The sequence below is a fragment of the Pipistrellus hanaki genome (assembly GCF_964339955.1).
Source record: "Pipistrellus hanaki genome assembly, chromosome: 8".
In the NCBI taxonomy this organism is placed as follows: Eukaryota; Metazoa; Chordata; class Mammalia; order Chiroptera; family Vespertilionidae; genus Pipistrellus; species Pipistrellus hanaki.
In genome coordinates, this window is record NC_140510.1 from 38,465,222 (window position 1) to 38,609,400 (window position 144,179).

Consider the following 144,179-nt stretch of genomic DNA (forward strand, 5'->3'; position numbering starts at 1 on the left):
CTTACTTTACATATATGTTTAAAATTTTTCAAACTAAAAAGTTAAATTAAAACTATAATAAAATAAGTGTGGGTGGGGCATTAGCACCAATTAATCAGTTACTTTGGAAACTAAAGAGTTTGACCCTTCAGGTACTAAGTATGAGCTAGGTAAAGCAAATGTAGCTTGAAGACAACTGGGAGCATCAAAGCTTGGAGGTAAAATGGTCGCACAGGGCAGGGCCCAGGAATAGAAAAATAATTGCAATGAAGGCAGGGCGAGGGAGTTACCATTCATTCAGAGATAAGAGAATAATGATTTCAGCTTCCATGTTTTAATCTTCTTCCAGGCCTGTCCTGAGGGTGTGCCTCCACTCTGTTACATGAGATTTAGTAAAGCCCAGTGAAACTTTCCTTAGGAGTTTGAGGTCCATTTTTGTTTCTAGGAGGTAATCATCTCAGTGTGCCCTGCTCTTCCTAGATTAGAACACAATTCTCCATAACAAGGGTCTTCTGAAAATAAGTGAGCCTTCAAAAGATTTTTTTAAAGTAATTAAAATTATGTATAGCACATGAGAAAAAAAAAGTTTACATTGAGGTTTTTTTTTTTAGCTTTGAAGAAAAAAGTATAGTCACTTCACAATAGGCTTTGAAAATTCACAAAGCTGAGTACACAGACTGTAAGGATCAGATGCCCTTTTCCACTCTAGAGGGGCCCTGATGGGATCAGGGATCCAGGGGCAATAAAGGAAGAACTTCTGGGATGTTTTGAGTTTGCCTGAGGATGTGAGAAATATTCTGAGAGATATTGAAGAGACAGTTGTGACCCATCCATCTGGGATTCGGGGCTGGGGGAAGATTTGGTAATCAGCTCAGTGGACAGTCTTCCTGCCTTGAAACTCTGAGACCAGAGTTCACACGTCTGAGCCCGGGACTGTAGCATCATGGCTTTGCACACATTGTTTTTATCCTTTGCTAGGTCCCTGGTATAATGAGATGTTTAAAATTGTTCTAAGCTTCGGTTGTTATTTTTATTCATAAAGGGAACAAGAAAAAGAAAGAAAACAATCACATTTGTACAAAATAATCTTATCTCATCATTTGTAACTAGAATATATATTTATATGTATAAATACATATATATCATTGAATACATGTGTTATGCTTCTATTTTTCACATATTGTAGCTATAAAAAAGCAAACCATATGTCATTACATTTATCCAACCTCTTGCTCATCTGGAAAGACTTTTTCTTCTTCAAGCTTGAAGAGTCTTTAGTGTGAACCAGTTAAAAAATTAAAACTTTTAAAATTTTCAGCCATTAGAAAATTTAAAGTTTGAAATTTGTATACAAATCAAATAAATAAAATGCAAAAAGGTGTTATAAGCACTTTACTACAGGCCCGGTGCATGAATTCATGCACCAGTGGGGTCCCTTGGGCTGGCTGGAGGGATCATGCTGAAACTGACTCTCAAGCATCCCCGAGAGGTCCCCTATTGCAAGAGGGTGCAGGCCAGACTGACAGACCCCACTGGTACACAATCCCACTGGGGCCGGGGAGGGATACAGGAGGTTGGCCAGCAGGAGGGCTACAGGGCATGTCTCCAGGGCCCCTCTTGCTCAGTCCCAATATGCCAGACCAAGCAGCAAACTAACCTACTGGTGAGAGCATCTGCCCCTTGGTGGTCAGTGCATGTCACAGCGAGTGATTGAGCAGCCTTAGCATATCATTAGCATATTATGCTTTGATTGGTTGAATGGATGACCAGATGACCAGACACAACATATTAAGCTTTTATTATATAGCTTAATTTTGATACAATTTTATTGTATCAAAATTGCCCCCTGCCTGAAACTTGTTCAGTATTGCCCACTCATATTTTATCAGATGTTTTTTTGTTTGTTTGTTTGTTTTTTTAATATATTTTATTGATATTTTACAGAGAGGAAGGGAGAGAGATAGAGAGCTAGAAACGTCGATGAGAGAGAAACATCGACCAGCTGCCTCTTGCACACCCCCTACCGGGGATGTGTTTCCAACCAATGTACATGCCCTGGACTGGAATTGAACCTGGGACCTTTCAGTCTGCAGACCGACACTCTTCCACTGAGCCAAACAGGTTTCGGCCTTATCAGATGTTTTGCAAATATATGCCCAGTGTTTTGGTGACATTGCAATGATATAAGCATAGAGTGGAGGATAATTTATACCGCCCTATATACAATTGTTCTATTTTTAAGCAGAATTTAAAAAAATTATCATAATTCATTGTTTGGTTATTTTATTTTTCAAATATAAATAATTAATTTTTATAATTTCATTTTGTAACAAATCACCAAAGTAAGTTGTTGTTTTTTTTCACTCAAATACATCTATGTCCAGTAAGTCTTCAATACTGCGGTGTAATCCTGCTTCCTGCTAAAAAAAAAAGTAAGATATTTCTTTGTTGCCACATTATCAGAAGAAGCAAAGATGGATTTTTCACTTTTATTTTAATAATTTTTTTTCTTGATAGAGCACAACTATGAGCCCTTTCTAATGCTGAAGAAAGATAAGTTTTTTTTTCTTTTTCTAATAAATCTGGCCCATGATCACTAACATCCTTCTCCAGGAACATAGATCAACTAAAGGCTAGAACTCAAAGGACATGGCTCTTTCTTTGCACCCCTTCCTCTCAACATTAGGCATGTTGCATAGCAAGAGATGATTCAGTGAAAATCTTAAAATTTGGTTTGATTCATTAAGTACCAATTTGCAATGTTGAAGGACAAGCCCTACATAAATGTGTCATTTAGGACAGTTGACACTGATGAAAACAATTATCATTTCAGGGCTGCATCTGACTAAACACCTGGGTGAAAGTGTAATAGCCATTCATACATGTTTAGCACATAGTGCCAAACACCTGAATAGGTAATTTCTTTCGCTTTTCACCTGAAATTAATACTCAGACTTAATTATCAGCAACAAATATAGAAAACAATAATAACTTGAAGGGATTAAAAGATACTTCTATCTTTTTTAAAAATATATATTTTATTGATTTTTTACAGAGAGGAAGAGAGAGCGATAGAGAGTTAGAAACATCGATGAGAGAGAGACATTGATCAGCTGCCTCTTGGACACCCCCTACTGGGGATGTGCCTGCAACCAAGGTACATGCCCTTGCCTGGAATCGAACCCTGGACCTTTCAGTCCACAGGCCAACGCTCTATCCACTGAGCCAAACCGGTTTCGGCGATACTTCTATATTTTAAGTCAGAATTTTTTACTTGTCAGAGATGAAGAGTTCCCTAAAATCATAGAAATAACTACCATTTATTGAATGCCTACTAAAGGCAAAACTCTTGAGTATGTCATTGTCCATTCCTCACAATATTTCTGTGCTCATTTTACAAATAATGAGGGGAGGCTTTAGAACTAGTAACACACTTCTTGAAAGCCACAGCTGTATCTGAATCCAGCACACACTGCTTTTCTAGAGCAAGGCTCTGCAAGGTAGTGTGGTAGGAGTCCCAGCAAAAGCTTCTCGCCACCTCAGAATCTGCCATGAATGCTGTCTGAATCTATTCATAGCTGCCAGATGGTTAAGGTAGCAAAACATCTAAAGATTAAACAATTGGCAATCCCAGATACTTTGCAGCTTAGCTTTTATTTTTAAAGTACATGATTCAATGGTTTTTAGTATATTCACAATGTTGTGTAACCCTCATTACTGTTTACTTCCAGAACTTTTTTATTACCTCCAAAAGAAACTCTGTACCTATTAATAGTAGGTACCCATGGCCTCTTCCCAAACCCTTTATGACCACTAATCTATTTTCTCTTTAATTATATTTGTGTAATCTATACTTTTCATTTAAATGGACTCACTCAATATGTATGTGGCCTCTTGCATCTGTTTTCTTTTCCTCAGCATAATAATTTAAAGGTTCATCAATGTTGTAGCATGTCTCAGTCTTCGTTTCCTTTTTTTCACTTTCTAAAATTAAATTTATTGGGGTGACATTGGTTAATAAGCTCATATAGGTTTCCAGTATACATTTCTAAGATGCATGCATAATCTGTATATTGTGATGTGTGCCCACCACCCACAGTCAAATCGCCTTCTGTCACCATATGTTTGATCTCCCTTTCCCTTTACTACTGTCCCCCACCCACTCCCCTCTGGTAACCACCATACTATTGTCTGCATTTATAAGTTTCAGTTTTATATCCCACATAGGAGTGAAATTGCATGGTTCTTAGCTTTTTTTGACTGACTTATTTTGCTTAGCTAGTATTCTAAAGGTCAATCCATATTGTCGCAATAGCAGTACTTCATCTTCTTTTATGGCCGTGGAGTATTCCATTGTATACATGTACCACATCTTCTTTATCCAATACTCTATCAAATGATACTTTGGTTGTCTCTCTGTCTTGGCCAATGTGAACAAGGCTGCAATGAACATAGGGGCGCATACATCTTTGAAAATAACTGTTTTCAAGTTTTTTTCCGATAGATCTTCAGAAGAGGGATAGCTGGGCCCCATAGTAACTCTACTCTTAGTTTTTTGAGAAATGTCATACTGCTTTTCGCAGTGGCTGTACGAGTTTATATTCCCACCAGCAGCAAATGAGGGTTCTTTTTCTCTACAACCTCTCCAACACTTGTTATTAGCTGTCTTGTTGATAATAGCCATTCTAACAGGAGTGACGTGGTACCTCATTGTAGTTTTGATTTGTATTTTCCCAATGGCTAGTGAAAGTGAGCATCCTTTAATATATTTGTTAGTAATTTGTATGTCTTCTTGGGAGAGGTGTCTATTCCAAAGCTCAAGTCTACCTACCGATTCTAGAAATAAAGCCATAATTATTTATAAGTAATTCAGATTACTTATACTGAAAATTATTGCAGAGGCAGTTTTTTAAAAACAGATTTAAAATTATTGAAATTATATGTATATAACAAAATCAAACCTTTTTAAATAAACAAGTCATTGGCATTGAGTACATTCACAGTGCTGTGCAACCTACACCCCTAACTAGTACCAAAATATTTCTATCATTCCAAAATAAAACTTCCTGTCCATTAAGCACTTTCTCCTCCTTTTCCCCTCCTGCATCCTCTGGCAAATACCAATCTGCCTTCTATCTCTACGGCTTTACCTATTCTGGATAATTCACATAAATGAAATCATACAATAGTATTTTGTGTCTGGTTTCTTTCAGTTAGCATGTTTTCAAAGTTTATACCTCATATCATTTATCAGTATGTCATACCTCTTTATGACTGAAAAATAGTCCATTGTATGTATATATGGTGATTTGTTTACCCATTCATCCTTTGATAAACCTGTGGGTTCTTTCTACCTTTGCCTATTGTGAACATGCTTGTATATTTGTACCTGATTGAGAACCTGTTTTTAATTCTTCTGAGTATATATCTAGGAGTGGATTTGCTGGATTATATGGTAATTCTATGTTTAACTTTTTGAGGAGCTCCCAAACTGTTTTCCACAGCAGCTGAACCATTTTACATCCCCACCGGCAATGTGTGAGGGTTCCAATTTATCCACATTCTTGCCAACACTTCCTTTCTTTTCTTTTTTAAGTAGCCATCTTCATAGGTGTAAATTGCTACTTCAGTGTGGTTTTGCTTTGCATTGTCCTAATGACTAAGGATACTGAGAATTTTTTCATGTGCTTGTTGGCCACTTGCATATCTTCTTTGGAGAAATATCTATTCATAACTTTTGCCCATTTTAAAATTGTGTGGTTGAATACTTTATGTAGTCTAGATAATGGGACTCTACAAATAAAGTTTAAATATATATACACACACTTAAACATGTATATGTATATTGTACATACAAACATACAAAATATGACTATACCATATTAAATAATTGTTCAAAATGAATAAAATTCTAATGAAAAAGTATACATTTTAATAAATCACACATGCTTACAGTTGAATTTATTGTTTACTCACTTTCTGAGAAATATGACACAAGGTTCCTGTGACTATTGATTAGCTATTTATAAGATTTGCCACAAAATTTTTAACACTTTGCTAATGATGAATTCCCAGTATTTGGTAAGAGGAAATGCCATGCATAAGACTGTAAGTCTACATCAAGAAACTGATACCAGGGTTTCCTATAGCAGGGTTCACTGGGCACAGCTTTTTTACCAGAGAAGATTATATAAACAATATTTTATGGCTCCTGATGCTGTAACTTGAAAAAGTAAATAAAAGTACTCTGGATATTTTGAAAGTGCCTTGGCAACTTAGAGGCACACAAATTTCTTCTTCTTCTTCTTCTTCTTCTTTTTTTTTTTTTTACAGAATACATTGACAGCCTCTAAGTAAAACAGGGAAGAGATACAAAACACTTATTTTGCATGGAGTTAAATTTTTTTACTTTTCGTTTTTCTAAAAAGCTAATCTGGGGGAATGAAAAACCTCAGGTTTATACTTTCATTGTTCTTTATTTCTGGAGACTCTGCTTTGGCAGCCTGCGTGCTGTTGGCAAGACACAACCGATGCCAATTTGGGGACAATTCTTGTGTGATATCTTGAAGCTTCCCCCCCAAAGCTGCCTCCTTCTGAAGCTTCATGGCCATGGTGTAGGAGTTGGCAGAAGAACAGGTGTGGGAAGACACAGAGCAGGGGTAACATTAGAGAGAAGACATCGAGAGAAACTACTGATGAGCAGAGAAAAGGTGATGGGAAGATTGGAACGCTAACGTTATTTTGAGCCTAGTCACGAATTGGATTTACATATTGGATAGCTTGCCTGTACACACACAATATTTTGCTGGGGCCAGAAACAAGTTGCAAACCCTGCAGAAGTTATTGAGGGAGGCACAGAATTCTGTTTACAAAGCCACCCTATACATGTTTATTTAGCAGTCACTTAATGCTACTTCATTAACTGTGCTTAAATTCTAATAATGACTGATAAGAGTCTGTTACTAGGGTTGTTTATTTATACAGAACTCTGTATTGAACACTTACTTGATTAATGATGGCAATATGTGACAAAGCCATCTGGTAGGCATTCCACATACTCCTGCAGTAGCTGACCAATGGTGCTGCCCGTGTCACACGAAGGTATGATGGTGCTAGGAACACATGAACCTATGGAATCTCAAATAAGTTTCCTAACTTGTACCTTATTTCCCTAATCAGAAGTATACACATATTTTTATTTCTAATTTACAGGATTTGGATAATTCAATGTAACAATGTATATGAAGTCCTTGATTTATAACTGACTTCCAAAATAGAAATGGATATCCACAGGTTAAATCTGGCACACAAATGAGTTTTACTTTCTTGTATATTAGCTGCCAAGTGCTCAAAATTGAGGCTTTACATTTTAAAATCTAGTGGTTTTTTTTTTCTTTTTTTTTCCCTCTTGATAAAAACGTGGCCAGCAAACAATAGGCCCATGTTCCCACATGGCAGAGATTTGAACCAGTAGTTACCTCTTCAGTTGTGCTCACCAGCTTGCTGGTGTCCCTCCCTGAGGTTATGAGAGACCGCGCTGACACTTCCTTAGTTTGCTTCATTCATTCCGGGTGCCTCACTGGCCTCAGCAGTTGTGTGAGATTGGGAACTGTATGCTAAGGCATCTGTTACATTTTCCCAATATAAGATTCTAAACCTTTAATTAATTCATATAAAATCAATCTCATTAAGGAAGATGGTAGATAGTGATGGTGATGACAGTTATTTTGAGAATCTATCATCTATCTATCTATCTATCTATCTATCCCCTAATGGCTTACTTTTGATGATTCTAAGTTTATAAACTGCATTTAAAAAGAGCAACTAACCAAACTTTCAGGGTCTGAACTTATGACTGACTTTTTTCCTTAGACAGTGTAAGGCATGGTATAATTGTTTTATAATGTAAATGTAACTGTTAGTACTTGAAATATATTTTTTACAATACTGTTGTGTGCTTTTTAAAATAAATGCTGCTAGAGTAACCAGTATCATTCTGGAGGTTTATCTGACCTTTACCAGTCTGAACATTTTTGCCAAACATTCTCCATTATGACATACTGACAATTCATTCGGAGGCAGTAATTGGAGGTAGGACAGTATAGTGACCTGTGTTATCAAATTGTTTTTGTTGAAAGACCAACTGCCTTTAGATTTCTGTCTAAGATTCATGTCCTTCCTAACCCCATTCTTCTGACTGTGGGTTACCTACTGCTCAGGGATTTATTATTATTATTATTATTATTATTATTATTATTATTATTATCTCTGTTGCTTTAAGGGGGAAACAGAAAGTTTTTATTACATACTAATTTCCAGAAAGGGTGAGATAGATCTGTCTCCACTATGAGATCACACATAAGGATTCCAGCTTTACGGGTCTCCCTGTGCACAGAAGATGGAAATAGAGTCAGCACACATTCATCAAGCTCCTCACATCTTATTCCAGGACTGTCTAAGCCCTGGGTGCAGAGATTTGAAAAGACAGAGAGGGCCACTGCTTGTAGAGAGATAATATTTGAATGGAAGAAATAAGTAACAAATAAGAACACACATAAGTAAAATAACTTCTGATGCTCATATGTAATATCAAGAAAACAGTGAGGTAATGTAATTGGAAATCTCTGAATACAGCGACCAGAGAAATCCCCTCTAAGGTGGTGACACATGAGCTGAGACCTGGAGGACAAGGACACAGCCAAAGGAGAATTTGAGAAAACCAGTCCAGGCCCTGAAACAGAAAAAAGCTTTACACACACACACACACACACACACACGCAGAAAGGAGGCTGGTGTGGCTGGCCTTGGGAGAGTGGTGGCGATCAGGCCAGAGCAGAAGGCCTGTATGGTGCTTTGTAGGTCGTGCATGAAGCTGGGGTGAGTGAACTGTCCTTGTCCATAAAGCACACGTTTCCCTGGCTGGCTGTCCTCCCAAAGGTGTTTCCATCACCACTATCAAATATCTGACTCTTCAAACAGGTCTTGGGATATAAGGATGAACAACTCATTCAAGATAAAGTACCAAGGTCGATGAGCTTCCTTAGACACTCACAACTTCTATATTGGTTATTCTTAAAAGGGCCCATTCTTTCAGAAAAAGATAAAGATTAATTTATAATTTGATTGGTGATTCTGATACTTAAGCTACATTCACTGATTTGGGAAAGAAACTACTGGCTTCTGCATCAGACTATTAATTTCTTGAGAATTCATTTATTGAAAATACTAACTAAAAAGTAGTTTATGTATGTCGCAAACCCTTACAAAATACTTACCGTATGCCAAACACTGTTAGCTCTACAAATAACAACTAGTTTATAAGCTATGAAAAAGAGCAAATTGCAATATTGGAAAATATTACTTTAGTCTTCTAAAAAAATAAACAAACAAGAGAGACACATTGTTTCCTGTTAGTACGCATATAAAGTACTCTGATATATTAAAGCATCATCACTTTTTATCATCTCTTAGAACTGAAAAACTTAGCTTAGTTCTCATGTGATAGAGGCAACTTTTATGACATATCTAAAATATGTCCATTAATACCTTAACAGATGTTTTAATAACAAACTGGAGATGTGTGAATGGGTAGTAATTTTTTTAACAATTAGTTTTTATATGATTTTAAATGTTTCATTAAGAGATTTATCTAAAAAATCCACCTTATGTAGCAGTTAAAAAATGACTGCCCCCAATAATTAATGGCTAGTAAAGATGTTTCCTTTTTTTTTTCTTGTCAATTAAAAGCAATTATGAGAGAAGAAAAATGAGTTGTCAAACCATTGTGGCATGACCCTGGCTTAATTATCGCTCTCTCTTACTCGCAGGAAACAGACTTTACAACCACAGAGCGAAGGATGGAGTGTGTACCAATGAATATTTGTGAAAACAGATACTGTCAAAGCAATTTTTTAAAGTAAATAATGGAGTATTAACTAGAGGCTAATTGACTTATATTATGTTGCTTTAACTTGCCAAAAACATTACCTGTTTGTCAAAAAAAAACCTGTTTATGGCCAGAATTTGGAGCTGCCAGCCAATAATCTGAGCAGGTGGTCATTAGAGACTCTTGCTAGAGGCCAGATCACTTTCTCTATGAGCAGCTTGGTAAGGTTCAGGCACTTATTTTTCCCGAATCAGCAATTATTCCACTTCCAATTGCTAAGGTACCTGTCCTCAATGCCAAGGAAGAGTTTTAGTATTTCTCCTTTCAGAAGCTGGGATTGATTTACTGTGTTCAGAATTTTTTTAAATCTGTTTTATTGGGTAAACTCAAAATATCTACTACTCTACTAGATAAATTTCCATTATCTGGTAAGTGCCTTCTTTCTTCTTTACAAACAGCATATTTGAAAACATTGTTTTGGTAGAATCTTCCCAGAAGACCACATAATCACTATTTAAATTAGCCCTAATTCATTTTACATTTGCTTATTTTACTGTTAACTTTCCCAGAACTGTATTTTTTGTTTTACAATTAGAACATCTGAATTTTAATTACATTGCCATCAAGAAGCTCATTAAAGTCACTTAATTGGCAACATTTCCAAAAAAACCTTAGCTGGGTTTAATATATTTTAAAGAGTTACTGTCAAAGTATAATTTCACCATTACAAACAGCTTGGCAACAACATTTGCATAAAGATCTGTCAGTTTCTGAAAAATGCTCAAATGTTGGGAAAATCAGATTCGTTAAGTCGCCTTTACTGAAACAGTCTGGAAATGGAGGAATTGCCACAGAAGTCACCTTTGTAACCTCTGCAGCGTGCAGAGTACTGCTATGCATGGCAAAGATATTCAAAAGAGTATTTGTGAAGAAATAAACCATACATTTTATGTTTGGGGGTAGATTTTTAAAAAGTTAAAACCTCAAAAAAGTTTCTTCATTTGTGTTCAATTTAACAAAATATCCATTTTCTTGCTACCTCTTTCTCATTCACTCTGAGAAATGTTATTTAAAAAAAAAAAAAAATGCCCCAGCCCAGTGTGTCTCAGTTGGTTGAGTGTCATCTTGTGCACTGAAAGGTTGCCAGTTAGATTCCAGGTCAGGGCACATACCAAAGTTGCAGGTTCAGTCCCAGATGAGGTGGACAGAGGCAACCGATGGATATATTTCTCTCCCTCTCCCTTCCTCTCTCTCAGAAAAATCAATAAAAACATTTTAAAAAGAAATATTAAATGGTCAGTTAAAATTTTGAAACCTTTAAAAATATGTCTAAAGTGAGCATTGTGAGACTAAGAGATGAGATTATTTTGAGATGGCATAATATTTTATAGTGTCCTTCCAACACATACTAAAATCCCATCCCTACAGTACCGATCTCAGTTGAACTTGATTGTAATTCCACTCATTTCTTACTTTTACAAGACCTGATACTCCTGCCTTTATTCAGGTATCCTCTCTAATATACTGATCTGTTTCAGGAGGATGGGGGTCCTGAAATAGAGGCTTGCAATGGCATTTGTCGAACAAATGAATGAAAATCTGAAGTTTGTCATATATGAAGGATAACTGTGAATTCATTAGGGTGTTGGGGCACTCTTCACCCCAAACTCCGTGTGTGAGAATAAAATGTGACCAACGGTAGTTATTACAATCTGCTTCCTACAAATACAAAAGGTAAGATGTTTTCAAACATCCCTTTTTCTTCGGTATTTTCTACTAAAATCTTTCCCTCTGTGGTTTGTGTACTTTTTATCTTCCAAGCCAAAAGAAGAATTTAGAAAAGCTCTACCAAATGTGAACATTCAAAAGAAAAACCCACCCAAAACACTGCCTCTCCAGTTGCTTCCTTGCTCTCTGCTGTGGCCTCAACGTCCTGCAGAGTGTCTGATACATAGACAGACTCAATACGTGTTTGCTGAATAAATGAATAAATACATAAACACGCGCTGACAGTCCTGAGGAGCATCTGGATGACGCTGCCGGAGGGGCTCGGGGAAGGCTGTATCGACAGAAATGTAGGGAACCTGAGTCCCGTGAGCACAGAGGTGTTCACCCATTCCTCAGTTGGTGAGCCCATCCTTGGCTGCGTCCCAGGATACGGTCTGCCAATAGCACTTTTTGTGATGATGGCGACAGTCTACATCGGATACCTACCCTGCCGTGTGGTGGACCCTGGAGGGTTCTACATGGGCAAATGGCACAGTTGGATTTGCCTTCCAGAGATTGCCTCTGTGACAGTGAGGTGAAGACCGCTTGCTGCGTGGCGATACCAAATGCATATCCCCCCGCGGCAGAAAACCAGTGGGGGTAACCAGACTGTCTGTTACTTTTGGTTGTTCTGTTGTCTCTGACTGGTGGTTTCTCTCCTCTCCCTGGCTTCAGAGAGTGAGGGATGAGGAAATTATGAGGCAATCCTATGGGCTTGCTTCAGAGGCTGCTCCAAGCAGAAGGGGAAGTGAAGGGATTAGCTTCTCTCTGACCCTCAGGGCGCCTGCAGCTGCTGTGGAGGAAGGAGGCAGTGGCCAGCCCTGAATCTGTGAGGGTGCGTCCAGGCTCCCTGACCACCACAAAGTACCTGAGGGCTGAGGTGGGACCATCTGGCATGAGTGGGAGGCATGATTTCAAAACACAGAGTGGTGGAAAGAGTGCTGGACTAAGAAATCTGAAAACTCTAGAGGAGTCTGTTCTCTGACCTTCGAGGCCCCTTCCTGCTCAATGTTCTATGTCTGCGTTGGTTCTTCTGGCTACAGAGCATGAGAGAAGGCACGGGGTTCTCCCACCTGCAATCGGGAAGAATCAAGCTGGGGGAGGGGAGACATCAGCCAGGGCCCTCAGTGCTGGGAAGATGGCAATGAAAAGCGCCCTAAGCACCGGCTGCACCGACACTTCCAACATTCCGCTAAGAAGCAGCTTCCGCTGACCTGGCGTGGCTGTCTGTAATCCCGTGGCAATCACTGAGATGGCGAGCTGCCCACACATTTCTCACTGATGGGGACAGTTCCTGGCAGAGCACTGCCTTTGCGATTTCAGTCATGATGGCTTTTCCTTTTTCAAAATGAACTCTATAGCTTAGAAGTCAAACCCCAGAAAATCTCATAGATTTTCATCTATTGATGTCCATTTTATTTAATTTTTGGGGTTCATTTAGGCTGGTGTGGTTTAGCAATCCGAAGGCAGTTACTATTACTAATTCAAAAAAGGGATACAAAATAGGTATGTGTCCAATTGTCATGCGTCTCTTAAAGGGAGCCGAATGCAAAACTCTGACCGTGCTCTTAGCAATGATGAGAAAGTCTCCTGGGAGATACGCAATAAACATTTCCTGGAGGAAACATATAGGTGCAGCATCAGAGTGCCTCTGCCAGTGCCTCCCTGGCTGATCTCTGCACAGCTGAGGTACTCTGACCCAGCATCAGAGTCCTCATGACGAAACATCCCCCTCTGCCTCTGGACCCTCCCCCGTCAACCAGACACCCTGATGTTACCCATGCCCTTGCCTCACAGAATCCCTTGTTTCCTGCCATAGAGACTGGAAACTGAGATCAATGAACGCAGACAAGATAACAGCATTTGAACTTCTGACTTTATTTCCCCCTCAAACAGGTGCTAAAATACTGTGTCTGAAGCAAAAGGCACGGCTCCCTTTTCTCTGCTTCCACAGAGTAACAGGAAAATGTAAACGCTATTCCGATGGAACCCCCGGGTCCACCTAAATTTTTGCCAGCCATTCAAAGAACATTCCCTTGTTTGTTTACACCCACATTTAACAGCATAAAGAGTAACACAAGCAAACAGTCTGAGGCGTTTATCTGACGTGTTCAGATGGTGATACAGGCTTGTATCGGCACCGTGTTCAATCTGACAAAGAGAAACATTGCTTCAGGAAGTGGGTCATGTGGGTGTACAAGTGCTTGGTGGACAGGCCGGAGATGCCGTGGTTCTGGTCAGAGTACCACTGAAACACAAAAGGAAGAAGCCCCTTATTCCTGCAGCCGCACAATGGCTTGGCCTTTTTAGGCTCTAGGACCTGGTTCACTTTTCTAACATGTAATAGTTGGAATTCTAGCTAAAAACACCCAGAAAATTGCTGAAACCGGTTTGGCTCAGTGGTAGAGCATCGGCCTGCGGACTGAAAGGTCCCAGGTTCGATTCCGGTCAAGGGCATGTACATTGGTTGCGGGCACATCCCCGGTACGGGGTGTGCAAGAGGCAGCTGGTCGATGTTTCTCTCTCATCGACGTTTCTAGTTCTCTATCCCTCTCTCCTCCTCTCTGTAAAAAAATCAATAAAATATATTTAAAAACAAAACAAACAAAAAAAACACCCAGAAATATTTCTGAAAAATCAGAAATATGATACTATAGATTTAAACTTTATTGTTGGAGAGATGTTGGTAAGATTATTGTTTTCACTAAATAAAAGCGGCTAGTGGCCATGATGTAATACTATGAATTTATAAATTGATTTACCTTGGGAGGTAAATAAAACAAGAACAACAACAACAAAAAACAACTAGCCTGGCCCATGTGACTCAGTAGTTGTGTTGGACCCCCCGAAGGAGACCCCTGCCCTGACCCCAAGAGATCATGGTTCAATTGCCAGTCAGGGCACATGCCCAGGTTGCGGGCTTAATCCCCGAATGGGACATGCAGCAGGCAGCCGATCAATGATTATCTCTCATTATTGACATTTTTATCTATCAATCTCTCTTTTTCACTGAAATCAATAAAAATATATTTAAAAAAAAGACTGGGAAAATCTCACCTTTTGTCCATTATTAAAAAAACAGACACACAACAACTTTCCTAAAGGTGGGGGTTTCCTTTTCTGGATTCTGTTCAATATAAGCAAGTGAGGAAGAATTTAGGCTTCCTAAGAGGGGGAAGGATGGGCATGAGGGATTGCCTCTCTTGTGTTGGTTTTTACATAACTTTCCTCTGTTTTCATTTCCTATTCGTCATGCAACTTGGATTTTACAATGAGCTCATTCGGTCAGTCATTCCCTCAGTGAAAACGGGAGTCCCCTGGTGGGCCACACACATGCCAGGGGCTGAGGACACATGGAAGGAAAGATGCTCTAACTGAGTGGAGCGGCATGACTTCAGGGAGCCTCGGGGTCTCTGATAGCTTCCTGCGTTTGCTTCTTACAGAATAAACAGAATCTTCTAGCTGCTTGGGGACTCCCGGGTTTTGCAGGGACTCTTAGCATATAGGATCACAAAACTATTGGATGTGTGAGCTAGATAATCTAACCTTGTGGATGCCTTTATTTTATACAGGACTCAACCGGGACCACCAGAGGGGCCAGGACCCCCCTAGGGTCCTTCAGGAAGTTAACGAAAGATCAAGATTCATTTGCTAATGTTATGCCTACTCTACCCTTCCGCCTGTTTGTCAGGTTTTGTAAAAAAAAAACTAAAACAACAACAACAACAACAACAACAAAAAAACCACACACACACAAAAAACAATTAAGAATTAAAAATAAGATTCCTCCTTTTAGCTTAGGGGTCTAAGGCCATGAACACGAGCGAAAGGAAATTATGTACCATTGCCTGGAAATCCACTTGTGCATTAACCAGAGCTTTAGCAATCTGTGCTGAGTTTTGAAAGTGCACATTATCTGCAACAAAGAGAGAGAGTTAAAGTGCTGTTAAATACCAGAAAGCGCAGAGTGACAATGTACCGCCTGGAAATGAACACTGACAATTATCTAGTCATGCCGTTGACATTGTCAGCAGTGCGGAATAACACTCGTTTATGGAAATGCCCCTGACTCTTAGGTACTGACCCTGAGCACAGGCATAGGAGGATGCTTAATGTTTCTTAAACAAAGTGATGCTGGCTCAGTATTTTTATGTGTAAGAGTCTTGCTTAAACCTCACCATCTGCTGTTCCGTGGATGAGAAGATAGTCTACATTTCTGAAATATTCTGCTCTTGCCATCACAGTTGAATTCTGGAAAAGAGGAAAAATTAACATTTTAGTTGCTGCAAGTTCTAATAGAAAACCAGCTAAATCATTGTGCAATGGACTTAGCACCAATACTGAAATTATGTATTGCTTTGGTTGATAAATATTTAAGAGTCAGAGCAACACATTTTCTTCATCATTTGCATTACCTCCATCTGATTCTTGGTTTGAAAAACTGAAAGTTTATGTGTCATATGTTACATATGAGTGAGACCTTAGGCATAAATGATGCCTGCTCAAGCTGTGGAGGGGTTGGGGGCGGGAGGGAGGGTGGAAAAGGAAAGAATAAAATCCGAAAGGAGTAAATTCCTTTCTAGTGAGGTGTTTTGCATCAAACAAAAGATCATCATATTTGTTTGGGATACCCAGCAAAAGTGAAAACGATGAGTGACAGCTTTAGAATTATTGTGCACATCTGAAATAAATGAACAACCTAAATATAACAAAAGGTTCTTACTTTATAGTGCTCCAGATTATCATCCTTTGTTGGGACACCCATGAATCGCTCTGTGTAGATAGAAGCTATAAAATATATAAGAACATGTTGTTTGCATAGGGTATGTGTCATTTCGTTGACTTGTGAGACCCCCTGGTTTAATGACTGCCTCTCAGTTCTCCCGTGCGCAGCTGCTCAGGAAGGTTGTTGCTGTCCCTCACTGCGATGCTCCACCCAAGGCTGTTGCTCTACAATTTCCCTCCATTGGGCTAGCGGGGGAACGGAGGAGGAGATTATGGAAACGGGAGCATCTATCATTAGAAAGGGCTGATTCTTAGCTTTTCCACTTCTACCCAAAGTGTGTCGGTTGAGGGAGTGTTGAGCTAGAAATGACCCCATGGGACGACCTGATTTTATTTAAAAGAAATCACAAATGCAGCCACTTGTATTACTCTCCTTCGTGTCTTAAATAATCATATCTTAAATAGACAACTGTCCTCCAATACACATACACATTATTTTTTTTCTGAATAAGGATTCCCTTCATGTCACAACTGTTTCATTTCTACCCCAACACAGGGATGAGGGTCTGATGAGAACTAATTTTTGTAAAATTATTAGAGTTAATTCCAAACAGCCACCTGCATTGATATAAATTATAAAAAATAGGCAGCAGGGGAGGTGTACTTTTTGAACAGATAGTTATTGCTCTGATCTCTGGAAGCTGCAGATTGTGGTATAAGGATGAATTACTTGGCCTTCATCTGACTTGATATAGGATGTGCTTAGAAGCCAGCTATGCTGCAACTGTGTGTCTGCAGAAACACAACTAGCTCTGATCTTAAAGATCTGGTTCAGCAGGAGGAGCAATATTTATTGAGAGAAGGAGATATGTTGGATTTTGGAAAAGTTCTCCCCACTCTAAAATGTCTTTGATTGTTACAACACGATTATAATGAATCATATAAATAATCTTGTTTATACACTGCATTTCCCCGGTGATGCTGGGGTGAATTCTACTGCATAATTTGTTTTCCTAGCAACCTCAAATATAGAGTAATTATGTGTTAAATGCTTTGGCAGCAACATTTATGAAATGTTTCCATACCATAATATTCCCAGCTGGAGACTGGAGCTACCGCTATCCCACATTTGAAAAGACCAGTTCCGGATGCGAGGGCCAGTGATGAAACATAACCACCGTAGGACTGTGGAGACATTGGTATGAGTAAGTTCCACATTTCCTTTCACAAGCTCTCCTCTATGTTTTTACTGCAACTTTGCTCACAATAAGTGCTGATGGGAGCTGGGGAACATGGACAGGGCAGGTTAAATGTCTACCTTACACCCTTGGCAGCAAGCCCCACCAGAAATGACTAATTTCATCCCTAGTAAGTGACAAAGATTTGGCGTGTTGATCAGCACATGGTAGGAGCAGTTTAAAAGATGGATATAATTGTAATCTTTCTGCAAACATTTCTTTTTCCCCCCTCTCTCTTCTATATTTTTTCCAACCAGGGCCTTGCTACAGCAAAAACAGGATTTGACTGAAAAGAAATGCACCAAAAAAGATTATTCCCAAAATGTAAATGCAAGCTACTTCCCATAGTTTGCAAAAGTCCTGTGAGGCAGAACTGGTATCTGTGTATTTACTTATTTTCATAACAGAACAGCAAGGAGAGGACGTAAGTACCTTAAACCATTGTTTAAGACATGGCCAGGGTCTGTGTGGATTTCACATTACATATTCTGATTTAAGAATTTCTGGTAAGGCAGCTCGAAGAAGGGAAAGCCACTAGTGTTTTAAACATTTTTACACACCCACTCACAAATATAATAGAAAAACAAAGAAGTACACATGGAAATACAAATTTAAGAGTAAAGAGCAGGTTAGCTTTCATCACTTTTCTTCCCTAAGAATCTATAGGTAATTCAGAAAAGGGACTCTAATAACAGAAGGAGCTGTCTGTCCATGTCGCTTGGAAATATGAACCTTTTTCTAAAAAAATGAAGAAAGAAGCAGAGCATCATAGTAAGGTCGCCATTTCTCCCTGATCTGTAAGCACAGCCGGGAGGGGTACTTCTCCTGGAAACATGGATTAAGCAGTGTTCTAGAACATGAAACATTCCCTACCTGCACCCCCACCCCCCACTCCCCACACACACATGTGCATTTAGGAAGTGAATCTTGGTGCTATTCTGGCCCCAACGCTGGGACATCCCCACAAGACGTAAGAGGTCAATGTAAGCCTCCAACTAAGGACGTACCTTGTTCTTAAAATATTATTATCACAAATTTCTGGAAATAATTTTCCTCAGGTCAGGAGAGATCCTACCCCTTTTTGGTACAGAAAAGTCTGTCTTTAGAGAGAGTGAAAGAGTGAGAGTGAGAACTCTACAGAGCAAGACCGATGGCCAGATGGACAGACAGACAAATGTGACGATGGCAGCAGGTCAGTGCCAGGGGTCTAATCTGAATCCACAAAAATACCTGAAATGGGGGAATAAGCTAAGCAATCTTGCTGAATGCAATAGATAAAGAAAGAACTCTCTACCTAGTTTACAGTTTTATGTTTCCAGCTGCTGGGAGTTTTACCGAGACCCTTGACTCTGAAAAGCAGAATAAAAGAGGCAGTTCTGGTTCTACCATAAGCTCTTTTTGTTCTATGTGGAGGAAAACTAGAACATGTTACAATAGGGGAAATATATTTTAAAACCAGAAGAAACACTTGGGCTGCAAAATCATTTTGGTAAGTGAAAATCACTATTAAGTTCAAGCTTTCACCTCTGATACCCGATGTTTTGTTTTGATGAGTAGGTTAGCAACAAGTATTGCTGAAACAGATCTTTCCATCCTTCTTAATTGCCAGTTCAAATGAGAGTAGAGTAAGCTAAAGTCCATTAGAAAAACCATTGTTGCTTATGGTTTTATTGGGAAAATGTGTTCACTGCAAATAATAATACTGGGTCCTGCCTCTCCTCTTCTATGCTTCAGAACAGGAAATAGCATGGAGCGAGATTGGAAATTGAAAGCATTTGCATAGAGCAAAAGGTTTTAAACATTGTTGTTCAAAATCTTAGAAATTCTTAATCTGTATCTTCTCAGGGATTAGATAATACCCGTGTTTCCCTGAAAATAAGACCTAGCGCATGGAAAGATAAGACATCCCCTGAAAATAAGACCTAGTGCAACTTTGGGAGAAAAAATTAATATAAGACACTGTCTTATTTTCGGGGAAACAGGGTAGTGTTATATCTAAATAAAATGTCCATATTTTCAGGATGAATACACGCTGTCTCTAAGAATGTGCAGAAATAAAACTACTTTTGTGGCAGCACAACAGAAGAAGGTATACTTTAAATTCTCAAGCAGTCTCTCTAAGCTTGTTCCTCTGTACAAGGAAGAGGGGAAAAACAGCAGAGTTAACTTTTTTCTGCTCTCCCAGGGGTGGGGCTCCAAGGCAGAGTGGGTGGCTGCCACAAGAAAAGAACCCACGGAGCAGATTGGCCATGAGAATTCTAGAAGTTTGTCCTTTGCACTTAGATGCCTTGCCATTTTGCTTAAATGAAGGATGTCTTTAGAACATTTTTAGAAGGGCACAGAATTTTTAGGGGTTTATGGAATATTCTTATGTGAACTATAATGCATATTGGAACATTTTATCTACGGGCAATAACAATGAGCTAATGTTTGTATGGCCAATGTATTGCAAAGGTCTTTGTGGTCCCACACAATGACTCCCTTCTCCCACCTCCCACCTCCCACCTTCCCCTTGCTCACTGCCCATCTTCATGTTCGTTGAACTCTCCAAAACAGGACTTTTGCAAATGATGCCACTCTCTGCCTAGAATACTCTTACCCCAGAAATCAGCATGGCTTACTTCCTTCTCATTTTGAGTCTTAACTTAAAAAAAAAAAAAAAAAGGAGGGGGATTCACCTGTCCTTCTAATCTAAAAACCAACCAACCCAGCACACCATGCTTCTTTCTTGTTTGTTTGTTTTTATTCCTCCAGAGCACTTAACATCATTTTAATATCCTAAATATTTTACTTATTAATCTTGCTTGTTGTCTTTCTCTCTCAACCATTCCCAACTCCAGAAAGGTAGAGATTTTTATCTGTCTTGTTAATGAACCTATCCCCAGCACTGGGAATATGGCCTAAAACCCAGAAGGGATATATTTGTTTAATATATGACTTTCCTATTAAGTCATCTAACCCTCCCAGTGGGGAAAGAAATTATTGTTGAATTTCCTGATGAGGAAGCTGAGGCTCAGAGTCAATGTAGAGCAGATACATATTCAGTAAGCAGCAGGGCTGGGATCAGCCCCAGGACTCCAGGCTCTACAACCTATGCCGCTTGCTCTGCAGCCCTACACTAGAGCAAACGCTTTGGGGAGCTTTAAGTTTAGAATCTGATATAGTCTCATTAGAGGTGCATTTGTCCTACTTTTACATCGTTGATCACACATAGCAATTCAAATTGCTTATAATTAGTCACTGGAAGAGAAAGGAACTAAGATTAAATCATGAACTAATGCTTATTCAACACCACCTGGCTAGGCTTATATTAACAAAGCAAATCCCATAAATGAGGTTGTTATTCTAATAATTTAGGCAAAACCCCCACTGTTCTTCAGTCATCAGAAAATAATTGCTCCAAGTTTTATTCACATAAACCAGGACTTTGCAACCTCAGTGCTGTTGACATTTGGGGCTGGAGAGTTTTTTTTTGTGTGGAATCTGTCCTGTGCATTGTGGGATAGTTCACAGCATCCCTGGTGTCTCTTCACTAGATGCCAGTAGTACCACCAGTTGTAACAACTAAAAATCTCTCTAGATAGTGACAGATGTCATCTGAGGGACAAAGCTGCCCAGTTAAAAACCTCTGTCACAACAGACACTTCCTAGGCACAGTACCTAGGGCATAGTGGGCAATAAGCAGCTAAAAACAGGACTGAACTTTGGTTTGTATGAGCCAGAAAAAATGAAAGGGTAAGATAAAAATTCATCCTCTCCTCTTCATCTGGATAGTGGAAGGAAACAGGATTTGCAGCTTATTGACCAATTGACTTCAAAAAATGTTTGTGCGTGGTTAGCTATAGTACATTTCTCAGACCGCTAGCATGCCTAAAACTTCATGGCATCAGAAACTTCCTTTCCAAATATGGAGCACAATAATAGCCACATAACCCTCATGGTCATTTTCAGTGTCTTCCTCTTTTCCCTCTCCAATTTCCCATACCATAGACGAGCACTCAGAGCTATGACCTCATCACACCCCCTACTTCGCTGCCTAAATTCAGGCCCTTGGTATTTGTTGCCAGTATCACTAGCTGCCTCACTTTTTTTTTTTTAATATATTTTATTGATTTTTTTTTTTACAGAGAGGAAGGGAGAGAGCTAGAGAGCTAGAAACGTCAATGAGAGAGAAACATCGACCAGCTGCCTCCTGCATACCCCCCACCGGGGATGTACCTGCAACCAATGTACATGCCCTTGACCGGAATCGAACACGGGACCTTCCAGTCCGCAGACCGACGCTCTACCACTGAGCCAAACCGGTTTCGGCTAGCTGCCTCATTCCTTAGCCCACTCTCTCGCAGCACTGCAGACCATCCTTTCCTTTGTAGCCAGAATCTTTCTGATACACCACTCTACTCTCTACTGAGTTCCAGAGCACTTCAAAAAGAAGTATCCCTGGAATCAAATACTTTTTGGTAATACTGTATTACACAAAATTTAACAGGATTCTTTTTAAAAAATATATATTTTTATTCATTTCAGAGAGGATGGGGGGGGAGAGAAATAGAAACATCAATGATGAGAGAGAATCATTGATTGGCTGTCTCCTGCACACTCCCTACTGGGATTGAGCCTGCAAACCAGGCATGTGCCTCTGACTGGAATTGAACTCAGTACCTTTCAGTCCACAGGCCAAGGCTCTATCCACAGAGCCAAGCTGGCTAGGACTAACAGGATTCTTTACTATTCTTTTCCTAGAGCCTTTGGGCTCTATTATTTATGATTTACCGAATTATCAAACCAGAGAATCTTTTCTTGAAAGGTTTCTTGTCACTAATAGAACACATTTGAGGAATTTAGTATAAACAACATCATCAGTGTGTGACATGGCCAAGTATTATGCTAAGCATTTGAAAAACAAAGCTAAAGAAAAGACAAAGTCCATTCCCTTGATGAGCTTACATTCTTATGGGAGAAACCAAGAGACAGACAAAACATTGTAATTCCTATAAAAGCAGTATAAAGATCTAATGGAGCACAAAACATGTCATATGTGAGTTAGGTCTCAAAGAACAAGTCGGAATTATCCATTGTGGGTTGAGGAATAGGTAGAGAATGGAAAAAGAGAATGGACAGATGCAGTGAACAGGACTAACAAAATCACTGGAACGAAGAAAAACAGACATAAATCAAACTATTCAGCAGGTTCAGGGAAAAGTGAAGAGAGATGAGACTGGAAAATTAAACTGCAACCAGTTTGTCAAGGACCTTACATGCAAGGAAATATGTTTGGGCACTAGAGTGAGGTCAATGTAATAGAGTGAGCCCTATGAAATATATAAGCAGAAAAGCAACTTGGTAAGAGTTGTGCTTTGTAACAATAACCTCATTAGAAATATTGAAGCTGGGGAGTCCAAAGCAGTCAGGCTTGTTAAGAATAGGGAAACTGGTACCACACAACTAATTGGAATAAACTGGTACCACACAACCTATGGACCATAGGCAAAAAGAATCAGCCTTACCTGATATCCCATTAGAAATGCAAAGCCCAGGCTTCCACCTGGAGTACTGAGTCATAATCTTAGTAAGGTCCTGGAAACTGGGTTTAACAAGTTCTCCAGGCATACATATGCAGCCCAAATTTGAGAAGCTCTAGCCTAAATTACATGAAGAACCACGGCAATGTCAGTGGGAAAGATAAAAGATTTCAATGTTTGAAGGTAGAATTGACAGAATTTACTAACCAAGAATTTTTGCAGTCAGGGAGCAGGGAAAGTTGAAAACAGCTCTGAACTTAAAGACTAGGTGTGTGGTGAGGTCCTGCATAAAGATGAGGATTGTTTGAAAGTAGACAACACAAGTTTAGCTTGAGCAAGTTAAGCTTGAGGCCCCTGTAAGACATATTCAAGAGATGATCAGCAGATATTTGAAAGGTGGAGCTCAGAAGAGAGAAGCGAATTAGTGGCAGGGATCTGGCACTCATCATTATCCTTGAAACCACACGAGTTTCTCCAAGGAAATGAAGAACAATGAGAACCCAACACAGGCCCAGAGAAAACACCAACAATTAAAGAATGAGTGGATTGGAATGACCATAGAGACACAGGAAAATGAAAAGAGAAACGTGTCACAGAGCTATGGATAAAGCCCATTCTCCTTTATGTGGCGTAAAAGGACTTCGGGTATCTGGCTACTTATCTACTCAGATGCACCTACACCTTATTCATCATATATCTTATATTTCTAAAATTTTGGGCATTTCTAACAAACTCAGACCCCCCCCCTCCCCCCGCCCAGGCCATGCTCTTTGTTACCTTAGGACCTGGGCAATGTTGTCTTCACTCTGCCCCGGAAATGCCCCTTAACTAACTTCCTTTCATCAAGCTCTAATGCTACCTCATTTCTGAATCTCTCCTGAGTTCTCACAGCCAGAATTAACAACTCTTCTCCCTGGTGTTCTCCACAAGTTTTATCTCTCTAAACACTTGGAACATTTCCTGAGCAATTCTTTTCTTACTCTCTGTGTTCTCTACTAGATCCAGGGAGATAACTTACTCACCTTTTCATCCTCTAATGAACCTAATAGAGGATCTAGTTGAGATCCACTAACATTTTTGTACATGGAAGGAAGAATGAATGAGTCGATGATAAGATGGGTGGATTAATAAATATGAATTGGTCTTAAACGTAAAGAACTAATAAATCAATGTTAAGGTCTTTTTCCTTCAGAACTCCTAGGTTTTCCTGCTGATTTTAGGGTCTACTCAAGTGTTATATCCCTTCGCAGTTCATTCATTTCTTCTCCCACCTACTAATCACTGCCATATTGAAAAGTAAGCAATAAAGGGGGCCGAATACACAATTTCTTTCAGAAGCATTGCACAGATATGGTGAAAATCTCTTATTGAAGAACTTCAGACTGATATGGATGTATTTTGGGGTGATAAGTGGGTTCCTAAAATCATCCCACATAGATGGTTCTCTACCAAATTAATGCTTAGACTGTTCCAGAAATGAAATTAAACGTTCTACTTTAGGTTTATTTCAAAGCCTACAATAAAAGCATAGTAAAACTCTAAGAAAAATGTTAATGATTATATGTGAGTATTCAGCTTGGAATTTGAATCTTTCAAAGCTTTACTTTAGAAAACTTCATGAAAATGGATGGTAGGAAGGGTCTTATCTGAAATATTTCACTATAAAGTATTTTATTTATTTACACCCTTTGAATCCCATTCTGTTTAGATACTTAACATTTGATGGTTTTAAGAAGCACCAAATGGCCTGAAGTAACAACTTTCCACAAATTCATAACAGCTCTTCATCTGGTCACTGAGCTGAGATTTGCGCTGAATTCTGCAGATTCCTTTCAATATTGGGTTTTATTCCCTCCATCGTGTGCAGGCCGCTCTCACAGAAAACAGCCAAGAAAAACAACGCAAGCACAAATGGCTGCAAATTGACTTGCAAATGTACAAATTCAGACCAAAAAGTGAAACAGGAAATCTTTCTTGAAGAGTAATTATCATAATTTATAGTGGGCAAATTAAATCCTTTCCAATATTTCTCTAAACTTTTTAGTGGCTTCATTTCCCATAACTGATAACTTTTGCTACTTCCTTTAAAAGACCTGCACAGTTCCTTAGAAATGGGAAATTATTGTCAGGACCTATAACTAGCACAAATGAACATTAAGTGTGGTAAAAAATTTTGATTACCCCGCTGCTCCCAAATAAAATAAGATATGACCTGGATAAAAAAGATACTAGGGCCAAAACTGGTTTGGCTCAATAGATAGAACGTTGGTCCGCAGACTGAAAGGTCCCAGGTTCAGTTCTGGTCAAGGGCATGTACATTGGTTGCAGGCACATCCCCAGTAGGGGGTGTGCAGGAGGCAGTTGGTCGATGGATGTTTCTAGCTTTCTATCCCTCTCCCTTCCTCTCTGTAAAAAATCAATAAAATAAAATAAAAAGATACTAGGGAATTTATATTTTGAATGTTTCTATAATTTCAAACTTTAGCTTAGGTTTTCATAAAAATAAAATCATGAAATATAAAATAAAAGGTATATATTAACCTGAATATGACAAAGGGAATTCAACCTCAGATAAATATGATTCAGTCCATTAAAACATAATCTAATACCAAAAAAAAAAAAAAACCTAAGTAGAAATGTGTTAATCATGAGTTAATTTGCTATACAGGGAAGAAATGAAATGATGGCGGGGTGGAGAGCAACAAACAATTACAATAGCCATCACTTTGAAGCCCAGATTATTAAAATCGACTGTTTTCATTGACAGATTAAATTATGTTGCAACATTAACATTTCATGAGAAATCTTATAAGCGAACAACTTAGAAAATGATGATTGCTGAACTGAATAACAAGCATAAAACATATAAAACAACTCACCCAGCCCCATATGGCTATTCTTTTTTCATCAATGAAACCCATTTCTATGAATTTTCTAAAGTAAAAGAAACAAATTTTTAGAATTTTAAGTGTGTACACATGACATTTACTTCATTACACAAGCATATTTAATTCAAAAACTTAATAGAAGCGCTACATTTTCTTTGTTTAAACATATGCATAATCAGGCTGCATTTACAAATAATTAAAAGAATATTATCATGTTTTCTGCAAAAGATAAAAGGCTCCTCTAGACTCCAAGGTACATATATTGAGTAATGCTTTTCAGGGCTGGAAGGCCTCATATCCTAATTGTGTGGGTGAGTTATGTAATACTTAGAGAGGTCAGGAGACGGGCTCACAGTGACACAAGAGGTAGTAGCACAATGACTAGGATCATATTTCCAAATCCCTAGCTTTTGAAAATAATATTTTTGTTTTTTCTTTTTAAGATTTTATTTATTTTTATCATGCCCTTGTTTGCTTAGATGCTAATGATAATCACCATCTCATTGTGGGTCATATCCATCTATGGGAAAATAGTCATCCCTCTCCCATTTCATACTTCAGTACCCTCAATTTATCATGGTATGAACAATGATGTGTATCTTTTAGCACATGGACATGATTCAGTTGAGCTCAGTCACAGAAGAGTCTCCATTTGAAAACTGTTTTGAAAATAAAATCTCTTCTTAGGAACAAGGGGCATGCTGAAGGGCAACCTTTAAAAGTCATGGGAAGCCCTCAGAAATGGAACTTTGTGCGCGCGCGCACACACACACACACACACACACACACAGACAATATTTTTTAAGCTAATTTATCCCATGCCCCTTGAGGGCTGGTGTTCCAGAGCAATTGTGATTTATTTCGGGAATGGTGTGATAAAAACTCAGGAAACTTTCAGAGAAACAGAAGCAGAGGGAGATCAAGACAAACTGGACGAGCCATTGCAAAGGCTAGGATGCAGCCATAATGGGAAGAAGTTATGTTAGTGCTCTTTCTGGCTCTTGTCCTAGGGCAGGATGGAATGATTTTCATTAGTTGAAACAATGAGCTTCCTTACAGTGACCATGTTGCTCGTTGCATTGATTCGATGTGTACATCTCCAGTGCGCAGAGGAGTTGGGCAAATGCCCGGGACGAACAGATGGGAAGAAGCCCCATCAGTCACAGCTTACCCAACACCGACATTGAGGGACTCAGGAGTGTATAGGGAAGCAATGCAGTGGCAAATGGAAAGTTGCTACCTGTGTGGATGCTGATCACGGTAAAGCAGCGAAAATGTGCAGCAGCCAACTGTGGCATTATGGCAATTCTTCCCTCCAACTTCAAAAACCCAATGAAAGAAGAAAAGGCTCACTTTCTTTGTTAAAAAAGTAAGCGTGACCCTACTGAGCCATAAAACCAATCGTTATTTTTATGATCTCCCAGAAGCTAGCAATCATATAACCTTGCATCTGGGGTAAAAGCAAATGACAGGTGATACATGCGAACAGGAAATTTTTAACAGCTCCCTTCCTAGGTTTATTCTGAAACCATGACGTTTATAGGAAATGATAGTGCAATAGTGAACATGGAAATGAAACATTAACACTTAACGTGGCAGGACTAGGTTAAAGGTTACCAAGATAATATGAGCAGTTTGGGATCAACAAGGCTCTATAAAACCTACCTCCAATTTCTAAAGAGCTTTCAGAAGGGTTATCAGAAATACTGTTGATAATGTGGTTAAATCAACAAAATGTTAGGAACAAATGAAAAAGCATGTTTCTCTAATTTGGGATGCTGGACTGAACTTTACAACTTTTCTCTCATGAAAAATGGCCCTAGACCAAAGGTCAATTTGGAGTTCTAGTGATCAATTATTATTCTGTTTTAAAAATGCTCTTACTGATACCAAGTATAATGTATTTTTTTTATCACATAATTCTTCCTTATTATTAATCTCAAGTTATATGAAAATTTCCAAACTGTGGGAATGTAAAATATATCCTAAGTGAGCAGAGTTGCCTCTATATCTACCAGAATCTTTGGCTCTCACCTATGTAACCTTTGCAGAGAAGCCCGACGAACACAGGTTCCAGTTTTACTTATTCTTTGACCTCACAAGCATCTCCTTTGAAAGATTTCCTTTGTGTAGTCAAATGTTGTGAGGTTGTGCATTTTCTTTTTAAACTTATTTTTCCTGTTTTTTTCTTTGAGTCTCTTTGTTTGACCCTGACTAGAATTTACTATTGTTTCCAAGCATATACATATGATTTTACTTTAGTATGTAAAATATTTAGCCAGATTGAATTTTATAAGAGATTCACAGGGTCAAATTTCATTCTTTTGTGGGGAGGTAATGTGAGGGCTACCACAGAGGGATTGTAATCCCAATTCCTTAGGTCAGACATTCAGTGTCAGATTCCCAAAAACACTTCTTGGGGAAATCTGTGGTTGAGTTATTTCCAGGATTATGATTATAAATCTATCCCTTTCAGCTTTTGTTTTCTTAAAGCATTGGATTTCAAGGCTTCCCTGTCACTTATGCAGAATAATAGTTTCAAGCAAAGTCAAGGCCAGCCCCAACTGGCATCTTCACTGTTGCATAGGTCCTTGGTGTGGACCACATAGCTATCTCTTGTTCACTGAGTGTTTACTGAAAGTTTTATTGAACTGCAATGCTGTCCTGTTAGTGTAGGTGGTTTAACCACTTTACAAAGATTGTAAATACATTGAAAATAGATTGTAAACGGCATAATTTTATACAGAGTGCATTTCAATGGCATGCATTAATATTTGATCTTGTTGAATGGCTGAGTCAATGAGTGAACATATGCCTGATCTATAGCAGGAGACCTTCTTTGGGTTCACTGGAGATAAAGGTGGCCAATTACTGCCACTGGTCCACCTGCAATTCTAAATGCCAAAGACATTTATTTATGTCATTGTGAAAATCAGTAGACTTTCTGGCTCCTTGTGCTATATGTTGAACATCAGAAATAACAATATTTTTTAAGGTTTATACATGGGCTGTGCGTTTAAATTTCCATTTCATTCAAGAGACACCTAGAAGCGATCTGTATTGCTTCTTGAGGTAGTCTTATATTTGAATGCTACATTTTTGGTGGCAAATAAACGCACAAAAATATAACGTCAAATTTTGTTGTAATTGGTAGGTTGTGGTGATAAAATGATGATCATGGGACTGTTTTTTAACCAAGGCCAATACAAACAGCTCTATGAATTTTGGAAAGTAGCTAACTGATTATAAGTGAGGCACAATTTACATCTCTATCTTTTGATGTAGTCCCAGGATTATCTGTCCTTGGTGCTTGTTGTATGGTTTAAATACAAATAAATTTGAGCTGCAGTGTGAAAAGAATTAGGTCTATAATGCTGACAATTGTGTTAATATTCCCAGTAAGGTACACCATAGTCTTTATATGAGAAACTTGTCTCCCTAAGGAGTTTTTCTTTGAACTATCTCTTCTATTTCTCTCCATCAGGCTGAAGACTCTGCCAAGATTAATAGCAGAAAGATTTAAAAAAATCTGGATTCGTAAGAAAGATGGAACTTCCTACAACGTAATCATGAATGATGCCCTACGGATTGTGAAGTGTTATTTGATAATCTACTTACTGATTTGTAAGATTTTACTCAGAGTCTGTTTTTAATCAAATTTTTGTGTGTGTATTACTGTTCACAGAATGGAAGAAAAATTGGAAAACATATGGGTTATGATTACTTTTCTATTTTAAAAAATAATTACTTTTGAGTCTAAACTTTTCTGCTTTGATTACAGACAAAATACAGAAAAGTGTTGTCTGGGCCTGGCTCCTAGATGTAAAATACAATCTGTGTTGTATATGCTGAATGAAATCAATGACTATTAATAACATTAAGATGATCAAAGAAATGTACTAATGAATTTTCTCAATTGCTATTTGGTGTGACACAGTGTGACTAAGAGTGCCATCAGCCTTTGTTCACTTTTACATTTATAATCTACTATTGTCTACCTTGATCTACTCACATCAATAATAACAGAAACCAAATAACTATAGAGAAATATCCAGAAAAATTCTGAACAGTGTTTTCAAATAAGCAACAATATTGATGACTATAATTTGTGTTGCTTTTTTTTTTGTTTTGTTTTTTAAGGAAAAGATGATTGATCCATAAATTGTGGTTGAGAATGTAGTTGAGAAGGACTCAGGTAATAACCTGTCTTTCCTCTAAATGTTTTCATAATATAATTTCTGTAATTTAAATGAACTTTCTGTCAAATGAAAATAAGAAAGCACTTTTAAGCTAACACAACCGTGCTTCACAGCTGGTTTATTACAAATAAATGTTAAACATCTATAGGTATAGGGAGCTGATGAATTCTTGACCAATTCCTAAATTTGTGAGTTAGAATCCACAGTACTTGGCAAATTCAGCTGTTTGGGTTCACAGAGACCATCCCTAGAGTTATATACATTTTTCTGCTATTGTGAGCCATGTTAACAAATGAAAGGACGTTAGAATAACAAACATCGAAAGAGAGTATTTGTCACTATCACTATCAGCTTTCTACACATTTGTCAGCTCTCTTCCATGAATAATATTTTTTTTTATCTTGGACCAAAATATCCCTTTAAGATTAAAGATAGCTTTAGATGAGTTAAAAAAAAATGGACATTATAAAAATAGACAAAAAAGAATTAAGTCATTAAGGATGAGAAACCTAATAGCAATTGCATGACTTTGGTCGCACATTAATTTCTGTCTGAATGACAGGTGCTCACCTGACAGCTGTGATCTGGTCCTCAACTTCATAAACACCCAGCTTTCGATACACTGCATGCAGGTGTTTGTCACCTTGGAAAGCTGTTCCTCTACCATCCACCAAGGCAATGACTATTCCTTCCTTACTTGCAAGATAAGATATCCAACTAATAGAAAACACAGACCTTACACTCTGACTGCAGGGACCACCATACCTAAAGAAAAGAAAAAATAGAATCTCTGATTCCTTTGTAAAACAACTTCCCATCATGGCCAAGAATTGCCTTTAGTGTTTCCCAGTACATTTGTATGATAAAATTTCAATAACAGTGGCATTAGAGCTGGCTCAAAACCAAGAGAGGACCAGGATTTTCCCAGAGGTTTGCTATAAGGAAGTTGTTTTGGGACACAGCCTCTCCTATTCCCCAAAACGGATACATCTAGGGTTGGCATTTCAAGGAATATGTGTGGGTTTTTCGTCATTTCTGCCACCTGCCACTTGCTAAAAGCAGACATAAGATATACTAAAAAAAAATGCATGGTGTTTTAAGCAAATTGTGTGTAGGTCAGCACTGATTTTGGGTGTTATTCCACTAAATGTATTCCATTCCCTTATTTCATTTCTAACTCAATTACATAAGATGCTAAGATGATTTACAATATTATTTTTTGGCTGCAATTTATCTCAAAGGTATTCTGACACATTCGGCAATTTGCCATACGAAAGAAATTCAGCACAGCAAATGCAAGCAAGTCCATCTAAAATCTCAAAACTTTCTCAATCTATTTAAATAGCCATATTTTATTTACTCTTATTAGAGGAGGGATATATAAAAACAGCACCAATAGGAAATCTTACTAAAGAGAGTGGTTCATTCTATCTCATAAATGTGTATTTAATCCAACATATTTTCAGTAAATAATTTTTACATCAAAGAAAATATTACATACACTTGAATTAGCAAGGGATACTTCTTTGATCTGTCAAATTGAGGAGGAAAAATCATCTTGTACCATAAAGCTTAGGGGGGAAAAAAAGAGAAAAATCTTTATTACAGTGTACTCACAGTGTTATTTATTTCCTTTGATAACATAAAATCAATCTGTTACTAGTAAACTGTTAAGAATCCAGAATATCTTTTAAATAAATTTTTACATTTTGTTCTAATTTATGAATTACTAGAAATCTTGAATTATCGGTTTATTAGAAACACACATTCTATAATTAAAATTAGATAAGCTCTTAAAAAAAAATCAGCCTTGAAATAGGACTATAGAAAAGTATAAGATCAACTCTATTTACATGCATATTAAAGATATTTTGTGAAACTGTAACTGTTGTTACAGCAAGATTATTTTAATTAAGATCCAGTAATAATGTCAGATTTGGACTATAATATTTACGGTATCATTTTTTTAAAAGCAAGATACGTGCTCAACTTCATATCTGGAAATGAGAAGTTTTTAAAAGATCTTACTAATGTCATCCACTTCAAGTTTCTTTATTTCCTCTTTAGGCAGCTGGATGTTTTTCAAAGCATTTTCCAATTCCTTGTTTTCTTCCAGGATTTTAATTTCTTAAAAAAAGAAAATGTCCATTTAAATTAACAGCATTCCATTTGAAAACTCCTTTCTAAAAATGCCTTTGTGTTTAATGTGGCCGAAATGGAAACAATGTAAGGACTGCTTCAGGAGTTTCACATCGGCAAGCACGTTTTGATTCCAGCTGTTAAAACAGGTATGAGCTTAGGAAGGACGGCACCATTATCTCCTGAACAGAGTCTCACAGGATCAAAACACATTTTGAGCAGACTCACAGAAGCAAGAATGTTTATTAAGCCATATTTCCCATCTCTAATATTTCTTTTTTAACATAACTATGACCTGAGTTGGTCACATTTATTTTATCACTCACTAAAAACAGGAGAAATAAAATCTATATTTCTGAAACCCCAAATTTAAAAGAATTATTTAAGTGGTTCTGAAAGCTAACATTTTAAAATGTTAGCGTGTTGCTTCAAATACATTGTTTTTTTTATATGTAATTTTTCCTTAACCCTTTCCTGCTGTATACTTGATTGATATAGGGTATTCCTTTTTTTGTACTGAATTAGTGTTTATTCTATTTCTTTCTCTCATAGTAGTTATATATATTAATAAAACATCAATATATACACACTATGATCTCTTTCTGCCTTTCACCTTAAAAATTCCCTAAAAAAACAGCTGTTTATATTTAAGCTTAGTTATATTTCACACTTTAATCTTTAAGTTGGAAAAAAATCATTTTTTTCAGCAATACAGGGCTTTTTGTAAGCTTTATTTTGAGCTGGAATCTATACCAGGCATCTTCTAGAGAAAAGTCAAACTTTCATATAATATGTAGAGTTTGTAGTCTTATTTTTTAAAAGCAGGTCTGAATAATTTCTGAAATATAGAGGTTTCTATGTAAGACATCCTGTGAACTTCTTGTTTTTGTGCCTTTTAAAAAAGTAGTCCTTGAAGACAAGGAACTGGAGGAGGGAGTACTTGATGCTACCCTAAGTTTGCCAAACCACTTCCCTTGTAACTCTCAGTTTTCATATATTCATGGCATTTTGCTCCAACATGTTATATTTAATCTTAGAACAATTATAGATGTTTTTGGCGTGACTTGTATAAGACACATAATAAATTTCATTTTAACTTTGGATAATCCATCAGGAAAGAGATACTTATGTCATCTTAAAAGTTAAAACCAGTCCTGGCCAGTGTGATCAGGGTTAGAGCATCGTCCCATGTTCCCAAGGACTGTGTTTGATTCCTGGTCAAGGGCAGGTACCTCGGTTGCAGGTTCAATATCCAGCCCTCATCAGGGCAGGTGCAAGAGACAACCAATCAATGTGTCTCCCTCACATCGATGTTTCTCTCTCTCTCTCTTTCTTCCTTCGACTCCCTAAAAATTAATGGGAAAAATGTATAATTGAGTGAATATTAGCAAAAATAAATGCATAAAAAGAGATAAAACTAGCCTTTTCTGGGTGGCTCAGTTAATTGGGGCATGGTCCCATCGTCCCATACACCAAAAGGTTTCAGGTTCATTCCTGGTCAGGGCACATGCTGAGGTTGTGGGTTTGATCCTCAGTGAGGGGCATCAGGAAGCAACCAATAGATGGTTCTCTCTCACGTTGATGTTTCTCCTTTCTCTCTCTCCCTTCCTTTCTCTCTAGAAAAATCATTGAAAAAAACATATCTTTGGTAAGGATTAAAAAGAAGAAGTCAACATTAAATTATATATATGAATTAATAAATGGAATACACAATTCTGAGTACAATGAAGCCTGCTCTTCATTCTCCCTGTGTGTGTTTTATATGTTGAACCATCATGAATACAGGAAATCCTGTGTGAAGCAAAAAGAGTGTGATTGCTTGTTTTATTTATTTTCTAGAGGCCTGGTGCATGACATTCATGCACTGGGGTTAGGGTGGGGTCCCTCAGCCCGGCCTGCATACCCTCACAGTCTCGGACCCCTTGGGGGATGTCCACCTGCCGGCTTAAGCCTGCTCTCGCCAGCAGGCAGACCTCCCCCGAGGGGTCCCCAGCACTGCTGTAGAGGCGGGAGCTGCTGCACTCGCCAGCCATGAGCCAAGCTTCTGGCTGAGTGGTGCTCCCCCTGTGGGAGCACACTGATCACCAGGTGGCAGTTCTTGCATTGAGCAACTGCCCCCTGGTGGTCAATTCACATCATAGTGACTGGTTGTTCCACCATTCAGTTGATTACCTTATTAGCCTTTTATCATATAGGATCAATTTATTTATTTATTTATTTTTATTATTTTTTTATTTATTTATTTATTTATTTATTTATTTATTTACTATTATTATAATTTTTCCAACACATACTAGAAATCAGAGACAATAAGTAAGTGTTTCCAGATTGGTTTGACTTTGATTTCATCTTTATTCTGTCCCTAGTTATTTAAATTTTCTGATTCTTGACTTATTGAAATGCCAAATTTAATTTAAAAGTTTACTAATATTTTTACGGTCTAAGGTTGCATTTTTACTAAGAAGAGGGTAATTTTTTTCACCCCGTGGAGCAAAATGGAATTTTATAGGGCTGTGAGGAATGGGAGCATGGCGATTGGGCTTCTCTAGGTAGCTTTGCATCAAAAGCCTGAATTCTGACAAAGGAGTGCCATAGTCTAGAGTGCACCTTTTACCTTGTTCCACTCATTGTATAGCCTGCGCAGTGCCCAGCACTCAGTAACTAGTACCTGACATGCAGTATGTCTTCTCTGCATACTTGTAGACTTTTTGTTATGATAAAATTAAGTGGTAAGAATGATGGATCATGTATGAGATTTTTGGTTAAATCATATTCACTAGCATTTATTGCCTATTAATTAAATTATGTGAAGAATCTGTTAAAAGCTGATAAATGAGGTCATTCCATCAGTTGGGTAATTTTAATGAGCACCTGCTGTGCCTGAAGCAACTAGTCCTCAACGGGACCCTCAATGTCAAGTGCCAACTCTTCTGAGTTTCTGCAGCATCTGGTTCAAGCACTATCTGTTGTTTTCAAATGACCTTACCCATTTCACGGAGAAAATGAAGCTGTTGTACTATTTTCTGCTATGTCTTCAAGCTTTCATACAACTGCATCCATAATTCTTCACTCTCTCTCTTCACAATGCCAGAGATCAATCTCCCCACCTGTCTCTGGACTCCATCTTTTCCCAACCTCTCAGAGACCTCCCTCCTTAAGTCTTCTACCCCTTTTGTTCTCCTAATTAAATTTACCTAAGTCTGGCTTCCACTTCCATTGTTTCACTGAAACGTGTCTGATAAACGAATGCTAATCTCCCTCTTGCTAAATTCGAGGATTTAAAGCAGGCCTCACTCTCTGTAGCACTTGACAGGGATCCTCTTTTGCCCCGCCCTTTATGGCAACATACTCTCAAGGTTGTCCTCCTCCTTCTGTTCCCTCTTGGTCTTCTTTACAGATTCATGTTTCTCTTTCTATTTCTGGTGTTGGTGCTTTATACAGCTTCAACCTAAGCTTACTCTCCACTATCACTGCCCTCCCTCATTTCCCCCACTCTGCCGTCTATCTGCTTTCATGATCATGGTAACCATGTGACTAATGTCAATAAACAACATCAATATCATTCCATTGACCAAGCAACATCAGTTCCTCCTTTACTTGTGTGAGTCACTAATCCGATATAGCTATCATTAAGAAACATTTCCCAACCCAAAACCCAGGTGAGCTGCCCTACTTATGTGCTTCCCATGCTCTTAATACTGTACCCCACTGCATCCTAACTGTCCATTCACACAATTGCATTCTCCATTGATCTATATTTTCATTGAGGACAGAGACCATAGCTGAGCTAATACCAGTTCATTTTAAGAATCTATAATTCACCACAGTGTGAGAAGTGCTTAATAAAGATCTGTGGAATGAAGATTTGTGGCACCAAGTGCAGTGGGAAATGAATGAAAAAAACTACAAATAAATAGAAGACACACCATCTGCTATAAAATGCAATTCCAAAATTTGTTGGGGAATTTATTAAAAACACAGATTACCTAACCTAATCTAGGATCTATTGAATTGCATCTTCTGGGAAGAGCCTCAGAGTATTTATAATAAACATCTCTGGAGAATTTTATCATTAGACACATTTGCAGAACTGTGCTCTAAAAAAATTGCATTCTACTTTGCAAGTTGGAAAACATATAAACATAATATTTATTATGTATATTTCTAAGTATTAGGTAAAGTCATGAATCTTCGTGAGCCTTACAGTAATTGGTGTCTGGGAAAAGGGAAGCTGACCTTTATTTTGCAGTCATTAAAAAATGGGAATTACACATGTATAGTGATTTCCACTAAAATAAAAAAGTTACAGACTTGAAAGTGGAACTGCTTTATGTTCTGAAGACTGTGATGTGCCAAACTAAGAAATACAATGTTATTCTTAAATGTATTTCATTATTAGACCCAAAATAAAACAACAAAAACAAAAATAACCTTCAACGAAACTAAATTCAAAGTCCCATTATTACAATGCCTGTTCTGCCCAGAACTGTGAAGTTGACTCTGACTTCCTCCTTCCCTTATTTTCACCTATCCTTGAGCCTTCGAGCTGACTGCCAATCTCACCCCAAAGCAGTCTCCTGGCTTGTCACAGTAGCTGTGACTGCAGGCATGAGTGCTAAAGTCCCTCCTTGTCCCTAGTCACCATCAGCTTCAACCCTATCATGCTGTTTAATAGTACATCGAAGGTATGTGGAACTTCAGAAACAGGTTCAGGGCAATTATACACTTGGATAACTCTGCTGAGAACAGAAAGGGTTATCTGTGATCTGTAAGCTATTTTGAAGCGATATTACAAATATAGGATGGACGAGGACTATCTTGGTAGCAGTTGAATATGGAGAGAGCCTCCAAATTTGGGGCTTTCATATGTGACAACAGTGTGACTTAGCTGTTAAAACGAAAAAGCTAGCATGATAGTCACCCCCTGCTTTGAACTGGAGTTATAGCTGGAATTTGTCTCCAGTTTGAAATCTTACAAAACAAAACAAAACAAACAAACAAACAAAAAACCCAAAAACAAACAAACAAAACAAAAAAGGAATATTGTAAGTTATACCAAATATTCTAAGCTTCCTTCCAATTTTAAGCTTCTGTGCTTTTTATAAAGTTGATTGAGGAAGATAGAATTAATCCCTCTGATATAACTCATCTGTGTTTTGTCAAGTTCTTACTGCAAATAATTATTAAATGTTATATGATCTGGTTTGACTCAAAGAATATCCAACTCTGTGTAATAATCAGCTGGGTGATAACAGGATGCCATCACACTCCCCTTGTTGGTGTGGAAACTCTCTGGCTTCCTTCAGGGTGGTGTCAGGCTGTCTAAGAACAGGACAACAGCATGCAGGAGAGCGTACCTTGATCAGTGCGGCCATCATGGAGGGTGGAGATGGGGAGGCCTGGGCCTGTGCACCAAAGGAGAACAAACACATAACTTCGTTTGCCGTGAGAACTACCAATAGTATTTGTGATTAATGTCAAGTACATGTTTTAATTCTGCACCTATTTTTTCTCCCATAGAGAAGGAAACACCACCTTTTAAGTTACATTTAAACAACGCATGAGATCAGAGCCCACTCCAAGAACAGATGTGAGGGAGGAGTTGCCAGTGCACTTTTCCAAGAGAGATACTGAATAGTTCGGATCTATTTACAGATGGACCCAGAAGTAGCGGTGGTATGTGGCCTTCTGGGAAGATGTCATGCTGTTTGGGCCAGTTTTAGCTGTGTCTTTATGAAGTGACCTTCACCAGTACCCAGATTATATTTTCAATCTGGCTTTTTGGTTCAGTTCATTGTGATGCATAGAATCCAGCATCTTTTTTTTTATAGTAATTGATGCACAAAGAAATAAATTAATATATTATAGAATAAGCTGTCTGTTCCAATAAGCTGTGGAAGGTCACATTCCTTAAGAAACAAATCCAGAAGGAGTTTTGTGGGGCAGAAGTTTGCCTGGGGGGAGGTCTTAGAATACACACCTGTGGGAGAGGAGGGGAAAGTTGGGCTACAAGGGAGGGTGGGCTTTAGTGCAGTCACAATGGAGACCTGAGCCAACTGCCTGAGAGCTCAGGAGCTGATGGCATGAAGAGTTGCCTCAAATAGGGTCAATGGGGCTGGAGTGTACACTGCATGGTGGAGCAGTCATTGGATACAGCCTGGGTTGAGAGCAATCCCCAGGAGGTAGAGAGGGGTCTGGGCTGTGAGGTGTCAGCCATCAGAACTCTCAGCAGCTGGAGAAAGGAGGGATTTGGTCCTGAAGTTGGGAGGTCTGGGTGGCACGTCAGTGTCTATCCCAACATGGAATGCAGGCTCTCTGTGTAGAAACTATTGTAGATATTTTAACAAGATGTACAAACCGTTACACACTACACAGAATTGAGATATAGAATAAAACAGTACCTGGACATATCCTTTAAAAAGGTAAATTTGCTCAAGCAATCTGTGGGTTAAAAGCAGTAAGCATGGAGCTAGGGGTGAAGGTACTTCTGTCCTCCGGAAGCTTGCTTCCTTTGATGTAGAAGGAGTGTTTGTTATTAGAGCAGCACCTTGGTCCCAAACAAGCAGAGGGGATTGACCTATTTGGGGAGGTCTGAGAAGACCGGAGCATAAGTAACTCCTTGTTCTGCCCTGTTCCAGGCATTTTCACCTGCAGAAACATGCTTTTGATCTGCTCCTCAGTGCCCTGTGTGTGACAGTGCCAGGCGCCATGGGAGAAGCCAGTGGCCATCCAGTTGTGCTCACATTTATGTAATTAATTCTGGGGTACGATATTAGGAACCTGCACCCTTTCCCAACTAACCTTTACTTGTAATAAAGCTAATATTTTGATTTCCTTCCTGAAACCTCAAGTCTAACTTGGGAGTAAGGAGCAAGGATATTATGTATCAAGATCCCTCAAAAATCAGGAGTTCTGTATTGTACGGAGTTTCAGAATTTTATAGAATTTCTTTTCAGAGATTTTTGTTCTGCTTTTCTTCCAAGTTATTAAAAGGAACAAGCACACATTATATTTTTGGTCAGGATGTAAGGAAATGAGACATAAATCTGGATTTCTTGACTTTAGTCAATCAGTATCCACCCTATGGAATTTTCATGGGTATGCAGTTCCAGAAGTGACAACTGGCATATCTTTTTTTGCTCAAACTACAAGACAAACTAATGACTGGCTGCCCTTGACAAAAATGGCCCAAGGGTGTGATGGGTATGGCTTAAGCACCAATTGTCTACAATTCTTCCTTTGCACTGCTTCTGTTCCATCAGCAACATAAACGTGATTTCCCCCCATTTTAATCCTATTATCTGGGATTTACTCACCATCGCTCTTGGGGCATTTGATGTTACATAATGAGGCTTTACTCTTAATCCTAAAGGGAAAGATTTCAAGGTTTTTCTTATGATGGTGCGGTGACTCATTTTACTGGAGCTTCAAAAACACCAGACGATGTGATGCTTCCCACACAGTATATTTTTTGCTAAATGGGAAATTACCATACTGCCAAGCAAGAGTGAGTGTGGAAAAGTCAGGCAATTCAAGTTCCAGAAAGGACTCTTCCACCAACTTTTGACTAGAGCTTAGTTTTTGCTTTCTTATCCCTTCACTGGGCATTCTGGGTTAAGCAGTCAAAGTGATGAAGTGCTTTCAAAAAAGGGTTAAAGGTGTTGGATAAAGGCAGAATGCATATAGATATAAATGGAAATACATCAGAATAGAATGAGTCTTTTGGTAGATTGCAAAAGGCAGCAATACTTTGATCTTTCTAGCACTTATGTTCAATTCAGCAAGTATTCAATGTCTGTTACCCATTAGCCATTCTTCTTGGCCTTATGATTATAAAGATTTAAAGAAAGCAGGGTCTGTCTTCAGGAGAAAAGGACAGACAGACAACTCAGTACAATTAGTTCGATACCACATGCCTAGCATGTAAGCTTTCAATATGTTGTACAAATACATAGCTTGAATGGAAAAAGGGTTACATATAATGTATACCTTAAATGCCATAGTCACACAAATATCAAGAACAACGATCTCTTGAATTTTCGAAGATGCCATTGGTCAAACATTTGATACAACTGACTTATTGAAGGAGCATTTGGGCTTAAATACTCATTCATTTCCCTGTGGTCAAATGAGCTGGGTTGCAGGCTCTGGGGCCAGGAGGTTGGGGTGATAGAAGTGGCATGTCACAGGGTGCCTTCCTTCTGGGAAGTAAAGGGAACTTTAGGGTCCTTTGCAACTAGGCAGGGATTCAATCAAAGATTCCATTTGTTGCTTTAGCCACCCGCCCTCACATGGGGAGTTGAAACCAGAAACAGGGGAATAATGGGCATTTTGTAATAACTTCTCCTGTTTTCTGTCCCCCACTGGGGAAACTCAGGGATTAACTGGGGATAGGTCAGAGAATGACAAATAAATATTTCCCAAGTCTGTTTTCTAAACCCCCTAAAATCCCAACATAGTCATCCACCTACTCATCCCCTAACCTAACCTATTTTATTGTTACCCAATGATCAAGATCTAAATAATATTTTATGTATAAAATTATTTGGATAGAAATTATTCACCAAATGTACACATGGCCTAAGCAAACTGGAAATGTTTAATTTATTACCTATGATTCTAAAAAAATATTTGAATTAATACTTATTTTGTTTCCCAAATTTAAAAAAAAAATACTTGGTGACAAAAGTTTATTTTCCATCCCATTTGAAACTACATTTTAAAGAATTACTGGCCTCCAAGTGAAGAGCTTTGGTTTCTAGGCCACTGTTCTTTTCCTGGGCTGAATGAGTTTGACATTTCTCCAATCAAATGGGTGAAGTCCAGCAACCATTTTATCAGAGAACACTTCCTTGTACGATACCATTCAAATCCTGCTTACTCATCTGTGGCTAAGGATTGATCAGATGTGGTGATGAGGATGACAGTGGCAGTGAAGTGGTAAAGCTTGTGTTAAGTCCATTACCTACCATAGCAGACGAGTGCATAGTACTTGGAGTAGTCACTGAAACTCGCTGTGTAATATTGGCACCTTTCTTGCCTTAGATGGCAGGTAATACACTTCTTGCTTGGAGGATTGCTTCCAATGCTAATTCTAGAGAAAAATGAAAATAAATTTAAAATTTAAGATCATATTTATCAAAATGTACTACTCCCTATAAAATGACTGACTTACATATTGACATCAAACCCACTCCATTTTCTGGTGTCAATGTCATTTAAAGTGAAGGGGAGCCCGGACAGTGTGGCTCAATGGTTGAGCATTGACCTAGGAACCAGGAGGTTATTATTTCAATTCCTGGTCATTACGCAAGCCCAGGTTTCTGGCTCAGTCCCTGATAGGGGGCATACAGGAGGCAGCCGATCGATGTTTCTCTCTCATCGAGGTCTCTCTCTATTCCTTTCCCTTCCTCTCTCCCTAAAATTCAATAAAAACATGAAAAAAATAAAGTGAAGGGAATTCTTAGCATTTTTGATATAGCCTGATTTTCCATTTTTGCCTGAATAGGCCAAGCCTTGAAGAAGAAGCCCTCTGTGATTTCCTTGGGTGGGGGAAGTATCTAACACCTCGAATGCACATGAGGTGATCACTTCTCATAGCCATTCATCTCTCACACTTCATACAGTGGGTTGGGAATGCATAGCTCCTCCTCTTCCCACCTCTCTTTTTGTATTTCCACAAGCAAAACATACAAGGGGAATCTGTTCTTACCATATAACTGGAAGGAGAAATTACTAACAAGCACATTGGAAATAAGAAACCACAATTTACGTTCCTCCTGTGCCTTCCATTCCGTGAGGCAGGGCATTTGGGCTCAGGGAAGCTCTTCCCGGGAATTTTCGTTCTGCACATTTTTACACAAGCCAACCTTAATTCACAAGCCATTCCTGCTTCGTTTCAGGCTTTTAAAAAATATTCTATATATTCTGAGGATCATGACATATTTTACTTAAGCATCAATATAGAAGTATACTAAAGTGAATTGGCGTAAATTACCTGTAGATATTTCTTCTTCCAGGGACACCTTCAAATTCATTGCTAGAATAAAACCTGAAAGATATTCAGGAGTTATTCAATAACTACCATAACTAAATGGTAATAGGATTGTTAGTACTAATTCTGAAATATTAAACATGCAGTCCAATAGTCATCTGAACCACTCTATTAATAAATAATAAATTAATTGTTAACTTGTAAACTAATACTAACTAAAGTATTAATAGCCAGTCCATGAAACTGTTTACTGATTGACACTTATATTCATAAATCTCTACTGTTTATAACTTAATTTTGTGTGCTTACTCTGACTTTCAAATTATAGAGGATTAAATTATGCAGAGTACCCTTTTATTATAGGTATATTATATTCCATTTCACTACCTATGAGCCACAAAAAATAAACTAAGATATTTGACTAATATCACTCATTTTTTCCCCCATGATTAACAGCTTACTGGTTTATCTATGCTATATTATTTAATTTTGTGTACTATTCTAAACACATTTTAATTTACTTTACAGATGCCCTGACAATACATAGGTTTGCTATAAACCAGGAAACTCATCCACACTGAGATTCCACACAAAGGAGCATATTAATTTACCCAGATGCAAAACATGTCACAAGAAAACATACTTGCTACTTAAGTATCTGGTCCAGTTCTAACCTGTCTTAATACAGCCATGAGGTGGTAAAGCCAATTTTGAGCATGATTTTCACTCATAGAAAATCGTGTGAGTAAGTTTATCTGATTATTACAAAGTAACTGTCTTGTCTTTTGTTTGTTGGATTTTTGGAAGACCATAAGAGGGTGTGAAAAGTTTGGAATAACCAAGGCTTGGCTATCACTTTTTAATTATGAGGACTATTTGGCAGCCCAGGTACTTTCCTGTCCTATCATAAAAGTCTTGCTATCCTATATAATAAAAGCCTAATATGCTAAGTGTCCAGTTATCCAGTCACTCATTCAACCCATCAAAGAGTAATATGCTAATGATATGATAAGGCTGCTCAACTGTTCGCTATGACATGCACTGACCACCAGGGGGCAGTAGGTTAGCTTGCTGCTGGGGTTCAGCTGATCCCAACTGAGCGAGATGGGCCAGACAAGCCCTGGCGTCCTCCCATGTCCCTCCCTGGCTCGCCAACATTCCGTGTTCCTCCCCAGCCCTGATTGTGCATTGGTGAGTCCCTTGGCCTGTCTTGCATCCTCTAGCAATCAGAGACCCCTTGGGGGTATTGGAGAGCCAGTTTGGCCAGATCCTGCTCAATGCAGAAGCTGCCCCCTAATGGTCATCTCTCACAGGGGATGTGCTGCTTAGCCAGAAGCTGGGCTTATAGCTGATGAGTTCATAAGGGGTGGCAGGAGCCTCTCCTGTCTCTGTGGCACTGCTAAGGATGTTTGACTGCCAGCTTAGGGGAGTGGAACTAAGCTGGAAGGCAGGCATCCCCAAGGGCTCCCTGACTGCTAGAGGGGGCAGGCCGGGACTCCCCCCACCCCCTCACCCCCACAAGTGCATGAATTTTGTGCATCGGGCCTCTAGTTCCCAAATAAAAAGAAAAGGCAACATAATACAGCTCACTCACAGTGTTAAATGTATCCTTCTACATGTCTTTACTGACTTCACATGACTCCAGTCATCACTTGCACTTGCCGTTCCCACATCATCTCAAATTATTTGTGAATAAACTACTTAGTATCCTTTCCAAACAGCCCCCTGCAGTTTTCTGATGTCAAAGGTTTCACAACTGTCTTCATCTCTGACACTTGCAAAAGCACCCGCATCCCTCTTGTTGTTCCCTTCTCCCTCACAGCCACTAATTCACCACTCCTGTTCAGCCTCCATCTGTCTTTCCTGTCTATCTATCTATCTCTGCTCTCATTCGTTTAACAAATATTCATTGAACTCTGGCTCTGTGTCAGGCACTATGCCAAATGTCAAGGATGAAAAAAAAAAGCAAAAAAAAAAAAAAGCATCATTTCCCCCCCAGAGTCTGTATTTCACTGCCACTATGCTAGTTCATGTCTCTGTCACCTCAGGCCTAGATTATGACCATACCCGGGGCTTCCTGCCTTCAGTTTTCCCCTACCTTTTGAAAATATTATATCTGAAATCCCGTTTTTATCTTGCCACGCCTCTAACACTGGTGATTTTAATGGCTGCTCCATATAATGTCTAAACTCCTTTGCTGACTGTTCAAAGAATTTCATGGATTGGCAATAGTTTCTGGCAGGTTTTAGCCAGTGAGCCTGAACTAATGATCCCCCTCTTTGCTCTTAGAATCCCAGCTAATGGTAGGCAGATTATAGCAGAGTACCCTGGATTTGAACCTTATAAGGAGTGAGGAAAAGGATTAGAGAAGTTTGAGCACAAATGACTTTTTAAGGTGGTTTATTTAGACAGTATGCAGGATGGACTGGAAAGGAAAGAAGTCCCCATGTTGAGGTTACCAATAAGAATGTTAGGTTGAATGTGTTCTAAGTTTGAATCCTAGCTCTGCCACTAACTATGTGGCCTTGGCCAAGTTAATTTTCTGAGTATTGCTTTTCTTATCTGTAAAACAGGATAATGGTTTCTACTTTACAGCATGTGGTACACAGTAATTGTTCAATCAACTACAGGTGCTACAGATAATAACAAATTTATATAGCAGTGAATCACTACAAAAATATTTTCTGTGTACGGGTTGCCATCAGTGGATTTTTCAAGTTTGCTCATTGCTTCAGGTGCTGAAGAGTAAAACTTGTCTTTAGAACCGATTATGACTTTTTAAATTTACACTTTTATATAGTACCTATCACATATCAGAAAAGAAATAACCACCTGCCATATATTCTTTCCTGGTTGTTAAAGAAAGTGCAGTCTTCAGTAAAGCACAGCTGTCTGAACTAAACTACAGAGTAAATAACTAAAATGCTCTTAATAGAAAGAAGTGGTGCAGGATGCCCATTGGCTAATTAAACCCTGACTGGGGCAACATGCCTCATGCAATACTTACAGTGAATCCCGTGTTACTCTGAATATATTTATGGCCTCCCACTTGCCACTTGTAATTTGAACTGCGTTTTCCTATAAAAAGACAAACATTATGTGGTGTGAAGCTGAGCGTTATTTGAGCAACCTCAAGTGAATGATCTTTGAGGAGATAAATATTGGAAGAAGCGTACCACGGTGTCTTTGATGTAGTGAATGTGTTTGTAGCCATCCTTGTCGCTAAATATTTTGTAGTATGAAGTGGAATCATAGCTGAAAACTGGTGTTGAAACAAAGAACTGAAAAAGAAAAGGTTATGTTCAAAAGACAAACCAAACTAAAACTATTGATTTTTTAAAAGCAATGTATATAAGAACTAGAACACTCCTTTCCCCACCCCTCCTCCCCCACCTTCCGTTACTCACATCTGGAATTCCATTATTTTAGGTGGACGGCTTTTCTAGTGGTTTTAACAGGCACTGGTACATTCCAACTACTGTTTAATTGCTACTACAAACCCCTGGGTTTAAAAGTTTAATTTGATTGAGTGTTTAATTTGTATGTTCTGAGATTATGTGATGGACTGGAAAGGAAAGAGAGTTGAAAGAATCACACATGAATGTTGGTATTTAACCAAGTCAGTCTTCAAAATATGGTATTTGGACACATTGATATGTATGATGCCAAGTACCTAATGCCAGTGGTTCAATGAAGACATTTGAAATATTAAATATTAAATATCATGTCCTGCTAGGGAGATACTTCTAGCTAGAGAGAAAAATGTTACCCAGGACAAGCAAGTGGGGGATTTAGTCCTTAACTTGGGGAGCAGAGTAGACCTCATTAGCATCCCTGACTTCTTTGCAGGGATCCTGCTGGGCACCCCTTAATGACCTAAGGAGTCTCTGACACTCAGTTCTGGTGTGCCCTGGAGCAGAGCCAGCTACAAGTCAACATCCTGAATGGTACAGATAACCAAAATCCTGCCAAGGTCCTCACACAAAATTTTAGCTGGTAATTACTCCCATTAAACGTGTAGACTCATCTTACATTTGCTGGTGTATTTAAAATTCTGGTCAGCAGGTTCTGAAATGGCAGTAAAGTGGTGGAAGACCTACATGGTGGAGGTGCTACTCTATCTCACTCAGAGTCGATATTCCCACAGCTGATCCACAATCAGCTCTCTCTAGCTCTCTAGCCCAGTGCTTTCATATGACAGTGAACATGATGCTCAACTCCTGTAGAGCTGAGCAAGCAGCAACAGCCAAATGACTACAGTATCTTTTAGCTGCAAACACCTATCCTGATGACACTCAGCCTGGGACTCCCTTTTGAGTAAGAACATACGGAAAGTTGATGTTTTCCTTTTTAGTGATGGTCCTGTGGGTGATCTGATACTTGATACTTTTTTTTTTTTTTTTATAAAATTGAGTATGATTGTGTGACTTTTCAAATGCAATTTATCTGATGTGGTATCTGTAGTGTTCTGAATAGTCTTCCCTAAAATTGATTTCCATCCAGAACCTCAGAAGGGGACTATTAGAGACTGAATATTTCTCCTAGATTCCTATATTGAAACCTATCCCCCACAAAGATGGTATTAGGAGGATATTAGGGTCAGATGCAATCATATATAAGAATCACCAGGGAGTTTGCTTGCTTCCTTTGTTCTGCTCTCTGCCACATTAGGATGCAAGGTGGAAGTTGCAACTGAAGGAGAACTTTCACCAGAATGTGACTATCCTGGACCCTGATCTCAGATTTCCAGTTTCTAGAATTGTGAGAAATAAATTCCTGTTGTTAATAAACCACCCAGTCTATGACACTTCATTGAAGCAGCCCAAACTGACTAAGACAATGACACTATTTACAAATAGTCTTTACAGATGTAGTCAAGGTACGAATCAAGATGTGAGACTGGATCAGGGTAGACCCTCAATCCGATGACTAGAGAAGAGGATGCAAAGAGATAGAGAGAGATATGGAGAAACAGGGCTTGGAGTGATGTAGCTACAAGTTCAGCACATCCAAGGATTGCCGCAGCTATCAGAAGCTGGAAGAGGCAAGGAAGAATTCTTTCCTGGAACTTTCAGAGGGAGCCTGGCTCCACAGACACCTGACTTTGGACTTCTAACCTCCAGAATAGTGAGAGAATGAATTTATGTTGCTTTAAGCCACCAAGTTTGTTACAGCAGGCCCAGGCAACTAACAGTGTCCGAGGTCTTATCACTTTGGCATAGAAATGATAAATCTTTAACAAAATGAAAACGGAAAAATGAGAAAATGTGGTTTCCTTGCCCAAGCCTCTATATAGTTTCATTAATAAGACCAGCCTTGGTAGCATTTTGTGTATTAAAACTAGTGCCTCTAAGTGAAATTGAGAGTTAAGAGTCCCAAGAATAGGAAACTCTGATTTGCAGTTTTATGGACAGAATTTCATTAGTGTGTGTCTGACAACAATCATTTTTTTACTCTAGAAGAAAAAATTATGCTTTTTTAGCAAATGATGACATACTTAGTAGCAACCACTTTACAATGCCTCCCTCTCACTCCTCAGGGTAAAATTAAAAAACTGGCTTTACGTTATCTTTACTGCTTAAACGGAACTGGGGTCACAAAATATTTTAAGGTGCACATGTGTCAAACACAAGGCCCGCGGGCCAAATCCAGCCCACCAGGCCTTGCAATGTGGCCCGCACCGCGCTGTCATCACTGCACTCCGCTGTCAGTTTATGACATTGTCAGTTTATGACTGTTCAGTAAACCATTCGGCCCGTGATTTAGGCTGGATTTTAGATTTTGGCCCCTTCTCTGATTGAGTTCGACACCCCTATATTCTCCTCACACCTGCAGTTAGTTGAGATTTAATTTTCATAAAAAAAAAATAACAGGGTAGAGTGTTATGTTTTAAGATACTAGAGTCAAGCAAACAGGAAGAATATTTTTTGCTAAGCAAAGACTGTTATCTTCTCCCGTTTTGCTGCACACATCCAAGACACCTACTTTAGATAAACAGGTAACTTAGGTGCAGTAAAGAGAGTGTGAAATATGTCCTCATTCACTTGGCCAGGGCTAGGTCCACTTGCAAGCTCACTTAAGTGCTTCTGGCAACAAGTCACATCTGGACCCTAGAAAATCACAGTCATCACCAGGCCTCTTCACAGATCCCTTTACCTTGCTTAGATTTTCTGATAACTTACTCATCTCTATGTGCAAAGCCATTCAACATATTTTACTTGGAAGGTAAGATTATTTACCAGCAGATAAGTTCTTGCTAAGGTTGGCAAATGACCTACGCACCTAAGGCTAATAATGCCTGAACTGAGTCCACGTGTAATCAAAGCACAGACTGCCAAGCATCAGGTAGAACTTTTATTTTTCCAAAATGAGGGATTTGGCCAACAGTCTAAAGGAGGTGTGGTGTATTGCTTAATTATTTTGAAATCATTTAAATGTGGCTTTGCAGTCTAAGTATTCTGCTTTGTAGAGTTCGTTCCCCAAAGTTTAGTGATTAAATACCAGCTACATTGATTACATCCTCCTTTTTGTCTGTTTTCTATAGAGCAAAAAAAGATTTATTGAAAGTGAATTTGTTGTTATCTTTCTGATTAAATACAGAAAAAATTAGACTATTTTCCCCAAGTTAAGACACTGACTATCTCATGCTGAAGGGGAAAAAAAATGATAATGTTCTTAAACTGTTTGCTAGTTTTGTGCCTGTAACTAAACAAGTCAGTTACTTTTAGCAAGTCATTTAATCTCATTTTTCTAATTCTTAGGTAATCTCTGAGGGTCTTTTTCAGTTTGAAGCACTTTGGTAAGTTCTAACAGAAGAACCAGCCAGCACACTGTGTCCACAAACCTCATAAATATTACCTGAACGAATGTCAGAAAGGCATATTTCTGAGAAACTTTTTAAGTCACTGGTTTAATTATTGTATTGGTTCAAGGAAGCTAAACAGCATACTAAGGCAAAGGAGCTATGACTATATAAAGCTGTGCAGGTCTGAACTTATAAAATCTAAAGAATGACCTCTTCAAAGCAGTTCCCTTGGGAGAGTGTGGACATACTTGTGAAAGCTATCATTGCAAAGAATTTCTGACAATTCCACTTCTGGTTTTTATAAAGTTTACTGACTATTGGATAAATTTTAAGAGATTGAAATTTGTAAATAAGAAAAATAATGTTTCCCAATAGAATTCTAAAGCTACATGTATTAAAATGATCTGGCACAAAATCATGTGCTGCAAATACTTTATTTATTCACTAGATTCCTTTTGGCATGACTTTGGATTTAATATAAGAACCTCATCTTCCCTCAAAGGACACTTATGTCCCTCCATTGAGGGTATCTTTTTAAAAAATATATTTTTATTCATTTGAGAGAGGAAGAGAGAGATATAGAAACATTGATGATGAGATAGAATCATGTCAGCTGCCTCCTGTATGCCCCACACGAGGGATAGAGCCTGCAACTTGGGCATGTGCCCTGACTGAAAATCGAACCATGACTTCCTGGTTCATACTGAGCCATGCTGGCCGGGGCACTAGAGTATTTAAAGCAGTGATATACAGTTTTTAAGCAATTTCAGTTTATAATAAAATTTAAGGAGAGGTAGATTGTATCTAAATTACAAAGGATATGTTTATTTTTCCTGAATTTAAATGACTAATGATTAATAAGATAATTTTAGGCAAATTAGGGACTATATTACTTTTAAAAAAATTATCTTTATTGTATTGTTTAAGAAGTAATATTAATTATCCATATTAGTTTGTTGAAAAATTTAAGGTTGGAACGTGAAGAAAATAAATGACTTGTTCTCAGAAAATTCTAAATGTACATTATAATTGTCTAGCACAAAATTGCTGAAGGGATCACTACCTTTGTATTTTTTTACCTTGATGTTTTTTTTTTTCTATAAAAAAAAAATACTGCCAGTTTGAATACATTTCAAATGGTCCTTTCATAGCTGAGAATCTGTCAAGTGTCATTAAAATATAAAGAAAAGATAGAAAAATCATACTCCACCAGCCCATCCAGTTCTGCTTTCTTCTATATGCTCCTGGGTCTAAAAGGAAAAAAAAAAAGATCATATAAAGCTTAGTGTTAGTGTTAGGAAGACTGCTTTTCCTAAATATTATCTGGACATTTGAACCAGTTAAGCTGCCTCATCAGAGTGTACTATCAATAGTCCACTAACTTCACACTTGAGTTTAAGATGACTATATTCAAAATCTTATACAACAGCACTATTGTACACACATGGATAAAGGCTGGATTTTATCACAAACCTTTAATAATTCTGGTTGAACTTTCTGTCATACAGAGTTACCACATCATCAACAAAGGCCTAGCAAAACCCAAGTACTTGGTGTCATATAGGTAAAAAGACATATAGGGATCTTAATGTTTGCACCAAATCTTATTTTGGTATATATTTTAGCCTGGTACAATCAATCATTTATGGAACAAATATTTAGTAAGCCTAAGAAAATGAATAGGCTTTTCTAGGCCAATAATTAGAGAAAGAGTATTCTAGGTAGAATGAACAGTGTAGAGACTAGGCCAGCTTAGTAAACTACAGGGGATTCAGTGTGCTGAGTGAAGGGTGACTAAGGGAAAGAGAAGATGAGGGAGCATCCAGAGGTATCAGCAAGATCTCTGAGAAACTTTTATGCCACCCTAAGAAGTTTAAATTTCTCTTGTTGGTAAATCCTTCGAAGGATTTCACAATCACAATTTGGAAAACACAATTGTGAACATGATATGGAAAATAGATTAGAAGTGGGTAAGATAGAAGGAGGCAGACAGATTGGTTGGATGGCTACTGTATTGTTTGGAGTAGAATGGTAAAGACCCAAGTCTAGATAGAAACAGTAAGGATGGAGCAGAGAAGATGTTGCCAGAGATATTTAAAAGTTCAAATCATCAGAAAGAATTAACAACCAATTAACAACCATTTCTTTTTTATTATTTTTTTTATTATCACCTGAGGATATGTTTTAGTTATTTGTGTGTGTGTGTGTTTGTTTGTGTGTGTGTGTTTGTGTGTGTGTGTGTGTGTGTGTGTGTGTGTGTGTGAGAGAGAGAGAGAGAGAGAGAGAGAGAGAGAGAGAGAGAGAGAGAGAGAGGGAGAGATTGATTTTCTCTCATGCATGCCTCCAATGGGGACTGAACCCACAATATGAGTATGTGCCCTGACTGGAAATCAAACCAGCAATCTTTTGGTGCATGAAACAAGTTCTTTTTTTTTTTTACTAGGATGATAGCAAGACTATATTTACCAGTCCCCCTTCCAGTTGGATGTGGTCATGTGATAAATTCTAACCAATTGTGTGAAAGCAAAAGTGATTCATGCTACTTCTAGGCCTAATCTATAAAAATCCTCTCATACACACAATCCTCTATTCTTTTTTTCAGACCCCAGATGGATGTTGATGATCAGATTTAAATAACCTTGGACTAGCGTAGGTAGTCACTGGATGAAGACAGCAGAAATATCATTAACCTGAGTTGCTTACTGACTGTGTGAAGCAGAGCACCCCATCCTCCATCCCCTCACTAGTCCCCAGTTACTTGGGTTCACTATTAGATGGGTATATAAATGTACAAAATTTATACTTTGTTAATCCAATGAATTATTGGAGGTATTTTGTTGTTATTATTGCTGTTGTTATAACAGCCTACCTTGCAACTATATTAACTTGGAGAATATTAAGGTTTCTAGAGAAGTCAGAAGAAGAGCTGGAAAGGAAAAGAAGAATCAGTGAAGTAGGAAAGAGATCATGAGAAAAGTACTGTCATAAAAAGTTAGGGAATAATAAATTTAAAAAACAGTTTGGATTTTCTCCTGTAGTGCCTCTGAGAGGATATGACTTGAAAAAATAATGAAACATTTTGATTCATTACTTTTAGCCATAAAGATAAAATTAATTTTGATCCCATTTTCAGAGAAGAAAGAATAATATGAAAGATGTTCCTCCCCCTAGTTATACATTTCTTAATAAATCTTATTAATATAATTCTATTACAAGTAATTATTAACAGTATCCTTTGCTTCTTTTTTTTTTGGTATGATTTTCAAATGAATAAAATGTTGCCAGGTCAATTAATCTTAAATTTATTTGTTTTAAACACACACACACACACACACACACACACACACACATCAATCATGAATCTGGTTGCTGGAAAATTTAATACTCTGTTGTTCTTAAATTTAAAAATGTGTTCCTCCATGCAATTATCAGATTATTTTGAAAAAAAGGTTGTTTTGAAATCCCAAGGTTATTCAAACCTGATATTCTAAATGTAATCTCTGTTTTGGGCCATTAACTAAAGTTTATATTCCAGGTAACTCCACATCTTAGTCAACAAGCATCTATATGTTCTGTCAGTTTGGATTAAAATAGTCTCAGGTTTTAATAAATTAGAATTTCATATTCCAAGGCAATAATAGTTTTAAATGCTTTGTTTTAATAACTAAAATGGTATCTAAATGACCAATTTTATAGTTTTAAACTAACACATTAAAACAATAATTTTTAACACCCAGATTCAATGAAAATGTCAAAGCTGACTAATCAGACCAATGGTTTCTAATTAACTAGCACAATCAAATGTATTCTCTCTTTTGTGCGTGTGTGTATGACACTATATTATGGCCAACATCTTCCTGCTTTGCATATCAAAATATAAATAAGATAAAAATAAACTTCTAACATATCTCATCAAAATTAGTCAAGCTGATTGCAGACTCAGTAGTGATTTAAAAAAAATATATTTTTTTAGCCTGAGTAACTTGACCATTATAGTCTTAATGCATTTCCAGACAGATTCACATGACTTTTTTCTTGCAGAACATAATGTCCTAATTTTTAGATAGAATTCAGTGATTTACTTTGATTGCTCTGTGATTTGCTTCTCACTTTACAAAATAGGTTTATCCTATATTTGGCTTAATGAAACATCGTTTTATAATTAGAAGTCTCATGAAATGTACCCATCAAATTTCCTATTTAAAGAAAACATTTTTGTATTTCTTAGTCTCTAATGTGAGTACTTATGAACAAGTTTATTATAAAGCTTTTAGATTGGTGAAGTAGTTTTCTGACTCATTAATTCAACAGATTATGTTTGGATTTGAACAATAGAAACAATTAAAACTCAACAATAAATCTGTGCCTGGTTTTCACATTTTTTTTTCTCCCTAAAATTAGCATAGTATAAAGCACTCTCCTAATATAGGATTGCAGGATAATTTGATCTACTATTTTACCTCATGTTTTCAGCTATCTACTTTTGATTTTAAACTGGAAATATTTGGCTTTTTTCTTTTCATTTTTTAAAATAATTTTTATTCTTCTATTTTGACATTGAATAGCATGTACCACCATGAGCATGTTATTTCAGTTCTTTTGAACAGAATGCAAATATTTTCCTAATAAACACAGCTTATCTTTTCATCTCCATTGTTTTGTTTTTTGTGGACTGTCAGTTTTGTAATATCAAAAGTATGAATTTCCATCCTAATTCAGAACCAGGCACTTGATTTTTTCCAATGTCATTTTCCAAATAACATATTATTATTTAGTTGTTTTACTTATTCTAAACAAAGGCTAAAATTATTCAAAGAAAGAAGTGGCATATTATTTATTTAATAAAACTAATGACCCTGAAAATAGGGAGTGTTGTTTTTTTGTTGTTGTTTTGCTATTTGTTTTGCAAAGCAATCCAGAGTTGGATGCGGTCATTTTGGCTTTATAATATAAATTAGAGGCCTGGTGCACAAATTCATGCAGGGGTGGGATCCGGCCGCCCACCCGGATAATGGCAGATCAAGCTGGACTAGCTGGGGGGAGGGGACAGAGGAGGTTGGCTCAGCTCGGGGGAGGGACCATGCGGTGGAGCCAGCTGCAGGGAGGGACCATGGGCTGGCCAGCCCTGCCCCTGATCAACATCCCACTGGTTAACCTCCCACAGCCCCTCCCCCTCACTGGCCCCACCCCCTGATCGAACTCCCAGTCAAACTCCTAGTTGAGGGGACAATTTGCGTATTAGCTTTCCATTATATAGAATGTTGGCTATAAATAAGTCCCCACTCTTGAACATTCTTCAGAAAGATACCTCTGTTTTAATAACCTACCTTTGGACAATCCCATGTCTGCCAGCCTTCATTGAAATCACATATAGATAAGACTGAAACATTCTGAACTCTTTTTAGCCACTGCAAGCATATTCGTTCATCAGTAACCCACGTGAGCCAACTGAAATAATAATCACTGCAAATAAATCAAAACAGACCGTCACAACCATAAACAAATATCACATTCAAGTAATTTTTTAATTTATGTTTTCTAAAGGATTTACTTTATTATTATTAAGTTAAATACTTATTCCATAGATAAGGAAGGCAAAATGTTCTCTTTCTGCTGAGTAAGTTTAAATATACCTGCTGACTTTTAAAGACTATCTATAAGAGTTCATCCATCTAATGAAATTATTTTATACTTGAGTTTATTTTAGAAAAGAATTTAAGACATAAAGCCAAAGCTACTAGTCAACATATAGGAGAAAAAGCATTAAATTAGCTATTATGCATAGGTAAACTCAATTTTTGCTTATAGTATATACACTCATCATTAATTCTCTAGAAAATAAATATGAACATTGATTAAGAAATTTGTGTTAAAATTCCATTTCAAAGGTGGAAAGCATCTGAGAGGAATATACCTTGAGGCTATCATTGCTGGAACTGGGACTTCTATGGGACCTACATGCTCAGGGTAAGTGGAATCGACAATAAATATCCTCACCACAGGATTCTTAGCTCCAGCCTGACAAAAAAAAAAAAAAAAAGGTAGAACAGCTCATAAAATTTTAATTATCACTAACATTTGAAAGACAAATTAGGAATTTAGGCATGTTTTTATAAGATAAAAATGTTAGGTATATTTCTGTTGAAAAAAATATAACATGACCAGGATTTTTACTTCAATTTTACTTGCAGGGTAATTCTGTGTCAATCAGTGTGAAAAACACATATTTTAAGTGATTAGTTAAGAAGCTTTGATTCAATGAAAAAAATATTTTGGATACAAAAATACAGTTCTGTAATCAATATTTTCTGATTTTTAAGGCAGATTATTTCCCATTTATGATGGTGATGATAATTATTATCATTTCTTCCTCTGCTAGAGAGATTGTGGTTGGGAGGAAAGTGTAAAAATACATAGTAAAATATAGTTTTTGCTTTTACCCTGTAATTTGGTCCAGAAAAATCACCAAATACTCAATCTCTCAGCTGGTTACATTACTATTGCTATCATCCCTTCAAACTTAGGAAAGTTTCATCTCCAAATAAGGAATTTACTAGAGGCCCAGTGCCCCCTCTCCAATCCGGGACCCCTCTGGGGAAGTCCAACTGCCTCTGGCAATCTGGGACTGCTGGCTCCTAACCACTCATGTGCCTGTCTGCCTGATTGTTCCTAACTACCTCTGCTTGCCTGATGGCCGCTAACCACCTCTGCCTGCATGCCTGATGTCCCCTAATTGCTCCTTTGCTGGCCTGATCATCCCTAACCATCTCTGTATTGCCATGCACCTGGGACTCAGGATTCCCTCTTTCAGCCTATCGCAGGTAACCTGGGACTGGGCTTCCCTCCCTCTGGCTGGCTGCAAACACCCAGTACCTAGGCCAGCTTCGCCTGAGCCACAGCCAAATACTCTGGCACCTGGGACCTTTAGGCGGGTGGCTTGTCCCTGGGCTGCAGCTGCAGGCACTGGCACTGGCACTTGGGACCATGGAGTGTGCAACTTGTCCCTCTCCCAGGCCACAGGCCCAAGAACAGCCGGCTGCTGGTGCCTGGGGCCATGGGGCAGATGACTTGTCTCTCTCCTAGGCCGCAGCCCCAGCCACTGGTGCCCAGGACTATAGGGCAGGCAGCTTCTCCCTCTCCCTGGCTGCAGCCTGACTGGTCCCCATTCTTCTCTTGCAAGGTCATTTGTGCCTAGCTGGTCCCCAATCGTCTCTCCCCAGTGTTGAGTGTTTGAGCCATTTTGGCATGACAGCATGATGACTATTTGCATATTTAGCTCTTTATTATATAGGATTATTTTCTTGTTTTGTGTTTTCTATGCTATTATATATAAAAATTTATTATACATAAATTTATACGACAGTATACTTCACACCCAAACAGCTTCTTAGAGTTTTTCTGTTATTTTACCACAGAAAAAGAGAATCTTGTAGTTGTTAAATAACTTAAATCAACTATTTAGGTCAGTAGTCTTAAATGAATAGATGCTGTTTGGATTTATCTAAGGACTTATACACATTTTCCTCTGACTTTCTGTTTTACTGAAGGCTCAGCTGAAACTTTTTGCTTCTTCCAACTAGTCTCACCTCTCAGTCCAAAGTCAGATGAGTTTAGCAACTTTAGTCTTCAAAGAAACATGGGAATTTGGACTTCTCTGCCAGTGCCAGTTACTTCTCAGTTTTTCATCGCTTCCTGCTCCCTTTCACCCTCCTAAAGATCCAAGTCCTTTTACATCATGGATCCCAAGTATTATACCTCATGCTTCCAATCATCTCCAGCTCCAGACTTTATAGTCAGCCCTTTATAAGGTCTCCTACCTAAACACTCATCTCTATTCCTTAATGTTTTTCCAATGACTTTAAAGTGAATTTTAAACTGTCTAACATTTCTATTTCTGTCACGATGGCCACTTTGGAATCTGCTTGTGTGTAGGTACATCTATCTCCTCTTTGTCACATAGGGATCCACTGGATCCATCGATGGCAGTGTTCCCTGGCAAGTATAAACAACGGGGAAGAAAGGACATTCTAAAATCACTTTTATGCCTTGTGTAAGAGGAGAATTTGTGATTTGATCTCCTTTCAGATTTACTGTCTAAATTAAATTATGACATGACACTCTCCACTGAGATCTGGCCATTCTCCAACTGCACATACAGGTCTCTCCAGACGTGGAAATGAATGAAAAGTATGCACATTAAGGCTTCTAGAATGTTTATGCAAAAATCTCTGGGCTCACACCAGTCTAATTCACTCAAGGCTCACAAATTTAAGCCACCTTGTATGCCCAGAAAAAATCATAACTCATGCTTGCTTCTACCTGACAGGAACATCAAGTTCAACATTTGTATTCCCCATTCTAGCTTGCATTTACATGAGAATTCAAGAAGGAACTGCAAAACAGAACTTTACCCTGAATTTGGAGCATGAAATATGGAAAAATTAAATTTAAGTTAAGCTTGTTTTTCCTCCATGATCTAGACCATATGTTTTTCAAAGCTTCTGCAATAGAATTTAGCAAAGACTACTTCATCCAGCACAACCAGATGTCCAAAGCAACAGATGTCCACATAAATAATAGATCACAGTACAATGTTTGCTTTACAATGCACAAGGATAAGAAGCTCTCCAAACTTGTTGATCCCACCTCTATTCATGGTATTGGTTGCTCATTTTGACACCAAGGAAATAGAAGCATCTGCTAAAAGTATTCCACATACCTTTGGGTATGGAATATTTATTGTCCTAGGATATTGCTCATCACCATAATAGGAATAGGCAATAACTGGTATTTCTGTATCATTAAACTCTGCATACGCCAAAAATTTTCCATTTGGAGACCACCAGAGAGCGTATTTTGTAGCAAGCATTTCCTCTGAAAAATAAATACTAGCATATTAATTATAATTGGTATTTCCTCTTAAAATCATTATAAACATTTCAAAATACATTGTATATATCCATTATTGCCCAAAATAATTTATTTAATATAGATGCAATATATGTCCTACTTTGGTTATTAAAAGATAAATAACCTGGGTTTAGAGGAATAGTTTAGCCTTATACCCTTATCTAACAGTCTTCTTAGGATTTGACATTATTCAGAAATGTAATTTTAAAATAAATAATAAATATATTAACAAGAATTAATTTTTCTTTTGGGGGCAACTTCTGGTTCTTATAGTCACCTAAAATAGCACAAACAAGGAAATTGTAATTGTACTACAGAGTAACATAAACATTGAATGTTGACTTTCTCTCCTGGGAATATTATTTTTAAAAGAATATTCATGGAAGTATAACCACTTAAGGATATTTTCCTGCAAAATAATATAAACAGATATTTAGTTTTGGAAAAAATATTTCTTTCTTAAGAAAAAACAAACCTGAGAAAATGAACTAACACAGCATTTAAGGACCATAAACTTCTTGGAATATAAATTGTTGCTGCCACTTTATAATGCTCATTAAAAATAAACTCTACAAGCCTGAAGATTTTGTTCTTTCAGAACATGCACGTCCTGTTCATAGCACAGATAACAGCTTTCAGAAATGCCACCATTCATCTCAGCAGCATAGCACTCATCTAAATGCTACTAAATGTATGCAATTATTTTCAATTAAAAACCAACACAGCAGCAGTAGAAAGAATGATACAGCTTACCTTCATAAACCCAGTCTGGGATTCCATTAAATATTTTATTTTCTTTTCCATTATATGTTATTTGGAAAGGTGGGTTTTCTGGTCTTTGTTTCAAATAGATATTGTTCTGATACACATATGCCTGGAAGTGGCGGTAAGCTAGTTAATACAGGGAAATTCCATAAGAAATACAATTAAGTCTATATATTTGTGTTAATTATTGACCTAATGACTTTTAAAAGTGTAGCAATTCAGATGCAAAAAGACTCACAAGTACTACCTCACTTTAATAGGTCAAGAAACAACTGACTCCCATTATCATCTGTTATGATTTTTAAAGTCTATATCAAATAAAGAATAAAGTCACTATTCGTGGTTTTATTACCCAAGTAAATAATTATATATTTATTAACAGAAAGTAAAATCAATCTCTGATTATTAATAGCTAGCCAGATCTAATCTTTATTTAGAATCCTTAAATAAGAGCTTGGACAAAATTTCATGTTGTCTGAAGCTAGTCTGGGAAACTTGTGAAAACCATATTTTTCCTGAGCTTTCTGGCACAGCGCATTCTGGCTGAGTATAAGGATAAAGTTTCTGACTGAGATATTTAAAGTCTACCCATGAGCTTGAGATTTTGCGGAATTCTTAGATGGGTTTCATTTATCAAAACTCTTCTTGTTTTTAATCACTAAAAAAATAGTAATGCATTTATTTATTTATTTTTCTTTTAAGCAAGGGAATTTAACAAAGGCCAAAACCAAATGGCTCCTCTTTTATGTAAATGATTCAACACTTCTATCATTCAAACACTTACTAATTTACTCCCCGTAGGTGACCAGCAAATATACTGAATGGGACGAGGAAGCTCATTTCTTCTTACAAAATCTCTAGAGGGAAAGAAAGATGGAAAGAAAAACCACACACAAAACCTTGCTGTTCAATGAAAAAAAAATCTTTATAAACAGAAAAATTAAACAATAAAAAACAAAGAGTCATTCTCTCTGCTTCTTCAAACCTAATGGAAAGAATGTGGCCACTTGGAACTGGAGAGATGAGGCAGTAGTGGTAGCTCTTCCCTAGTTACTTAGAAGTCATGTAATTTCTCCAGGTCTCCGTTTTCTAGCCTTTGTAGGGGATGAATAGATTAAAGATTTATAGACTGTGAAAGTGGGGATATCTCTAGAAATTATCCAATGGAACTCCATTTTGTAGAAAAGAAATGTGAGGTTAGAGAAATAGTATGACTTTTAAAAACCACATTACTAGTTCCTTGGCAGAGGCCCAAATTAAACTCAAGTCTTTGGCTCTCTTTTGTACACACCAGGGTAGGATGGTCGCTGGACTGCCTTCCCGCTCTAAAATTCTACAATGGTGCTGAAGTTTAATAAGTACTCTTGCACATTCCCGTGTACAACCCCATCTCTGTGAATGCACATGCATTTCAAATTTTTGAAAATAAGATGCCATTTGACAATTTCCCCAGAGATGTGACTTGAAATCAGAAACAGAAAGGAACATCCGATCTAAGCTAAGCTGAAAAACAGATTGCATACTAGGCAGTATGCCTTAAGCGTGCAAAGTCCTAAACCCATAGGGAAACTTCAAATATCCTTTTAGCCAAAAACCTCACTTTGATCCTTAGAGTCATCTTGCGAATTATCAGTGGGCTGACTTGCATTGGGGAGCTTTTGTACTTCTTCAGCAAGAATGTGTTCAGATTTAATGTATTAAAGAGTCATATGATGCAATACTTAAGTTTTAATTATCTTCTTGAAGATTGTATTAATAGTCTCATTCAGATTTGGAAGCAGCCCAAGTGCCCATCAGTAGATGAGTGAATTAAAAATCTGTGGAACATTTACACAATGGAATACTACCTAGCCATAAAAAGAAAGAAAATTGTACCCTTTGCAACAGAATGGATGGGCCTGGAAAACATTATGCTATGTGAAATAAGCTAGTCAGAGGAAGACAAATACCACATGATTTCATTCATATGTGGAATTTAACAAGCAAAATATAAACAGATTCATAGACAGAAAACAGACTGAGGGGTGGGAGGGTTGGGGGACTGCGTGAAAAAGATGAATGGACTAAGCAAAACAAACAAGCAAACAAATACCTCATAGAAAGACAAGAGTATGGTGATTACTAGAGGAGGAGGATCGGGGAGATAGAAAAGGGTACAGGGGACTAAACGGTGATGGGAGGAGACTTGCTTGGAGTGGTGAGTACAGTACAATATACAGATTATGTCCTATAAAATTGTACACCTGAAACCTATATAATTTTATTAACTAACTAGAGGTCCAGTGCAAGAAATTCACGCAGTAGGGGGTGGTCCTTCCCCCTAGCCTGAACTCTCTCCAATCCAGGGCATCTCTCTCATAATCTGGGACCACTAGCTCCTAATCGCTCACCTGACTGATAGCCCCTAACTACCCTCCCCTGCTGGATTGGTCGCCCCTAACTGCTCCCCTGTGGCCTGATCATCCCTAACTGCTTCTGCCTAGGCCTCAGCCACAGTAACTTTGTTTGGAAGGAGGACCAGAAGACAGGAAGATGTCAGTTGACCTAGTCTAATTAGCATATTACCCTTTTATTAGTATAGATTTACCCCAATAAATTAAACTAAAAAAAAATAATAAATGCTTTTGTGGATACACAAAGCAAGACCTATCTGGGAAACACTTGGAATCTTGCCCTCTGGCATACATTGTCAATTTGGCTCAAAAAACTCTTATAAAAGTTCTAAAAAAAAAAAAAAGAAAAAAAAAAAAAAAAAAAGACCTGCCTTCTAGGTGTAATGTGAGAAACCTGAAGAAAGAGAAGAAAGACTCCCTTCCTTCACTCTCCAAAAGAATACCTCCAACCTGGACCTAACATATACCTGATATTTCTACTTTTCTAACTTGTTTAAACTTTGGAAACTATGAAGCCTTATAATATACATTGACTTAATGTATTAGGTCATGCAGCATGAGGCCTAGCAGACAATGAGGGAGCAGGCAACTGGACAGACCAGCTTTGATTGGAGAAAGGGTGGAGTCTTGGAGGAAGAAGACCATTGGTACCATGGGAATCCTGATTGCTGGAGAGCAGTGTAAGGCACCAGGCCCCTGGGAGGTCTGGAACATATTGAAAGTCATCCCAGGGCACAGGCAAGGAAATGACCCAACGGGAAAACGGGAAAACGTTCTTCACCTGATTTACAATTCTGATCAAGCCAGTGTGCCTGTGACCTTTGACATTGTAACACTGCCTGACGTTGCCAAATGCTCTGGCATCATCTGCCCAGTCATGAAGACAGCACCAAACTGCAGATCTCAGCACACAGTCTCTTCATGACCCGCAAGTCAGCAGGTGGCTATTTTCTGTGTTTTCTAAATAATTCACAGCGGGAGAGGAAGTGGCAGAGGCTGCTTTTCAAATGCAGTCATTTCCTCAGTATCCCTTCCCTTGCCTAAAACCAGAACCATGCTCATTTTCTCCATGGTAAATTGTTATAGACCCTTCCAAGGCACACAGAACATTTGCAGTTAGTGGTACCCAATTTTGTCTTAAATCTCAACAAGTTTGTCATCCCTCACTTTCTAAATTATTTTATATTTAACTGACAAAAGCAAACAAACAATCTGTCAAATTAATAGTTGTGAAGGGAAAAAACCAACAACAGTGGTTTGATTAAATTCACTGCACAAATGCTAACCATTTACAATGATTCTAGGCCTTAAAACTTATACAAACCATGATTAAAATATTAGTATTGCCATATTCTTTTGGAATTGTTTAATTTGGTGAACCTCAACATAGGACTTTGAGAATTTCAAAATGGTTAAAAGAAAAGTAAGGAAATAATGCATGACTTACTTAAAGCATTAAGTAATTCAGTACATTTTTTAAAAATTGTATTGAAAGAGTAGGTTTTTCTCCTTACAAGTCTAAATGTTTCTTGAGAGTAGGGTTGGTAACTTCAGCTCATTTGTACTCTTCCTTATATGCTTTTCACAAAATAAGTCCTCAGTAAGTAACTCTTGTATTTGGTGACAAAGTGGATCAGAGAAGAGAAAGACTCAATGCATTAGATGAATTTAGATTCTACTTTATGTACTAGTTCCTATTTCTTTGACAGTTTAAGAAGATCAGAGTTAGTCTCTACTGAACATTTAAAAGAAGTAGGTAAATTTTTTTTGAACTTTTGTGCTCTTGCTAAATAAAAGGGGAAATAGACCATAAGATTTTTAATACCTCTTCAAGATATATAATTATTTTCCCTTTTATATAACACAAATGGGATATCACATTAAGATGAGTAACTAAACCAATTCATTGTCCATTCTTAGTCAAAGTTATTTTTCCAAAGTGCAAATCTGATCATGTCATTTCCCATTTGAAACTCTTCAGTGATTCCCTATTGTCATCAGAATGAAATGTAAACTCCTTTTAATAGTTTCCTCATTATTATTTGGCCCAGACTTCCTGGCCTCAGCTCCTTCCCAACCTTACATCACCTCCCAGTAGTCATACCCTCCTCCAGTTTCAACTCAACTGACCTACTTTCTGTTTTCTGAACCTTCCATGCTCTCCATTCCCTTTGTGTTTTTAGATAATATTCCTCCTGCCAGGAATTCGCTTTCTCAGTTCTTCTCCTACTGACTTATTTGTATATATTTTTTCTTTTTGAAATATATTATAAATAGTTAAACATACAAACAAAGAAAACAATATAATAGATAGCAATTTATCTACCATCTAAATTTGAGATATTAATATTTTGCAATTTTTTAAAAAACCGTAATTTAGAATCAACTAACAGAGTATATGTTTAAAGAGAACTAATTCCTTCCAATGAAGTAGCCTCCTGCCTAGAAGCAGTGTATCATTCCCATGCATGTTTTGTACTTTTACTACTTATGGAAATAAACATAAGTAGTAAAAGTACAAAATTACAAATATACCACTTATGGAAATAAACATAAGTAGTATATTTGTAATTTGGTGTTCAGACCTATGGGGGATCTATATTGTCTATAAAAATGCAAAATATTAGCCAAGTAAAAAGATGAATATTACATAGGAATATTTCCTTGAATTTCTTAATTTATGGGTGCACGTATTGTAAAGAAGCAAGAAGCTAAGATCAGTAACAGGATAGTCAACTTGAAATCAGAGTTTGGAATGAAAAGTCTATGTAATAAAGTTAAGTAGTATTCATAAATAGACATGAAGTTTTACCCATTCTTAAGGTCATAGATGTGATACGTTGCTGTATAAGAGTATCGCCAAAGCTGTCAGAAAGAAGAGAGGCAAAGATATATTTTAATTTTTTAAAAGCTTATATCAGGAATCTATAGTCATAGGTCATTCAATTCAAGGTTCAGAATTATGAAAGAACTATTTTCACAGGGCACTAGGAAGAGTATGTTTCAATTCATAATTAGTCTTCATTTAAAGAATTTTACTGTGGACTTTTATGCTGTTTGTCCATATCCCAGAATTCAGCCCTCACTCCATAATAACCATATTGACATCTCTTAGTATAACAAGCTTTTCCTTGACATCCTCTATAGAATTTTCCCTTTATATTTTACTTGACTGAAATAAAACCACCATGATTTCCATGGCCCATAAGAAGTACCCTGCACCTGAATCATTGGTTATCATGACACTCATAAGACAGTGTAAAAAGAATTTCATTCAATGTATTGTTTTATTGTAAAATGTTCACCTTTCTTTGAATATGTTTTCTTTTTTAATTAATAGAATTTTTTTTTAAATAGGAGAGATAGAGCATGTAACTCCTTAAAAAACTAGTGTTTTTCTTCTTCTCATAAGTATACTTATATCATGGTTAGTGAACAATGCAGGTATTTTTAAAATTTTGTTTCTTAAAAGGGCGTTCAGACTCTTGACAAAGAAGGGCCAGTAGAAGGACATTTCATTCTGAATATTAGGGGAATTTTGCATCTAAAGTAGGATATGAAAAATGACATTTAAAACTAAAGGTTTTTGATCTAAAAATAATTGTTAAATGCTTAATTCAATAGTAAATTCCCTTGGCCTTTTACAAAAACAAAAATCATCTTGAAGATGTATAAATAGAAAAAAAAACAAGTTGTTTAACTTACCCTGCAACTTCCGTCAGGACGGGGAAATTAAGTAAGGGCAAATGGTCCGGGGTGTGGGATTCTGCTACACGAAGCTTTTGGAGACAGATTTAAACTTCTGGCCTATTAATGACTGTCTGTCATCTTGTTTGTGCAACTGAACTAAATAAGTCACATCTTGATTTTTTTTTTTCGTTTTAAATAATAAACTTTTATGAGTTTAAAATGTGCTAATTAACTCATTTTGTGACACCAAATAGCTTTAGAAATACAAAGGTAATTCACCTCTTTCTGGTGAATATCTGTGCCCTCAAATAAAATGTTTTCCCAGAGGAAACTAGTTGCTACCACTTGCCGATAACCAGCTAAGTAAGCCACATGATTTGCTTATGTTTCAGTTATGCTTTTGGGGCTCATCTAGAGCCCATGTTAACTTCTTGAGCATTTAGAGATAAAAATGGACTCTTGCTTCCTCTTATATTTATAAAGCAAACTGTGAATTAATAAGAGATATAACCAGATATATCCAAATTAAATAGTGATTACCTTTGAATAATCACTTTCTAGATATGCAAATTGCCGATCAGGTGATAAGCCATAATTTGAAGCATTCACACTTTTCTGAAATTATGAAAAACTTGATTAGATGCAGAAAAAAAAATAACAGAGCCATGTTAATTTGTAACAGAATAACACATCTTCAATATATCCTACTTGCAATTTATCTTCAGTGCAATTTTAAAACATTGATATAGTGCCTACTGTATAGGAAGAAACTTATTGGATATTATGGGGGGATGATATAATAAAGATATACTTGGTGATTTCAAGAAGCTTATAATGTTAAACTTGTAAATAAGTAACTTATATTGCAAATTAGTTCTATAAAAGAGATATAGATATAACTTTACAAAAGCATTAAGGAAGAAGTGCTTGAATCCAAGTGAGAGTAATTGCTTGCATAGAATAGAGGAGGAGAGCTTCATCTGACTGTGGCTTTAAAAGATTAGTGGGCTCTTGAGGGGAGAGAAAGTAGGAGGGTTGCGAGCCTAAGAGGACCAAGTAGCATGTGCCTGTTTATTCTATGTCAGGCATTGTCCAAAGCACCTTCAAATTAAGTTACTTCACTTAATTTGTACATTAACCCTAAGAGGTATTATTACTCCTACTTTATAGAAGAAACTGAAGCTTGGCAGTGTTAGTATAGTGTTAGTTACAACAATTTCCCACATGCTGTAAGTGACCGAGCCAGGATTTCAGCCTCAGTATGCCTGACTACAGGATTGAGTTCTTGACTCTTATCTCAGGCTATATTCTTTCCACAGAGGAAGAAAGATGTTGGATGATTTAGAGGAGGGAAGAATAGGAGTCTAGAGTGAGAAGAAGGGAGAATTAAAAGAGAAGTATAGTGGGATGGAGTTGAGAAGGCAGGCTGGGTCCAGATCAGGTGCTAAGAGTTTGGGCTCTTTCTTGATCAGTGAAGAGCTGGCAAAGTCTTTGGAGGAAGAAGATAATGTTATATACATACCATGGTGGTATTACTCAAAATGGTATATGACTCTCCTGTTTCAATATTATAAAATACTACGTTATTATCTGTAGATTGATGGAGATACTCTTGTCCTTTAAATGAGAAGGAAAACAAAATTTGAAATAATCTCCCTTAAGAGGAACTACATTTATAAAAGGAGAAACCTCTCTATTTCACAGACTTATTTTGTTTTTCCTCTTTGTTCAGTATATGTTACTTGGTGAGATTTAAAATAAGTTAATTGTAAATGGAGAAAAGAATACCTTTTTCTGCTTTCTACAAAGATGCCCTATTTGTTACTAACATCCCTATCCTAACCGGTTCAGTGTGGTGGAATAAAATTGCATTTTATCTGTGTTACAAAGAGGAAAAACTAGTTTTAAATGGTAAGTTTTTTTTTTTTGCAATAAAAATTCATTTAATTCAGGTTATGCCTGGTTGAATTTAAAACCTTTTTATGTGCATTTAATTTTCTAAAAAATATATATTTTATTTTGTTTAGTGGCAGTTTAGACAAACTATAATATCATAAATAATTTAGTTGACTTTATTATTTTTGATTAGCTTTATTTGGCATCTTATTTTACAAAACTGTATGTAAATATCAGTTTTATGGTCCTTAAAGGATTTGTTTTTAGGGTAGGATTTCTGTGATTATCCAGATTAAGAATGGATTTCTCTTTTGGTAAAATTCTCATGACTTCTCCTAAATAGATATTTCTCTTCCATTCTGAATAGCTATACCATATGCTCAGAATATTGTAATAATTCTCAGCTTTTACTTTTCTCCTAAACTCCTATTGGCCTCATTATTGGGAGGAAATCTGGTCTAAAAGGTTCTGTCAAAAGTGCTTTTCTGGTCACTTGACTTATCTAAATAATCGCTCTTTCCCCCCCATGTAAACTGATATGGCTTTTGTTACCCTAAAGATACATTGGCCCTAAAAGCAAAAACGGAATGCTATATAATATATAGCATATGTTTTCTGATATTTTTATTTATTTTTTATTGTTTAAAGTATTACAAATAGTAGTACATGTCTCCCTTTTCCTTCATTAACCTCCCCTGCCCATCAGCACATGCCCTCACCACCCGCCTCCCCAGTGTCTGTGTGCATTGGTTATGCTTATATGCATGCATACAAGTCCTTCAGTTGATCTCTTACCACTCTCTCCAACCCTCTCTGCCTTCCCGCTGTAGTATGACCTTTTTAAAAAATAATCCCAAAAGTAAGAAAAAGTTCACCTACCTGAAATCCAAGTTGGAAAGTATGTCCAATAAGAAAATGTTCCATTTAAAATATCTTTTAATAGGAGTGCTCTTGTTGTATTATTTCCTTCAGAGTTATAATCTTTGGGGGAAGATGAAACATATTATTACTAAAAAGGAATATTAATAACTCAAATAAAGTCTAAGGTTTTCTCGCATATGTTCTTTCTCATATAATAAAAATATTGCCATCTGCAAAACACTTGTTTAATTCTTGTCTTAGTAGATATAAGTATTATCTCCATTTTTATAGACATGGTAACTGAGGCCTAGACAGGTGGTTTGTCTGGAAGGGAAAGCTGGTGGGGAAAAACTGGGGCGTATGAAGGATGTGGAGGGGGATGGTGCCGAGCAGAGGGGGCATTATTGTTCAGTTTGTGGAGAATTGTCAGATCTTTTTTAAGAAGAAGAGTGAAGTGAGGTTCCAACATATCTAAGTCTTGCATATTAGCCTTTTAGTATATAGGATATGTTCATAGTAGCTATAAATGCCAATAATCTATATAGAGAACTTAGCATATGTCATGTTATGACTCAAGTTACCTGTATAGCAATTTTAATCATGCGTTAATTGTACTACTAATTATCATGATGAAAATAAGCCACACCAGCACCCAAGAAGCAATGAGTAGATGTATAGAAAATATATTCAGAGGAGCCAGCTATATCTATTCAGAAACAGGGCACATGCACAGATTTGGGTTTGGTGAGTACAGACCTCTCATATGGTGCAGGCGAGGCTCAGAGGTGTGATTGATTATGCTGGAGTCAGGTGGGGCTCAGAATGATACCAAATCAAATGGGAAGACTCTGATTTAGTCATTTTGCTCTTTTTGTTCATAAATGTAATGAAGTAATGTGTCTGCTCTGAGATGTTGCATTAGGTCACATATTCAGAAGTATAAAACATAAAGTTTATTTAGAAATTCCAATCTTAGCTCTGGTTCTTTATATATTTAGAAAGATTATAAACAGTAATGTTTCATTGCATTATCAATGCTGACCGGTACCACCTGCCATCAGCAGAATGGGCTCTATGAAAAAGCTATTGGTTTATTGCTATATCAACACTTAAGCTCAATTTATTGAATATAAACATTTTGTTTCTATATTTCCTTGACTTGTATAAGGGATAGGTCTTTATCCATGAGAACAGAGAAAAAAATCTATTTGATTTTTTTCCCTGTCATATGCCCAGCAGCTAGGATAATGTTTCACATATAGTGGGAGCATGATAAATATTTTTGAATGAAAAGAAATAAATCAACTTGACAGATTTTATGTTATTTTCACTAATTCTGCCCCCCCCCCCCAAAAAAAAAGATGTACCTGGCCTTATTCTCTACCCTCCTATCCATGTGGTAAATTTCCTCCTGGATATGCCCTAATTAAAAAATGTATCCAAATTTAGTCCCTGGAGTCACTTGGATGCTGTTTGAAAAGTAGAATCCTAGTCCTTATCTCAAACCTAATGGCTCAGAATCTCTGGGGATGAGGTCCTGCTAACTTCCATTTTTGCCTATAACCCCCAGGATATTCTTCTGCAAAGAATCCAAACTTAGTGATTTCACTGAATCTATTCGGTGAATTGTACTTTACGGTAGCCCTGTGCCTAAAATTGGGGTTCCCTTTGCCTATAAACTCTTGTATGTGGATGGGCATGGCCTGACTAGCAATCCATACCTCAGGGATGTAGATTCCTCACAACTAAGTGTTGATCGTGGCCTGCAAGGAATGTTAATGATCTATAATGTTTGTATTTCTATTCAGTCCTCTTGCCCACTATCTTTTCAGGCTACACTCAATTGGATTCTTCTTAAGTACATTTTCTCTGCCGATCCTTGAAGAATGAAAAAAAGGGGAAGGGGTCTGATTCTGGCCCAGATTAGATTTAAACAAGATTGCCAGGAAAGTACTGGGGTTTTGTTTTCTAGTGTTATGAATGTGTGTGTTTATGTAAATCAGTATAAAATGCATCCCCATAACTAAACAAGTTCCAGTCACCTAAAAAAGATGCTACTAATAATTATTGAATGAATAACTGGATTTTCATGCCCCTCCCCAAATAATGTTTTAACATTGAAATATAACCTTTTGATTGTTTTGAAAGCTTGGTTTTGACACGTATAATTTTTAAACTCTAAATATTTGAGCTGAAGTAGGAATGAGTTCTGAAAACATCTCTCTTCTATATGTAACTGGCACTTCCTTGATTAACACTGAATTACTCACAGTGTCCTTAGTCAACTTGGCCCATCTTTAAAGCACAGTTCCTCATACAAGGCTTAAACACTCTAATTATCTATACATTTGCATTTGCACTTATTAAAGCAAAGCTGAAAACTATTTCAATCATGAATCCAAGAAATTACACTCCACAGAAATGATTCACAAATAATGATTCACTATTCTAATTCTTTCTTAAAACCTTCTGCTTATTCTTTATTAAGATTCTGTTTCTATTTCTGCCATTTAATTTTCTAGTATTGAAAAATTGGGGATCAGTGCCAGAGCAGAAGCATTCAATGTCAGCTCTAATATTTATGACAAACTAAATGAGAAAATATGGTTTATTAAAGCGTGCACACAAATGGCAGGGTCCCTTTGTTCTCATTTCCGTATTTGATTCGGAACTGATGCTAAATAAGCCACACCAAGGAAAGTGACGTGGGTTTCCAGGGACACCACACATGTCTTGCTGTTGGGTTTGCAGAGAAACTATTTATACTGGTAAGGAGGCATCATCTCTAGCCATTGCTTCAAGTCATGATTTTTTTTTTTTTTTTCTGGAGTAAGCACCACAGGCACAAATGTAGGAAACTTTAAGTGTAGAATCTACTATTTAAAAACAAATATATTTGGGCAAAAGCTGACAACTGGGAACAAATGGATCTGAGGTAACTTCAAACCAATAACAGGAAGTGTTGTAACTGAAGACGTTTTTGTAAGTCCAACCACTCTAAATGCACGGTCCCATGAAACCCTCACTCACCTCTCTGAGATAGACTGTTACTAACTTCATTTTACAGATTAGGCTATGGGAATTAGAGGCAAAGTAACTTGCTTAATATATAACAGAGCTGGGGTTTACATCCAGCTCCATCTGCTTTTAGAGGCTGGGCACTTTATCACCAAACTATGATTTAAAGTGAAAAAACATGTGTAAAAAAATAACTAACAGTAACACAAACCAAACAAAAATTAGGTAAAAAAGCAAGCAATACACAAGGGAGGTAGAATAATTATTCCTGGAAATGTAGGGCCATTGAGTCTTCTTTGTCAGCTCATCTTCCCCTAGTCTCTACCTTAAATTGTGGTATGGCTCATATTGGTGTTATTTGGGGTCTGAGGAAGAGCCCCTGTTCTTGGCCATTTTGTTCTCCTGAGGTTTCCATTACATAGCTCTAGGCCAGTGGTCAGCAAACTTATTAGTCATCAGAACCAAATAGCAACAGTACAAAGATTGAAATTTCTTTTGAGAGCCGAAAACCAACTTCTGTGTATGGGCCACGAAGTTTCAATTGCACTCTATGTGCACACCTGCACGTGGTATTTTGTTGAAGAGCCACACTCAAGGGGCCAAAGATCCACATGTGGCTCGCTAGGCACAGTTTGCCGACCACTGCTTTAGACTGATTCACCCCATCACCTGGCCTGACCCCCCAGTGGATTTCTCCTTTGAATTCCAGACCTGTATATTAAAGTTCTTCCTTGTCACCTCTACTTGGCTGCCTTCTATATATGCCCTGACCAGGGATTGAACTGGCAACCTTTCAGTGCACAGGATGTTGCTCAACCAACTGAGCCACTCCGGCCAGGCATATTGTTCTTTTAAAGAATCCTATCACATCAGTGTTTCTACCAACTATAAAATCATAATCCACATTAAAAATTTTAATTTAGACACTAAGAAATTCTTTTTATTATTCACTAGAGGCCTGGTGCATGAAAATTCATGCACTGGAAGGGGGTCCCTCAACCCAGCCTGCCCCCTCTCACAGTCCAGGATCCCTCAGGGGCAGAAGGCAACCCAGCAATCAGGGGAAGGCGACTCCCCATCACACCTCTGCTGCTGCCACTGCCGGCAGTGCAAGCTTTGGCAGACACTGGGTTATCTGAGCCTCCAGCGGCCCTGGGAGGCTGGGAAGCCGCCATTTGAGGCTTGCCTGTGTCTCAGGCTGGCCCTGGGCAGCTGTGGGGCTGAGGGGACTGGGCAACAACATCTTGTGGCTGTGGGTGCCACCATCTTTGAGAGAGGGGCAGTGAATTAGCATATTTCCTTCTTATTAGATAGGGTAGGAATAGATGTTTAAAAGGATTTCGTTACTCTGTTTATATTACATAATTTTTGTAAGTTCACCAGGATACTAAAATGAACAATAATTTATTTTCTCTACTTAAAATAGGCAGTAAGCCCTAGCCAGTTTTGCACAGTGGGTAAAGCATTGGACCTCATACTGAAGAGCCCTGGGTTCAATTCCAGTGAAGGGCCCATACCTCAGTTGCAGGCTCAATCCCCAGCCCTGGTTGGTGCACATGGGGGAGGCAACCAATCAATGTGTTTTTCTCACATTAGTCTTTCTCTCTTTCTTTTCCCCTTCCCTTCCACTTCTCTATAAGTCAATAGAAAAATATCATTTTTTTCTGTTTTTCCCCCTTCCCTTCCACTCTCTCTAAAAGTCAATAGAAAAATATCATTTGGTGAGGATTAACAACAACAAAGTCAATAAATTTGAAAAAGGTTAATTAGTATTTAAATATTATATGAAAATATCATTTCAATTGTGCCTACAATGTTAATTATTGCTGTATTTTAAAGCTCTGCATGACTGTGTCTCTTTCTTAAAAACTTTGAGCTCTGATTCCACATCCCCAATTTGAGCTTTAGAACACGTGTTTCTCAAGGTGTACTTATGACTTTCTTGTATAAGTTGTAACACAATTTGCTTTGGAAATAGGAGACAGGTAACCTCCTCTGCTTTATGGAAATCATCCAAAGACTTGGATTATTTTCTAAATTATTTAAAATTTGGCAGAATTCAAATAAAGTTTGCCAAGATTCATCTTCTGCGATTTTAAAATCCAAGGGCAAATTAGAGAAATATAATCTGCAAAGTTGATTTATTTACCCTCACCTCAAAAGCTCTTTTATGTTCGTGAACTTTCTAAACCCTTTAGACTTCTCCATATTTCCTCCAAAAGAACAGTGAATAAATAAGCTTAAAACTCTTAGGATGTTTGAGGAAGTCTGTTTCACAGTTCTAAATGTTGATACTGGGAACATTTCAAGCCTTAAAAACATATTCTCATCTCCTGTGAAGATGGTTTCATCTCACATATATCTTATATTCTAAAAAGTAGTTGTTGAGGTTATAGTAATAGTATCAATAATAATAACAATGAATTTCTGACTAAATCACGGGCATTCTAAATTATATTTCTTTTTGCAAAATATTGTTTTCTATCTAATTTTCACATATCTTCTGAAATAAATCGAACCTCTGTTTATAGGTTGATGTTCAGCTACTGGGCAACACTGGCTCGGCCACTCCAGTTGGTCTTGATAGCACTTTTTAAAAATTTGAAATATTATGTTAATTTATATATTTACCGATTTACTATCAAACTGTTCTTTCTAAAAGGTAGAGTCTTTGTCATGCATGCAAAGATAACAGGATGATATCTGGAAAGTACTTAATAAGTAATTGCTGGACAAATAATCCAAGTTTCCAGGGGCCACAGTGGACTGAATATTGTGGATAATGGATGACTATGGGATACTAATCTCAGGTTTTTCATATTTAGTAGTTATTTTTAATCCCAGGAGGCATCATATACATTTCTGGTGTTTTGTTTTTTTGTTTTTTGTTTTTCAGTCCAAGGTTTAAAAATCCAATGTTTATCAACGTCAGGATGATACTGTGAATGAATATGGCATTTTGTACATAATTAAATAGACAGTTGTGGGAAACTGGAGAAAGCATTGCCCATCTGAAGGCACCTGCTTCTTAGCGAACTGTTACCATGGGCCCAATGCTGCCAGATTTAATATTTAAAGAGAAGCCCAAAAATACAAATTTTTATGTGAAACCCTCTAATTTTTAAAAATTGGTGACTATTACAAAGTTCTATAAAACACAGCAGGCCCAAAACAACAACATTAAAAGGAAAAGTGTTTAAAGGTAGACAAGAGGATTGCAGGGAGATCTGAGAGGCACCTCCCCTCCTTTGTTTCTTTCACTCAACTTTATTCCACCCTTCCCCCAACTCCCTTTATCTTTTCTCTTCTTTTCTAATTTTGCCTCAGAACTTTGGATGTCTCCTATGAGTTCCCTGTACACAAAAGTTTCTAAAAAATATTTGTTATTTTTGATCCAAGGAGATAGGGAATAAGAACAAGAATGATACCCAAGGATAAAGACACCCCACAACTCTCTCTCTCTCTCTCTCTCTCTCTCTCTGAATTAAGAACATTGTTGAAATTGAAGTATATCGCACAGAGGGGCCTAGTCATCATCTTTGCATGCATGTGTTATATGAGGGTGAAGAATACAATAAAGCCACAGTCTGGCCTCCCTCTGCAGGAGTTGACTGGGCTGATCAGGGGAAGGCACCACCCCCATCATCCTGATGCTGCTGCCACTGTCTGCTACCGGGGCTCAGGCTTCCTGAGCCCCGGGCCTCGCAGCAGCCTGAGCCCAGGGCTGCCTGATCCCCAGGCCTCACAGCAGCTGTGGCTTTGTCGGGATGGATGTCTGAAAGATGTCCATCCTAATTAATATATTACCCTTTTATTAATATAGATGTACTTTATAACATACGTTTATGTACATGTCATACATGTCTAAACTTGGAGAGAAGGTAAGGATTAATTTTATAAATAACTAGAGGCCTGGTGCACCAAATTCATGCAGGGGAGGGATTCTGAACCCAGCCCGTATCCTCTTGCAATCTGGGACCCCTTGGGGGATGTCAGTCTTAAACTGGCAGTCAGACATCCCTCTCGCAATCCAGGACTCTGCATGCAATAGCGACCATAATTTTCATACAGGTGAAAGGCATCTTGCTGTTGTATGGATAGCTACATTTTTTTTTCTCTGATTATAAAATATAGTACACAACATGATCCTTCTGAGGCAGTAGTACCATTTTCCCCATCTTATGGGTGGGAAAACTGAAGCAGAGAGAAGTTAAGTAATTGGCTTTGTCACACAGTTATGTGTCAGAGTCAGGGCTGACCACAAAATGTGCAAGCCAGAGTCCATGCATGTCATCGCTGCATCATCCTGTTGTTTCAGTGTTAGAGTAGCCTTGCCAGGTTTTAATTTTTAAATCTAAGAGACTGTTCCCAATACATAGGGTAGGTTCCCTAGGCCTGGTTGGTGATCAGGGCCATCTGTGGGGCGACTGGCAGGAGGGTTGATTGGGGGGCCCCTACTGGCACCCACCTTGGCCGGCAGCCTGGTATCACCTACCAATTGCTGCCACAGGTCGCCTCCCTCCCAGTCAGGGGAAGTTCCTGTGTTGAGCGTCTGCCCCAAGGTGATCAGTGCACATCTCAGAGACTGGTCATTCCACCATTCGGTTGATTTGCATATTAGGGTTTTATTATATAGGGTTACACAAATATCTATGTGGGTGTATACTTATATATCATTTGTAAATGTGTAACTATAGTATATTTCCTATTAGAAATTATGGCTCAAATTCCAAAGTGGAAAGGCAAGCCATCCTTGCCTGTGAACATGGGAGCAGCTCACAATTTAGTCCAGACGCTTTGGTCCTCAGAATATTCATTTCTGAGGGAGCAACAACATGTTGATCTCAAGTACTGGGAGTTCCTTTTAAAATCAGGAGGTAATTCTGAACAGATTGACATTCAACGGGTCAGTGGGCCCTAACATGTCACCTGACAATTGCTAGCATGAGTGAAATATGGCTCCTAAGCCACTGAGGTACAACACTGATCTGGAAACAATTTTAACTTGAAAAAACATAAAAAATATGGATGCACATAATACCTCTCAACAGCCTAAGAATAATTGTGTGCTGGCAGAGAGCAGGAAATGGATTGAAGATTAACACTGAAGATGCAAGTACAATGCCTTCATCATATTGGTTAACCTCTTCATTTTGTAATTCTGTGAAAATCCCATGAGCATTTTGAATTTTTCAAAGTATTTTCTGTATTTTAAATTTTAAAGCAATGGATCATTTAGGACTCCTACATTCTTTAGCTAAAGATTTGTCATTGAGTTTCCTTTACTGACAGTTAACTTTTAACCAAAGGTATTCCCCACCTTAGCTATTAAAAGCTTTTAATAATTGTTGCTATACACTTTTCCCTCAAAGCACAAGACCTGTTATTGTTGTGTTTTTCCCCTGGTTCATAATTTGAGCTTCTCTTCATAACTTTTACAGAAACATACCTTTAATATTGCTGGATAATGTATAGACAAAGTCTTAATTTAAATTTATCAGTCCATAGTATCTTCCAACTTTCAGCATATGGAGGTTGGTGTTAATCTAAACCCTTTTTAAAAGAATTCATTTATCACTAAACATAATGCTTATGTTTTTTGTTTTCTAATGTAATTGTTCATTGCTACTGCAACTAAATTTTTGAAAAGATGCATAATAAAACAAACAAACACAAAGCCATCATTTCTGTTTTAACTTTTCAATTCATACTCAGTTTTACTTTCCATGAGGCAATATTTTTAATGTTAGTAAAAAATATTGCCTCTAAAAGTCTGTCAAAGCTTGTAATTTAGTGTATATTTGGGAAGGTGTGGGAATGATACAGAAAGTGCTTAGGTTTTTCTATTGCTGAAATAATATTGAAAAATCTCTTTCTACTGCTGCCTGAAATTCCTCATGATTTCTGGTTGCACAAGAACATATCTCTGAGCTTATACGTCTTCATGGAAATAACAGATTTACTTTGGAAAATAAGCACTTTGGAAATGTTCAGTCACTTGTGACCATGTGTTAGTGCATTTTCCAAGGCTGACAGAGCAAATTAGAGAAAAATTCTTACCTCTCAAAGGACGTAAGACAATGCACATCACCAGTAAAGCAAGCACAGCAGAGGAGGCGATTCCGAATACGATTTTTAACCATGTCTATGTAAAATAAAAGTGAATTAGATATACATACAGTTTCTGCTAAGTAGTAGAAAAGACAAGATTTTGTTTGCCGTTAAATCTTAGTTCTCCTTCACACAAACTTTTGATTGTCTTCCGCTGGTCTGGCTATAATTGCTGGAATTTTTCCAGCTCCACACAGACAAATGTTTCTACAGTATATTTAGAATAATCTCCCAATCTCAACCCACTCCAGGAAGTACATACTTTATGGACAAATCCTCACCTTCTAAACAATATAAAACATTGTTCGCACTTAATTCTCATTCTGCCAGCCCTCATTCTTTAGCAACACCTGAGTTTGCATATACTAACCTTCATTTTTCCAGATGTTTGTGAAAGTCAGCTAATTCTGACTTCGGAGTGTGGGTCACTGCATCTGTGAAAACCGTTGAAAGGAAGCAAGTCTGTCTTCTTTGGAGTTGGAAGCCGAAGTTAGGACAAGGTTTTTTTTTTTTTTTTTTTTTTTTTTTTTCTTTCCACGGACTTTTCAAAACCGTGCCAAATTTCAAAAGATTTCTGTAAAATTAGAAACAGATTTTGGGGGCGTTCTTGGCCTTGAAATGAACTGTGAATGGCTTAAGGGAGGTTTTACAGCCTTCTCATCCTTGTAAATTCTACACCAACATCTGCTTACGTTGACAGACAGAGGTTTTTAAGCCTTTTTTTTTTTTTTCCAACAAGTTTAGTTTCATGTTTTATTTTCTTCTAGAAATCTCTCACCGATTACTTTGGCAATTCATTGAGTTTCATATAACCTTTCTATTTGCAACCCAAAGAAGAATTAAAATAGCACCAAATTTCAGGTATGTGTAGTACACATACTCTATAATTTCGAGGAGAGAAAGAAAATCACAGCCACGAAAGATTTTGTGAGAAATATGCCATGTAACTGTACTTTTCTTCCTCTAAGACACTGTGAGGTACTGCAGACAGAAATGTTTTCCTTTCAGCACAAATTCTTTGTCCATATAGCACCATATGCACTTCCAGTAAATACAGAAGTTTAAAAATTCAACTGTCTAAACCCACGGCTGCTTTCCTTTAAAGAAATAAAATGCCATCTGGTGAAATTTAGTATGGGTTAGGTGTGTATGCACAGGCCAGAAAGATGGAAAGATCAGGAAGAATAATTTCCCAGCAGACCTTTGGAAGAATGGAAATGGCTTTGCGAAAGTGATATTTTTGCTTCCATTTCAGAATGTCTTCTGAGAGAGGAGAACATTTAGCAATAATAAAGCCTTTAAAATAAACACAAAAACATTTGAAAAGAGAAGGAAGCCATATGTACAATTTCATTTTGTCTGAATCCACCTAATTGCAAAGCAATGGCTCACTATGCCAGATCAGTAAAATGGGTGAGTGAATTGAAAGCACATACCTACAGCAGGGTCCAGGAGGACTCTGGCTGGTTCAGTGCAATGCACATGGACAGAGCCTGTGTTCCACACCAACGGTTAGTTATTAGCCTTCTGTGTCTCTAGTTTTTCCACTAATAGTTTTCTCCTTTTGAAGTTTATAATGTTCTCAACTTGACTAACACAAACTCCAGGGCGACCTTTCAGGGGATGTTTATGGAAGACCATGAGGAAACATTACCGAAATCTGTTGCTGTTTGCTTTTGTCCACTGGTGTGGCTATCATGGGAGGCTTTCTCCAGCAAACAGCAGGACGGAGGCTTGTGAACTTCCTCTCAGACATTCTCTAGACAGCCCTCCCTGAATTCCAGTCTCATGAAAATTCTGTTGAGGAAAATGAGTCACTAAGCACTTACTGGCAGAGAGCTGTAGCCACCCTGCTTCCACAGGAGGCCCCTCCTTTGCAGTTGATGGGGCCAGCGGTTTACAAACTGAAGCAGTTATTAAGCAGTCATTAACAGCAATATCTGCGTTATGCTACAGGCCAGTAGGTATCTCCGTGTGATGGTGAGATCCTCAAATCTAAGGAAAAGCCACCAGTCAGCTCCCAGTGAACTGCTCCCATGTGGGACCGCTCAAGTTGACTGCCTTCTTTGGAAAATCCACGCAGCATGTTCTCAGAAGTTCTGTCCCAGCTTGCCAAAGCCCCACAGCCCATAGTACTTTTTAGTGGGCTATTTCCAAGACTGAGTGCTCTGAAAAAAAACGGACTGTCATAAATGATTAAGGTGTCATTAAAATGGATAGTATTTGCTCTAACAATTCAAAATGCACTGACATGAGACTAGCCCGTGTACCGCTTAGGATTGCAGCCAAGTGTGGGCATCCACAGGTAACTCATTAAGCAGGTCCCATGAAGAAATCGGGGTGCTTTAAGAGGGACAACTTTTAAGTTGAAACTGTGAGGGGGGAAATTATGAGTCTAAAACATGTTTATTTTGTTTTGTTTGGGTTTGTGGGGGTTATTCTGATGATTTCTTTTTCGAATTTTGGGTGATTTGAACTGCAACTTACTGTTATAAGCTGTTTTAAGAAAAAAAAAATGAAACTGACTACAGAAATTAAAATGGAAAGAGGTTTTCTTTCCCCATTTAATTAATAATATATTACTTATAACAGAGTGACACATCTCCACCCTTTTGAGATAATGTGTAAGAGTTCCAATTTTTCTCCAGATAGGGAATCCTACAAAAATTTGGATTATTTTACGTTAGACTGTATTTACTGGCTTTTTCTCAGTTTACAGTCAAAATGAAAATGCTAATGCTAATACTTAAAAAAAAAACATTAAAGAAACTGACCATTATTCTTATTTTACACAGCATCCAATAGACTTTTTTTTTTGGGGGGGGGGGGGTAGGAGGTAGAATATGAAAAAGTCTCAGCCTGTGTCCTCAGAAAGCTTACCTTCTAGGACAATCGTGGCAGGTGAGTTCTTACATACGCTTTTTTCCCCTTCCTGGAGCTTTGCTGAGAGTGAGCCTCAAGCTGGGATTGAGCTTAGCAGGAAAGAGCCCCCTGGCTGGTTGTGGATTTCTGCAGGGACCCAGGGAGAGGGGCAGAATGTACACAGCACATATTTGTAAAATCCTTAACTCAAGTCTAATTTTGTCAGACTGGAACTTCTCTCAAAAAGCTGTGTATCTATTAGAATGCCACAGAAGTAGAAAGTATGACTTTGACTGTAAAAATTAAGAGCAAGAATTAGGATAATAGATGCTCAACTGGGCTTTTTTTCCCCAGATATGGACCTTATAAGACTTAATTTGGAATATGACTACATTCTGGAGAAATTAACTAGAACATAAATTCTCAACTTTCTAAAAGAGTTCTCTAGAACTATTTAATAATAGCTATTGTAGGTCTGCTAAAAATTATTTTGGTTTAGTTGTTTTCCCAGAAAATACACTCAGCTATATATTTCTAAAGTATGAAGATAAGACCATGCTGCAAGCATAGTAAGGATGTTGTCTTTTTATTCGTGGGTAGGGAGAGAAAGAAAAAGGGAAGCATTTGTTTACCTAAAGCTAAGAAAGATTATATAAGAATAAGTAATAAGCAAGGGAACCCTTTCTCCTGGAGTCATCAAGGGGAGGCCAGTAGACTTTATCAGGCCCAAACAGACAAAGCGTTGGCTGTGCAAATGGAGGGTTTTTCATCTGTCAGGCATGCAAGGATTGGCCTCCTCCCAGAGTTACAGTAGGCTGTGTCTGTCACCCCTTGAGTCTCTCTGGACCTCTACACCCTGAGCCCAAGCAGCTGACTTCTCTTGCAGGGCATGAGCTCCCTGAGAGTGGAGATGATACATTCCTCCAGGCTAATGTCATATGGTGGGAAGAGCTTGACCCAAGAATGATGGCATCTGTATGTGGTATGAGAGAGGGACTCATCACAGGGAGCCTGGCCACTGTCTCTTCAGCTCTTCCTGGAGCCACACCTCAGTCTCTCCTCACACACTCTAGTCTGCCCTGCCCTCCTTCTGTCAGAGACCAGAGTGAGTGACTGTAAGCAAGATTTTGTGAATTGGCCCTTTAAGAGGGTGCCTGTGTTTCTAGCAGACTCCTCTCTCTCCCTGTGAGCAGAATCCACTTCTCAATATCCTGTAATATGTATTTATGTATATATGTATGTACATATTTTTTACTGCTTATTCCTCTTTGCCCCACATATAGCTCCATTTTTGGCTTATCTCATTCATACGTCCCAAGGATATAGGACCAATGGTTGGCATAAAATAAGTGCTTAATAAATACTGCTGACTAAATGAATAAATAAGGAAAGGAAAGAAGGAAAGAAGGAAAGAAGGAAGGAAGGAAAGAAGAAAGAAAGGAAGGGAGGGAGGGAAGGAGGGAGGGAGGAATAAAGGAAATGGAGCTCACCCCCTGCTTACTATAGGCCCAAGTAAGATAACACTAAGGAGAGCATCTCCAGGTGTGACCATTAAACTGTCAAGCTTATTATTATTAAACAATTATATATTAACCATTGTTACCCAACAATGGTAATTTAATCCTTGTGCTACCGCTTCAGGGTGTTTTTCAACATGAATTGCAGTTTTGTTCATTATAGCATGGAGAATTAGTAATAGGAGACTTTACTGCAGCCATTCATTTAGTTTTTCCTGAGAACTAAGGAAAGATTACCAGCTCTTTACAAGAAGTATCTGTTTATGGATTAGTAAAGTGAGAATTAGTTGAACTCCCTGTCTACTTCCTTTTGACATTCTAATTACCAAAATTTCAATGAATATGTAATCTAATTTATTGCTGTGTTTCACTCTGATACTTTTTCTGGCAACTTGTAGTTTAGACTATACTGTATAAAACAATTGTACCAGTATATTATACTTAATTACAAAAGCAGCCATTTGATTACATTCTAGGAATGCTAGAGAGCTAGAAAAACTCTTTGTGCCATTCATGTGCCAGAATTATGGGAGTTTTTGTTGTTGTTGTTATTGTTGTTGTTGTTGTTGTTGTTGTTTTTTAAGCCCAGCATAACTTTTTGGCTTCTTACTGGAGTTGATCATCCCATTGGTGGGTGAACCCTGATAGGTCACTGGGCTGCTGCCACCAAGCTCAGGCTCAATTTTCTTAGCCAGCTGCCTTTCCAGTTCCTTTCTCCTTTGGTCAGCAGGACCCACAGATACCAACATAAGGATATAAATAGAAAGGCCAGAAAGGTGGGACTTCCAGGAGGGAGAAGAGAGAAGTGGAGGCTTTAGAAGATCATGTTACTATAACCTGCACACTGCTCTGCATCTCAGAGCTATCAGATAGGCTCTGGAGAGCCAGCAAAAGGAAGATAATAGTACTGTGTCAGTGCCAGGAAATGTTAGGGCTGCTGTATCATGCAGCTGACACCTTTTTGTTTGGAGATGTTTCTCATGCTTCAATGTGATGCTGTTGGTGAACACCAGTTTTGATCAGACCCTTTATCAGTTGTCACTTTGGCCTTTGGGAAAGACTCATTATGCAAAAAGAAAGATAAGAGCGAACAGAGGGAGGGTCAGAGAGAGTTCACATGAGAGGAGGTATAATTATAATATACAGAAATGAATCAAACCTGACTCCTGCTTTTCCTCCTCCTCAGTTCAAACACTGATTATACTCTACATCATATTCTCTCTTAAACTGGGCTCCCTGGAAACAGACCTCTGAGATGGAGAGATTCAAGCATGGCTTTGGGGGAGATGGAAAGTGGGTGTGGGGTTGAAAAGTGAAGGGAAGTGAAGAAGGCAGGATGGGGCAGAGGGAGACATTGAGATGCACTAGAATTGCAAAGTGGTCTCAGTTTACCCTACAGGGCCCTCAGGAGTGTGATGGCCGGCCGTTCAGAGTGTTCCTAGATGGAGTAAAGGGGACCGGCTTGTGTTTCTTCATCAGTCATTTGGCTTCAGCCACTCTCAAGAGGACATAACATTAGTGTGGCAGTTCCCCAGAGCCTAAGGTAATACCCAGAAAGATGGGCAGCTGTGAGCTGGGGAGCAAAGTGTCTTGGCCCTGAAGAAGGAATCTGGTCAGAGAATCATGGTGTTCATTATGTATTCTCAAGTAATTGTCTTATCAGATATAAAGATATGAACAACCAGGAAGTTAAGAGAAAATGAGAGAATCTAAAGTTAGGTAATAACTTGCAATAAAACAATTGGAATTTCATGTTTAAGCTGAACTTTTCTATGATTTCTTAAAATAATAGAATTGCCCTATTCACTATAGTAGCCACTAGCCAAATATTGAGCATTTGAAATTTGGCAAGTTCAAATTGAGATTTCCAGACATGAAAAATACTAAGTTTTGGGCACTGAAGAAGAAAAAAATAATGTAAAACATCTTATTAATAACTTAATATTGATAATATGCCGATATTATATTTTTATTTTATTGAGTTAAATAAGTTATTAACATTAATGTCATCTTTTTTTGTTGTTTTTAAATGTAGCTATTGGCAAGCTGTACATTAGGGATGTATATCACACTATAGTTTCATTGGGCAGAGCTAGTCTAGAATAATCATAAAGTCTAACAAAGGTATCATTTCAGGCTACAGCCTGAGACAGAGCAGCACTGGAAGGGAACACAGAATAGGGAGTGAAGAAATCGTCTTCCCAGAAACTTACTTCCCTGCCTTCCTGGAATGGTAACCCAAAAGCACCATACTTAGTTCTTGAGATATCAAGATAGCACTTGGGTCATACAACCAGGCTACCTCCATTGGTAGAGTAAGAATGGAAGTAGAAAATAGATGAGATTCCCTTTGTTGTTCTTCTTAGGACCCAGAACCTTTGGGAAGTAAAGGGTTTGCTTTATTCAGGAGCTTCTGACTCATGTGAAACCTTGTCCTCAGGACAAGGAAATTGTATCCACCACAGCTCAGTAATCCATTGGATGGACTAGGAAACAGCTGGAGCTCAGTGAGCAAGGTCTTGGGTGCAATTACATAGTTACTCCATGTGCCAGGACTATGACCACCACATGTGGCGCTAGATGCCAACAAGCAGAACTTTAGTCATAGTGAGAGCAAAAATGAGTTAATGTAAAGAAATTTCTTGTATTTGTTTCCATCATCAACTGTTCTGTACTTTTGTATTTATTTTCTTTATTGGCATCAATTCCATGCCAGCCATGTCTTCCCATAGCATGGTTTTATTTCAGCGTCATTCAGAACCATTCATTCCTTCCATTCTCACTGCTAATAACCAAGTCCACATTTTCATCACTCTAGCCTGAATGACCACAGCCAGATCAGTCCTTAGGTCTTTTTCCTTCCACTGTTTCTCTCTTTATTTTGACTTAGCCTGCTAACTCTTTATAGGTCATCTTTCCAAAATATGTCACTCCACTGCTCAAAAGTTAAAATGACTTCATTTTTGATTACCCAATCAAGCTCAGACTCAGTGTGACATTCCAATACATATGCAAAATATGTTTATTTTTTTCTCCTTCTTCCTCATTCCCTCCATTCAGAACACACTTGGTACTCTTCTTCCCTTTTAAAATTATTTTAAAGAAATAAGAATTGAACAAATACCTTATTTACTCTAATTCAGAAGTTTTCCTCAGTTGATCCATGAATTTCTGAACTCTACAATACCTATAATTTATACAACTGTTGTATTCTCATCTTTTTTTCTGATACTTTTGTGCCTATAATCATTGAACTCAAAATGAATTTGTGAATTCCCCAAGGTCAGAGGTTGCAACTTATACCCCAAATCAAAAAAAGGGAAACTAATATTTATTGAATGATTTCCTTTCGTCCATCACTGCACAATGCATTTACCAGTTGTTATCTGGAATTTTCTGTATCCACTTTTCCTGTGTATGCTCAGCATTTCCATATTGCCCTGCCAGTGGCCCTGAGGCCTGGTGCCAAGTAGCAACCAACTTAAGTAGGTAAGTAGCAGATTTACTGGTGTTTGGGGACAACGATGGTGGAATTTCCACAGATAATTTCCATTTGGGCTGCAGTCTCCTGCCTCGCTCCTGGGACTCCAGCTCTCTTCCACATTTCTCCCTTCCTCTCCAGTGCCTCCTAACTCATTCTGTTTCACGCAAAACAATTCATCTGTCTCTTTGATTAATTACCCAGGGAGTCATAAGAAGGCCTTCAAAACTAAACACCCCTGTTTGGGGAGGGGGTTCTAAAACAAAGATAGTTCTTTTTCTCCTTGAGAGGTATGCTCCCAGTTTTAAGCAATTATTTTCTCTGCAATACACATATTTTCTCATTTAATCCTTAAAGCAATTCATTACATGGTCTTTCATGCAAGGCAGGAACTTTTGGTTATGCTACTATATTATACAAGTGGTTGTTTGGATTCAGAAAACAGAGTACATTCTGTCCTGTTTCTAATTCTCTGGTTGGAGAATTGGTCAGATGCACTTGAGTCATTTCCTGTGTGAAATACAATGTTTACATATAAGAGTCTTTGGCTGTTTGAAAATGATAACTTCTTATGAACAAATCCTCCTATTCCTTTGATAGTGTATGAGTCTTGGTTCATTCTGGTTGGAGAAACCACAGAGTAATTTGAGCAGGTACACTTTAATATAAGTAATTATTAAGAGTAAAGGGATTACAATAACAGAGGATTTAGCTAATAAGAAGTAAAAAGAACTCTCAAGTGTCTAGAAACAGCAGGGGTATGAAGCAGCCTCTTCCTTGGTGGCTGAGATAGCGCACCCAAGGCTGAGATTCAGACCATATGGGACAGGACAATCATAGGTACTGACAGCACAGGAGCTGCCTTGGTGCCCCCAGAGACTGCTGGATGTCTGCTTTCTGGAGCTTGCTGGAAACGTGACCATTGGGTGCCATGAAAGCTGCTTTCTCCCTGGAGACAAGCTACCTAAAATTGCCTGAGAAGATGCAGCTGCTGCTCACTGTGCACTGCTGGCTGCCATGCAAGGCCTTGGTGCTGGAGAAACCACATGTCCTACAGGGACCGGGCGCCAGAGAAACCACCAGCACTGCCGAAGCTTGCCAAGCAGGCTCACCAGACCAGGAAGCAAAGCCTTTCTTTCCTGCAGTCTCTCCAGCACCTAATACAGACAAAGTTTAATGTCATGCCAACTAGCAAAGCCAAAAATATTTAAAGGGCCCAGATACACATTTAGGAGCAAATAAAAAGGTTGAATTTGAAGATGAAAGGCAATAAATCGCTAACTGGCACTCCAGGGACTAAAAATGTTAGTGTGAATATTCACAAAAAAATTCCCCACTTCCCAATGTACCTTTCTAAGGTGGAAAAGCCATTTGTGGTTTGGGCATTTATCAAGACTAAGAAAAGGGACGGTAAGAAAAAGAAAGGACACAGCAATAGCCTACTGATTGACATAACAGAAAGAGACTGGGGAAAGAGTGGAAAAGGCAGAGAGGAACACAGGATGTATTTAGGAAGGTAATGTTAAGGGTTTGGAAAAGGAAGTGGTGAAGTATTTCTCAAGTATCATGAATAATTCTTTGGGAAAGTAAGACTTCAAAAAGATTTTAAATTATTTGTATAATATGCAATATACATTTGGACTTTTGCATGTCAGAAATATTTAAATGACTTTTTAATTAATTTGGGTTTTGACGTTAGGTTTCTTCTAGATACAACCTCTTGCTGAGAGAGGACCAGCTTTATTTGGATTACACTGGACCAGAACATTTTAAAGCTTTTGAATCCTTCAAATTTTTAAATATTCAGATATGTTCCTTTTATAAACCAAATAATAAATGTAACAGAACTTAGTCTCATATATTGGACATATTTATTAAATCAGCAATTTGCAACTGGTGTGCCTCAAGAATTTTTAAAACATGCAATACTTGACTATTTATTCAGGGGCACTAACCTCTTTTCCCTTAGCTTGTCAAATAAAAAAAAAATGATAACAGCTAACACAATAATAACCATGTGGTGTGAACAACTCAAAAGTATACCTATTTATTTATTGTCACATGGGCGAACATTTTTGCCACAGAATTTTAGTAATGGGATTTTAAAAAAAGGTTGAAAATCGCTGTAGTAAATGTTAATTCTGCATTTATCATCTCCATTTCAGCCAGTTCTAATATTGCATGGCAGTCCTCTTATCAGTTTCCAGTTAGTCATTTTCCCTTCCTCGAACATGTTTAAAAATCTTTATTACTTTTCTTATGTCCCCATGTCCATCCTCAAATCCAAAGCCTGACTCAGCAGGTAGCCTAGTGATGGATGCCAGGTGAATGTATCCCACCAGCTGTCTACTTTTGTACCTTTTCTTAACTGTATCTGTCATTCATACTTCTTTTTCTTCTGTTTCAGAAGCGGCAGCCACCCGCTATCCAACTTTAACCTTTTCCTGTGCTCTTAGTCTCATTTTCTTCCTTGTTCCCGAGCATTTTGTTTCAACATTATACCCTCTTCTCTTCCTCTTGAGTCTTGAATTTCTCCCTGTGTCTTACTCGTTGGCCTATTAACAGACTTGAAATTTAGAATCCTTTAAAAAATTTTTTCCCCATCTATTTTATTTTTTTAACACTGCCCATTTAAAGATAATCCATGCTTATTACATCTATTTCCTCTTCCCCCCAAATTCACTCTTTGTTGAAGCTTATTTACAAGGTTTAATTGGCACAGGTGTTTTTCTTAGTCTAATCACTTAGTTCAGTCAAATTGGGTACCCAGTGTAAAGCATATTGAAAACATACTAACAATTGGATATTGTGAACAAAGGTGTGCATGCCACCAACTATCCATCTCTCCACCTACCATCCTGTTTCCAGAGCAAACTAGGGTTTTTTCCTCAGTAGCTGTCCAGTAATGACCTCCCCTGGGCCAGAAGGTGACTTTGCTGGGCCAGTTCTCTGGCCTTTGTCTAGGAGAATGTTGGAAAAATAGGATTAGGTCTCAAGGCATCTTGGAAAAGACGGATATGATCGAAGCACAGGCATCTCACAGTCCTCCTCCTACCTCTAGCTCCACTCAGAGAAGTCTTGACCTTTCTCCATGACTGTTTCTCAGTCAGAAGTTGGCATCCTCCTTCATTAGTTTATTTCCTTTTCAAACCCTTCCAGAGGAGTTGAATCTTATTAATACTAGTTTCACTATTTCATAATTACTTAGGTAAGAGTTTATAATATTTTAAAATAAAATGTTATGTTAAGCTACAAAATTATCTCAAACTTATACAGTTTAAACAAAATAATATTTTATTCTAAACATAATTAGAATGACTTTTTCTTTTTAATAGGAGGTCATCATAACAATATTTAATGGTAAAATTTTCTTTTATGAGTTGTCAGGTGTTCCTCTTTTTTCTTATCTCTACACTCTTCAACCTCAACATCTCCATGCCCAAGATGGGATATCCCAAAAAGGACTTTAAGTAACCACCTGTATACTGCAATCTAATGCCATCATCTTTCTGTCATTCCTGTTGAAAATAATCTCCTCCTGCCCACCTTTGGCACCATGTATTATTGTCCTCTGTATATTATTGTCACTTAGGCACATGATAAATCTCTGTAAATGAATCCTAAAAGCAATATACTTTTGATCCTTACTATTGTGTAAGAGAATTTGTGGGTAAGATCCTTATTTTTCTCACTACTTTCTGTGCCTAGAGTGCCTTACAAATAATATGACTTTAAAATATTTAATAAATGATTTTCATCAAATAGTGAAAATGTGAAATAAATAATTGGTCATTTATTACATACTAGAGGCCCTGTGTACAAAATTCATGCACAAGTAGGGTGCCTAGGCCTGGCCAGCAACCAGGGTCGATAAGATTACTGGACTTCCCACCTCCTCCTTCCCTCGCTCCCTCAGCACCCCTCTTCCACTGGTCACCTGTCATGTTCCACCCCACCCCCTGGTGGTCAGCACACATCACAGCAATTTATTGAACTCCCGGTCTCCCTGTCAAACTTCAGAGAGGACACTTTTCATATTAGCCTTTTATATAGATGATATAGATATATAGATATAGATATAGATATAGATATAGATATAGATATAGATATAGATATAGATAATGTATAAACCTATTAAATTTATTTTTGCCTTTTCATTTCTCATTTCTTTGTCTACATATTTTAGTGAATCTTTTTTATTTTCTTTGCTTCTATTTCATTTTTTTCTTCATTTTTTAACCTTTATTTTCTCTTTTGCTTCTCAGGCAAAAACTTATTTTACATGGAATGAAACCTTTGGTTTCTTATTTGAGTTTTACATGTTAACTCAAAATTAATGAGTGATAAAAATAAAATACTAAACTAAGTTGTTTATTACAAAATTTATGGAACCTTAACTTATCATTCTCATGAGCTTAGTGGCTTTCAAAAGAAAAAAATATTTAAACTAAACACAAGAACCATCAATGTGTTAGAGAAATTTTTTGGATTTATTTATCTATGAAATAAATCCTTTGAAAGTTATAAGTTGAAATTTTAAAATCAAGAGGTTATTGATATTTAGTATGAATTGTGCAAAGTAAAATCATGCAATTATATACCTAAGTCAAATGTTATGAAAAAAGTAAATTTAGCAGTAGAAACCTTAGTGTGGTACTGAATTGATACTAATCTCTGGTGGGCAACCCTGTTCAAGTTAACAGTAAATCAGTTGTTTTGATCAATTTAGTATTATACAAATCCTTATAACTTGATAAATTACAATAATTTCCATGACCTATTAAGATATTCAAAATGAAATAATTAGCCATTCAGCAGTCCTTTCATCTATACATAGTCAATAAAATACAAGCCCTCAGAAAAAATATCAGAAGCCAGGAATAGCAAAAGGAGATATTTAAGTTGAAAAAATATTCATCTTTTATTTATTATTATATATGTATATAACTAACTGAATTAAACATTTAAATTTCTTTCATAAGTGTCAAAGTGCCCATTTTTGAAATTATTAAATAAAAATATACATTATCAGATTTATTCAACTTAAATAGTGGCCCATATATATTCTAATAACTGCATGGTTTTATATTACTTCCTATAATCAGTCTGTCCCTCTTCCCACACTCCCACATAGGATCTGGCTTTTAACTTGGATATAAAAATAATGTACTAAGAGGGCTCACCATTGTCCAATTTCATTTCAAATGAAATGCATATGGAATGATTAATTTTGTGTAAAGGGGAACTTAGTAATACTCTGAGAATTTTCTAAAAATTATTATTATTAGTTTAATATATTTTTATTGGTTTCAGAGAGGAAGGGAGAGGGAGAGAGAGATAAAGACATCTATGATGAGAGAAAATCATTGATCAGCTGCCTCCTGCATGCCCTGAGCCTGCAACCTGGGCATGTGCCCTTGACTGGAATTGAACCGGTGCCCTTCAGTCCACAGGCCTATGCTCCCTCCACTAGCCAAGCCAGCTAGGGAAAATATCTAAAAATATATAAAAAATATCTTCAGTGCTTTCCATATGTATTTTATATTTTACAACCTGTGACCTGAGGGGGAAAGTTTAGGGAATTAGAAACAAATAAAAGGCAACCACCTCTTATGCTGGACCAAAATTCCTGGACATTAAATCCTCACTGTAGCTACACCGAACATTTATTCCTAGTGCTCATGTTTCCTTACAACCACTATATACTTCTTGGGATAAACCATCTAGACTAAATATTGGATGTGGGGGCTTTTTATTATCAAATGTAGGTTTAAAAATTTTCTATTGTTATGTTATACCTACAGCTGTGTTACAACTGCTGCTGCTTTTCTGACCACTGTTACCACTATATTCCATACATTAATGCCTGCTGAGTGCCAATTGCTGGATATGTTCCATGCCACACCCAAATTCTCATGCCAGTCCCTCTAGGTTGGTATTAGTTCCCTGCAGTCTCTGAGAGATTACATGACTTGCCCAAGTCACAAAGCCAGTGAGGATTCTCTCCCCACAAAAACTAAGTTACAAAATTGTATCTCTAGTACAACTAATTAAGGATAATTTCCAAAACAGAAGAAAACAAAAGCTTACAATCATTCCAAATGAGCTTCATAACTCTTCGAAGAAAATAAAATAATTTTCTTGTTTTTTCTTTATTACCATGACTCATATAATTGTTTACCAGATTTTGGAAACAAGCACTTTATCATGCTCAGAGTGAGTGAGCATCACTTTCCTTGTATGTTCTCCCCACTCTAGTTCTGAAAAAGTGAACTATGTGAGATGTTGGGAGGTGACACAGGGGTTTTGTTTTTGAAGAACATGAAGGATAGCTGCTGACGAGGTGGTAAAGAAGGACTTCTAATCACGTGCATAGGCCCACATTTGAGAATGGATCAGGGTGACAAGAAAAGACGGTAGCAAGAGCATTTGGTAGAAAATATCAATAACACCCAGTAAGCAATTTATTGTACTATGAGGTTGAACATTACTAATATATCTCACTCTCTTCCTCATCAGCACAAAAGTGTGTTCAAGTCTCTCACACCTTTAAAGCAACAATGGTGAGAAACTCCAAATCCTCTTTGGCTGTACGTTCAATTGAATTGAAAGCAATACCAGAAGCCAACTTTTCCCTAAGGCATGACTCTGATGTAGGGAATATTACATTGCAGGGAGGAAAATACCTCTCTTCCAGCATTTTCACTTTCAGCAATTGCTCATGACATGCACTAAATTCAAGCTATTTATATATATAAACCATGAGTTACTGTATTTTAATTTCATATGGTCTGCAATGACCTCAAACTTTTGGTATAAAATTTTACATTTCTTATTCACAAGGTTTACTTGGGAATGCATGTTGTTCTAAAATTTCCCGACTTTCAGGCCTTTCAAACCTGCCTTGAGACACGTGATTCCAGCTAGAAGTACATTAGAAGAAGTTTAAGTTTAAAAAATTTGGCTCTCAAAAGAAATTTCAATCATTGTACTGTTGATATTTGGCTCTGTTGACTAATGAGTTTGCCAACCACTGGACTAGGAGAATGGTGGAGTTACGAAAGACCTTTGAAATCATTTAATCCAATCTCATTTTCCTGGAGAGGAAGCACAGGTCCTATGCGATGAGGTTGAAACAGAGGCCCTGTGACAGGAGGTTGCTCAACATCACCCAACTAACTAAAGGTTTTATGGTGACAAAAAACTTGGGGATTCCAACTGCAGGCTGATGTCTGCATGTCATGAGCACATTCTGTAAATGACCTTAACATATTGTAGATAGTAAACTGTTCAATAACTATCAATCAAAATGCTACAATTAGAATTGTTTTTTAATGAAATATGTTGCACCATGGTTTGAGTTGTACCATCGCATATTAAGTTTTATACTATTCGAAACATATATTTTAAAACTTTGAAGTAGAAATACCGTGTTTCCCCGAAAATAAGACATCCTCCAAAAATAAGATCTACTTACAGGTTTCCTTCTGAGTGAAATATAAGGCATCCCCCCGAAAATAAGCCCCCACTCCCCCTAAGCTAAACATGAGAGATTTAGTCCACTGATTCTGAAAGAAATGGAGTCACAAGAAATTGACCAAGAAATTCAGGAATTGGATTGTTATGATGATGTTCCAGAAGATGATGACATAATTGTCATTGAATAGATGAGTAAATTCTTGATACTGTAGGATTCACAGTTTGTCTGGTTTGTGTTGACAACTATTGTACTACGGTACCGTATACAGGTAATAAATTTCCTTTATTTTCATTTAACAATAAATGTGTACCGTATTCTTCTTCATGGAAAAAATAAGACATCCCCTGAAATAAGACCTAGTTCATCTTTGAGAGCAAAAATTAATATAAGACACTGTCTTATTTTCGGGGGAACAGGGTAACACTTCTTTATTTAAAAATTAGTGGGAAACACTGCCGAAACCGGTTTGGCTCAATGGATAGAGCATCGGCTTGGGGACTGAAGGGACCCGGGTTCGATTCCGGTCAGAGGCATGTGCCTTGGTTGCGGGCATATCCCCAGTAGGGGGTGTGCAAGAGGCAGCAGATCGATGACTCTCTCTCATCGATGTTTCTAGCTCTCTCTCTCCCTTCCTCTCTGTACAAAATCAATAAAATATATTAAAAAAATAAGTGGGAAACATAGATGAAAAAACCCTGATATTTGTTGACACCTTACAAACAGTCTACACACGTTACAGTAGTACATTTAGCTATGTTATACATTTGGTTTCTTGCATAGTTTCCAAAGTGTTTTAGAAGAGAGCAATACTTTAAGTGGAGTCAGCTGGAGTTTTAAAAGGTATTTTAAGAAATCGCAAACTTATTTTGTCTTCTTGCATTCTCAAGAGTTCTGACTGGTTAATATTCATCATTGCTTAAGTCCTCTTAAGATCCAAAGTTACTGTTAGACTGAATTTAATGAACCCATCAAAATCACAGAAGAATTTTCTTTCACCTCCTCCAACACCTTGTTTCTGCTTAGTCAAGGGAGGTAAATGCTTCTGTGAAGCAGAACACTGGTGAGACTGGATTAAGTCTGGTTGAGATGGTCAGTTGTGGCTTTGTCTCAATCATGTAGCTCTTCTATGCCTAAAGAGGCTACTGCTTGTCTACTAGGAGAACATTCTAGAGTGCTAGACCTTTCATCCATCAACAAATGGGCACACTTCATTTAGAATCACTGAAAATGTCACAGCACCAAGAGTTTACTCTTCTGTCTTGGGGTAGGGGTACGGTGACTAAAGTAGACATTTTTACTTTATTCCCTAATAACATCCAGCATCTGCTCTTTGCTAAATCCTTTGTGAATCTGGGACATCTCCATTGACACAGGTGATCTTTCAGGTCTTAATAACTGGTCTGCATTTAGCCACAATTCCTGTGAGCATAGTGTCATGTTCATGGAGGGAAAACTGAGGAAGCAAGTCTTAAGCCACCTGATACCACATCATTTTTAAAATATATATATTTTATTGATTTTTTTTTTTTACAGAGAGGAAGGGAGAGGGATATAGAGTCAAGAACATCGATGAGAAACATTGATTCAGCTGCCTCCTGCACACCTCCTACTGGGGATGTGCCCGAAACCAAGGTACATGCCTTTGATCAGAATCGAACCTGGGACCCTTCAGTCCACAGGCCGATCCTCCATCCTCTGAGCCAAACCGGTTAGGGCCTGATGCCACATCTTGATAATATCTTGCCTTTTATAGCATTTCAGATTTTTTCAAAGTGCTTTATATGTATACATATATCACGTACTAACAAGAACTGGGCAAGCGGTGTGGGAGGCAGTATTCTAGGATGGCCTCCAAGATTTCTGCCTATTGCTGCATATGCCTTGGACGATCCTCTCACCTCAAGTGTGGGCAGGACTTGGGGATGGGATGAGATAGTAAGCCCCATAATTACAGTTAAGACTTCATCTTAGCAGATGGGGGGGTGGGGGTGGGGGAGAGGAGAGAGAGAAGAGAGGGGGGGAGAGAGAGAGAGAGAGAGAGAGAGAGAGAGAGAGAGAGAGAGAGAGAGAGAGAGAGAGAGAGAGAGAGAGAGAGAGAGAGAGAGAGAGAGAGAGAGAGAGAGAGAGAGAGAGAGAGAGAGAGAGAGCTGTGCTGTAAAAGGGCCACGTGGTGAGGGAGGCCCTTGCTCAGAGTGCTCCCAGTGGACAGTTAGTAAGGAAACAGGAATCCCACTCTACAGCTGCAAGCAAGAAACAGCCAACAACTTGAAAGAGCTTGGAAGTGATCCTTCTTGACTGTGTTCAGATGAGAACATCATCTGGCTGACTCCTCGAGAGACCCTGAGCAGAAGACACTGCTCTGATCCCTGAGCTACACAGCACCTGCACTAATAAATGGGCATTGTTTTAAGCCACTAAGCTTGTGGTCATATTTTTATGCAACAATAGAAAACCAATAAAAGCAAAGACAGACAATGTTACAACCATTTCACCAATAAAAAGACTTGTTCATAAAGATGACTGGTTTGCTTAATTTTATTTTGAAAATTAGTGACAGGACTGAAATTGCTACCTTAGACCCTCATTTATACTCTGGCATTTCCCCCCCCCCCCCATAGTACTCCCCACCCTACTGCTCCACACTAATTAATATTATTGATAGAATTTCTTTACCCCTGCCCATAAATAAGATAAATAATAAAAGTCTGATATATTGTTTTACTCCATACCACTCATCTCAAAGTACAATTATTTTATTAAATTTTCACATCAGTTCTTTAGTATAATAAAAAGCATTAATCAAAATCATATTAAGTTTCAAGTTGACAAGTTTTAAAAAAATCTTCAACCAAATGTCAATCTTCATCACTAAACAAACAATATTCTGAATAGTCAAGATCAGGAAATGTGATAGGTAATTCTACCCATTTTTTGAATTGTTTCTTTGTTGCATTATTTTTGAAACACACTACAAAGTTTTTTATTTTGAGACAAGGCAAATCTAAGCCTTTGTGCACCATCATCGTTCCCCAAGCCTGGAAAACAAAAGAGAGAACAAAAACAAAAAAATAAATTTACATTAAATTAAGAATTCCTTTTGGCCAAAGCAGGAATGAACCCGCAGCTATATACTCACCTGGCCACATGTTTTGCAGATAATCTCACCATTTGTTTGATAGTCTGCAAACTTCTTTTTCAGTGCTTTGTTTTCTCTCATAATGTAGAGTTCCCTAAAATTACCAAGGCATAAGAAACATCCCTGAGCATTTCCAAATGACCACTATGCAGCCCACAAGTACATGTTGTTGAACTTGGCACTCATCCTCCGTCAGATGCCCCTTTCCACAACCACCTCTCCAGGGACATGTTGCCTTTTGTGGCTTCTTTCCATCTGTTAATTATTTTAACTTGACTTGAGTTGTTCAAAATTTTGAGAACAAATATAAATATATACACACTGACATACCTTCCATCAAAATGGCTTGAAGTACATATTACACTTCTTCCTCCCTCCCTAGTGCAGCATATTTGAAAACCAGACATTTGAAATATACAATTTGGGGAAGTTAAAAGAAAAAAGTTCCGAAAAATAATAAATGATATTTGTACTGTTTTGGAAGAACATTTACAATACAACCTGCTTCATGTCCCATAAGGAAACTTAAATGGACTCTCCTTGAACTTACTTGAATTCTGGTGTCATATTGACATGGTGCATTTTCTCAATCACGTGGATATGGTCTCCAGTGCAGGCGACCACACTGCAGTTTTTGCAGAGGAAACTTATTACCGATGGGTTTGCCTTACACTGCTTTGCATTACTTCTCTTGACTTTCATTTTCTTTTCCATTAAACTTTGCATCTGCAATTCCAAAATCTGCATCGAGAAAAGAATATTCTGTGGGTTTTTTATTCATTGTCCCACTGAAGTAAGATCCTTGAATTCAGAGACCTTAGATAGTTGTGAAAACATTCTCTTAGTTTATGTCCTAGAAGTTGAAATAATTAGGCAATGGCCCAAGTACAACTTAGTATAAAGACCTTCATGTAATCATGAAAATGTGGGACCCTAACAAGTAGACCTTCTATTTTTTAAAAAGTTCTATTGTGAGAAAGTCCTTAGCAATATTTGGCAAACAACAACAACAACAACAACAACAAGAAAAACCTCCCCATCTTCCCACCTCTTTAGTTTTGTCTCATTAAATCTAAACTTTCTTCCATATGAATCTCTTTAAGAACTAAACATTGTTACTACATCACCCATAGTCTTCTCTTAACTAGGACAATCCCCACCCCGTTTCTCGTTTAACTTTTACCCTTCGTTATCTTAGAAATCTCCTTAGCGACTTCTCTTCACATTTGTAACAGAAACTACCAGTTTACAATCTAGTAGTCATTTTTCCTAGGAACAGAACCATAATTTTATTCTGGGTGGAAATATGCTAGCTAAACGACTATGTTTCCAAGCCAGTGGTCAATGAGACACAAGAAAATGTTAAGTGGTGTTTCTCCTATGTATGTGTACTTTTGCCTTTTCCATTTCTTCCTCCTTCCTGCCTAGAATAAGCATGTGGCAGCTAAAATTCTAAAAGCTACCTTTGACTCTGGGAATGAAAGCCAAGTACTAAAGGGTGGAGAAGAGTCCTGAGGTCTTCCTAACATCATGACTTTAGATTGTCCACATTCTTGATTCTAGAGAATAAGCTCTTATGTCATACATTCCAGGCTCTGTGACTAGAGGCCAAACTTATTTCATCACATATACCATCTGGTTTAGTGAGCTGATTAAATGATGATTTGGCATAGGATCACATACATGTGGGCAATTAAGACACACCTATGAGTTCAATGAGAAAAATAAAAGTAAAACCAAGATCAATGTATGGATATATAACCAGGACACCAGAAACTAAAAGATTGGCCCTAAAATAGTAAAGCATGTAAAATAATTAGAGGGGGAAAATTATGATAAATATATGACAAGCACAGCTATAATCAGACTGTCGCTTGAACCGCAAAGGGAAGGCAGGGGAGGGTGGGTGAGAAGAGATCCACCAATGAACTTGTATGCAGATATGCATAATCCATGGACACAGAAAATAGAGTGGTGAAGGCCTGGAGGGCTAGGAGAATTCTAGGGGAGGAGGGGGAATTATGGAATCCTTTTAACAATAAAGATTAAAAAAAGAAAAAGTCCAAATAAACTTTAATACTGTAGTAAAAGTTGTTGGGTCAATGCCAGGGAAAGTTTAACATCTCTATTTTTAGAAGCTTTCAGTTATGTATAAACTCTGCATCAGACGTGGAAACTCACTTATGCGTCCGCTCTTACCATTAATTTTCAGCTACCCAGCACTAAGTAAATCAGAGGGTTCTCAGAGGAAAGGAGAGCTGTGACCTACTAGTAACATCTACTACGGGCTTTGAACAGAGAGTGGTGGCAGGTGCCTCTCATCATTTGCCATCCCTGCTCTGAGTTCGTCCACCTGAAGTAGTTTTAGGAGGGCGGATCACTTAGTCAAGAGACCTAAAATGACAGTCTATTCTGCAGTCCCTCAAGGGACTGTGTCTTATTCTAGATATTGTCTGGACAAAATTGACTCAAACTTCAGAGACTGTTCTAGAGTTTACCCAATACAACTAGTCTCCAAACATCAATTTTTGAAAACAGCCGCTTGATCTCACTCATTTAGGACCATAAATGTAAGACAATGACTTTCCAGTGACATTATTTGGCCACAAATGCTTGATTTGACACTGCAGCATGTTTGGTTTGCCTTGTGTTTTGAAAGGTTTTAAAATACACGTTGTGTGTAGAAACCTGGCCAGGAAGCCTTGGAGTTGGTTATAGCAATGCACACCAATGTGAAAGCAACCCTTTCGTGAAACTCTATTTAGGGTAGAGCCAATTCCGATGTTAAGAAACTAACATTCACACCCATATGCAAGGGTGTGAATTTTCTTCTAAATGGATTGTTTGCTATTATAGTACTTACAGTCTTTAATTCAGTGGTATGGGGGATTTCCTGAAATATTGCAGAAATACTTTCTTCTTTCGCGGCATTCTTCTCACCACCCAAATAACTCTATGTTAGTAAACTGAGATGCTGCTCGATGACATAGTATGCTTTTTCTTTTTATTGAGGTGTAGCCTAGACTCACTCCCTCTAAGAGGCCTTTCCCAGCCATTCCGTCTAAAGTACTTGTCTAGTAACTTTTTCCACGTCATCCCTTCCTAATTTCCCAGCACTTGTTTCTACACGGTATAGTTCTTGCATCATTTCTGTTTATTATTTCTCCTTGTCAAATCCTCAAATCTCAACATGTATACATTAGAATATAAGCTTCATGCTGCAGGGGCCTATCTTCGTTGTTTGTCTATCTGTTTTCTATTTCTAGAACGTTCCCCGGCACACAGGAGACATTTTATAAATATTACTGGAATGAAAAAAAAAACACAAAAAAAATGCCTGTGTAACCCATATTGAATCAAGCCAGAATTACCAGGTTGGGTTAAATGGATGAGTTATACTAGTCCTTCTGGATCAAGGGCAGCTTAAATTTATATTACCAAAGTTTATGGCTGGTTCCACTGGAATGGCTCCCTGACAATTCCTGCCCAATATGGATCCTGGTTCTTTGTATGTGAATCTGGACTAAGCATAGCTCATCAAACTGGAACTCATACTTTGGCACTTTTTCTGTCTGGAGACTCGGCCACAAAGAAATCGATGGTCAACCGCATGCAGCCATTTTAAAGTGAAAACTAAATTCAGAGAGGCACCCAAACAGTACCTTATGAGCATACTCCTCTGGCTTCATGTTTTGAACACGGTCTATAGCTTTATACATCATTTGCTCTCGGAAGTCATTAACGGTCTCACGTTCAACAACTCCCGAGCCGCTGTGGGCAACCAGGACGTAGGTGCTCTCATCGGCTCTGGCTCGACCGCGGGCCTGAGGACAGAGGGAAGTCATGTAAAAGAAAGGCTCTGGATCAACGCCTAACCAACAGACATGAACACCAGGGGGAGTGAGGACAAGAATGGGGGTGGTGGTTGGAGGGTTAATTGAGGGATGAGGACGCATATGTAATACCTTAATCAATAAGGAAATTAAAATTAAAAAAAAGAAAGGCTCTGCCTTGCTGAGATCTCCCCCTTTTTTGTCCTGGAATGATATTCACTGCTCAGTGTCCCAGCCTTCCAATGCTCTCTTAATTGTTAGTGATGTTTATAAGTCAATCATTCAAAACTCAAAATGCACTTGAATGCAGAAACAATGTTCTTGAATGATGATAATTAGGTCCCCACAACCCTCACAAGCCTCAATAACACGATACAGTCCTGTCCAGCCTTTTGGTACCCTGGGGTCCCTCTCTCAAACCCTAGGAGCCAGCAGCAGTGATGTGGACTAGGGGAGCCCACTCCCTCCCACCAGTGAGGATGGATGGATGAGCAGAAGGGGCCTCTCTGACCTTGACACCAGGGCCCTGGAGCGTGCAGCTCTGTTCTAGCACCTTCCATTGGATTCTGAACACATTTCCCCATGAAAACACACTCAACATGGTGATAAACTTCCATAGCCCTCTTTATAAAGTGCTATTCAGATACATTTTGAGTAACAGAAAATTGTGTGGCCTGGCCCAGAAACATATCAGCTCTCATGCTATACTCATGAAAAATGTATTCTGAGTTACAAACAACTAACAAGTCAACTCCTGCCATATAATTACGTCCTGATTTGGTGCCTGCTGAGAGATCTTAGTCCCCCAGGACTTGTCTTCCATTCAAGATGCAATTTAAAGTATAAAACAACCCTTTTGTTACTTTTATGGGTAGAATATGAAGCACAACCCCTATGCCTTCTCAACAAAAGGTAACAATTGTATTGTTAACATAATGTGGACAAAAGATAAAGTAAAATTGAATGAAAACTGGAACATTTCACTTTTTTCTCTTTCTTTGCATATATATATATATATATATATATATATATATATATATATATATCTGCCTCCCAGCCATCACCATTTTATTATGAAAAGATTTAAATGTACAGAAGTTGAAAGCATAAAAATGGGAAATGCAGAAACAGCAGAGCTCCCTAAGGTTTCACGTGTCACTTTGTTGGACATTCGTGGGCTGCTGTGCTTTAGACTCCTGGCCCAGCTGGGAGCTCACAGATATCCTGGAAATGAGAAGGCCTACTTTGGTTCTTACAGATGGGGCTAGTGCCATGTTCCTAAAAAGTCTTAGGACACAGAAATAACAACCAAAGAAGAGTTTCTGTTTAAAAAGACAGGTTTCTGGCTGTGATATGAATTAAACAAAAGGCAGTAGTGCACAGCCCTTCAAGATTTCTCTCTTTTTGTTTAATTGAGATTTAATTGACATGTATTACTTTTAGGTGTGCACTATAATGATTCGATATTTGTATACATTATGAAATAATTTCTCTTTTCAGAGGAAAACAGCTATATTTAAAAAAAACAACTATGTGTGCTGTTTTACTAAATAGAACAACTAAAATAAAATAAGAACACACAATTTTAAAATGAATAGAAAACAAAGTTTAAAAATTAATAGATTAAAGGTATTTGAATGTACCTGGACCATGGCTATCTCATTAGTGACGAGACCATAACGGATAATGATATTACATTCTTTAATATCCAGACCTTCTTCTGCTACGGTGGTTGCAATAAGCAGATTTATTTTTCCTGTGCGAAATTTACTAATGACTTCTCTTTGTTCATTCTGTAGAAACATTTTAATAAATTAAATTTTGTGATGCTAACCACATTAAAATCATCTAATTAGGAGAAGAAAAAATAAATTGCAACTGGTCAGTGTAAATCAAAGGATTAGATCAGACACGGATTTGATGCCATCTGTTTTTGTCATTGAACAAAGACATGATGGTGAGACAACATTTGATTCCCAATCTGGGATTACCGCACAATAACAGAAATATTTCCGTCTTCCAGTCTGGAGGTGGGAAGATCATTGATGCCAAGGAAATCAATTGATGGGCAACTTGGGAGGAAGAAAGGAAGAGATGAGGAGCTTAAAAGTGCTTTGCTTTTCGGAATCTTTAATATTCAAAGCATAGCATGCAGTGACACTTCTAAAAATGGTTGTGTCTTGAGTGATCAAGAAATGCACCCTGTACACAACTGGTCACACTAAGAGGCATTCAAGCCAGAAAGGTGTGGAATATTCCTGGAAGGACACGTGAGAAACTGAAAACACTGGATTGCCTGCAAAAGAGAGAGCTAGAAAGCTGGAAGACCGTGAAGGGCCCTGTGCCATATTAATTTTCAAAGAAGTAAACATCTGTTCAAAGGGGTGACACGGATAAAAATGAAAGAATAAGTTATCAAAACACAATTAAAGCAATCACATTTCAATTTAAAAAGCCGGAATTCTGAAAGTTAACACAAATACAGAAATTAATTATGCTTTCTGGCCCTTGCATCAGAGGAATGGGGGAGCATAAACCTCGCCCCATATGGCTAGCATAGTTTTATTTTCATAATCACTCTCATCAAAGCTGTTGGTCCAGTTTGCCTATGGTGCACATTCACACCATCTCTTGCCCCCATACTGCAAGCAAAAATAAACATGTCAGACTGACAGTGTTCTCCCGTCCCTTCCTTTCTCCTCAGAGGCAGCATGTGCCTTCATCTGACTCTTAACTGTCTGCAAAAGCTCCCTACTTAGTCTTCGATAATTCCTCCCTCTTGCACATATGTCTATGATAAAAAACTTACATGTCCTTTAACAGAAGATGTCTGTGCCTTAATTCAAAGGAGTAACTTTAATAAGAAGAATTTCAGACACAGTGTTAGACACCTTGCCCCATCCGGAAAAAAAAAATAAAAAATCAAGGGTTAGGCAACTTCTCTCCCAGTAAGTTCAGCTCAGTTTACAAGAGGAGGTTGTGGGGAGTGAGGGAAGGGGTGTGTGCTATATTCGCATGCTGCCCCAAGTCCTAAATGAATAAGTAGCAAAAAGTAGCTTGAAAATATACTTTCCAATTGTACTTCACCCTTTTTTTTCCAAAGAGGAACTGAGGCCATATACAAAGTCATTGCGCTCAAACTAATATAACAGAAAAATAAAAACAGGACCCAAAGTGGCCAACTGTAGATGTATTACTTGTAAGAATTAATACAGAGGCTATGAGACTAAACTTCAGTTTTTCCTGTAAGGATTCCTAGAATCTAGGGCAAAAGGAGAACCATATTAACTAAACTAGCTCTCATCAATAAGAAGCAAGCTCCTTACCCATGAAAGCCAATGCTTTCCCTGGAATTAATTTGAGAGGCAATTTTAACATGAGTCCAGTCCATGTAGAGAGTATATTAAAAGTTATAGTGGACAATTTCAAGAACTTTTCAGCAAAGGCTGAAACAAATTTACTTTGCTCCATTGAGCATATCAGAATCGAAGTGCCCTGTTGTCCAGCAAGATTCAGGATTCATATGACTTTAGGAGAACATTTTAGTCTAACAAGCCACATGCGTGTAACGTCTACAAGTGCCTTTTCCTCTCCCAAGTGTTTTTTTTTTTTTTTTACTGTGCACATGATAAGCAGTATAATGAAATGACAACAAAACAAAACAAAAAAAAATTAAAAAGGAAAAGCTCTCATAATCCCAAATCTCTAACACATCAAATGTCTTAAAATTTTCCAAGTTCCCTTACAGATCTCATCCTATGCAAACATATTTTACATAGTTCTAATTATAATGCACATATGTTTGAGGAGACTGGATTTTTCCACTTGATAATTATATTGCAAGCATTTTTTTTCTATCTTCTTTCTAAGTTTAAGTGTCAATCATTTTTGCACAGGAAACTCACTTGAGAAAGTTCCTTCAAGCATGTGGATAAAAATGACTCCTAGGACAATGCTTAGCCTGTTGAATACCACAGGTTAGATTGCTATGGAACTCACATTTTACTTCAAACACAAATGCTTCATTCCATAATATTATTTGTGGGTGGTGAGAAAATGGATGAAAAAAGGACAACATGCAGTTTGTGAAGAGTAATGACAGTATAAGATTAGTAGTCCAAAAAGATGTTTATACCTGGGTCATGGGCTTAAACTCACTGCTGTGTCCAGCTCCAATCAAATGGTGGGCTTTGACTCCTACTTCTGCAAATTTTTCATTTTCAGTTATCCACTGGGAAAGGGCATATGCACTCTGTCGTGTTTTTGTGAAAATTATTCCTCTTGCTGTCCCCGCAGTCCTTGTATATTGTTCCATTATGGTATTTCTTAATTTGGTCAGCTTTTCATTTTCATATTCTGGGTTTTCAGCCAGTTTCTTCAACATTTCCTTGTTATCTTTAAAAATAATTAGTTTAAGTTAGTAAAATATATGAGTAGTTACAGTTGAAGATTTTATGTAGTGATGAACTGAGTTCAACTATGGCTAATCTTTTATCTATATCTAGTAATCAAGCTACTTAATAAATAAATGTGCCCAGCCAGTGTTGCTCAGTGGTTGAGCATTGAAATATGAACCAGGAGGTCATGGTTCAATTCCCAGTCAGGGCCCATGCCCAGATTTCTGGCTCAATCCTCAGTAGGGGGCATGCAGAAGGCAGCCTATCAATGATTCTCTTTCATCACAATGTTTGTATCTCTCTCTCTCCCTCTCTCTATTCCTCTCTGAAATCAATAAAAATATATTTAAAATAAACAAATGTATTGCAGTCATCTTGACCAAAATTCACATGATCATATTATTGATTGTGATCATACAACTCATGGCTATTCTGGTCATATCAATTAGGAATAGCTCCAATATGAGTGGGAGTTCTTCTTTCAAAATGAAAATATGTGAAGAGGGCCTTTTGGAGAGCTCTTAAAAAGCAACAATTCACATCAAAGAGGTAAGATGCATGAGACCATGCGATAAATGTCACATTGATTTTTACCAAAAAATAAATCCATGAGAAATGTATCTGTGGCATCCATTTTCAAAGGTTTCTTTCCATCATTCTCATCTTCATCACCATCATCGCTACTATCACCACTCTCATCACTATCCTCTAGGACTGCAAACTTCTTTTCTCGCTCATCTTTATAGAAAGTTTCAAGGTGGTTATAGGCGTCAATCATTCGGATCGTGTCATTAATTTGCAGGGCCTCATTGTATTTCCTCAAATGCTCTGTACAGAGACGGTCTTTGCGATTTCCTTCTCTTGCAGCTAGGAAAGAATACATTATGTTGAGTGAAATAATGATCAAACACACCCCTTAATGCTGTGCTGAGGACTAAAATATGTTTCAATGCAACTCTAAAATAGGTTTCACCTTATTTCTGAAATAAGAAAATAAGACTCAAAATGTGCCGAGAGCTTAAAAAGGGGGCAAGTTTTCCAACTCCTACACTTGCTGTTTGAGTTCTACATCAGTAAGAACACATACCTGGTCCAAGCTGAGTCAGAGGAATTGCATTAAAAAAACATATTAGTTGAGTTTGCAACTGGAGACAGAGTTGTTAATATTTATCTTAATATTTTAAATATACAATAAGCAAAAAACTGGCGATAAAAATAAACTGGATGAATTGATGCCTCCTTCTTTAGATAAGGAACTAGGACATTTATCCTCGTCCTACTTAGAACACAGAAATTCCATTTGCTTTCAGCTTGCTTGGGAATATGTGACATAGTCATCTGAAATCTTGGCATAACCATGGGATAAACCGAATGTTATGTCAAAACCCCAATTACCTTTTTTTTCCATTTGAATGGCCCATTGTTCATAGGGTTGAGTTCCAAAATCTGACATTGGGCTCACTTGGCAAAAAGTTTGAATCTTTGTCATTATTTCCAGAAGTTTGTCTTTAAATGGATCCTAAAAATAAGTTATACACTTATTCTTACATGTTTATATTGTTAAAGGAATAACATTATCTTTGTGAAAATAATTCCCATATATATATATATATATATATATATATATATATATATAAGCACCAAGGGACAGACACTCAATGCAGAAGCTGGCCCCTGGTGGTCAGTGCACTCCCACAGCCAATTTCCTGTGGTTGGCCAGCAGCATCAGCATCCATTCCTTCCGTGCTTGGCTCTGTGACTGTTGCCTCCTCTCCTGACCCTGCCAGGGCCTTAGGCCCAGGGCTAGAATGGGAAACCAGGGGTGGGTGGCTCCTTTCCCAGTGGGGCTGAGGGCCAACTTCCTCCTTGAGGCTAGCAGCCAACCTCCATGCTTCGTCCCTCCTCCCTTACCCCTGGCGGCAGGCCCCAATAGGCCCACAGTCCCTCTTCCATCCCTCCCTCAAGCCAGCAGGCCCTGATTGCTGGCCAGGCTTATGGACCCCACATGTGCATGAATTCGTGCACTGGGCCTCTAGTGTTATAATAAAGTTGATTCAGATTATTTGTCTAGGCAAAGTAGTAAGTTAATCTCTGGTCACATCTTTGCACATTTATTTTTTTATTGGTTTTTCTTTTAAGAGTCTCTATCTTAAGACTCATCCACACCAACACTCTGTAACACTTCTGGAATTTCCAATCTAAAAATTGTATTAAAAAGCTCTAGCTGGTTTTGCTCAGTGGATAGAGCACTGGCCTGCAGACTGAAGGGTCCTTGATTCAGTTCCTGTCATGAGCACATGCTCGGGTTGTGGGCTCAATCCCCAGTGTGGGGCATGCAAGAGGCAGCCAATCAATCATTCTCTCTCATTATTGATGTTTCTATATCTCCCTCTCCCTTCCTTCTGAAATCAATATTTTTAAAAATTTCACAAAAGAAAAATTAACGAGTGATAATATTGGATGCTAATAATGATTTTTAAAACATTGTAATATAATGCCACACTTATTTAGAAAGCCTACAATCCAATTTAAGAAACATTTCTCTTGGAAGAACTGGTTTTAGCATTATACCAGAATTAAAAGTGAAGAGAGTTTTAGAAAAAGATAGACACAGAAATTGCTTACTGTATGATTTCATTCATATAAAGTTCAAAATCAGCCAAAATCCATCTTTAGTATTAAAAGTCAGGATAGTAGTTAATCCTTGGGTTATAGTGACTAGAAGGGGAAATGACGAGTTTCTGGGGTGCTGACACTGTTCTGTGTCTTAATATGGATTTTGGTTATACAAGTGTGTTCTGTTTATGAAAATTCAGTGGTCTATATTAGACACTTAAAATTTGTATTTTCTTATGTGTGTTATATTTCAATAAAAAGTATACTAAAAGTTAAAAATTAGGTGGCAAATTTTTAAATATATATATCCTAAGTGACATCCAGCAATTTAATCCCAGCCCATTTCCCTGAAAAATGAAATAAAACAAAATAAAGATGTCCTAAGACAGTAGAAAAGTGCATTAAACTTATCAAGTAAAACTGAATAACAAAAGGAAAGGGGAAAAGGAGACACAGACACTGGGCAGTGGGGGCTAGCTCAGGGTGGGAATGGCTGGGGGAGGGGTCAACTGGAAGAAAAGGAGACATATGTAAAACTTTAGACAATAAAGAAAAAAGTCATAATCAAAAAGTGAAGAGAAATAAAGTATATCAAATGTGCTAGTTCTGCTGGAATAGATAAGTACTCTTCCAGAATTAAAACACACACACACACACACACACACACACACACACACACCAAATCACAGAACTGATCAATGGACAGTGGTCCCTAATTAGTTTAGTGACTACTACCTTTCAAACACAATATTGTTTATTACGCATATTTCATATCCTTATGAGGCATATTTTAAATAATTATACTTATTATCAAGTACATATAGGTAAAACTTATCATGCTTCATAAATTTTATGAAAGTATTGACATATGCACTGGTCATAGTCATCTAAAAAGCACAAAGTATTTCACTTCTTTGTCATGTCAGTGTTTTCCTGAGAAAGTAAATATACAAATTAGATAGGATTTCCATGATCATTGCCGACTGTAATCTGGTAGCAACAAAATGGCTCTGTGGAATCTCAGAAAACCAATCCTAGAATTCACTAAGAAAGTAAAAAAAAAAAAAAAAAAAAAAAAAAAGATAAAACAAACTATGGTATAATCCATCTAATTTACCTATGTCACCTTTCTTCCCTCCCTCCTCCCACCCATCCCCCATGGCTTATATTACTGAGCTTGTCTCTGTAAACTGGAAAACTAAAAGGATGAAATATTCATAGCGGTGCTTTATGGCCTAACCTCAATAAAAAAAAAATACAAAATTGTAACTTTGCTAAAAATTTAAAACAATATTATTTTGGCTGCCAATATACAACCATCTTTGCATCTTTTAACTGAATATGATATCGGCAATCAGTTAAAAAGACAATTTAAACACATACTTCTCTGGTGTCATCTGCAATGACAAACTTTTTGCATGGCTCTTTTATTTGTTCTTTAAGTTGACAGATGTTTTCCTTCACTGTTTTAATAGTGAATGCATCAAGATTGGCACATATCTGAAAAAGAAACATTTTTCAATATGTAAATAATTAGTTTTCTCTCTCACAATTGACTCAATGTATTTTGTTGTTGTTGTTGTTTTGTGTGTATGTGTATAGCATTTTAGTATTGCCTTACTGTGGATCTGATTAACCAATAATCAATAACATTTGTCCTGATAAAGTAAAAAGGAGCTTCTAAAATCAAGTTGGTGGGTAATACCAGAAAAGCGCGTTTATTTTCATTCTTTACATTCTATTTTGTAGCTGGAAAAAACTGACATGGAAGGAGTGTAGAAACTTACAGAAGATTAGCAGAGAATGTTAATGAGAAAACCATATTGCATGAGGCATTTTAAAGGTCATTTTGACATCCGTGGATCATGTTACCACCCTCTTCTACAGTATGATGCTAGGAGCAGCTGAAGCCCATGTGCCTGGATCTAGATTAGAATCTGTCCTTAACCCCAGCAATAAAATATATCTCGGAGCCACTAACTGTACCTCTGTCTACTCTACATGATTTTTGCTATATGCAACTTAAAATTGGGACTTAAAAATACAATTGCAATTGACCTTGATGCCAACACACGTCTTGGGTTATTTTGAATTCATTTAACATTTGAGATCAACAAGAGTACGTTATGTGTTGTTACTATCTGGGGGCAGCAGATGAATAATACATTTTTAATTACAGATCTGCATGTCCCCAGTTTCCCATTTAATTCCCAGAATCTGAGAAATACATAGAATAAAAAAGTTAGCAGCAAGACATAATTTGAAATTCATTGAGTATGAAAATAAGATACATTTATAGCTTTATTTTTATTCCAATATCAAATACATCATTAACTTTTATACTAGGAGGAGGTATTTAAAAGAAGGTACTCAATTTGCTGCCACATTTCATTAATTATATTAGCTTTCCATAATCTTTGTGATTTGTTCTGTCATAATTGTTTATTAAGACATATTATTGTTTTGTAGAAAATTGAATATACTTACTTTAACTAAAGCAAATAGATTTTATTTAATTGATGATCCTGGAATACCTCCTTTAATGCACCTGAACCTGAACTTACTTAAAAAACAAAACAAACAAACAAACATACAAAACAAAAAACAAGAAAGCCCAGCTAGTGTGGCTCAGTAGGTCATTTTGACATCCGTGGATCATATTATCACCCTCTTCTACAGTATGAAGATACTCATCAACACATGAACAATAAGGACACATGTCCAGGTTGGGGGCTGGATCCCTAGTATGGGGCTTGCAGAAGGCAGCTGATCTATGATTCTCTCTCATCACTGATGTTTCTCTCTCTCTCCCTTTCCCTTCCTCTCTCTGAAATCAATTAAAACACACACAATTTTAACACACACATTAAAATAATAAAGCCCAAGAAGTACTGGTATTTTTTTAAACTTTGGTTTTCTTGTTTACACATAAAGTTAATAACTTACTTTTAAAATGTGTTCTTCAGCCTTAGCTTGCTTGGTGGCCCCTCCAACACCTGGTGAGGCTGTAAGTCCCAGGATCTGAGGTAGAGGAATCACTGGTTTGTTTTCTTTCCTGAGCTTATTGTTTTTCAACTTCTGTTTCAAATAACGCCTCATGATGTTATTATAGACTGCTTCTTTGTTGGTGTGATGGCATTCATCAATGATGATGAGAGAAAAGTCTTACAAGAAAATTCAAATGGTTCATTTGTCCATACCAACAAGGTACGGTAAAGAAAAACAAACAAAAACTCCCACTAAGTTTATTGTCCAAAATTCTCAAGATTATGCTTTTGTTCTTTAATATAATGTTTAATTATAAGTGGGTAAGTTTTGCATTTATTATGTCAAATTAAAACTACACTATTCAAAGAGTGAAGTTTTGGGCAGGTTTTAACATTGCATTTAATTATTGTGATTATTTGTACTTATTTCCCTTCCTCTCTCACCTCCTCTTCTAATTCCTCACCAAAAAAAAGAAAAGATTATATATTTGTTCTAGGAGCAGAAGGCAGATCTAACAGGGTACACTAGCATATAAAAAGGACTTGTCAGAACCTAGAATAAAGAAGTAAATGGAAAGTCTAGTGGTTATTTGATGTAATAATGATATTCTTATGCAGAACAGTGATCCACAGTAATTAAAAACTTTTCAAATTTTTTGTTTCCACAAAGAAGTAAAAGGGTTTTAATAAAAACTTAAAGAATAAACTAAACTTACTCTTTTTAAATCAACATTTACATAGCCTCTATTACTACCATTAATATTAATACTAATTAATATTTATTTAAAAAAATAAATAAATTTCAACCAACCTGACAACTGGACACCATCATCTTCTCCTTTTTCTGAGTTTAAAAGGGAGTTTTCAAGGATTTGAGCTGTACTGATAATAATGTCATAGGATTTGACAAATTTTGGAAATGATATTTTCATTTGGGTATCACCACTTAATCTTGTAATGCGATACCATTTCTTCAAAAATTTTTGAAACTCTTTACGGAAGAGCTGTTCAACTAGTGGTACCTTTAAAAATGCCAAAAGTAAAAGAGAAAGAGAGAGAGAGAGAGAGAGAGAGAGAGAGAGAGAGAGAGAGAGAGAGAGAGAGAGAGAGAGATTCGTCAAAGCAGAGTATTGATCAAAGGCCTACTATGACTTAAGCATTAACAAAGGTGTTTACATAATCAGCTAATTAGACATAACAACCTATTCATCATTCCATTCATTTATCTGGTAATAAGCACTTATTGAATGCCTATTAGGTGTAGACATTGTATCTGGGACACAACAATTTTTAAGATATATTCACAACTTTTAGGAACTCAGTCTAACTGCACAGACCAAGACTGAAAATGAAACAAAATAAATACACCATGTAATAATTCTCTGATGGAAACACATTCAAAGTGACAGCAATGAGAAAGACGTAATTGACTGCTCAAAAGAAGGGCTTAGATGGAATTTTAATCTTGTAGGTCATGGGTCAGTGAAGAGATAAATCAAAACTGAAGCTGGATAAGAAATAACTTTTGAATCGAGGGAGAAGGACCAGGCTAAAAAGGGCTGTGAGCACCAAGCAGAGTATTTTAAATTTAGTGTAACAGTTTACAGAACCTTTGTGAGTTGTGTTACACTTAGGGTTGATTTATTACAGTTGTTTGGGAATCAAGCAGCGGCAACACGCCTGAAGAATTGGATCAGGGAGGGAAAGTGAGAAGGTAAGGCATTGCCCAGGAGAGTGGATGTGAAGTGAATAGCTGCTGGAATAGCTTTGGTGGCTAAGAAAGAACAAAACAACAAAGAGGTTTGGGATAAAAGGTGCATCGCTTTCAGAGACAGCTGGCATTGTCTAGTGAGAGTGTGTTGGCTTTGAGGTGACTTGACCTGGTTGGTGGTTTACAGTATCTTCTCCTACACTGACAGGTCAAAAGGCAAATCCTCTGAAGGCCTGGAGCTGCAAGGCCATCAACATGGAACCCACTGATGCCATGGGTAACGTGAGGGCCAGCACCAGGATGAAGAAGGCATCCCTGGCCTGGCCAACAGAGCGCATCTTTGTAGGCCAGCTGCTGGAAGATGGTGTCACTCCTTAAAACTACAGCCTCCAGGGTCAACCCTGCCCCTGCGCCTCTGTCTGAGGAGTGGCTGTGTTCTTACAATAAAGTAAGCAAAAGAAAATGTTAATATGAAAATCATAAGAAAGAGAAATAAATTTATGGCATTTATTGAAAATAATCTGTGGCCGAAACCATTTGGCTCAGTGGTAGAGCATCTGTCTGCGGACTGAAAGGTCCAGGGTTCCATTCCCGTCAGGGGCATGTATATTGGTTGCGGGCACATCCCCAGTAGGGGGTGTGCAAGAGGCAGCTGGTCGATGTTTCTCTCTCACTGACGTTTCTAGCTCTCTGTCTCTCTCCCTTCCTCTCTGTAAAAATCAATAAAGTATATTTTTTTTAAAAAAGAAAAGAAAAAAATCTGTGTATAAGTGGACTCATGCGGTTCAACCTCATTCTTCAAAAGTCAACTGTATTTTTTTTTTTTTAATTCCACTAATGCAGACAGGGGTGATAATCTAAGAAGGAAGTATCCTGAGGAAGAGACTGTGAATTAAATTGAATGAAAAGAGAGGGCAATCCATAGCAAAGAAAATCAGCTCTGAAAACAACTACCGTAGCTACTTGCTTATTCTGTGATCTGGGACACGTTACTTAATCATCTCAATTTCCACACTAATAAAGCGGGGGTAATATTAACCAGTGGTGAGGTCACTGTGAAAAATTAAATAACAGCTGACACGTTGCTGGTACTGAAGAAAAAACTTTCTTTTTGTTCTAGCAGTGAGTGTGGTTGGTGCAAAGAGACCAACTGACTTCAGAAGAAAAAGGTTCAAGTCTCAGATCTGGTGATAATTGGCTGGATGACCCCTGGGACTAATGAAAGCGTCTGAGACTCAGTCTTCTGATGCGTAAAAAGGGGATAATTACAGTTACTTCAAAAAATAGCCAGGTGGTTTTAATGAGATAATATGAAGTACAATACCATATTATATATATATATATATATATATATATATATATATATATATATATATATATATATATATATATATTTCATTTCCTAGACTGTAGATTCCTTGGAGGCATGATCTGTATTTCATTTGTTTTTATTTTTAAAAATACATTTTTATTGATTTCAGAGAGAAATGGAGAGGGAGAAGGAGAGGGAGACATCAGTGATGAAAGAGAATCATTGATCAGCTGCCTCCTGCATGCCCCAACCGGGGATTGAACCCACAACCCTGGCATACCCCCTGACCGGGGATTGAACCATGACCTGCTGGTTCATAGTTTGATGCTTAAATCATGAAGCCACACCAGCTGGGCTCATTTGTCTTTAAATACCCTCATGCTACCAAGAAATTTAAGATTCTTTATTCCATGAAATGACATAGAGAACTGAGATTCTGTCCATAAAAGGTGAGTCAAAGAATCAGCATCTTCTCCTCTACAGAACAAAAAGAAGCTGTCACAGGAGGAAGCAGGTGTTGGGAATCCTGAGATTCACTCCGGTTGGCAATGACTTCCTGTTGAAGGGCAGGAGAAAGCCAGATGCAAGTCTGACATGGCTAACTGGGAGATGTGTGGTCCTTTGGGAGCCTGTTCCTGCGATGTGACAGAGTGCCTGCCAAGACCAATCAAGCCCAACTGCTCCCCACTTCTGCTGAATCATATGGGCTGCATCACAGCATCTGAAGGAACCTGGGATTTATCTCTCATGATGTGGAAGCCCTAGATAGGAAATAGAAAGTCTGGAAACACAGGTGGTGTTTTCATTTCTCCCTGCATTTGAAGGCGATAACTTTGGAAAGGATGGAGAAAGGAAGATGAAAGTAAATGGTATTAGGGAACAGGATTTTTCCTTTCTAGATCAAGGGCTATAATACCTTGTTCTTGGGCCAAATACAGAATGCAGGTTAGGTTGACTTATTGGGCCACAGATTTCCTAACTCAATAAAAAAGAATTAAATGTATATTACATTAAAATTCAAAGAAATGGGATAATCAAGGAAAACATTGTGACATAGATGAAAGAACTAATGAAGGAATTTCTAGTAATTCTTAAGGAAAAACAGTAGGGAACAGTTTCAACTGTTCAAAGAATATATGGTGATATCTTATTAGGAGGAAGACATCCTTGATGTTAGAAGTTACTCAGCAGAGGTGAGGGAACCAGAGGCAATGGAAGAAAGCTGGATTTGAAAGTCCTCCTTCAACTCTAGTACAGTAGTCTATGACACTGTGCCTGATAAGGGAAGTGAAGGAAGCAGATTAATAAAAAATAACTTCTAACTTTTGAGGCTATAAGTTTTGAAGGAGGTGGTATAACAGATAAGCAGAGTAGAAGAGCTCTTTGGAAGGGTAGATGGGACTTAAATAAGTGGTGAAGTTCAAATGATAGTAAGAACATCAACCGAAGTGGTTTTTAATTCAGTTACCCTTCTTTGTTTTGTTTTGTTTTTCTGGGCCTGACACTGCTCACTGGTTAAAGAATATGAAATTTCATTTCATTCATTATGAAGGTGAAGAAGAAGGAGAGGGAGGAAGATCTAATATTCACTAAGTTATTCCAGGCTTTCGATAGATCATCAAATTTAAACTTCTGAACATCTATACAGGGCAGTGTTATTTTGTTCCTTTTATAGATGAGGAAACTAAAGTAAGAGAAATTAGTAATTTGTCCAAGATCAAACACTAAATTTATTGTATTCCATAAGACAACAGCCATAATAAAGGGAATATATGAAAAGCTCTATGAAAACCTTAATGTATCCCCATTATCACAAAAGAAATCTAACTGTTCTAATTATGTGCATATAAGTATAAAGGAGAGGTCTTTGGGCATAGCACATATGCATATAAAATGCATTTGGAATGACATAATGAAAATCATTCAGACCTTGGATTCTGAGTATGCTTCTTTAGTACTGAAAAGCAGGTTGTATCTAAACCTGTTATCATAATAGAATTACAAAAGATACAGTAAATTTGCATAGCCTATTGCTACATTTTCTATAAAGAAATAATTGAAAATATAGTTATAACTAATGGAATAAAAGACTTTCTGAATGGACAAATATTCTCAATTTTACTCCATAAAATGATAAAGATTACTATCCACAATTTATAAGTTTATAAATTAATAAACTATCATTGAATAAAGCTCAATAACTACACTGGTTTAAAATGAGACTTATAACTGTTTATAAAGATGGCTTTCAAATGCCCCAAGATATAAATTATTAAAGACCTGTGCTGCATTTAATAATATATATTTAATACATATATATTAAATATTTGAAAACTATTTAACTTTATATAAATCAGTCAAATATTAATTTTCTCTTTCTCTAAAAATTATATATATTTTGGGGTCATTTATGTTCACATGCAATTTTAAAGAATATGTGAGTAAATATATTTTTATACATAAGTTATAACTAATTGACTTAATCTGGTTTTATAGAAAATTATATTTTAATGGCTAATAACTAAAATTTTCCTTATAACTTGAAAAGCAAAGATTTAAGATAAAATAACTTGACATTTTTCTCTAATAAAACTAAATCTGTGTGATCTATGGTTACAAATGTCACTATACAAACATTTCAAAATAATAAAATGAAAATAGAGAATTTTATTTTATATGCCACTTGAATACCTTGTTGACAAGGACGATAACTTTTCTCAGTTCAGATGCTTTTTTCTTGTCCAAGTGATCCTTGGCAATGTAAACGGCCACCCTGGTTTTCCCACTCCCTGTAGGGAGGCATATAATGATATTCTTTCCCTCCAAAGCAGGCTGGGCAACTTCCATTTGATATGGCCTGAGATTCAGTTCTGGCTCAGGGGATGCTCTTCCTGCCCTTTTCTCTTCATCTGAAAGAGATGAAAAGAAAGAAAAATAAGGAAAATCCTATATAATAAAAACCTAATATTCTAAGTGTCCAATCCTCTGTCATCCATTCAACCAATCAAAGCATAATATGCTAATAATATGCTAAAGTCGCTCAAGTGCTCACTATGGAATGCACTGACCACTAGGGGGCAGACGCTCCAACAGGTAGATTAGCTTGCTGCTGTGGTCCAGCCGATCAGGACTGGGCAAGATGGGCTGGACATGCCCTGGAGCCCTCCTGCAGTCCCTCTTCAGCTGGCCAATCTCCCAGGTTCCTCCCTGCCCCCAATCATGCACTGGTGGAGTCCCTCCACCTGGTCTGTGCCCTCTCACAATCCAGAATCCCTCAGGGAATATCAGAGAGCTGGTTTCAGCCTGATCCCACAGGCCAGGCCAGGGGACCCCACTAGTGCAGGAATTTGTGCACAGGGCTTCTAGTAAATAAGTAAAGAAATGGGCAACAAAATGACTAAGGCTAAGAATCCCTCACACTGAACATAGATCTCTGTGTTTAAATTGCTTTTCATGTATGGTCCAAACCAATTCATTTTCTAATTTCTGTACCAAATGGGCATAGCTCTGTTTGTATTTGCAGGATTCAGCTCAGGCCCTGGGGTGCAGAGGGAGTGAAGTGACAGGGTAGAGGACTGGAAGGGGGCAGCATGCAGCAGTCAAGGGCAAGTACAGAAAGGTGCAATATTGGCAGTTATGGTTCTTTTCTTTTTTAATATATATTTTATTGATTTTTTACAGAGAGGAAGAGAGAGGGATAGAGAGTTAGAAACATCGATGAGAGAGAGACATTGATCAGCTGCCTCTTGCACATCCCCCACTGGGGATGTGCCTGCAACCAAGGTACATGTCCTTGACCAGAATCGAACCCGGGACCTTTAGTCTGCAGGCCGATGCTCTATCCACTGAGCCAAACTGGTTTTGGAGAGTTATGGTTCTTAATGCATCACATTTTCCATCTCTTTGGCCATTATTTCTTACATGTTTCTATTTGGTCTTCCACTTACAAATCAAGAGGACTGGGTAAGTGGGAACCATCAGTCCTACTTATTCTGTATCCCTCTTAATTTTTACTGCAAAAATATATTATAGCTGAAGCTACTTTCCTTCATTTGAAAAACTTATTTTGTCAAGCAAACACCCAAAAGCCTGCACATTGACCTATCCACTTACCTATCTCAAATATCTAAAAATGGCGGCCTAACTGGCATGGCTCAATGGTTGAGTGTCAACCTATGAACCAGGAGGTCACAGTTCAATTCCCAGTCCGGGCACATGCCCAGGTTTCGGGCTCAATGTGGGGCATGCAGGAGATAGCAGATCACTGATTCTTCCTCATCATTGATGTTTCTCTATCCCTCTCCCTTTCCCTTCTTTTCTGAAATCAATAAAATATATATTTAAAAAATATGTAAATAAATTAATTTAATTAAATTAAAATGGCAAAAAAATCAAATTTTGGGCATTTGAACCAACCAGATTAAACAGAAACGATATTTATGCAGAAAGGAAAAAACTCCTCCCATACTTGCCTTTAATTTATAGATTTTCATTGAATGACAAAATTTTTTTTTGTTAGTTTAAACTGCACTGTAACATTTAGTTTTGAATTGTGATCTTTATTGTTCTTTATTGTGTATGTTTCTATATTTTCCTATTCTCCTGAAACTCAAAGCACAATAAATTTTAAAAAAACTCTAACATTTCTAAATTTAAAATACTGATAAATACTGATAAAGTACTAACACACATTGGTTTTATAAACATTTAGATAAAATTATTATAGCATATCTTGGTTTAAATATGTTTTGTTTAGAAGTGACCACATTTACCCATATTAGCCAAGGGGAAAAAGATCTAAACATGTATAACTTATCAGGTGGAATGCAGGAAAGTAAATATTATATCAATTTAAAAGCCTAACTTATGCTTTGCGTAAGCATAAGAAAAAAAAATGACATGACAGCAATTATCAGTATTTCACGACACATGAAGTAAGTGCTCTTTCTCTTATTGATGATCGCAATAAAACTAAGCTAACATAATCCCATTAACTTCAAAAAGGTTGCTGATGGTTCCATTTTGGCAAAGGGAGGATTCCACTTAACTGCGTTTTAACTTGTTGTGATAGTACCATCTGAACAGGTAGGAAAATTCACACCAAACACCACTTAGCAAGAGTCATCTACTAACCTGGCAGGAAATTTGCCTTCTGTATGGTTGAGTAAACACAGGTGCAATATATTTAAGATATCATTGGATCAGCTGCTGATTCATCTAATATGATTTTCAGAAAAAATCTTTCAGAATCACCAACATTTAAAAATATTCATATGCAAGTTTTCTCCCCATCCTACTTTTGAACTCTACGTCAATTATAGTATTTCATCTTCTATTATATTTATGAAAGGCTCAAATTTATTTAAGGATATCATTACTTCTCCTAAATGGCTTTTATAGATTCTCAAAATATTAATATTCCACCTATATTACAAGCACTTATCACATAACTTTTCTAAAAGAGCCACAATATTTGCAAAAGAAGATGTATTTTAAATTATGTGTAACACCACCATCCAAAAATTTACTTTTGCTAAATTGCTTTTTGATCTAGAAAGTTTGTCAAATGATATTAGCAAATTCCCTGTTTTTAGTTTCACTCTAGGTACACTTCTGCATAAATTTGGAAAATAATCATAAAATTCTGCTTTCCTCTTAATAGCTGCATGTACTTTTAAAAATCATTATTTCCCTCTTTTGTTTTTCATGCTTACTAGTAAAATCTTGGGTAACAAAAATTTAAAAGAAAAATTAGAAAAATTTCCAGAGTCTCTATCTGAGGAATCTAAAACTAAATCAAGTGCATAGAACATCAATATCTCTTATGCATATTAATATTGTACTAATAAATTTAAGAAGACTTAGACAACAGAAAGGGCCGGTATGTTCAAATTTAAGTCTAGAATTAAAGTATGACATTGCACTGCTATATAACCAGCCATGTACCATTAATTCATTCTGCAGCAATTATTTACTGGGTGCCTCTTAGACATACTCATGTGCTTTCAAGAATACAGTCCTTGTCCTCAAGGAATCCAGTGTCTAGGGTACTATACTGCGGCCACAAAAAATATCTGGGTATTAGATAGATAGTTTAATTATCTTCCACATTTTTTAGTCAAGTCTAAGAAACTTGATGGGTGTCCTCAAGTTTAACAGAGAAGTATAGAGTGAATATGGAAAAAATTAGAGTTGGATTCACTGTGAGAATAGCATCCAAAGAAAAAGGGCTGGGTGAGTGCTAAATATTCAACCTGATTCTTGCCTTATCACATCCTCTGACATAGGGATAGAAGAATGTATCCACATAAACAATATAAACAATAAAAAGAGATTTTTCTCTTTTCTGTCACCAGAAGGAGAGAACTGGACTCGTGTCAATGAGCCAGGAGCCAATTTCCTTCATAAAAAAAAAGATGTTTGGGTTTTGTTTGTTTGTTTTTGGTTTCTTTTTGGCTCTCTTTGAAAAGAAAAAATCCATTAAATGCAATAATAAAAATGGTATTTAAAATATGCACAGGTTTTGAATTACTTTGCACCCTTCCTCTAAAACAAATACTGATTAAGGACCTTAAAATTATACTATTCATATAAATGGTCAAAAAAAAATGAAACGAAATAGGGCTTAAATAATAACATTCTATTGGAACTACACCATGTGGCAAATTTCATTCTCACATTGATTTTGACAGCTGAGTTATTCTTGGAGAGAAAAGGTCTGTCACTGCATGTGTTTGAAATTGAAAAAATACTCCTTTACCTATAGTATATCACCACAAAAACATGCCATTCCAGCTGGACAAATATTAATAGGTATTACCTTGAAATAGTAAGGAAACACTTTCTACATATCATCAGGCCAATGTGTATTCCAAAAAAATTTGCTACTTTGTGTTAAGCAGTATATCTCTCTGAAGACGAGACACAGAAACACAAAATGCCTCCCACGGTAGAATTAGTTATTAAAACTTAAAAATCATCACTAATTATATTTTGCTATGGCATAATACTTCACAGAGAAACATGTTATGATGGTGGGCCATGTCTATGATCTTATGGCCCATTATGTAACCTTAGAAAATGGACAAAGGACAAGTGAAAGAACATCCCCTTGATGTCAGCCTCCAAGGTGAAAACAGAATCCCAAACATTGTAATTAATGCTTTTCAGTGATTCCATATGTGTTTAACAATTAGCAATTCATCCAAACCTTTTTAAAAAAATTATTTCTATTTCATCCTATACGATGTACTTAAGGGAAAATATTTTCACAATTTTATAATTTCAGAATTCTACTACCCATCGTGCAAAGCAATTCTCTGTCCTAAGCACTGACCCCATCTAAAGCGTCGATGGATAGCCTTTGAAAATGTGTTTGTCTTCACGTGTATTTGCCTTTGAAAATGTATTTGCTTTTTAAAAGTAGGTTGCATTTAGATTTATCACGTCTTTCATGCCACACTGAGCACTGAAAATCAGTAAACAGTTACATTTGCTAACAGCTCGAACTAGACAAAATGCCCTGCACAGAGAGGATGGCCATGAAATATTTATTGAATGAATGAATACTCTTGAAAAGCCCTTACATAGACAAACAAAAATTAGGACTAGTTCCAGAAGTTTAAAACTACCCATAAAATGATACATATTAGTTAGATTATACTTTGAGTTCTAGAATCAATAGCATTTAATTTTAAAATCATAATTAAACAATTGGGTAATAGGCATGGAAAAAACTAAATTTAATCCACAGAAATAAGCACATGACAAGAACTTCACAAACACTGACTGAATTGAATAGAAAATGAATCAACACTTTTTATTTAAAATTAATGTTAGGACTGACATTTGATGGATTGGGTTTCCTCAACCAACTTGTCTGTGACAAGAGATTTAGAAGTCTTATTGAGAGAAGTGATACACTTCAATTTGGAAAGCTTTTAGGGCAGCTGAGCATCCTTATGTAAATTATTTTGACCCTTTTAGACCTATTGTGGATCTAAATTTCTATAATTCTTCTGAGAATGCAGGGCAATCTGAAGTACACAGTATTTTCTAAGTATTTACTACAACTCAACCACAAAACAAATAAAAACTAAAGTAATTTGTTTCTTTTTTTTTCCTTTCATTTTTTTTATTAAGGTATTATATGTTTCTTAATTTGCCACTTCTCTACTGCTTCTTAGCTGGCCACATTGCAAAGCATTTTTAAGGATTTGTTAGTTTTAGTGATGATGTCTTGTAAACATATAGAAAAATATAGAAAGGTGGGTGACAGACATGAGGGCCCATCACCCATTTTGAAAAGATGTTACTATTAGCTCAGTAATAATAATGGAAACACACATTCAAAGAACAGAGATTTGAAATTGATCAGATGGACAAAAGTTAGGAAATCTGACAACAGAAAGTGTTGCTCACGTTTTTGCTTCACTTATTTATTGCTGGGGGGACATTCAACCAACGGGGAGGGCGATTCGGGAGACGCCTAATAAAATTCTCACTCAGTGACAAGAACATTTGCAAACTCTGCTCAATGCAAGAGGTATTCATACAAATTGGAACTCTTTAACCGCATATGTAATTTCTAGTTCTTCATTTAAAGAACTCTTAAAGTTTTTATTTAAAATGTATTCTAATTTTTAAAAAAAATATTGTTTGGGAATAAATGTACCAAATTGCATACAGGATTTAAAACAGTCAAATTAATTGAAGCAGATTTCATAAATAAACCAGATAACATGATCCTATGGAATGTGGCATATGCCAGACCAAAAAGCTATGAACTAGATCAAAATTAGAGAGTTGGATTCTAAGACTTTTGTAAGTTGTACTTTGAAAGGATGTGAATGGCAAAGTTCCAAACCTCCTTCCACTGGAGAAAAGAATTGCTTTAATTGCATAAATACATTAGGGAGGGTATGAACAGCCCCCATGCTTTCCACTATATGGTGTCTTATTTCACACTTGTTAAGGTTTACACAACAGTGAGGCAGTACCTGAATCACTTCCCATGGTGCCTGAATCACTGCCCATGTTGCTGTTATGTCCAAGACTTTCATCTAAGCAGTTGACACTTCCTTCTGCCAAACTTGTGTCTGATTCTGCAAAGGAAAACATTTTAAAATATTTTTTAAATATTTCCGAGAATAAACATATTTTAACTACACACCTCTACAGCACACAGTACATACAGTTCAGTGCAAGTAAGGAAGGCACACCCAGATAATTATGCACAAAAGGTAAGAGTTTCTGGCAAGCTACATTTAAACACTCCACTGTGGATGAGAAGCCGCGGGTAGTGAATCGAGTACATATATCTACTTAAAGTAGCATACAGCCAATACGAGAGGAGCTAATGCAAATGGGTAAGGGTTTATGATTTTTGTCAGCCCCCCTTCACGTAAATTTTGTCCAAGAAAAGATCTATGTCATTTACACAAAAATATGTTTTATAGAAACCATTGAGTTATTTTCACATAAAATGGTAGGTAATGAATAAAGCAAAGAGATTAATAAAGAACGTGGATTTACTCGTTAGTTATGAAAACAACAGTTCAGTAACAAACGTAACTGTAAGATATTAACAACAATTGGCTCCGGAAGAATATCATTAAAGCCTGGCACTGCAGTTGTAGCTTATGTGAGGTTGCAAATACATTTTTTTTTTTACTGTAATTAAACTATGCTTCTGTCAATGGGTTGCACTTAATGTGAGTGGCAAGGGCACACCATTCATGTGTTAATCCCAATGTTCTGTTTTCAGTTCTCAGTATCAGTTCTATTTGGAAACCTTTCCGAGGGAAGACTTCCCTCCTCGCTGTTTATTTCCAAGGATGTTTGCAGTCCAGTCCTCAAGGATCAGAGCTATTGCTAAACTGGTTGCAAATACATGAAAGATGGTTGCAAATGTTGGCTTTGGAATCGGGAGGACCTGTGACATTTGCTGTTGCAGTTGCTCTGTGCCTGACTTCCTGCATTTAAAATGAGGCTAGTGCAATTTCCCCCATCGGGCTGGATAGACATTCTCTCATGTCGGTGCAGTCAGCTCTGAGCACTTTCCCTTAATTCTGGTGATTAGAAAATGAAATAAAATTCAAGCACTTGTTGTACTACTAGGGCAAGAGTTTCAGTTAATAATGTCTTATAATTAATAACATTTCATAATACTTATAATTGCTAGATAACTATTATTTCATGCTAAAGCTGCTAAATGCACTAAATAAATTACGTATGTTAATATAGTCTTTATCCATTGAAAGGAGTCTGGGTGTCACACATTTGGGCTGGAAATAGAAGTGGATGGAAAACATACACATAGGATGTTATCGACAAAATTTCTCTGGAAGGAGACAATATACAACTCTCTAAAACTACAGGTACCTTCTCCTACGTTAGCCATTTATATTTTTAAAGCCAGGTGTCTTCAATTATACTTACACACTGGAAGTGACTCTTTGTAGGCATATAGTTTGACAAATGTATACAGTTTGTCACCACCATCACAGCCAAAATTTTTCCATCATCTATAAAGAACCCTTCCCCCCACTTATAGTCAGCTCCCTGCTGCTGTCCCCTGGCAGTCACTGGCTTGGTTTCTGTCCCTATACATTTGTCTTTCCAAAATGTCATGTAAATAAATCTATGGAATGTGTAGCCTTTATGTTTAGCTTTAACTTAGCGTAGGCAGTTCGAGATGCACCCATGTTGTTCTTTCTACCAACAATGCGTGCCTTTTTATTGCCGACTAGTATTTCATTGAGCATCTGTGACATATATGACCTCCCCCTTGCAACCTGGGTAAGCCCAGTTAGCTTAGGAAAGAATGGAGTTACAGCCAATGGCAATCAGAGGTATCTGTCTTCAAAGTTAAGAGAATGCTATTAAGAAATTTGTAGGAAAATTCTCAATGGACACACATACTGTTTAAGTACATTAGCACAACATAAATATACTAATGTGAAAATGCTGTGCTTATCAGTTGTTGTAGATGAGCTCTAAAACTCGGATTTGAGGAATCCCTTATGATCACACGGGGAAACCTGTACATCTCGCTGAGAGATTTTAAATATGGCACTTTGCAATCCCCAGAGGTATTCCTTGTTAGGAGCTCGGAGGCAAGTGCAGGATAGAGCTGTCAAGGAGAACAGTGTTTTGGGCAGATGTACTGATGAAAAGAGTATGTGATTTGTAAGAAAAAGGCAAGGTGTAAAATGAGATGGGGGAAAATACCATTGCAAGGATAACTCCCAATCTTAGATATATAGACCAAGATATTAGAGACAAAAAAATAATTTTGACATGCTTTTCATATGCTGTATTAAATGTGATACTGAGACCTAAAAACAATGCCAAAATATGGATAAACACTAATAAATATTTTCTAAAATCTAACACCATGAAGTTTCCAACTAAGTGTAATCCAAATGGAAATTACATTTGATTTCTATTTTGTTTTCTAATCGCTAACAATTATTCCATAAACTTAAACCTGCTCCATGTTAGTGTATAGTCAAGATTTCCCCCCCAGGATTTGTTCTAACATGCACATGATTGGGGGAACCTATTTAATGCAATGCATGCAAATAATTAGTGAGTATTAAAGACAGCTTCTACCAAAAGAATAGGGTATGATTAATTAAGTTTGTGATTTGGATTAACTTCATCTAGTCAATAAATCTGCAATGTGTCCCTGAGCTTTGTGCTTTCACAGATGTAATATAAATTACATTTTAAACCCTCAGCGTTCTGTGTGGTACATGCCCATTATCACCTCCATTTTATAGGTGGGAAACCACAGCTCAGAGAGGCCCAGTCTCTGATTCAGACCACACACCTGGAATAGGCAGAGGAGGAAGCCCATATTATCTGATTCTATGTCCAGTATCCCAGTGCCTTTACCCAACACTGGGCGTGGCTGATAATCTGTGCGACGCTTTGTAAACAGGCAGACAACTCTGTAGCCATACTTCTAAGTGAAATAAAGTTGTTGGTTTTTTTTAAGCATCTAGACATTTTCACTGTGATGTCAAATTTTCTATCAATCTTGAAACAGCTTGTCTTTGCGAGGAAAGTTAGATTGTTTTATTTTGCTAATATTTCTGATTTCATCCATAGACTTTTGTTTACTTTACATTGAAATATCCACATTTGTGCTGAAACTATTTTCTGCACACAAACAAACGAAGAATACTTGCATCCAGTTGATAAAATTAATTGCAATATTTCTGCTAGAGATCATTATGAAAGTGAAAAGGAATAGCAGAGGTCTATTTGTGTCTCATTTTAAGGATATATGTTTCCAGTTTCTCAGTACAAAAATAAGTCTGTTTCCTAGACTGCAAATGCTTAAGCATTTGACATATTTTTATTTTGTAGAAATATAAGTACTCTAGGAAATAACTTTAATAATAGAAGAAAGTATATTGTATCTCCTATAACATTGAGTATATCTGCCCCAGAGATTTTTTTCCTGTATTCATTTTTAAAAGTTACATCACACACACACATACACACACACACACACACACACACACACACAAAGCCAGATTGAGAAAGTACTCAAGTGGTATGAAAAGTAAACCAAGCTATTGAGTTTAAAAGCCAAGGATTCCTGCAATGGACTCTATAGGAATATCTTGTTTCACTCTGTGCTTTTCATGGTGTGTCAATCTGAACTGATGTCCTAATGGATAAAGTCATGGGCCTATGATTTTAAAACAGATTAGATAAAATCGAGCCGATTGGAGACTGAGGGCTGACAGGAAGAGAGTACATGCTATGGAGTCAGACAGGTCAGTCTCCAGATCTACTCTCAGCCACTGCTCACAAGTGATTTTACTTTTTAACAATTTGCAATACAAATAGTAGTTTCTACTTTCTCATTTATTGTGAGAATTTAGCAAGAAATAAATCATGAGGAGAATCATCTGAAATTCTTGTGAAGTTGAAGCTTAAAGAGGCTTTGAGTATTGGAGTTTTATTACATAATACATTTAGTTAAATTTTATGTAGGTCTTATCTCTTCTAGGAAAAATACCAAAGATCGTTATGAAACAGATAAGAAAATGCTGGTTATTTCTGTTAAAGAATAGCAGTTATTCATATCAAACTGTATGGAAATGAAGAAGAATATTACTTCATGTTTGTAGGAAATAGTACAACACAAACAATACAGTAAACAACACAATAAACAATAGCTTTGCTTACGGCGATAGTGTCTACAACCAGTCCATAAACCATAAGAAAAACTGCTTCTCTGCAAGCAAAACCTGAACATTTTAATTACTAATAAGGCAGAAATATTAACTGGAATCTGATAAACTTCATATTTAACATCCTCTGGACCTTAGCTACTTTAAAAACATTTAAAACCCATTTGGAAATTTATGTTTAAATTCTGATAGTTAAAAACATTCTATTGAAAAGCTCTTGGTTGAAGGCCTTTCTAGATCTATTTTAATGTAAAGTCTGCCCTCTGCTGGGAAATGCCATTATGACAATTTGTTGATAAGGAACATTGTGTTTTCAACCTAAGACCTAAGTCTCATTAGGTAAGACACAAATTACTTCTCACTGCTGCTCCTACCGGTAATGCCCCTCTTATTTTCAGCCTCGATGCACCTCTGCGTCCACAGACCATTTCCTACAGCTGGCCGAGGCCTCCTGCATTCCCTTTGTTGGGACGTGTTTTTGCATCACAGCAGGAAACGGTGCAAGGGGCCTTGTGCCCACTGAGGAGGAAGGTCACCAACAGACCCCGTCCTCCTGAGAGGAGTGCTGCCAGGGTCTGCAAATAGTCTAGTTCCACTGTCACGGCCACTTTCTATTTATCCTGGTTCTGACCTCCTGATGCATGTGAGCCTCAGGTCCTTCGCCATTCCTCCCTCCCTCCAGTGGCCCACCCCCGCAGCCCAGCCTGTCCAAGGCCACCCCTAAGGCTTCCCACATGTCCCACAGGGGCACTCGCACAGAGCCAGCCTGGACTTCTGGAGTGTACTTGACGTTCTCACTACTAATAATGCATATTTCCTTTTCTTTTGACAATCTTTTTTTGAGAGGAGATAGATGACTTTTATTTTCAGCTAGCTCCATGTATATGGATGTGTGCATGAGTGCACGTGCGCACACACACACACACACACATACACACGCACGCACACGCACACGCTCACATTTTGGTCTGTCAGATTCTGCTCTCCATGCCAGGGAACATGTGTTCCCACAGAATGGAGAGAAGCCACCTCCACCCACCTTGCATATTCTCTCCTGGATCCAAGCTTCTAGGAAATGAGTTTCCCAAAGAGAAAGAGAGAGAAAAACACACATACAAAAAAAACTCTCCCATTACCTTAGCCCACATGGCTATTCCGAGGAGCTCCTTGCTCCCGTTTATAGAATTATAAAATTTAGATGCTGAAATGTTCTTGTCAGAATTAAATTTGAGTTGTGTGTAAGGACATTGGCGTACATTGTATCTCTATGCCCTTTAGCCTTTAGAGTTGGGTCTCAGATAGAAAGGTAGTCATTAAAGCACGGGGTGGTGAGGATAACACACCCAGTAGAACAACCATTCACTGCTAGGAGAGACACAGGCAAAAAGGTCCTAGGGCAGAGTCCGTTATGAGTGATGAGTCGGACGACTACATGGAAAGCAAGTCTTGGCAATAACAAAGGTTAGGGGTAGCAAGGTAGGAGGTGAACTGCAAAGTTCTTTAGCTGATAGGCACCCTTCAAGAGAAGCTGTGCGAGTGAAGCAGACACAAACAGACTCCCGAGGAAAGTATGAAGAGAGACACAGTCATGGGTGTCCTGGTGAGTGTTCAGAATTCGGGCTCTTATTTCAGGAGGGGGGAAGCCACAATGTAAAAATGTTAGCCAATGTTCAGTGTAAATATCCCCACCGTGGCTCATTTCCAGCCACGGTGTGATGCCACTGTGTGGACTCAGGGAGTCACGTGCCTGTCTGGCTCCTACAAGCCGGTCTCAGCCACTTCCCACACCCCAAGGAGGATATGTGCCTCTCGTTATGGGCTTTCCTACAAACGTCATCTGAGATCATCACATGTGCTTTATGCTGGTACTAGATCATTGTTCAAGGGGTGAATGATAAACTTTTTAAAAACTGATTTTTGAGAGAGAGGAAGTGAGGGAGAGCAGTGTCGATGTCTCTCTGACCGGGGATGTGCTCTGACCGGCAATGGAACCGGAGACTACCAGGTGCACTTGTGAGGATGCTCCGACCAACCGAGTCCCCCGACCAGAGCATGAATGACAAACTTTTCACAGTGTGGTTTTTGTTTGTTTGTTTGTTTTTGTTTTGTTTGTGTTTTGTTTTGTTTTGTTTTGTGTGTGTGTGTTTTGTGTGTGAATGTTTAAGTTGTGGCACATTTACATAATGGGATAAAAAAGAACGGAAATCTTACCTGCCAGCATGCATGGACCTGAAGAGCATTATGCTAAGTAAAATAAACCAGGCAGAAAAAGACAAATGCCATATCATTTCACTCACATGTGGACTCTAATATAAACGAAATAAACTAACAAACCAAATAGAAAGCCTCCTATACAGAGAACAGACTGATAGCTGTCAGAGGGGCCGGGGTTGTGAGGCTGGGTGAAAAAGGTGAAGGGATTAAGAAAACAAATAGACACAGGCAACAGTGTGGTGATTATCAGAGGGGGAAAGGGTGGGGGAGGGAGAGGGGGTATGGGGGGACAAATGGTGATGGAAGAAGACTTAACTTGGAGTGATGAACACACAATACAGTATACAGATGATGTGTTATAGATTTTGTATTAACCAATGTCACCCCCAATAAACTCAATAACCAATAGAAATAAAAGTGTCTTCTTTTGCCTTAGAAAAGCATTTGTAAAAATCAGAGAGAAACCCCTGAATTCTCAGTGATCTTCGAAATCTTCTCTGCCTTCCCTCCTCCATAAACCCTCCCCTCTAACCAAGCTGTCCCCCTGCACACATTTTGTTATAGCATTTTTTTGTGTTTATTACAGCTGGAGAATGATGCTCATTGTATATAATAAATATATTACGTAACTGTATTAATTCATCTACTCCCTGCCCCCCCATAGGCATAGCCTCCCCTGTTATCCACATCTCCTACACCAAACGTATTTTGCACTCTGCTATACCTGCACTTTTGTTCATGACGTTTGTGCCACTTAAAATGCTTCTGCCACTTCTGGTCACAAACCTAACACAGGAGCTTCACGGCTCAGCCGGAATGTCTCACATTCCTCCTCTGGTAAGCTTTCTCTATCTCCCCCCCCCCCTTGTTTTTTTTTTTTTTTGCAAGTCTCCTCTCCTCATCCTTTAATACTTTCTATTTGGCTCTAGATAGATTACTGTGTCTCTGTGGGACCCTGTAACTTGTTTTCTCGAACTGAATTATAAACACTTTGAGGGTGAAACCAATACCTTAGTGCTTGGTTCCTGACCAACTAGCTCCTTTATTTCCACTGCCCCAGTTTCTAGTCTTCATTCACACACCACAATAGAGAAGGTAAGGTCTGATAGTCAAATTAATATTAGAATCATCGTCTCTGTTAAAATGTGCTAATAAACAAAAAATACTTATTATACCTATACTAATAAAACACAAATATCAACTCTAGCATCTCTCTCTCAGCTCAAATTCTTATCTGCCTTTTGGATTGCCTCAATAGTATAATAATTAATGTAACTAAAATTAGAAAAATATAGGCGTAAAGAAGAGCTATCTTAATTCAAACCAATGCTGCAATAGGATAGGCAATTCTGACACAATATTGCTACATCCTTTTCGTTCCCACTAAGATCCCAACTGCTATATGGTATTTATTTGTAGAGATTCTAAGAATTTCTAAATTTCTAGAGGTTAGTGCTATAGAACATTATTCTTGTCCTCAAGTGCAAGGATAAATTTTGTGGCATTTTAACAGAAAATAGTTTAAACCAAATCTAAGATTGGACTTTAGTCTATAAAAAGGCAAAACAAAACAACAACAACAAAAGTGCTGGAACAGATTGGGCCAGGGAGAAGGAGGCTGTTTTATAAAGGTCAATTTTTAAACCCCTCCTACAGAACATGATCTATGCAAAATATATCCACAATATATTCCAAAGCATAATGTCACCGGATAAACCTAAGGAGTGGAACATATGGGGGAATATGAAAAAGAAGGTATTAAAGTCTGAAAACAAGCAGGTTGGTAAGCTCATTAGCTGGGGTGGAATTTTAAAATCCTCACGTGAACGAATATGTAAATCAAAATATACACACGCATTCATAGTCATGCGCACCGTATATTCACACATGGCACCGTTACATTATACTAGAACAGTGAAATTCCAGTCTCGTTATAAATGCAAAAGCGCCCTCTGCTGGCCAATCTGGGGTACTTGCATTTTCTAGTTTGACAACAGGAAGATTCAACATACAGTTTCTGTGAAATTCTGCCTGACAGTAAGCTTATTTCAAATACAATACTTTTTTTTTTCAGTTGTGAATCTCATTTACTTCACTTTTATTTTATTATAGGGCATTAATTTCTAAAATAGCATAATAAAAACATCGATGCAAAATAACTACTCCCTTGCAACAAAGCAACAGTATCAGACAACTAAAACTGATTGTACGCTTGCTTTGATTGTACCCTCAGAGAATTTTAAAACTCCGGATAAGGATGTGCTTGCTCTAAATAAAATAGTTTCAATAGAAAAAAAAAAGAATGTAGACTTTATGCCCTTCTGATGTTTTCTAGGGAAGTATGGTTTAAAGAAATATCAAAGTTTTCCAATATTTTCTTGTTATAAGATAACCAGTGACTTCAGAAAGCAGACTACAACACCCAGCATTAAAATAGTCTGAGAACTATTCAAATATTCTTTAGAAATTATTGTGATCACTTGGAAAAAGAAAGGACTTCTACTGACCACCTTTTTAATGGGAAGCAGTTGGAAGGAGGAAGGAAGAACATGGAGACCTGATGAAATCACCCTGCAGAGCTACCCTGGGAATTCTGACATACCGCTCCTAGGATGAAGGGGAGAGGTGATTAAATTGATTTCGGGACAGGCCACTGTTATTAATGGCAATCTGTCTCACCCATCAGATGTATTAAGGGGTAAAAGGAGCCACAGAAATAATATATGAAGAATCTTTGCATTAAAATTATACAAAATTAACATTTGTATGCACTATACAAATATTTTTAGAAACTGGTTCAGGAATAAAATTACAGAAGTCTTCATATGAACTTGGAAATAATTCAAGTCAATTTTTTTTTCTTTCTGCATATGAAAATTCATATGTACAGATTATGTGCACCTTAAGTAAAAAGATTCTTTCAATGCCATTTTGGTAACCATATTTGAAACCTTAACACAACATATTAGAATTAAAAATAAAGATTATACATCATCAGTATCAATAAGATACACAAAACACAATTATGCAAATGCATATTAGAGACTATGGAATGCTTTCATGTACTTTTTGATTGTTAATTCTGTCAAAGAATGCCAATGTAGGCAAAAATCCTTTCATAGTAAATTTTGCAACATAAAATCCAAGCAACAGAACTCCAATAACTTCTTGGGTTACTGGTATTTTACAAGTAATTTATATCAGTACTTTTAGTTCTGTAGAGCAACAAGAAAATGAACAGGCACTTGGATTAATCAACAGCAGCATTGTCTATGCCCTACAGCAAAGGCACGCTATTTTCATAGACAAGGAATTGTACAAATCTGCTCCCAAATCTACATCACAAAGATCTTCTAGACTAGAAAATTGTTAAAGTATATGTATTGGATGGAGTCCTCAGATTTCTGTATATCTTAACTGTATTCTTACATGTTCTCAGGCATATATATATATATATATATATATATGTATATATATATATATATATATATATATATATCACCCTGTGGAGTTTTCAAATGATATAAAATATATTTTCATTGACTTTAGAGAAGAAAGGAGAGGAAGAGAGAGATAGAAACATTAATGATGAGAGAATCACTGATCAGCTGCCTCCTGCACACCTCACACTGGGGATCAAGCCTGCAACCTGACCAGGAATTAAACTGTGACCTTATGGCTCATAGGTCGGTGCTCAACCACTGAGCCATGCCTGCTGGATGACTATTATATATGTTAGTTGTCTGTATTTTTCTTTCACAGCACTTACTATAGTAGTATTGCATAGCCCTTACTATGCAGCTAATATAGTAACTAATGTTTGCCCGACACACCCATCTGTTGAAAGCACCACGGGGCAGAACCAATTTCTATTATTCTCCCACTGGATTTACATTCCTGGCACATGATCAGTAATTGTTAATGAAACAAGTGAAGGGAAGAGAGGAAGGGAGGAAACACAAGAAGAAGAAGAAAGAAGACAGAAGAAAGAAGACAGAAGAAAGAAGAAAGAAGAAAGAAGGAGGAGGAGGAGGAGGAGGAGGAGGAGGAGGAGGAGGAGGAGGAGGAGAAGGAGGAGAAGGAGAAGGAGAAGGAGAAGGAGAAGGAGAAGGAGAAGGAGAAGGAGAAGGAGAAGGAGAAGGAGAAGGAGAAGGAGAAGGAGAAGGAGAAGGAGAAGGAGAAGGAGAAGGAGAAGGAGAAGGAGAAGGAGAAGGAGAAGGAGAAGGAGAAGGAGAAGGAGAAGGAGAAGGAGAAGAAGAAGAAGAAGAAGAAGAAGAAGAAGAAGAAGAAGAAGAAGAAGAAGAAGAAGAAGAAGAAGAAGAAGAAGAGGGAGGAACCCATTCTATTCCCTATGGTGATTATGAAGATCTTCCCCCCCCCCCCCCAAGATGTAGCTTTAAATTCTAAGAAAATAGAAATTTTAAAAAGTGTTGCTTTTAACTTTGTCCACTTAGAGACTCAGACCCCTCCATACACAAGGCACACTCTGATGAGATGCACTAGGCAACCTTGGAGGAAAAACCCTTATTTGAGATGCAGGATCATTTCCGAGTCTCTATGCTGTCTTCAATTCTTTCCAGTGTGAAATTAAAAAGTAGCCACCGAGATATCAGGCAGTCTACCAAGGAAATGTAATAAAAGGTGAAAACCCTAAAGTCAGATTGTGGATATTGGCTTTCCTACAGAACCAAGATTTCGGAAGGAAAGCGCAACTGTTCAAATGAAAAAGGAAAAATCTTCTAGGGCGCAGGTTTGGAAGCTTTGTTATTCTACACATTAAATCTCGCTGTGGTCCAGGACCAGCCGAGTAGCATTGGCTGGGAGCCAGTGAGAAAGGCAGAATCACAGGTCCCACATAGGACCTGCTGAATCAGAGTCTGCATTTCAACAAGACCCCTTCTCCAGCAGACTCATGTGGACATTCAAACTTCAGGTGCCTTGCATGAAAAAGCAAGCACCATGTACAAGCCTAAATAGCAGACAAACTAGAGAAAACATTGGCATTATTCATGACAAAGGATAGCTAGAGATAGTTCATATAAGCCAGAAAGATTATAAAGAACCTCTTAGAAAAACAGATAGGTGATTAAAAAAACAACAACAAAAAAGAATGAACTTATAAAATATTTTCCATTAGGAATTTAAAAATTCAAGTAATAAAATATTTGAAAATATTACCCACTCTTGTGGAAGATATTTCAGGGCAATAGGTACTCTCTTATATTGTTGGAGAACATATAAATTGATACTGGTTCCTGGTGTAAAATTTGACATCATTAAATTCTTAAAATTATAGAAATCATTTGATCCAGAATTTCAATTATGTCATATGTTGATAAGAATCAAACTGAGACTTAAATACAGTTATTGTATCAATAGCATTATTCACAATGTAGAAATTGGGGAGCACCTTAAATATTCAATAATTAAATAATCTATTTTAATGCATCCAGTAGATGCAATTATTATTCTGTTTTTATAAGTCATTCTGTAGAAGAACATCAAATGAACACAGGAGAAATGTCCTTATATGTAAGCATCCAGGTATGTAAACCAACCAGATGCCTACACATCCAATTGTTAAGAGTGGCCTATATTAAAGGAGAATGGGCCACTTTCTTTGTATGTTTCTATGTTTTCAAGTTTGCTGCAATGCAGCCATGTTATTTTTCTGAGTCAAAAATAGTAAACTGTACTAGTGGTACATTGGAGTCCGCTTAATACCAGCTCACAATAGCCAACTGTTAAATTTTGAGAAATTTTGTGAGCCAGCTATTAAGCACAGCACCTCAAAAATTTAAATTACATAAACTTACCATTAAATAAAATACACTAAAACTAATGCAATAGATAGTTAAAACCCACCATTTCCTGATCATTTTACATAATGGTGTGCTGCTGCACATCTCTCCTCAACTTTGTACTCAGTGACATTATGATGGAGGCTTAAAATCAGCCTTAGTGAGAGCATTTACACCAGGGACATTGGTATACACTGTGTATACACTGCCAATCAGGGCTGCTTTTTTTTTTTCCCCCTCAGAGAGCTACTTGTTAAAAATTTATCAGCACACCACAAACTTTACATACTTCTTGAGAAAATAGAATGTGACCCTTTTGAGGAGGTAGGGGAGGAGAGAAGAATCCTATCATGAGAAAATTAAGGAGAGGAACAAAATTAAATTGGTTTGATCCTTCCAGGATTGTTTCATATAAAAAGGTGCCCATGAATGCTCTCCCTCCCTGAGAGCATACCCCCGCCTTTCCTCCCTCAGAGGCCTGCATTTTTTCTTCTCTCTCTTAAGCCCAGGAGACTTGCAACCAGGGAAGCAGAGGGCAGTGGCAGCTCATCCCACACTAACCCCTTGAACCTACCTCTAAGGCCTTCTTTTCTCTGAGATTTCAATGAGCCAAAGCAGCACAGCCTAGGCTCACTCCTAAGGCCTTCCTTGTTACACAGTCCCCAGCTTTAATAAACATACTCTCAAAATAAATAAAATAAAAAAGGTGATTGATGTGATGCTCAAACCTCAGAGGGAAGTGGGAGAGATCAACCAAAGGACTTGTATGCATGCATATAAGCATAAGTGATGGACACAGACAATAGTGGTTGAGCGTGAGGGTGAGGGTGAGAGTGAGGGTGAGGGTGAGGGCAGGACTGGGGGGATGAGGGGACAATTGGGGGATAAGGATTTCTTTATTAATAGTATAAAAATAAAATAACAAAATTAAAAAGAAATGAAACAGGAAGGTGGATATGGTGGTATCAGTTCTCACACCAATTAGATACTGCAATTCAAGCCAACACCAGTTTAGCACCTGCTCATCTTCCTTCTTACAGCCTTGCTTTTATGCTACAATCCAGCTGAACTACTCGGAGACATCCCTGTCTGTAAAGTAGGGAAAAAAGTAATGGCCTTACTTAATTATCAGAGCTTTGCATGAAACAAGCTGCTCAACAAATGGGTCATGCTCTGAGAAATGGCTGTAGGTTATTTTGTTGTTGTGTGAACATTACAGCGTTCACTTACACAGTCTGGATGGGATAGCCTACTACACACCTAGGCTGTATGGTGTAGGCTATTGCTACCGGACTACAAGCCTGCATAGCATGTTACTGTACAAAAACAGAAGACTAAGTCAAGCACAAGAGAAAATGATGCAATCTAGAGATGCAGGAAAATGAGATGTATGAGGCTACTGCCAGGATAATGCAGCATACTGTTTCAAAGTAAACTGTTTTATTTCCAAGTAGAAAGCGTACACTCTAAAATAATGATAAAAAGTATACTACAGTAAATATGTAAAACAGTAACATAATCATTTTTGTGTTTTATGCTTTTTTTAATCCTCCCCTAAGGATATTTTCCCCATTGATTCTTTAGAGAGAGTGGAAGGGGGAGAGGTAGAGAGAGAGAAACATCAATGTGAAGATATGAGAGACACATCCACTGGTTGCCTCCCGCATGCATCCTGATCAGGGTCAGCTAGACCAGGGCCAGGGGTTGAGACTGCAACCAGGTATGTGCCCTTGACTGGATTCAAACCTAGGATGCTTCAGTCCATAGGCCAACACTCTATCCACTGAGCCGAACTGGCTAGGACACATAGTCATTTTTTTAACGTGTTATGTACTGTACGTAATTGTATATGTTACACCTTCAGGTGACTGGCAGCTTTTTGTTTCCAAGAGCATCATCACAAACACCTGAGCAGCGCGTTGCACTACCACCTTACAACAGCGAGGACTAAGACGTCACTAGGCAATAGGAGCTTTTCAGGTCCATTATGATGTAGTGAGACCACTGTCATATGGGCAGTCTGTCATTGACCAAAGCGTACTTATGTGGCACATGGCTCTAATGTATTTGAAGGAACTTTGAAAACCATGAAAATGTGGGACATGCTTATGATATTTATCACATTAAAAGGCCCACAGATGTCTTATAAAGTAAAATTAGAACCAAATGTGTTCATATTCATAACATATTAATATTGCATTAGTTTTGAAAACATTTTTAACCACCAAGAGGAATTATTCTAATTTAATCTCTTCTAAAAATATTATTTTAATAAAAAATGTTCACAAGTCCCCAAAAGCCCAAATTTTATCTCTCTGCTTAAAAGACCCCAATGTCATCAATGCCCCCCAATTGATTTTTTGTGATGTAGTAGTTAGTGTACAAAAAAATACATATGTGTTCCAAGTACCTGAAACTACAGAAGAATCCGTAAAAGATGATTCCACTGAGTGGTTGTATATGTCCCAGGCATCTTTCTCTGGACTTGACTGATCTGTGGCTAAAAGAGGTGGCTCTTTATCTTCAGGACCATCTTCTTGGGATAAATTCTCATTTTCTAGGAATAAAAGCATTAGAATGTAAAACAGAGCACAATGCAAGTTTTTATGCTGTGCACATAAGACCATTACTTTTATGTTGAAAATGAAATGGGGGTTCCTAATAGAGATTAGCTTGAATATGCTTCAATACCTTGGAATTCTAATCAGAATGTAAATTGTATTGCACGATGGCAAGCTTTTATACAATAGAAATGTCATTGTTACTTTGAAAACCAAGTGGGTGTTTCTCTTAGAGATCTGCCCAAATGTAATTCAGGACGTTCACATTTGAAAGGCTCGGGATATGTGTTTTATTTTGTTCTGACACAGTATTTTTATTATTAATATGGACATAATGAGTAATTCTTTGCAATGTCAAATTTTGTCTAAAAGGACTACATAATGTTATACTACTCACAGGAAAAGTGTGTGACGATTTCCTGTCTGATCATCACCTTTAAGAAGTAAGCCACTTGTTCAGGGATGCAAGGCCACATTTAAGGCTGAATTAATGAAAATGCAAATTGGGTGGTGGTTTTTCTTTAGCGTGTGCTCTTGCCATTTTGTTCCCTCGCTGTGTGCTTTACGGAAGATGTACATATGCTTTAATGTCAGCCTAAACGCATGTATTCTGAATTTCTAGAGATTTTTAAAAATTCAATAAAATATTCTACATCCTTTCTTTCTTCTTTCATTTATTTCCAATGTCTGGCCTTGCTTACTTCAGCCAACATAGATTGAGCATTTTCTCAATCTTGTTTTCAAATAAAAACAAGATTTTCTGTCCTTCTGAAGCTGCAATCTGTCAGAGAAGACTGAGCCCATAAAGAAAAAAAATTAAGTATCATTTTGGATTAGGTCACCTTACAAAATAAGGGGCAAATGAGTCATGTGTATAAAGAATGTTCTGAAAAACTGTTCTGTCTTTGGACTTTGTTTTTGGCCAGACAGCTTGACAATGTATGCAGCTAAATATTAAGTATGTTTGTAGTTTATAATCATAACAGTCAATTGTTTTAGGCTTGCTATATAAGCACTTTGCATAGGTTAAATAATTTAATCCTCAAAATAACCCTAATAAATAAGTAACATTATTATCCCCATTTCACAGAGAAGTAAACTGAGGCACAGAGAGGGCAAGTACCTGGACAAAGTCACACATTCAGGGTCATAAAGGAGCAAGAACTCAATAAGCATAAGGATTCAGAGCCTAGGCCACTATAATAAAATGTTATAGATTGAGTGGCTTGAGCAATGGAATTTCATTTTCTCACAGTTCTGGAGATTGGAAGTCCAAGATCAATGTGCTAGCAAAGTTGGTGTCTGGTGGGAGCTCTTGCTCTTTACATAGGTTGCAAAAGGTCACTTTCTTACTATGCCATCACATGGGGGGGATGGAGGGAAGCGAGGGGGGGGGAGAGAGAGAGAGAGAGAGAGAGAGAGAGAGAGAGAGAGAGAGAGAGAGAGAGAGAGAGAGAGAGAGAGAAAGAGAGAGAGAGAGAGATTTGGTTCATGGGTTATAGTTTTCCAATCCTGACCAATTTACTATACCAGATCATAGACATTTTTCTCCTTTTTTTTTTTTTACTGTCTACTGAAGAGCTTTTTATTTATTTACTTTTTTATTGTTTAAAGTACTACAAATAGTAGTACATATGTCTCCTTTTCTCCCCATTCACCTCCTCCAGTCTCCCCAATCCCCCGGCACATGCCCTCACCCCTCTAGTATCTGTGTCCATGTGTTATGCTTATATGCATGCATATAAGTCCTTGGTTGATCACTTCCCCTATCCCCCAACCCTCTCCTGCCTTCCTGCTGAAGTTTGACAGTCTATTTGATGCTTCTTTGTCTCTGTAGCTATTTTTGCTCATCAGTTTATGTTGTTCATTATATTCCACAAATGACTGAGATCATGTGATATTTATCTTTCTCTGACTGGCTTATTTCACTTAGTATAATGTTCTCCAATTCCATCCATGCTGTTGCAAATGGTAGGACTTCATATTTTTTATAGCAGTGTAGTATTCCATTGTGTATATGTACCACAGTTTTCTAATCTACTCATCTGCTGATATGCACTTAGGCTGTTTCCAAATGTTAGCTATTGTAAATTGTGCTGCTATGAACATATATCCTTTCTGATTGTTTTTTCTGTTTTCTAAATAAAGGACTTAAACGTAAGATGGGAAACAATAAAAATCCTAGAAGAAGCCATAGGCAACAAAATAGTAGACATTGGTTGTGGCAATATCTTTACTGATACAGCTCCTAGGGCAATGAAAACTAAGGAGAAAATAAACAAATGGGACTACATAAAAATTAAAAGCTTCTGCACAGCAAAAGAAACCATCAACAAAGCAACAAGAAAGCCCACTGCATGAGAGAACATATTTGCCAATGTTATCTCTGATAAGGATTTAATCTCCAAAATTTATAGGGAACTCATACAACTTAAAAAAAGAAAGATAAACAATCCAATTAATGCCGAAGCCGGTTTGGCTCAGAGGTAGAGCATTGGTCTGCGGACTGAAAGGTCCCAGGTTCGATTCCGGTCAAGGGCATGTACACTGGTTGCGGGCACATCCCCGGTAGGGGGTGTGCAGGAGGCAGCTGATCGGTGTTTCTCTCTCATCGACGTTTCTAGCTCTCTCTCTCCCTTCCTCTCTGTAAAAAAATCAATAAAATATATTAAAAAAACAAACAAACAAAAAAACCAATCCAATTAAAAAAAAAGAAAAGAAAAGAGCAAAGGACCTAAATAGATACTTTTCAAAAAAGGACATACACAAGGCCAAGAGACATATGAAAACATGCTCAAAGTCACTAATCATCCGAGAGATGCAAATCAAAATGACAATGTAGTACCATCTCACACCTGTCAGAATGGCTATCATCAACAAATCAACAAACAACAAGAGCTGGAGAGGATGTGGAGAAAAAGAAACCCTCGTGCACTGCTGATGGGAATGCAGGCTGGTGCAGCCACTGTGGAGAACAGTATGGAGTTTCCTCAAAAAACTAAAAATGGAACTTCCATTTGACCCAGTGATCCCACTTCTAGACTCTTTCCATTTTTTTCAAATATGCTTCCATTGATTCTAGAGAGAGAAGAAGGGAGAGGCGGAGAAAGAGAAACATTGATGTGAGAGAGAAACATTCATGGGCTGCCTCCTACACACCCCATACTAGGGATCAAGCCTGAAACCTGGTCATGTGCCCCAACCTGGAATCAAACCAGCAACCCTTTGGTGCACGGAGACTGCTCAACCAACTGAGACACACCATCCAGGGCTGAGAAGAACATTTTATACAGTTAAGCTTTGTTGTGGAAACAGAAGCAATGACAGTAGAAACCCTGGATCCTGCTTGTAGACAGATCATGGAGTTACTGCCTAGATTTTGAAAGCTGGATTGACTAAGTTTGACTGAGCAAGCACCCTCCCCACCACTTATTCCTTCAATAATTCATGATAGAAGGATAGCTTCAAGATCTCTGGAGATTTTCATTTTGTGGTGGTCTTGAACATATGACACTGCAAAGCACTAGGGTGAAGATAAAAAAACTTAATCACAAATTTTTAGAGCTTTTTAATACCTCATAGTAAAAATATTGTTATTTTCTTTTTCTCTGTCTCTCATTATATATGTAGATAAAGATATAGATATATATACTTCTTTTTGTATATGTGTATCTGTATGTATATTTCAAACCATTGGGCAGTATTAAGCTATTTACTTCATCCTATCTAATAAAGAAGGAATTTGCTAATTGACCCTCAAGCTGTTGCAAAGATGGCGGCACCCACAGCCAATAAGGAGGGAATATGCTGACTGCCCTGCCCTCAAAGATGGCAACGCCCACAGCCACAAGATGGCGGTGCCCAGTCCCCTCAACCCCCTAGCTACCCAGGGCCAGCCCAAGGTGCAGGCAAGCCTCAGATGATGGCTACCAAGCTGCCCAGGGCCGCCTGAGGCTCAGGTAACCAGGGCTGGCCAAGGTTTGTGCTGCTGGCAGTGGCAGCAGCAGAGGTGTGATGGGGGCATCACTTTCCCCTAATCACTAGGTCACCTCCAACACTTGAGGAATCCCAGACTGTGAGAGGGACTGGGCTGAGGGACCCCACTCCAGTGCATGAATTTTTGTTCACCGGGCCTCTAGTATAATATAAACATATAACATACTATTAATAATTTAGTAACTATACTTTTATTTTGCATAGATAACTTAGAAAATAGTTCACTGGGTATCTTATTCCATTAGAAAGTGTGGTATATGGGGGTAGGGAATTTGTGTGTCTCTGTGAAGTCATGTTCTAGCCCCTACCACAGTGTCTGGCTCATCCTCGGCACTCATGAAGTGTTAGCTGAATGGCTGACTGAATGACTAAAAGAGTTGACATGAGCTTAAAGTGGTTCTAAGTCATTTATACCAATTAATTTTCAATTTGTCTTACATAGATTTTTTTGAAAACAGAGGATATGAACTCTGAAAAAAATATGGCAGTTTAAGTGTTACAAATGATACATATGAAATGCTATCAAATGTTAACTTTTGTTATTATAATTGGATAATTTTAAAAAACTCACATGAAGTGATATTGAAATATGTTAGATATTATAGGCCATTTATCAAATATTTAATAAATTCCTTTAAAATGTATATAAATACCCAGGAGACTGTGCAGCAGAGTTGTTATACCATTACATATTCTTCCCATTTATGTGTATATGTTCAATATTTAAAATGACTCGATAAAAACTTCAGGCAGTCGAAACCGGTTTGGCTCAGTGGATAGAGCGTCGGCCTGCAGACTGAAAGGTCCCAGGTTCGATTCCTGTCAAGGGCATGTACCTTGGTTGTGGGCACATCCCCAGTGGGGGGTGTGCAGGAGGCAGCTGATGGATGTTTCTCTCTCATCAATGTTTCTAACTCTCTATCCCTCTTTCTTCCTCTCTGTAAAAAATCAATAAAATATATTAAAAAAAAAAAAAAACCTTCAGGCAATTGCCTCATTTCTAAAATAAGATAGATGGCTGGTGGAAAGAGTGTTTGTTGGACTGGGAGTCAGCTGCCAATACTATCAACCATTTTTACTGATTTTGTGGTTTCTGTAAGTTAATCTTTTCCTCATTCGTAAAGAGGATAGAAGAGATGATCCCTCCTTTCCATTTTGAAATTTTGATTCTAAGTTTCTTACTGTTCGGTCTTGTGTCTACGAGCTTCATTAAACTCTTATCACCAGGCAAAACGTGCAAACCCTTCCCCCGGAGAGCGAAATGTACCTGCACTGCTGTCCGTGCCTGTTAGCTCCTGGGCTAGTGCTTCGTTCTCTGTCTCCCTCAGAACAGTCACAAACGCAGAAAACCAGTTTTCTTTCTGCACAATCCTTCTCAGCAGCTCTCTCACACCTGCCTCGTTCCCATTCTTTTCTGCAGCGGAAACCTGTTATAAGAGAAAAGCAGAATTAAAAAAGATCACACATCCTCTGAAGGAATTTAAAAAGGAACTAGCCTTTAGAAAAATTGAGCAATTAAGCATAAGAATAAATAAAGACTTATTTCAAACACTAAAACAGCAGGGCCACTTGCAGCAGTAGATATTTTACCGCAGTTGTTCTGAATAAGGGGTTCAAAAGAAAGGGCCTTTCATCTCTAGCCATTTTATGTCTGTTTGCATCAATCTCTGTCTGTATTCCTAGGACTTGATTTTTCCTTTTAACTCTCAGAGTCTGCAAAGGGGAAATAAATCATGGTATTTATTTCATATCACGAGAACATTTTATTTCTCTATATATTCCTTTTTCTAAGTAAGGATCAGAATTATTTCTACATCTATTTGTTACAAACCTTACCTTTCATTAAATTTCCATTTCAGATTAATCTAAGCAAATCTTTCTACATGTGGGTCATTTATGAAATGATTATCATAGTGCATCTCCCCAATTAGTAACATAACACCAAACACTTGGAGAAAAGAGTAATACAAGCTACATTTAAACCAGAAAAGCAATCAGACCGAACATCATCAGCTTCTGTGCCATTAGGCAGGCTACTCTATCTCTCTGGGCCTCAGTTTCTACATGTGCCAACTAAAGCAACTGAAAAGAAGTGTCAGGCCCTAACCGGTTTGGCTCAGTGGATAGAGTGCCGGCCTACAGCTGAAGCATCCCCGGTTCAATTCTGGTCAAGCGCATGTGCCTTGGTTGCAGGCACATCCCCAGTAGGAGGTGTGTTGGAGCCAGCTGATGGATGTTTCTCTCTCATCAATGTTTCTAACTCTCTATCCCTCTCCCCTCCTTTCTGTAAAAAAATCAATAAAATATATTTTTAAAAAAAAGAAAAGAAAAGAAAGAAATGTCAGGCATTCTCCATCATTGCTACACTAGAATCACCTGGGGAGCTTGGAATCACCTGATGTCTGGGATCTACTCCCCAAAGTCTGATTTATTTTTGTCTATTCTGGGAAACTAGAAAAAAAAATTAATCCTCACCTGAGGATATTTTTTCATTGCTTTCTAGAGAGAATGAAATAGAGAGGGAAAGACAGAAAGAAATATCAATGTGAGAGAAACACTCCATTGGTTGCCTCCTACACATGCCCTGACCAGGGTCAGGGCTGAAGAGAAGCCTACATGCCTTTTACCAGAATCAAATTTGGGACCCTTCAGTCCGCGTTGGAACCCAGGACCCTTCAGTCCTCAGGCCAGCACTCTATCCACTCAGCCAAACTGATTAAGGCTAGGAAATTTTTTAAAAAGCTGATTTAGCTTAGTGGATAGAGCATTGACCTGCATCCTGAAGGTTCCTAGGTTTGATTCCTGTCAAGGGCACATGCTTGAGTTGCGGGCTCAACCCCCAGTGTGGGGTGTGCAAGAGGCAGCCGATCAACGATTCTCTCTCATCATTGATGTTTCTCTCCATTTCCCTTCCTCTCTGAAATCAATAAACGTATATTTTTTAAAAAAGCACTTAGTAATTCTAATCAGCATCTTAGATAAGAAATACTGACCTAGTTACTCTCAAAGGTCCTTTTCAACATTTGCTCGTCTTCTGCTAGTACATGTGTAATTTGGATTGTTTAGCTAGATTAGGTTTTCTACAAGATTTATGTATTTCCTAGTCCCTACAAATATATGCATAAACTTTTAAAGTCAGGGATTTGTACTCTTGGAACAATGTCTGGCACAGATTCAGCTATTGTTATGGATGACCAGGAAAAATACCTACCTTTACAAACATTTCACCAGTGAACACTACTTAGTACATAAGGGTACAGCATAGTTTCTGAGGATATTTTAGTCTTATTAGCTAATAGTTAATAATATATATATATATATATATATATATATATATATATATGTTTCCCGTATTTTCCGCCGTATAAGACGACTTTTGAAACGAAAAAAAAATCAACCGAAAATCGGGGGGCAAAAGACCCAAATTGCACAAAAATTACCTGCAGATTTTGACGGGAAAGTAAGTCTTTTCTTTGAAGTGGGGGGTAGTCTTATACAGTGAATATAGGCCTAAACCCATGTTTTAACTGTAAAATTAGGGGGTTGTCTTATATGCTGGAAAATACTGTGTGTGTGTGTGTGTGTGTGTGTGTATGTATGTGTATGTATATATATATATATATATATATATATATATATATATATATATATAAATAAAAGTCTAACATGCTAAGTGTCTGACCAATCAGTTGACTGGCTGGTGGATCACTTGACCACTCACTATGATATGATGCATACTGACCACCAGGGTGCAGATGCTTTGACTGGTAGATTAGCTTGCTGCTGGGGTCCTACTGATCAGGACTGGGCGAGATGGGCAGGACATGCCCTAGAGCCCTCCCGAGGTTCCTCCCTGGCTTGCCATTCTCCATCAGCACCAGGACTGGGCGAGATGCCTCAATCACCAGCATCTGTGCACAAATTCCTGCACTGGACCTCTTATAAAGGCTTTGTATTGTATATATTAACCTAGCAACCCTAAAGAATGTAACAATACAAACCCATTTTACAGATTCAAAAAAAGTTCAAGGTGCAGAGAAGTCCAGTTACCTCCCCAGGGACACACAGCTAAGTAAATGGCAGAGGTAGAAGTGGATCCAAGCAATTGACTTCAATGCTATCTTCCTGTACTATAATTATAGGCAATAGTTGTCTCTAATTTTAAGTTCATTTTCTGGCAAGAAGGTTTAAAATGCCTACTTTAATTTCATAAATTGTAGGTGATTTCAATTCATCTCTCCCACAGCATTTACTAAGCAGATTATTGCTTATTTC

At 37.6% G+C, this 144,179-nt stretch overlaps 2 protein-coding genes across 3 annotated transcripts in view; both read right to left on the bottom strand.

The window, feature by feature from the left end:
* Nucleotides 1-13,490: 13,490 nt before the first annotated feature.
* Nucleotides 13,491-77,264, bottom strand: FAP (fibroblast activation protein alpha). Its single transcript, XM_084891924.1, has 26 exons — nucleotides 77,157-77,264; nucleotides 76,736-76,820; nucleotides 67,676-67,777; nucleotides 66,423-66,517; nucleotides 65,441-65,515; nucleotides 64,023-64,075; nucleotides 59,602-59,674; nucleotides 58,806-58,926; nucleotides 57,862-58,016; nucleotides 55,057-55,160; nucleotides 54,470-54,605; nucleotides 50,348-50,392; nucleotides 45,514-45,618; nucleotides 45,345-45,415; nucleotides 42,341-42,394; nucleotides 41,313-41,437; nucleotides 37,701-37,748; nucleotides 32,233-32,331; nucleotides 31,706-31,775; nucleotides 30,775-30,969; nucleotides 25,997-26,051; nucleotides 17,443-17,542; nucleotides 16,356-16,420; nucleotides 15,811-15,883; nucleotides 15,475-15,548; nucleotides 13,491-13,880 (listed from the first exon to the last, which is right to left on the bottom strand). The coding sequence occupies exons 1-26, from the start codon at nucleotides 77,160-77,162 to the stop codon at nucleotides 13,779-13,781; spliced, it is 2,286 nt and encodes a 761-aa protein (XP_084748050.1). The 5' UTR covers nucleotides 77,163-77,264; the 3' UTR covers nucleotides 13,491-13,778.
* Nucleotides 77,265-94,738: 17,474 nt separating this feature from the next.
* Nucleotides 94,739-144,179, bottom strand: part of IFIH1 (interferon induced with helicase C domain 1) — a 55,168-nt gene continuing 5,727 nt past the window's right edge. Inside the window, exons 2-16 of one of the 2 annotated variants that reach the window (XM_084891932.1) lie at nucleotides 141,172-141,331; nucleotides 135,758-135,904; nucleotides 121,118-121,222; nucleotides 114,810-115,027; nucleotides 109,907-110,117; nucleotides 109,055-109,272; nucleotides 107,492-107,608; nucleotides 104,888-105,011; nucleotides 104,087-104,359; nucleotides 103,231-103,490; nucleotides 100,739-100,888; nucleotides 98,925-99,086; nucleotides 95,813-96,003; nucleotides 95,263-95,356; nucleotides 94,739-95,161 (exon numbers count right to left, since the gene is read on the bottom strand). In XM_084891932.1, coding sequence (XP_084748058.1) covers nucleotides 94,982-95,161; nucleotides 95,263-95,356; nucleotides 95,813-96,003; nucleotides 98,925-99,086; nucleotides 100,739-100,888; nucleotides 103,231-103,490; nucleotides 104,087-104,359; nucleotides 104,888-105,011; nucleotides 107,492-107,608; nucleotides 109,055-109,272; nucleotides 109,907-110,117; nucleotides 114,810-115,027; nucleotides 121,118-121,222; nucleotides 135,758-135,904; nucleotides 141,172-141,331 — 2,610 coding nt within the window. In that variant the 3' untranslated portion in view covers nucleotides 94,739-94,981. The remainder of the gene's footprint in view (nucleotides 95,162-95,262; nucleotides 95,357-95,812; nucleotides 96,004-98,924; nucleotides 99,087-100,738; nucleotides 100,889-103,230; nucleotides 103,491-104,086; nucleotides 104,360-104,887; nucleotides 105,012-107,491; nucleotides 107,609-109,054; nucleotides 109,273-109,906; nucleotides 110,118-114,809; nucleotides 115,028-121,117; nucleotides 121,223-135,757; nucleotides 135,905-141,171; nucleotides 141,332-144,179) is intronic. The other variant, XM_084891933.1, reaches the window with a different exon arrangement.

Bases quoted from the DNA above. Each gene is read 5' to 3' on its own strand.
- FAP (XM_084891924.1), bottom strand. The intron at 50,393-54,469 runs GTAGGTTATTAA...TTTTCCTTTTAG, and splicing joins AGACATGGGATTGTCCAAAG to ACCCAGGAGCATATAGAAGA. The intron at 42,395-45,344 runs GTAAGTATTGCA...AATATCTTTCAG, and splicing joins AGAGTAACACGGGATTCACT to GTTTTATTCTAGCAATGAAT.